We start from the raw sequence: 136,834 nt of genomic DNA on the forward strand, positions 1-136,834 counted from the left end.
TCTACTTAGTAAAACACATTGAATAAACAATATAATTTCTAATATGTTTATACATAAAACACTAAATTCTGCAAAATATTAAATTACAAAGCACAAATTTGTCATTTATTATATTCAATCAAAATATATTTTATTTGATGGGAACCTGGGAGTTAATTGGTTGATTTTAAGCCACATATAGTATTATACTTATCCTTGCAAGTAAAATGTATAAAAAAACAATCCCACTCTCATTATAGCAAGACACTTTGAACAAGCTGACAATTCTCAAAATTGTCTCTAAGTTCAAAAATACAAGACTCAGCTTTTTTTTTACTGTAATTATAAAATGTGTAAACCTATCGAAAATGAAATATCAGATTCCTCGATTGAGCACGAGTCTATGAAACACATAAAATGGGTTCTACATGTACTGTAACACAACCTGAAATTACCATTGCCAGAAGTTATCATTATCTCTTGTAACGGAGGGGGCAGGGAAACGTTCTCAGGCACTCATTTTGAAAAGTGCTCATTGTGCAACATACAGCAAAAATTGCCTGAAATTAGGTTAATTAGATCCATGTTGTTTAACCAAAAGCCTTGTAGGATCATTTTATTTCACCATGCTTTATACATTTCTAGAAAGTAGGGCTGCAACTAACAATTATTTTCATTATGAATGAATCTGCATTATTTTTTAAATTATTTTTGACGTATAAAATGATATCTGCAAATTGCTTCACTCCAAAACCTTATTCTTCACATAAGGCAAATAAAAGCAGCAAATCCTCACACCTGAACAGCTGCAACAAGGGAATGTGTGCAATGTTTGCTCAAAAAATTACTATTATTAACTATTTATTACGATTCGATAGGGTTATTAGAATAGTTATGCAACAATTAGTAATAGTTATTAATTAGTAATTCTTCGGATTAATTGACTAATCGTTTTAGCTCTAGACAGTTGCATCCACTTTAACATGTCCACTACAAACAGAAGTTATATGTGATTCCTTGAAGGAGATTGTAAAACCCTGCAGCTATTGTTATTAGTCATTTTAAACCAGCTTTCTTCCTCCAGCCTATACTTTCCATCAATCCTTGCAGAACTCTGAGAATCTGTTATATTCCCACAGATGCTGTAATAGATTTGTAAATTATAGATCCTCTTTTCACCTCTTAATATTTCATAGACTGAGCTGACTCACTAAAAGCTTGGAGGAAGTTTTCTGTTTCCGGGGACAAAAAGTTACAAGTAACTCAGAAGAAAAATACAATTAAAAAACAGATTGGTACAATGCAGACTCTGATTGAGTTATATTCATCTAATTTCTGCGACAAAGGCTGTGAAAAACATTCACTCCCAAAATCCACATCTGAGACTTTGTATTTTTCTGCTAAGGCACCACAATGCCTGTCAGGATGTCGTTGATCCTTTTGCAATCATTCTTGTTGGTGAAGGACTGTGAAAAGGACCTTTGGAAAGGCCAGGTTCCTGCAGAGATATGCAAGGGCAGGTTTTTGAAAACAAGTACAATTTGATTGAAGTTGAATATCCTTTGGACTGTTTCAAATACTGAAAAGGAAGTATTATTCACTCATTTTTGCCAGGGGTTTGGTTAACCCCTGACACAAAATTTTGATTATTGCGGTCCACTTACTAGTTCACTTACTTTTTCTGGAGCTTCCAACCTTGAGTTAAGTTTCACACATATCATTTAGACAATCATAGAACACTATATTTTGCCCACTATCAGGACTATTTTTGCTTATCTGGCTTGATCTTCTTATCTACCTCTTTTTCTGCCTCCATTCAAGTAATACCTATTTTTAAGGCTCAATCTTTCTGTGTTTGTCTGCAGTATCTCTCACAAATACTCCAGATAAAGCCAAGACTTGGAAGGAAAGAGCAAGCAGTGGTTACCATTAGACAAACTATCATTTACTTTGTGGTGAAATGCATTTGTGTTCAGAAACATTGGTCTTGTGGAAGGAGTGTTCTGGGCTGAAAAAAATGAGGGGTTTCCAGTTGGGCTGTCACTCAAACATGCCAAATGAGTCATGCAGCAGCATTTTCTTGGTCATTTCACATTTCTCTCAATAAGCTTCCCTAACAGAAGTTGAGATATCGATGTTAAATGCCTTTTTGTTCCTCTGGTAGGACTATGGCTGCCAACATGGGGTCCATGCGTATCCTTATCAAGGGAGGGAAGGTGGTGAACGATGATTTCACCCAGGAAGCAGATGTCTACATTGAGAATGGCATCATTCAGCAGGTAACCCACATTAACACTCTTTTTCCAGCATGCAAATGGACTTTTAGTCAGTGTCATTGAATACACATTGAAATACATACTGCATCATTTATTTCTCCTCCGGCACACGCACAAATACATCACCTCACATTCACTGTCAAATATATACCCAGCTGTTAGTGTGACTCATTTCACCATAATACAGTATGAAGAGAATGAACGACTCAGTGAACTCTGTGGCTCTGCGCAGTGATAGTGAACGCTATATTTAGTTCACAGAATGCTGTCATGGAAATAAGCATCGGTTTGTGTGAAGAGGATGCATTTGACTCAGAAACCTGGAAAGCTCATCTGTACTTCTGCTGAAACACTCTGCTGCCATGGCAGCACATGAGCGCTGTTGTTCCCTTTGTCAATTATTATTTCCATTGCAACAACAGTGTTGATGCCAGAAGGTGCTCATGTCCAACCTGTGAATAGGGTTTACTTTTCACCATTCTGTGGTTTTGAATGATTCTCAAACTGACAAAATAGGTAAGGATATATACCACCTTGCTCTGTCGCCATTGAGCCATTTAAGGGCACATAAAATGCTTACATGAAGTTACAAGTTGTTCACTCTGATTACTCCAAGGTATTATGTGGGTGAATACAAAAAAATAATGGATGAGGTAAAGGCTAAGAATGTTACAGTGGCTTTTCTCTTGCAGCTCCATGACACTCCCATTCAAATGCATAATATTGTACGTGTTGGCACTGTCAACTGTCAACTTTGGAGTGATCATTTACTACTCATTTACTAGGCTATAGTAGAAGCTATAGCTTAGTAACATATGAAATGAGCACCCTTACAAATATGAGATTAAATTTACAAAGGTGATCAATTAGAGTGTTGTGGTTATTTGAAACAAGACCAAGATTCTGCAGCCATGCTGTACATGAGCGCAGCGGTGCTTTCAGCTAAAAGCTAGGGTGAGCATGCCAACATGCTGATTTTTAGCAGATAATGTTTACCATTTTCACCATATTGTGATATTTCAATTGATAAATGGCAGTTTTGACCTGCTGCCAAAATCAGTAGGATTTATCCTCCATGGGCCGTGAAATTTCAAGCTAATCCATCCAAGAGGTTTTGAAATATTTCTGTCTGGAACAAAGTGGTGGACTGGCCGACTGAGTGACAGACCAACATTGCTATCCCTCAAGCCGTACCACTATCAAGGCTAAAAATCAGGATCAAGCACTCACTGTGGCCATTGTATGAAACCTCTCTGTTGGTGTTCTCTCTGGAAGGTTGGAAAAGAACTGATGATACCAGGCGGGGCCAAGGTGATCGATGCCTCTGGAAAGCTGGTGCTGCCGGGCGGAATAGACACCAGCGTGCATCTGCAGGAAAGTTTCATGAACGCCAGCATCCAGGATGACTTCTACAGTGGGACCAAGGTACACACACACACACACACACACACACACACACACACACACACCCACAGCTATGACTAGGCTCGTCAGCATGCCTGTGATTAAACACATTTAGAATCGAGAGACAGCTGTCACACACAGACATACTTTCTCTCTCACTCATTCTCTGTCTTGTCTATATTCAAATATTCATCCCTTCGTTCAGCTTCTTACGTTCATCATTAAGACTAATGACAACACATGTTCTCACACTGGTCCTATATGAAGCAAGCCGAAACAGCTGTCACAAGTTTCTGGTTGAAAGCAAAGACTTCTCTTTTTACACACTCAAACTCACAGCTGTTCAGTCTTCATTCATACTGGGTTTATTAGTTCATTTCCGATGGATGATCTGCATATTTTCCATATTTCCCAGAGACTCAGAGCAGAGAGGATGATTAAATGAATAGGAGACTTAAAAATCCAAGTGTGTTGCCTATTGCATGTTTTGGAGGATGTTGTGGGACATTTTTTTTGTTGTTGCCTAGCATAGTTTTTGACTGGACCACAACAGCAGGGCCAATCCTATAAACAAAAATGTCTGTTGCTGACTGACTGACTGACTGACTGATGAAGTTATACCATTGGTCAGCCAACTGAGTATTTGAGTTCGAGTTGGTCGTTGCTTCTTTGAAATGATTTGGCGCTAACAAACAGTGCTGACACCTTAAAGTGATCAATTTAGAAGTAAATATAGCTGAAATCACAGCGCAGTCATGGTCTTCAACTGTTGTTGATTTTCTCAGACAACCTCACTGTTATGAAATCACGATTTTAGCAGTGCAGAGCAGCAGCTTGGAAATGGCTTGAAAGTGTCTGCTGATTAACATATTTGGCTGTGTTTCAGTCACTGTGTCATACTGACAACAGAGAAAGAAAAACATACATATGAGACACAGTTCAAATAGTTGCTGATTCATTTTCTGTGAATACACTACCCAACTTAATCAACCAATTACTGACTTTGTACAGTAAGGTACGAATAGAAGCTCGTTCAAACCATGATTTTGAAATACTTAATAGGCCTTTTTCTACTATGACAAATAGAAATGTCTGCTGTGAAAAGGCCCTGTTTCATCCCTATGTGTTTAACATTCGTTGTTTCCATTTATCCACCGAACGTGGCAGGTTTGCGTTCTTTCTGTTCAGTACAATTACTTGACTGGCCTCTAAGAACAGCAAGAGATTAACTGGATATCTGAGGCACTTCCAGTAGCTTTCATCTTCATAACATTGCCAGTGCATTTTGAAGATTTTATGGAAAATTATATGAACTGCAGGGACTTTGCAGTGCTGCAGTGAAATGAGGCCTGGGTCTAATGGAATGCCAACTGAAGTGTGGTGAGAGGAATTTGGGGGGATTGAATCCTCCATATGCCAGCTTTACCACAGCAACCCCCACGTTACTAACCCCTACCCACTGACCTCGCTGCCATGGCAACTAACCCCCACTCTTAGTGTGGTAATCAGAGGGAGCAGTGTGTGTGTGTGTGTGTGTGTGTGTGAGAGAACATATGACCATGGTAGTATTGTGTAGTCCCTATGGTGACTGTGTTACCGTGGCAATGGCTCATGTGCAATTTGGATGAACCCCAAAACTATTTTCCCCCGCATCCTCTTCTCTCCCTCCCATCGTTTTGTAACAGTCTGCTCCCTCTCCTTCCTTCCTCCTCTCTTTCTCCTTCCCTGCTGTTTCCTCTGCTTCACCCCCTGCTGTCTCACCCCCTGTTCCCCCCCAGGAAAGCCTCATACTGATCTGCAGTAAGGGACAATTTATATAACAGGATCGAATGGTGGAAAGTAGAAAGGTCCAGCGTAGATGCAGACCTGTTTATACGTGTCGCTCATCTTGTAATGAGGTTTTGTGTCCAGTTATTGAGCTGTATTGTATGTTCACTTAACCTTAACAGAAGTCAGATATGCAAATCAATAAAGAATTTCCTCAGGACAAAAGTAAATGTTTTATTCAGTATAAGGGTATACTAAGGTGCCCGCTGCGGATTACATTTTCTATTAACGTTAGAGGATATTTAAATTTTATGAGGATATGTTGTTAATTTACATATTTATCGAGTGGAAAACATGTTGATACTGAACGGATCAGTAAAATGTTCACAAAGTATTTTTTTTCCACCGAAATATTTGCTCTTGCAGTACAATACACTTGCAGTGACCACAGTATTATAACCTTTTTTATAGTTATATTTAGGCACTTGCAGCACTTGACGTTGTGTTGTGTTTTACCTACTGCGTTTTACCTTAAAATGTATGAACTGAACAAAGCTGAATGAAAAACTTGTTTTTGCATTTGTTGTCTAGCAACACTACTAATCCCATACCTTAACTCCAGTAACAGGAAATGCAAATATATTGTCACTGCTAATACCAGCTTCTCCTAGATATGTCAGGGTCCATGACATCACCAGAAAACCCTCTCCTGCATTTACATTTTGTTATAGAAGTCTTACAAGTTATCAGAAATCAGTTTTTAAAAGCCTTTTAAACACAATTTAGACCACTTAAACTACAGACTACAAACCACGATAACACTCAATATCTATTATTACAACATTTGTACTATTAACTACTTACAGAATATGGTATAATGTACTTATACTGCACTTAATTTTGAGCTACTCTCACTGTTATACACAATCAGTCTTTACAGTGCAGTGCTGATCAATCATATCTGTCATATTAGAATTTCAGATTGACTGCTGATTGATAGCTAATATTGACCTGACATGTAGCCTGAGCAGTATCTATCCCAGCAGACACTGCAGAGATCGCTTTAATGTCTCTGCGAGCGTAAGAGGAGGAGGGAGATGAGGTCGAGGGGGGAGGGAGGGGTGTGTGTGTGTGAAAGAAGGTGAGGTGTTCAGCTGTAATGTGAGGTATGAGTGGTGCTGATAGAGGCTGATCAGAGAGCTGCAGTGGTAATCTGCCCGACACTGATAGCCTCTCCCAGAGTCCAACATACAGAGATCCTCTCATCACACACACTCAGAGTCTCCCCCTCTCTCCCGCTTTTTCATACATACAGTATCCAGCAGAGCAAGATTTTTTAGAGGACATTTTTGGTCCATTGATCTGATTTCTATGTACAACTTCTGTGGTGCAACTAGCTTGATTAATGGAGTATAAATTTTCATTGGCGTACTGGAAACCAGAGCTGCAAGTAATGATTAATTCCATTTCCGGGTAATTTTTTTATTTTGATTTAACAATCAGTCTATAAGATTTAAGGAAACAGTTAAGTCACATCTTTATATCGCTCACTTTGTCTGACACAGAGCTCAAAACCCACCAAAGTTTAATTTACTATGATATGAAAAACAGAGAAAGGCAGTGAACACTCTCATTTGAGAAGCTGGAACCAGTGAAAGATTGATATTTCAGCTTGGTAAATTACTTACATCAGTTGTCTAAATTTTCTGACCATACTGTACCATAAAGCTCTGGCATTGAATCACTACAGTGATGTGTGCGTTGGCGTGCTATTTTCTGATGCTTCACTTTCTACTGCCCACACCAACACACACCAGCAGATACACATTTTCACTCTCTCTCCTCCATCTCTGTGGCTCTCATCAGGCTGTTTTACTTTCCAGTCAGGGGATTATCTTCACAGTAGGGGTTGTTGGTCTTTAATACAGTGGGGGATTCATGTTAAAACACTGTTTGGGGTTTATGAGTGCCTATCCACTTTATTTCATCTGTCAATGATCAGTAATATGTTGAAGGAACCAAAGGGGTTTGGGGGGGGGGGGCAGGAGATGCTATGATGTAGTGTATTACTACAGGATAAACATGCTGTCTGTGGTCAGACTTGTCTACACAATATGCATAGATATATTTCATATATACATATATATACATCATGTTCCATCTAAATTACACAATAAATCAGTATAAAAAAACTAAAGTTTTTATGCTATTAAAGTTTTTATAAGTGAAATGTCTGAAACCTGCATAATAGAGACTATTTTTCAAATGCTTCATACCAGAAAGGGTGAATTTGGTTTCTACACTCTGTTGAATGGTGGATTCACTCTGCCCAGCAACACCAGTTAAAAACAGCCTCATGAGAACAGAATTGACTGATTATGTTTTACGAACTGCCTGTTAGTGATAATTTGGTATTTCTTCAACCTCCTGAGCAGTTTTATCTTTCAAACAGTCTAAAATTGGATGTTTATTTTGTGCCTGTAGTTACAGATGCAAAAACACAAAAGAGAGCAGGATGAAAGAGATTTCAACCAGCAGACAGCTCCTTTGTTCCATCGTGGCAGAGAAAAGTCTGATACTGCCCCCTGAAACCATCACACTGATGAAAATGCACACTCATAACACTCAATACACACATACACATGGGCTGAAGATGTGGGAGAGGGCACAATAAACACATCTTTCACAATCCTTCTTTTTTAAAGAGGAGCACTGGCAGTAAATTTCAATTTAGGTCTTGCAGACAAGCAGTGTAAATCCTACAATCCCCAGCTGTGTGTCTGGGTCCCCTGATCTCTGACACACACACACACACACACACACACTCAAAGATACACTCTCACACACACTGACAGTGATCAATGACAGTACACTCGTTGTGCACACATGTGCAGAGACCTTCGATGCTGAGACTGCAGATGATTTGGATTGGTTACTGTGGTAATGTGAAACCTAAGAGCTTGTTGGGTAATTGAGCTGTCACTGAAAAACCGATGAGCCCGCCCACGTCTCCAACACATCTGGAGTCTGGAGTATCAAGTCCACGCTGACAGAAATCAGGGCCATGTTCAAATTCAGTCAGAGATGATGGAGAATGAATGATACTTTAGTAGTGACCTTTTTATTTTGACTCAAGTGAGTTGAAAGTGAATTAAAGAGAGAATGAGGCTCTCTTGCAAGTCTCTAGTGTGAAGTGCAGGGACAGAGCATATAAGAAAAGCAATGTTTCCAAACTCTGTGTTCATTTCCTGTTTGATAAATGATTGCTGCCTGTTTTCCCTTCACTCTTCAGTGCAATATGCTGGAGGATATTGAATGGGTGACTGTCAGTGCAGTTTGGGATGGTGAGAGAAGGAAGAGGAAGAGGAGGAGGAGGAGGAGGAGGGTGTGGACATGTGGTAGGCATGGCTGAGCAGTATCTGTTGTCATGGCTACACAAGAGTGCATTTATCATTCAGCCGACTGCGACGAGTCACTGCAGACCACTCCCTTCACTGCATCCATTTTCCAGCCTGTAATCTCCTCTCATTTTTCTCTCTGTGTCCTCCTCTAACTTTTCTCCACATTCAGCCTGTCTTCATCAGTCATAAAAGAAGTTTACTATAGGGGTATAAATGTATCAAACCAAGGAAAATTTGTTTGCTAATGACTAAATTAGCATTTTTTCTGAAGTTGTGTCTTAGAAAAAGTTAAAATTTTACACTCAAGAGAACATTGCATTATCAGAGTGTATCAGTTAGTTTTTATTTGTGTCATGTGACATTTGGCCAATTTCACCAACTTAGTGCACGTGCGTCGTCCATCAGTTTATCCAAGTAGTAACTGGTAGACCGTATGATGATGAGAAAACAGTTCATCGTCCACACAAACAGAGTCTGTGTTCTTTACAGTGGAATCATTGTTTTCTTTTCTAATCAATCTGTTCTTTTTCTCCCTCTGTCTTCCCTTTTCTCTCTCCCTCTTTCCATCCTTCGTCCCTAATTCACCCCTTCTCATCCTCTCACCTCACCCAGGCGGCTCTGATGGGTGGTACCACCATGGTGATGGCTCTGGCCCTGCCTGAACAACACTGCTCCCTGCTGGACGCCTATGAGAACTGCCGAGCCCTGGCCGATGCCAAGGCGTGCTGTGACTACGCTCTGCATGTCGGCGTGACCTGGTGGGGACCAAAGGTATAGACCCACAGAGGGGTCAAGGTTTCAAGATTTAGCAAGACCAATGACCAGCCTGGAAGCTCTTCCACTTCTATCGTTTATAAACAGATATCATTCTTTACCGTCACACTCCTCAGTCTTTTATCTGTACGGAGTGAACAATAAAGCATCCAAACACTTTCACTTATGGGTGAAATGTGTAATGACCTAGATTAAACCTTACACAAACTAGGTTAACACATATGCTCAGTGAGCACATTAGGCAGATTCTATGAGTCAACGAGCCTCATTCAGCCTTTGGCTTTAATGTTTGTACTATATCATCTGATGACCCTGAGCATGTGCCACGTCTTATTATATATAGTAAAATGTCTAATGCTGCTTTTCCACCTTGAAATCAAGGGACAACAAATGAATTATTGAATGGCTGCTACATTTCAGCTAAAAGCAAGGTTTTTTATTTTTATTTTACTCAGGACTCAATTTGCCTTTGATTTTTTATTCTTGTTTGTAATTGATTAATTGTTTGGTTTTAAATGGCAAAACATATTTTAAAATGCCCATCACATTTCAGACAACAATCCAAAACCCAAAGATGTCCACAGTGATCTATAATAGAGAAAAGCAGCAAATTCCGCAGCAAAATCTGCTTGAAAAATAACTTGATTAATCATATGATTAATCAACTAACAAAATTGTTGCTGTCAGGTTTTCAGCTTTAATGGCAACATGTTGCTGTTTCCCAAGCTTTCTTTTATCATTGAACATCATGTATGAAAAGACACTTGTATTCATCTTGTATTCTGGCACTTATAATACAATTAATTCACACTAATAAATAGATTGTCTACATACTAGTCAACACTTTGCTGTTCATTTTAATATTATATTATTCCAGCTATTGAAGTGTGTGGATCATGGTTTGTGATTTTCAGAACAATGGTTTCATATCCAACTGACATTGACAAACATTTCTGAGAAACACAGAGGAAACTACTCTAGATCTCATTCTGGCTGCTCTCCAAGCTCAGTTTATGCCCCATATAACACACACACACACACACACACACACACACACACACACACACACACACACACACACACACACACACACACACATATTTTCATTGCTCGATGCAAGTCACTGTCTAATGAAGACAAAAATTCAAACCAAAACTTGCAAGACCGCAGCTGTGATTGGCTGCTATCAATGGTACAGATCTGTGACCTCTGACCTTTACCTTTGTGATCAGGTGCGTAATGAGATGGAGACCCTGGTGAGGGAGCATGGGGTAAACTCCTTCCAGATGTTCATGGCCTACAAAGACATGATGATGCTGAGGGACTCGGAGCTCTACCAGACGCTGCAGACCTGTAAGGACATCGGGGCCATCGCACGTGTCCACGCTGAGAACGGCGAGCTGGTGGCAGAGGTGCGCAAGCACTCACATACCCACACAAACAAATCTACTTCCTCCATCCCTTCCATTCAAGTAGAATCCTTGATGAATATATTATGTGTGATAGGGTTACTGTCACTAGCTGTTTTGGACACTAAGGTTGAAACCTTTTAGATGCTGTGTGTGTGTTTTTTGAATATATAGGAAAGAATAATGAAATTGAACATATGTGTGTTTTGTTAGGGTGCCAAAGAGGCTCTGGATTTGGGCATCAGTGGACCAGAAGGTATTGAGATCAGTCGACCAGAGGAGGTAAGATTTACATCAGAGGTAATATCTAATCCCTCCTATGTTTCAATTTAGATATTGCCCTGATAAGGTTAAGTGGGCAGAAAGTATTTTGTAATATCTGCTCTCTTTCTGCTTTTCGTTTATCCTAAAGGGAGGCCCCTTATTTATACTTAAAATGTTGCTTTAAGGATATTCAAGGGTATTATATGGTGTTTCTTTCTTATCTTTATTTCAGATTTTGTAACGCTTTCCCTCAAAACCCTGCACTCTCTCAATTAGCCCCTGATGGAGCACAAATTTGCTCTGCACTCAGATGTACTGTTGCTGTACAAATGTCCTGCTTCAGTTTGAGTTCTTCTTGCACTCAAGCTGCGTCTGTGCTCTGGTGAAACTTCTCCTCTCAGATTCCTGCTCTCACTCTCAGATTTTTATGAAATGACCCAAAATAACCCTTTCAAAATTACCCAGCCAATAGAATGGCAGGTATGATGTTGACCAGGGAAATGGTCACTCGGTATTAAAGTTATTGTTTTCATCACAATGAAAATTGCGAAGGGAAAGCTTATTTTGAATGGACCTATACAGATGATGATTTCTGCTGCTCGGTTTGGCATTTAGAAACAAAGCTTCCTCACTAGTTGGTCAACAGTGAAATGTATGTTTCCCATAAGGATAAATAAGCTGACCATTTGTTTGGATAAAAGTTTGTAATAAAGACCCAATATCTACATTTACATTGAGTCCTTTTTAAACTTCTCATTGTGTGATTGTGTTTGTTTGTTCTCCTACCTGCAGCTGGAGTCTGAGGCTACTCACAGAGCTGTAACCATTGCCAACAGGGTAAACAGGCACAACACTAGGTTTTAATATTCTGTTTATATGCAGATGTCTGTAGGTTACTGATAAATTAATGGATTCACTTGTGACTGCAGGCCCGCTGCCCGATCTACCTGGTGAATGTATCCAGTATGTCTGCTGGAGACATGATTGCTGCTGCCAAGATGCAAGGTGAGTCACCTGTTGAGTCAAAAACATGGTGACAGTGATGAAGAGGATGATAATCTTCCCTCTCTCGCCATTTTGTCTTTCCAGGTAAGGTGGTCCATGCAGAGACCACAGTAGCTCACGCGGTGCTGAATGGGATGCAGTATTACCACCAGGACTGGACTCACGCTGCCGCCCACGTCATCATCCCTCCTCTCCGCCTGGACCCCAACACACCCAGCTACCTCATGGGCCTGCTGGGCAGGTATGTTCACAGTACTTTGTACTAACAGTAACAGTGGCCCTGAAAAAACATTTTCATTATGCAAGAGGTAATTGATCACTGATAGTTTAAGCAGGTGATGCGAATAAATACATTCCCCTAAACTGTTTCCAGTGACACTCTGAGCGTTGTGGCGTCAGAGCACCGTCCATTTAGCACCAAGCAGAGAGCTTTGGGCAAAGAGGACTTCACCAAGATCCCTCATGGAGTGGCTGGAGTCCAGGACAGGATGAGTGTCATTTGGGAGAGGGGAGTGGTACGTATGCACAAACGCACACTAACAAACTGTGTGCAGCATTAAACACATTAGTAGTAAACAAAGAATCGCCGTATATAAGTGAAAATCATAGATTATTGATATGTACATGCCATGGTTGTATTTTTAATGCATTAATAACTGCAGGTTACAGGAAAGATGGATGAGAATCGTTTTGTGGCAGTGACAAGCTCTAATGCTGCAAAGATCTACAACCTGTACCCACGCAAGGGCCGTATCATCCCCGGGGCCGATGCTGATGTGGTGGTCTGGGATCCAGATGCAACAAGGTATGCAGATATATTTCAAATACAAACACAGACCATGTTGTCATAATTGTTTGATTTAGAGGAAATCAAACACTTGTATTGATGACTCTTCTCTTTGTGCAGGACGATCTCCGTGAGCACGCAGGTGCAGGGTGGAGACTTCAACCTGTACGAGGGGATGCGCTGCCACGGCGTTCCTTTGGTCACCATCAGCCGAGGACGTCTGGTGTGTGAGAACGGTGTGTTCATGTGCGCTGAGGGATCCGGAAAGTTCTACCCACAGCGCACTTTCCCTGACTTCCTCTATAAGAAGATGGTGCAGAGAGAAAAGGTGTGTTCCCTTTCATTCATTCACATCTGTGCTTCCATCCTCACTTTCCTCACTGTAAAGGTTGAATCAAAATACTTTGTTTTACTGTATTTGTTATAAAGTTCCAGCAGGGTACCGAGGCTCACACTGTGCTGTGCTGTGCTGTGTCAGCTGACAGCGAACCTGCAGCAAACACACCCATCACACTGTGTCTAACTCCACTGGTTTGACAGTCTTTATAAAGGATTTAATGCTCTCCCTCTTCGCTGACACTGTTTTTCTGCTGCTGCTGTCTGCAAAAACCTCCATCAAAGCCTCTGCATGCTCTGGTTCTGCTCTGTTTTAGGTGCACTGGATAGTTTACTACTAAGTGGTGGGGAATTACTCAATGAGCTCTCTGCATGTCATTTATTATGTGCTTTTTCTGGGCTGTGCTTGCTGCCTTGCTTTAATATTAATCACAGTGATCATTATCTTGCAGCAGAAAAGGCAACAACTTTTAGGTGCATGTAGGAATCAGCCAAAATCAGTCTGGTCCTGTGATCTTAAGTTAGTCTACTGTTGAAGACACTGCCCAAGATTAGATTCATAACTGTCAAGTCAAATAAATGTATTGTCATCTCCATTTTCAACTTGATGAGTGTGTTATTGACAGGACTATTATTTCTGTATGTATTACTTAATATCCCCTCTAGCCAAGAACACCAGACAACAAAGGTTGTGGGTCACATTTCTTCAGTGGACAGCTCTCGGAAGTTAATTAACAAATTTAAAAAAAAAAAGATTAATTTACCTAATACTTTTCAGTGTGTGTTTTAATGTCCATGTATTAGATATCATCTGTTATACATAGTACATCCCAAACAGGTAATACCAGACTCTCATACCATCAGGCACCAGTGGGCTCTTTGTCCATCATACAAGTAAAAAAGTAAACCATTTTTAGTTTTGAGGACAACTGGATAACATTCGGGATAAATTGACCCCTACCCTATGTTTATGTATTAATGATGTTAATTCTCTGTTTTAGACTCAGGCTTATAAAGGAGTTGTCAGGGATCCATACTCTGGTGATGTGGCCAAGGTGGCAAACACTTTGAAGAAGGAGCTCGGTTTGGGCCCAATAGATGGAGAGACACCCAACAAAGGCTGTGCTAGTCGGGTGCACCAGGGGGTCAGAGACCTCCATGAGTCGTCCTTTAGCCTCTCAGGTAGGCTGGAATAAAACTAATGACACTGCAGCTGTTTAGTGTAAACATTGTTTTAATGTCTTAACCGAATCAAATGTAATTGTATTCTGGGTGTTTTTCTCTCAGGGTCTCAGGTCGATGACCACATCCCGAAGAGGTCCTCGGCTCGGATCCTGGCCCCTCCCGGCGGCCGCTCCAGTGGTATCTGGTAATCACTGGTGATGAGCTTCAACCATCCGAGCCTCCGTGTTTTGTATATTTCTGAATAACCAGGAAAACTGCACTGATTTAAAATCACAGGATTAAAGTTAAGAGGGGGAAATAAATTGAAGCATGTGTCTGTGTCCAGTGACGACCTGATGATCAGTGATTTGCCAAAGTGACTTTTACAAATCTAATTTGTGTCTTAATTGGAGTGACTGACCTGATTAATTACATGAGAGTGAAGGGCTATCTATGAATTTAAATATTTTTCCAAATTCAAGCTGATCATACTAACATTGATAAAGTCTGCTCATGAGCACCTTGCTCATATCCCGTGAAGAAACAAATTAAACAAACTGTGAAAGATCAAAACCAGTACAGTTTTTGATGGTTTCAACTGAAGTGATGTCGACCGAATTATTTAAAAATAGTAGAACTGGATTCAGTGAAATATCTATTATACCCCTGTCACACACACCAACATACAGTACACTGTAGACACCATAGTTTTAAACTCGTATGAAGATGTGTGGATTCTGTTTGTGATTAAACCACCCACTGTGCTCGGCTTCCTGCTGCACCGTGAGTTCCTCTAACAGTGTTTTTGTTTCCAATGGATGAACTGTGCTGTGTGGTGATGAAATCCAACTGCTTCAAACACCGTGTGATCTTACAGCTACACTCTCTTTAACAGAGTCATACTTGACCCCATCCATTCTTGTACTTTCACTGCCTCTGACTAACACATGTCCCACAAACATCCCAACCTCACCTGCAACGTAGTAGGGTCTATAGACTGAGTGATGTAAGTAACCTGTGGGTTTACCTTGGATTTTAACTCCAGTCCCAGTACTGATCCCACAACAGCTAAATGTAGGCGTTTCTGGAAACTTCATCATTTTTGTCATACCTATAGACTTTGCAAAGTGCTAGATCACAGAGGAGAAGTCAGTTCAGTTTCTTGAAGGAAGGATGAAGAATATGTGATTTAAAGATCACAGTGGAGATAACAGAGGAAAAGTTGTCTGTTACTTTGCTACTGATAATACATAACAGAAGAATCATGGTTGCTGTAATTTACATCAGTAAAAGTTAGCGCAGTGCCTTCTCATTTATCTGAGAGATCACTTAGAGCCTTCTGAGTGAAAACAGGAGCTGTTTGACTGCTGTAAACACTTGAGGCCTCATTTATCAATATGTGAGTAAACAGGCCCAAGAACGTTGGTATAAATTACATAAGCATCCACACTGGTATGTAGTGAAGAATTATAAATCCTAACTATTCCACGTTAAAAACTGATTCATTTACACAAAGAAATGTCCCTAAAAAAGCAATAAAAGGTCACCACCATCCTGTTAACAGGCTGAGCAGTGTTAAAACATGTATCAGGTCATATACTATGTTTTTGTTATTGTCAACAAATCCTATGTAAAGACCAAAACAAACAATGCATTAGCTTGTCTTTCAGTACTTTCTCACTTCCGCAGCCTGTCTGAGACACTCACCTCTTCTGGTTCCTATTGAAGGTGTAAATCCGTAAACATGGGTCACGAAAAAGGTTTAAAACTGGCTAGGTAAATTGTTAAAATGTCTGACCTCTGTAGTTTTGGAGAAATGCTACTCAAACTGGATTAAATGGTGCATTTATTGAGGACTATTTTTAGCGGTGGATGAATACACATTTTGTGTGCTAGTGAGTATTTGCAGCAGCAGGACGGTGTGTGTGGGATTGACCCATAATCAGCTACAATGTGTGTGTTCATTGTAATGAAGGAACATGTCACCCAATGTTGTGTGATGTGGTTCATTGTTTTTTTAATGTTTTTTGGAAAAATAATGGAGCTATATGTCACAGAGGAATAGGCAATATCATGCTTTGACTACACAGATAGTTTGTTAATTGGACTAATTGTTGGTTTTGGTCTATTTATGAGATTTATTGACGATAATAAAAACTTTATATAGAGTACTGGTGGAAGAATGTGGTAACTGAGACAAAGAAGACAAACATTGCGGACAATGAAGTTGAGGTGCTGTTTAATAAGGTTCACAAATCAATAACATTTTATTATGCACTTTCACAAGTGGCTTGTCCATTAAAGACTTTCAGAGCAAAAAAGTTGCTAGATTCAAATGAAACTCACCTGAAAATATTGGGTTGCTCTAGGAAATATATTTTTATTTTCACTTACTACCACTAAGGATTTGTTATGTTCACATGAATATTTGTTGTTCTAAACATTTGCACATTGTCAAGCACAAGAACAATTTGATCAGTCTGATTCCACGCATGGAACTTTACAAACAAAATTGTACACACTGTTGATAAATGAGGCCCTAGTTCATGCATAGCAGGTTTGAAAGTAAGCAGCAGAAATGAATTTATGTTGTTGAGTTTCAGTAGCATCTCATGGACTGCATTTTGAAAGTAAACTTCCTATTAGTAGGAAAATAAAATGGCATTGTTAGGGGAGTAGTGTGTCTCCACAGAGCAGGAAGATTGAGCTGCACAGGCTGAAGAAAACCACTGATCCTCTCACCTCCTGATGATGTCTCATTCCTGCCTAGCAGTATTATATTTATACATGATCACGTCTTCTTGCCTGTGTACTATATATTTAGGATGTTTGTTTGTTTTTTTAGTTGAAAGAATAAATGTGCCAATGTGAATCACCCGTGCCACACCAACACCCATGCATGAAGAGCACCACATGGAGACGGAGGAGTGAAATCTCTCCCACAGGTTCACAACAACTGGTGCTGTTTTATACGATTAACTACAACAACGTTATTTTATTGTTGGATGGTTTTGTTGTTTTGAAGGCACTGTGACTGGTCAGTGGCTGTGTGTGTTTGTAGACTCTTGTTGTGATGGACAGTGAACCTGTTTAATCTGTAAGTGGCTGCTTGTTTCTTACCACAAGAATAACAGCAAAGAATAAAGTGGAAAAAAACCTACTGATGACTCCTTCATGATACTTGTTTTTAAAATGCTGAGATTTGTGAACTACTCTATTTAAAATTTAGTAGAATTTAGCAAAAAGTAAATAACTATTTTATTAACAGAAGCAATAGAAAAATGACAAGATGATAACATAAAATAGAAATGTATATCCTACAAAACAAATTGCTGTGTTCAAGATGCTTGGTATACATAGTAAATTGAACATACTGTATATACTGTATAAATTTAAATATATTATGTTTACATACATATTTTCATTTAATGTATACCTAAAAATAAAACAGTAGATTAAAAAAACAAAAATATGCAACTATGTTACTAAATGAAAACTACTGTCTGTAGAGGTGCATGACACCGCAGTTTGAAGATGAAATGAAAACAAGACATACAAAAACTGTAAAATTTGTGCTGTCCAAAGGTTTATCTTACAGAAAGGGATGCAAATAAAATCAGGATTTTTTTTATCAAATACATGCTTATGATTTTTCTTTTCTTTCCTTCTCCACTTAAGGGTCTCAGTTTGCTGATGTTAAACCAGCCTTTTGGAATTTATGTTATCTAAATTTCTCCTCAGGTTTTGGTCTGGAAATACAATTAATTGTAAAAAACAATCTAATACTACTATACAGTGATAGTAACATTGTAACCATATTAAAAATTGATTGTTATATTTCTGTGCTTCCAATTTATAAAAATTTAATTTTCAAAGTTTTTTTTAATGCCACCAATCACTCATTACTTGTCAAAGTTGACTATGAAAAAAATAAAATAAGTAATGATGAAAAGATTAGGCTGCATTCCTCTGTGGTACTGTCCTGAATCATATGACCTAATAAGGTTAAACATGGACTCACTGACTCTTGAATCTAGATAATTTGGCATAATTACATTTGAACTTAAATTTTTAAATTTTTAAGTGAAAAACTGAAACAGAGGAAAGAGAGAGGCACCACCGGTCAGGTTAATCCCCAAACATGGGCCGCAGTCACGCTGTAAGACTCTGTCTCCATTATGGCTGCTCGTCAAAACACCGGTTTCACTAAATACAACGGGGGAATCCTGCAACTGCGTCACGCATGCGCACTGCAAGGAGCTTAGGTGCGTTAGCAGTCTCGCGGCAACTCGCAGAGGCAACAGTCGGGGGGATAGCAACAGAAAGCAGCTCATCATCAGAGACAACGGGACGGCTGAGAGAGCCACTCCGGTGAGTAATGTCAACTCAACTTAACTTAAAACGAGCCTCTTTATGTTTCAAATCAGCTTATTAACGGCTCATTTGATTTTGCTTGCTATATAAATAGTTGAGCCATTCCATAGTTTCACTGGTAATGTGCGTGTGTATTACCGAACAGGCCTCCAGAGGGGGGTAACGTTAGCCTAAAAAGTCTCGTTTTCACCCACACTTCTTTTTATTTTCAGTTCGCTATTGACCCTGTGGTCAAATGAAATTCACTGGTATGCCTCTACGTCCCACATTCAACGAACCAAACGGCAGCTTAGCTCGACAGTCAACGTGCGTGGTTAGCTGGGAGCTAGCAGGGTTACAGTACAGTGCGATACAGTCGCACGGTAGCAGCGGAGTCTGTCGCACCGTTAAACGGCTCCACCGTCAACTGTCACAACACTAGGCTGACTGGAGGAACCCCGGGCTGTAAAGTTTGGTCATACACTGTCACCCACAGGAGAGTGTACAACCGCCAGACTTTATAGCAGTAATACGTTATATCTGCTGACCCTGATAGTTTGATATACAATATGAGGTACTTGATCGACCGCATTTCGGAGATAAATATTTCCCTTTTTACTCTGACAGTTGATACTTTACAAATGGGTGTTTTACATGGAAAAACATTCGAATAACTTTTAAAACATGATGCGTTGTGAATAATAAATTACCCAACAGTATAAGAAAACTGAGCTCAGACAATTAATTGATTAATCTAAAAAGCGACTGTTCAAGTAACTGATTAATTTTTTTAATTTTTTTTTTCCATGCCAAAAAAGTGCAAGGTAACAATAAAATGTTACAATTTACAAAGAATTGATAAACTACTAAACGGTGCAACTATGTTACTAAATCTATGTAGAAATATAGGTTAAGAATGTAAAATTAAAAATTAAAACACCGTATCAGCTGTCTGTAAAGGGGCATGACACCACAAAATGACACGACAAAAACAGAAGGAGTAGCAAGGAAAAACAACAAAGCATACTCATGGAAACTCATTCAAAAAGTAATTTCCTGCAAAAATTCATGGTTTGAGCTTTTCAGATTTGAGGATTTGCAGCTTTTTCTTGTCTTGAATTACAGCAAACTGAATTATTTTGAAGTCTAGGCTGTAGCATACAAACTACACAAACTAACTGTCACAATCTGTAAAGGAGATGTCAAGTTAAGACGCAAAAGCATCTTTTGAGTTCCCAAAACTATTACAAATAAAGTAAAAAAAATATAAATGTATAAAATAAATAAATAAATGTAGATGCCATCCTATTGATAATGCATGCAATTGTATGGATCCCTTAAGATCAACTTGAATAGACCAAAGTAATAAGCTCTGACGGTTTAAAGAAAGAGAATGTTTGTGGAATTACATTTTATTATCAGAGGCCTGTACTATAATAAAAGAGGTAATGAATGGGTAAGATACAAAAACAACTGGTTTGATGTGTTGCAGATCTCTTTGGAACATTCTGGAAATAAGAATAAAAATAGATAGAGAGTCTGTCAGCTGGGAAAGTCCAGGTTTTCGGTTACACTCTTACATTCAGGTCTAATCATGCATCTTATTATAAACGCTGACACTATCGTAAAGGTCTGTAGATATAGGTAATGTGTCTCAACAATTATCATAGTCAAATATGAAGTCATTATTTGCATGATTTCAACAAAGCCAAGCAGGTGTTGTTTGTCTGTACAGAATTGTTCTCAAATTTAGGGCTGCAACTGACAATTATTTCCATTATTGATTAATCTGTTAAATACTAATAGGAAATCTTCTGGAACCAGCACATTTTTGTAATTTTTGCATGAAAAATAACTTTAGAATTGTTGTTTAATCACTTCCTGTCAAAAACCTAATTGTTTAATCTGCAAATGTTAATTGTTGTCTGATAAATAATAAATAAAAGTGTAATTTAATAGCCAGTAGTTATAGGTATAGTTATAGGTTAATTTACAGCAAATGGACTGTTTCTCACATATCTAACCAGGTTGTAGTGACCTGAGCGTTGTTTGTACTAATGTGTGTGCAGTTTGCTTCATATGTGGACAAGACAGTCATTAAATCAACAGGCTCTTTTGCCATTTACAATTCACAACTTTGTCAAAGTAGATTTCTGTAATATTTTATCGACTCATTAGACATGATATATACACACGGAAAGACTGCCACAACTGGCAGATTCACCAGTGATAACCAAATTAGCAGCATTTGCCTGGTGGACAGTGCTGCCTCTGTGAAGCCCTGCAGTCAGGAAGTGATTGTTCAGCAGAACATCCTGTATGGTGTTTTCTTTGGAGGCAGTCAGTTGACAGGAAGTGCCTTGATATTGTTGGATTTTTCCTTATCTTGAGCTGTCAGTGTGATGTATCACTGATGTATTGGTTTTCATGTCTTTTGGCTATGTCGTCTTCTGGTGATCGGAGCTGCCTGCGTGAACTATGATGAGTTACAGCATGTTGGACCTGGGCTAAAAGGATTAACTGAGACAGATTAGTGGCCTAGTGAGTGCACTAGTGACTGGTTGCTAGTTTATCTATGGAGTATCTAATATTGTAACCCTGTGGAGGTGCTATGGAGCAAGATGTTAAACCGTTCTGACCATATAATAGAAACGTACATATAGAGCAATTTATGTTTAAAGGGGATATACAGCTGTTATCTGTGAGGAAAAGTCAGATTTTCCAGTAAAGTAAATTTGATTTATAATTATCTTTACTATCAGGACTGATATCCTACATGATATTGGTTTCTGTCTCCAGGTCTTTCTGTAAGGTGGTCCAGAACAACCTGATTCAAACAGTTCACACCGAACACACACCCATCGCAGGTGAGTAAAGTGTGTGTGTTTTTTGGTTTTATTTGTTTATTTTTTTGGCTTAGTAAAACAGTAAATTGGGCAAATCTTACATATTAGCCACATTAGACAGGATATATTATTTAATTGTATAAGTGAATGTATTTGAGTCTTATACTACATACGATTCTGCCCTTACTGTAGCATTACTGTTAGAAAGTGGTTAACATGATTTTATAATTTAGATAATAAATATTTTTTAATAAAGTATGTAGAGTATTTCCATCTTCAAAAGAAGGTTTACTGGAGTCTGAGGTTTATTTTCTAAAAATAACTTAACAAATTGAACAAATTTGCTGAATTGGAAGCTTTTATCAGTGAATCATCATTTTAAAGATTTTAGACCTCAGGTGATTTCCAGCTGAGAGGCTGCATGGACAGGTGATCAAGGAGAAGAATTAGACAGAATGATTAAATAACAAATTTTAAAGAAAACATTGTTTTTCAACCAGGTATGTTTTGACTATTATGGCTGTATGTTGTATAAAAGAGCATGTACTTTATTCACATATTCTCATTTATGTTAGTTGTTTCTATGCTTATGTGCCTCTAAAGTTTATATATAGTGGCATACCTTAATCAAAGATACACCATATATCAGCACAAAGAATTGGCTTTTCATAACTGAAGTATTTATCAGCCTTCAGAAATCAATCATTCAACTCTTATACATAATATCTGTGTGTGTGTGTGTGTGTGTGCCTGTGTGTGTGTGTTTTTTGTGAAGCAGGAGGATGGCGGTGAATGTCTACTCCACCTCTATGACCATAGAGAACTTGAGTCGTCATGACATGTTGGCATGGGTCAACGACTCTCTACAGCTCACCTACACAAAGATTGAGCAGCTCTGCTCAGGTAAACACTTTTTGTTTTTGTTTTTTTATGCAGAGCTTGTAATTAAATTCAAAATGTGCATTAAGCTCTAAAAGTAAATGTTTGTGTGATTTTTCCATAGGTGCTGCATACTGCCAGTTCATGGACATGCTATTTCCAGGGTGCATATTATTGAAGAAAGTTAAATTTAATGCTAAATTGGAACATGAATACATCCACAATTTCAAGGTCTTACAGGCTGGGTTCAAGAGAATGAATGTGGACAAGGTGAGAAATCTGACACCCACACACCCACACACCCCCACACACACACACACACACGCACGCACGCACACACACACACACACACACACACACACGCACACAGTTAAGTTAAATAAATTGTGCTCTTCTTAGTTCTAGCACTTGTATGACCCGTGGCTCGGCTCCTTCTCATCCCAATCATAGTCTCATTTGTTTGCAATAATTATCTCAAAGCATCTCTATGAAGTGTAAAAATGCTACATGTCTCACTTTTTATAGCACACTGAAGCACCCTTGTCAAAGTTTTCTCATAGATTCATATCCAGGAGTTGTTGCTTGTTGTCTCTGCTATTTAAGTAACACGACAGTTATGTAAAATCTTTCCTCAACACATTGCCCCTGTCTTTCTTTCTCTCTCTCTCGCTAACTCTCTCTTATTTTCTCAGATCATCCCGGTCGAGAGATTGGTGAAGGGGAAGTTCCAGGACAATTTTGAGTTCCTTCAGTGGTTTAAGAAGTTTTTTGATGCCAACTATGACGGGAAAGAATATGACCCCCTACTGTCACGGCAGGGCCAGGAGGGAACGCCACCTCCACCCAACCCAGGTACGATACACGTACAGTACACATGTGGGTAAGACGCGGTCAGCTGTATGTGGACTCAAAGGCTTCATTTCATTGCTCTCACCTCTTCATGCAACCACATCCCCACCTCTAACCCAGGTGAACCCATTCATCACAAACCTAAAAGAACCTCTCGCCCAGGTAACATCCCCTCCATCGAGCATGTGTGTGTGTCTGTCTGTCCATCCCTTCAGAGTGTTTTAGTAACATTCATACCGTGAGTTAGATGTGGATTGGTCTACTCTGACATTATGTGAGCTTTGATTGCATATCTGTAGTTGTGTGCACCTACAAAGTTTTGAACAGGCATATCATACATATATTAAAAATTTAAGTTAATGACTGTCTATGTCAAAAGGCATCTGTGGCTTCTATCACTGGACATTCTGCTTGAAACTGATTGATGCTGTTTGTTTTATTGATTTGACTCAACCAAACAACATTTGGAGTTGCAAGTAGTAGGGCAAAAGAAGACAAAAACAAGACGAACATACATTACATACAATATAAATTATCAATTGTCTAGGAAAGAATATGGTCAGGATTTTGGTTGCAAACTGAGATGTTCAACTTTGGGGACAGGCAAGATAAAAATCGAAAACAGCAAACTACACACACGTTAATGTGAAGTATTTGTGTTTTATATTAAATGGGCTAACCAAAACAATGGTATCCCTCTTTAAGGTAATAGAATTAAAACATGCTGTAAAGACATCCTAAAAGGATGAATCTGTGTGTGTGCACGGGTGTGTGTTTGTTTTGATACTTCTATCTTGGTGAGATAGAAGTAATTTTTTTTGGCCTAAGATTGAGGAAACTCTTGAAGGGGCATGTTGATTGATAAGGCTAAGGTTAGAAGGTGGTTTAATTTTTGTCTATATTGGCCAAGTAGCGAAAGCAGCTGATCAGTGTAGAGAATAACTTCGCCTAAACACATCCAGTGTAGACACAGGGAAGGCGTGTGTGAGGAGGTAAACAAGGGTAGATAAGTAAATGGGTGTGTATTTCTGTCTTCCAGGCCCCATGAGAACATCTCCCACAGCACCAAAGAGTGTCCCTACCCCGCAGAGGCAGATCAACATAGCAGCAGCCCGCAGGAACACTCCTGTGACCCGTAATGGAGGAGATGCTGAGCTCATAGAGCTCAACCAGCAGGTATCATCACACTAATCTGTCTACACATTTGGATGTTTCTCAAAAGTGCACTGTGACACTAGTTTCATAGTGGGAGTCCTTTTTGCAAAAGCAGTGTCATGTTGAGAATACCAAATGGGTCCAGGCAAGACATCACTCAAGGTCAGTGCACCTGCTCTGTGCCATGATGAAAACAAGGTGCAGAGATGTGTGGACTGACTCAACATATTCTCACATTGTTATACTCTGTTTAACAGTTTAAAGTCTGTTAATAAAATAGTAATTAAATAGCTTATTGACAAATAAGAAAGTTTGAATATGTATTTTTATATTTTTTTTTATGCAAGGCCACTGTCTGTTCTGGGTTTTAACTTGCCTTTTGTTTTGTTTTACCTGCTGTTGTTTTGGTTATTGCTCATAACTAGTCATACTATCTTGTCCTTAGGATCTTGTCCCTTCTGCTGTTATTTGTGTGTTGTTATATTCTTATCTGAAACCTACCGTCTTTTGATCTCGTTTCTCCCTGGCTGTCTCTGCACACAGCTGCTGGACCTGAAGCTGACTGTAGACGGACTGGAGAAGGAGAGGGACTTCTACTTTGGAAAGCTGAGAGACATCGAGCTCATCTGCCAGGAACATGAAAATGATAGCAGCCCAGTCCTCAGCAAAATCATAGACGTACTGTACGCGACAGAGGTAAACAAAGTCAGATTACACATAAATCAAGCACTTTTATCAAAACAATTTATCATTTATCAAAATAAGTTTACAGTTTTGTAGCCTAATACTTAAATGCAATAAGAAAAGCCTGGATCAGATTTGTATATGAGTGTGTGTACAGAAACTTTATGACCCAGTCATTGCTTTGATAAGTAATAGTTCTCCTCCTGGTATTTAGATGAATGACTCACAGTCCTCTACCGTTACTACAATATAACAGCCCTGCACTCAGTACCAGTTTGGTGAAGCTCATGAATAGTAAACACACAGGAAACCAGGTTACTCACAGAAATCAGGTGTCACAGGAAATCAGGGCACAAGTTAGCATGCACTCTAACTCTGAGTGTGTGCTTTGTGATTAATTTTTTTCTTTATGTTTGTGTCAGAGGGTAGACAGCTCAGTCAGAGGACAGGCTCTGTAGTAAGTACACAGCTTTTCCTCTCAGCTTGAATGTGTCTGAATTTTGCATATAGTCAAATCAAATGTTCAGCAATGGAAACTGACATTTAGACTTCCACAGGGAATTTTGCTTCAGGACAAGTTTAAGTCTGACTTTGAATTAAGATATTTGTTATACAAAGTTATAACACTACGTGTAATTATCAGTCTTTACATCCCATGTAACTGCTTTTACAGAATTTTTTTCTGTGACTGAAGTCATTCTCATGCACATAATTAAATTATAATCACAGATAGCAATGTTTAAGAAATCAGGTTGTGAAAGCCAGTTGTAAGTCAATTAATTAAATACACAGATGGACTTACTGTTGAGTTTTAGTTCAGACTGAGAGGTTTCATTCAACTCTATGATCATACCTGAGGCCATAGCTGGTAATGTTGTTGAGCAAATACAATTATCAGTAATTCCTTGTCCGTTCAAAATTAGCTTGTTATGTCATTAATAGCTACAAATTTTATTTCAGGATGCTTTCACTTTAAATGATTAGCGTTAAGCAATTTCCAACTTGCAGAGTCTAAAGGTGCGTTTCCAGCGCAGGAACTTTCCCCAGGAACCAGGAACCTTTTGAAGAACTAAACACATTTCTACTGCAGGAACCAGGATCCAAATTTAGTTCCAGGGTAATTGATCGACCACCCAAAAAGTCCCTGGTTGGGGGGTAGTACTTTCCAAAGGTTCAGGAACTTTGGGGGGTGTGGTCTGCAGTGCTGAACATTTCTGATTGGTCGAGTACTCACTGCATTCTATTTCACTCGCCATGTTTCCCGCACCTGCAAGCCGACTGTTTAGTTTTGATTGGAGACTGTTATTTTGCATTGTGGTTCGAGATGGAGAAGAAAGCATTTACCATTTACGCGAAAGAAGATATCCAGCGGGAATTGATTGATGATGCCGGCTTGTCCGACGATTTTATGGAACATCATCGTTGTTGTATAGCCTTCTTCTTCTTCTTTTTGATTAAAAAAGAGACCAGGTAGACGCTACTTGAAATGCTGCTTATCAGTCCCAGACACTGCAGAATGATGTAATGTAGCAAGGGGAAAACATCAAGGACATTTGCACACTCAAGAAAGCTGCACTGGCAAAGAGTTGTTGTTAATAAACTCTCACTAATACAAACTTTCTTTTACAGGAGGGATTCGCGCCACCAGAGGATGAGGAAATTGAAGAAGGAGCACGGGGAGACCAGGAGGAGTTCTGAACTCCTCCTCTTCTCTTCACCATCATTTTGTTCCCCTCCCATCTCTCACCCTTTAATCTACCTGATTATTATTCTTATCTATCCCCCTCTTTTTTCTCTTTTACTTTACTTTTTACAGCCTGCCCTTACTTTTCCCATTTTGTCTGGTTGTCCATATCCATGACAACTTTGTTGCACAGCCTAGCTTCCCAAACTCCTACTAGCAAAGGCCCTTAACTAAGACATGTCTGGATTAGGACCCATCAGCCTGGCTTGGCTTACTCGACTTATTCTAACCTGTTACCAGAGGGGAGACAGCTGCACTACAGGGCTAGTTTAGCCTTTCTTGTCTGTCAATGGTTTATGGTTAATAGCAGTGAGATTACAGGGATCCAGCACTGACAGCCTGGAGCCAACAGTGCTATCAGTCGGTCTATCTGAAGAGGCAGGTCACTTTCTCTCACCATGCACTGTGATTGGTGACCACACATTGACACACACACACACACACACACACACACATGCATCAGGGTTCTCTGTAGAGTTTATATATGAAACCACACAATGTGATAAGTTTAGAATATTTTGGGTGGAAATGGTAATAAATATAAAGGGTGTAAAGCCTCTTAGGAGAGAGGCCTGCACATGCATATATTTGATAAATGTATATGATGACACATGTGAACGTACATTTAACCTGCAGACATATCACAGACTTTGAACTGCATCACATGTACATTTATAGAAAAAATTATCATTCCGAAGCATAAAAAAAAGATCACAGAGTATGTTCTTATTCATGAAGTTGTCCCACCAGAGAGGGTTTGCTCATGAAACTGTTCTGACAGGTTGTTTATAAGATAGCATGATGTATTTATGTTTTTATTTATTTATCTTTTTTTAATCTGCTCTATATAGTTTCTGAAAAAATGTGTGGTTTTGGATTTGGGGAAACTGAAGGTCTTGCACTAAATGTAGCAAAACAAACTGACTGAAATGATCCAAAATGCCAACATGCAGTGACTGGCTGCTGCCAGGAAGATATGGAAAGATGCAATTTTATATTTTGTAGATTTGTTTTAAAGAGGTTTGTTTTTTATTTGCATTGAATTCTTCAATGGCCAAGTCAGACACGTCAATGTAAAAGTAATTTATCAGACAGATGTCAGGCTTTGAATTCTATGAATGAACAAATATATTAGAAAAAAGAGTAAAACTACAGACAGACACTACTAAATACTAATGTTTGACTGTGTAAAATGAGTTAAACATTTTAGCTGCTATTATTACTCATCTGTTGCCGTATTTAATTTAGTTTTGTTGCTTAGCGGTAAAACACCACAGTGGCTGCCAAGGAGCTATAGGTGTGGTTTATTGGGACTGACAGCCAGGCTGAGTGTGATTGACATAAGTTGGACCATTCTGAGAAAACAAAATATCAAACCCTGTCTCACCGTTTGTTGCCATGGCAGCCGTGTGATAAACTTGCATCATTTGGAGTTACTGCTGGAATGAAATAAAGTTCTGAGGTTCAAGAAAAGAAGCAAACCCTATCGTTGTGTTTTTATCTGCGGTGTTGCTGCTGTATTTCACATTCATCAGAAGCTGTGTTATCTAATTATTATTCCCTATGCAAATCAGTATTAGGCTCTGGCAAACTTCATATCACACACCCATACACACACTTACAGTATAGCCACATGGATATTAAGTCTTGGTGTTATATTGGCAAGAAATCATTTGTATTTGTATTTTGTTGTCAAAATATTTTGCAAGTACAAATGCAAAAAAAAATACATGTTGCTAAGGAGACAAAAGCACAGCTGACTTGCAGAAAGATTAACATATTGACTCAGTAGGGTGGTCAGTGGTTAATCTTCCACTCATTGAATGAAGGGGGTCTTGAGAAAGATCCAGGAGGTTTGTGCCAAACACTAAGTGACTCGTTTAAGCAATATTAAATGCCTCTTTTGAGAGAGACGGCAGCCAACACTCAGTGTCTGTTCACAGACAACAGCCAGACAGAAAACTGCAGCAGGTCCAGGGTTTAATTGGATCTGGCATTTGTCAGTGATAGAGTCATAGAGCCAACAACAGAGACCTTATAGTAATTAGATAATACATTTCCTCTGCAGGATTTTAAATGTTTTGGACAAAAACTCCAAATGCAAGTAATATATGGTGATCAGTATAAGTTAAGCAAAGATTTTGTGTTTTCCCTTATTGACAAAATATAAAGACAGTTGTAAAAAAAAGTCAGGTTTCTGGGACTGGACTGATTGTTTTATTCATTTATGACCAAATGTTAGCCATTTTTGAATTTCTGGGCATAATTTTAAAAAATCCACACCAAACTTCTTACTGTTTGTTGTCTCAGTTTGAGATGATCAAACTTGACTTAACAGGACACACACTCAAACTGTCAGATGCAACTTTATGATATAGCAAGTATTATGTGGCACATTTATGACTTCAACTAAATATTCATTAATCAGCAGATTATTTTTTATCATTGTAAAATATTGTAAAAAATGCACAACATCACAATTATCCGGAGCTCAGATTGACATATTCAGATGTCTTGTTTTGTCCAACCAGTTCTTCAAACGAAAACAAGAAATTCATGACACACACACACACACACACACACATAATCGAAGTAATAATTGGCAGATTAAATTTTTTTTTTCAACAATTACTGTGCTAATTAAATTAAGTACAATTTTGACAAAAGCATAGAGAAATTAGATTTTAAAATACCTTCGTTAACGACCATACCTGTTTATCCAGAGATATGAAAGTTAACGGTCCATACGCGTCACTCTGACGTCATACCGACAAAGAGACGTGGCACGCGGACGTTTAAATGATCGGAGCCGTTGTCAGAGCGTCCCGTCCCGTCGTCCTGTTTCACCCAGCAGCCAGAGCTAATAACACCCCACCTGGACCGGAGACATGGCTTCAAATAATGGCTCAGTCGGCAAATGGGAGGTCGTGAAGAAGGGAAAGAAAAATAACAGCTCAGGAGGAGCGAAGAACGCGACTGACAAGAAAACCGGCAGTGGGGGGAGGAAAGCCCTCGGCGAATCTAACCAGCCATCCAGACGTAAGTGAACACGGCCCGCTGTACGCCGCTGCTAGCTGCTCCGTGACGCGTTCCCCTCACTGCCAAAGTTCAAGTGAACGTAGAGGGAAGAAGCTGCATGTGTAGCTGTGCTCACGCTCTAAGTTGCCCCTTTTTAACCTAAACTTAACTATTACTTCATTGTGATAGTGTTGCGGAAGAAGATGGCTCATAACTGCCATATAATTTGACAAGCTAGCTAGCCTAGCTTCACGCAGTATTTCCCAGGATAATTAATGACTTTGATTTGATTAGCTATACTTTACTTTCTCTGCTGACACATTAAATTAAAAAAAATAATCGCTCACTGGCCTCTGTGGGCTATGTGCTCCTACCACATACAACCGGAAAGCATTGCGAGTCAGATAGCATATGCAGTTAGCTCGCTAGCAGCCTTTCCAGCAGTGTGTCAACAGAGGCATCGTCATCACTGAGGAAATGCATCTCTGAAGCATGTGTTTCTGTCTTTCTGCTGCTGCTACACTTTTACAATTCATCTCCACTATGTTGTCTAATTGTAGCTGAGCTCTATAAGGTTATGTCATTATATTAAGCATCAGCTTATTACCGCTTAGCCTGTAGTGACAGCTGTCACTTCTGAGTGATCAGCTATTGATGTGTAATTTTCCTCAAAGCACGATATAGTAAGGTTGAGTGGAAAATATAATTACCCATATTCTCAATTTATTTCTGCAATGTTTCAGTATTTACATAGGTGGAAGCACCTGAAATAGCTTAGTTCAGTGTTTTTCACAGTAGTTGTGTAAAGTATCTGAACTAGAGAAATTAATCCATCACAGCTATGGTAATTCATTTGTTGTTTAAGTCATTTTATCAGTAGAAATGCCAAATATTCACTGATTTCAGGTTTTACAGGATGCAAGTTTTCCTTCTCTTATTTTGTAGTAGATCTGTGGGCTATGAAGTAGTCACTGGACAAAATAAAGTATTGGAAGACAGGAAAATTTTTCTAGTGATGAGGAAGTGAAACTTACGAAGCAGAGAAGCTTTTAACATAATTTTTTGGAAAAAAGGTTAATTCCTCAAAGCTTTCCAAATCAGAGTTTGATAGGGACCTCTGCTGGTCCAAGTTAGGGAAAGCGCTGGGAGAAATTCAGTGTTTAGAACCATGGGTGTACTTGTTTCATTGACAGTGGCAGTACTTTAACAAATACAGAGACAGTAGGAAGGAAATATTTTATAATGGAAAATGGTACTGCTTGTAGACATGTCAGGTGAAAATGTATCCTCTCCTAACTCTAACTCTCGTAACACAACACCTCAACTACCCACCGTGTTTAGCGCACTCTTAAACCTTTAAATCAGATTCCAAAGCAATCACATGGGTGTGTGAAACAAAACTTAATAAAGTGGGCAATTGCCCTGGGGTCCCAGAACTCCAGGAGTCCTGAAAGCTCTAGTTTTACAGTGTGTCAACCAGATAATTTCATTTAGAACTTGTTTGGGAATCTGCACCAAAGCTCAATATTAGCTAACATGATAAGAAACTTGAAATGACTCTTGCTTTACCACCTGATTTTGAGGCCCTACTGTGACGGCACTCTTTTGAAATCTAGTTTCACTACTTTTATTATTTGTGTTAAATGAAATTACCATACAGCAAACTTGTAGCCATATGATATTCTAGTATAGAAAAGCTGTATACATTGCTCAGAGAGTGTGAGGGACTGGTGGTTAATAGGGGCAATTTTTAACCTGATTCCCCTATTGACCTAACCCAGATGAATTGTTTGGTTTCACATTCAGTAAACCTGGCAGCAGCTATCCTCAACTATCACATCCTCTCCACAGTCGTGGCTGCTTTAAATAATGGGTGACTGGAAAGATTAGATCTCACCCCGCCACTGTTTTTTTTTTATGCAGCAGTTTTATCAGTGATCAGCCCGTCCAAAGTCTGTCTGATCACAGTTACTGTGGCTGTGTCAGTGGGGAGGTGGCATAAATGTTTTATCTAAAAGAAATATACTTCTCTTTTTGTTATATAAGCTCTCTAACCACCCTAGTATTATGTGAAATATTTAAGTAACAGAGAGTAACCTGGCTTATACTTGCTGCGGAAAGTGTGCGAAAGCTTTTCCCAGATCTACAAATGATTAGATTTATATTGAATTCCGAGAGACGATCTATATCAGTACACAATCAATGAGCCTTATTGCACAATCTTCATTTGTCCCTTCCAGCATTTGAATCATGAGACTTCTGTGGTTTTGGCACATTTATTCCTCCAGCCTGAAATTCAGCTAGAGTCTTTTGTACCTTTCAGAGTAGGCTCACAAGTGGTGTCTTCACAAGGAAACATAACACACACAGATTTTCCTGATATAAAGTTTGTTTTTGCTTGAACTACTTTTTAACATGCAGATCTTTTAATCAGGCATATAAGAGATATAGAAATAAGATTTCCAGGAAAGGTTTTATTCTTGTTCACTCTATACTTTGCTGTAGAGTATTTTACATATTAGACCTTGAGAAGGTCATATTTAAGTGAGCTGATATGATGCCCATGTTTCACTTAACAACATGTCTGAACAAGTTATAGCGTCTTACAAGAGCTTACTTCTTAACAGTGATAAGTGATTATGTCAGACCAAAAAGTTTGGCTCTACCTTCAATGTCATGGAAAGATGTAAGACATGGACTGTGTTCAAAATCATTTGCTGTCTGACATTTTGTCTTAATTCTAGTGCCCTCTAAAAAAATCCTAGAGTGGGAACCATAAGTGGTATACCTGTCAGTGTCTGAAATCTGAGTTTACCGCTCACTGCAGAGGCAAGTCCTGCTCATCTGATCACATTTTCTTCCTAGTCACTACCAAAATCATATTTCTAATTTTTGTCTCACATTATTTAAACCATAAATGACTTGTGCCTTACAATATTATGCTGGTATTTAACTGAAAAACAGATTAATGGGGAATGAGATATTAAAAATAGATCACAGATCATTAGTATTCAGAAGGTGAGAATTCAGCTGGAATTCACTCCTTGTAGCTTTTTAATTTGTGGAATATCTATATGCATCCTTTTCACGCATACTTTCTACTACATCTTCACCTTTGGGATGATGTTTTCATGTTGGTATTTTTATACCATACATAGTGCTGCGTGTTCTTCCCAAACAGTTCAACCTTAGTTTCATCAGTTCATAATAAATTTCCCCGGTAGTGTTGTCAAGTGTCAGTCTGTTCTATTGTAAAGCAGGACACCATGTTCCATGCAACCATGCACCATGATTTGCATATGGTAGACTAATGAACAGAGATGCTAACCAGCTGTTACTCTGAGGTTCTTTATTATGTGACTGATGGTTCTGTGTTGTGGTTTTAGAGTCATGTTAGTCATGTTAGGGTTTTTTTTTTGGAGCTTATACTGTATTTTCTAATGAATATTAAAATATTGCAAACAGAATTAATTCATACTATTTATATACAATGAATTTCAGATAGGAAATACTGAATATAACAGAGTCAAACCATGGAGGTCTTTGAAAGTAATAAAAATAATACCAAACTGAATAAATGATAACCCTGTGCAGTGTCTCATTTTAAAGTAAAAAATAAGCAATACAAACTTTTGTTTGTGCCCATCTCTGGGACTCATGAACTGATAGATAATTGCTTTATGATTGGTTTTAGTTGTTCCCTCGCATCTTTGTATACAGTTGAACATTTTTCACCATTTCCTACTCACTAGTCTAGCATCTTCACTTGTTGCCCTGTAACTGTATGTCACTATGGCAGATGTCTTCCCATGTCAGACACTGTCACCGGACAGGAGGTGATGTCCTGACACTTATGGATGTTTGTTTTGTATTAATAGACATGAACACCTGGTCAGATTACCTAGTCTAGTTCTCAGCTTTCAATACTTGCCTCACTGTTCAGCTATGACAGTGCTTACTAAGCTGAATCATTCACAGAGATGACAACTGGGCTTAAGTGAGAAAAATCGCTACTCCTGACTTCAGCCTGCTTGTTGCGGTGGACATATTTCTGTTCGGGGAAGTGAAGAATAATCCTGACTGAGCAACTTTTGAATGCTGAAGTTATGGGGATTAACCAGTAGTGAATCCAGTTGGAGAAGTGAAGAAGAGATGTGATGAAAAAAGTATTTTCTTTGCTTCACGATTCTGTGTTGTGCCGACAGACACACAGACCAGATATAGATCTAGGTTTCTCAGCAGCTTGTACAGCTGAATGACCAGTGAACAAATGGTGACCTCTGTCAACAACTACTCAAGTTTATGGGTGAGTCTCTCAGGAATTCTTGTGAGCAGTAGCGTGGACCCAAAGTTAAATACTGTAAATGTCTTTGCTGCTGAGTCCTCTGGAGTAGTTTACAATAATTTAGATTGTATACGTTTCAGTGGAGCTTTTAACCGTCTCGTGGTAGTTCTATTTAAAGTGTAAGATAGCCCAATATTTTGAAAAGACTGTTGGTTTACAACAGTGAATTTATTCTACTGGCAAGTACTGTCTGTGTAGTGTAATATAGTTCATTCTTCTATGCCGTAGAGCTCCTTCTTTAAAACTTTTAAAAACCCACCAATGACCCATACAATTCACTCAAAATGAACTTCTTCATTACGATAAACATGAACACTGTTGTTCATTTTGAGTCAATTTGTGTTAATCCGCTGCTGAAAATAGTTCCCAACAAATGCACAATTTCCTCTTGCTTGAGTAACATTTATTGAAACTACAGTGCTCAGTTGTGTTTTGTTATATGTTTGTGACCTGTTCATAAAGATTTATGTCTTCTCTAGGAGAAGGGGGAGCTAAGTGTTGAAGTATTGAAGAAACACATTGTTGGTTTTGATCTTTTCATGAGAATTTTGTTGACAATGAATGAAATACAGAATGACACTAGCCTCATCTTTCAGAGGTTTTCACATCCTAGGAATAAAGAAAAACTCTGGGGAATACCACATTCTCAGAAACTTTGAAACTGAAAGGTTAAAAAAAGGTTTAAAAATTTATTGTACAATACAATCCTAGTAGTGAGAACCTCAGAACAAAAATATTTGTATTGGCTGTCAAAACTTAAATTTGTTCGAGCTCACATATAAAGAGCAGTTTAACTCAGTTTAACTGGATGTAGTTTTTTTTTTACAAGAGGGTTTTAGCAAGTAGCACACAGGGGAAGACTTGAAGTGCTGCTGGTTCTTAACGCTATTCCTCTGTGAATTGTAATGAGTGCTGCCTGAATATTGTCTTGGATAATAACAGCCTATTACACAAGCCATGGAGGGAGGGCGGAAGGGATAAGTAAGGGACTGAATGTGAGGGGAGGGAGCAGCCGGGGAGGGGAATGCCACAGTTTCATGGATTAACTTGATTCTCAGGACACAGAGACGATTGAAGAAAGTGTTATAGAACTCCAAAGTAAGTTTGAAAAGAGGCTGCTCTCATATCTGTATAGTGTCTGTGTCTTAACACAGCTGCCTTCTTCCTTCAGCACCCCTGAAGATGTCAGAGACTGTGTATGACGGCTTCGAGAAGATGGGGAAGAAACAGAACAAGGAGCAGGTTCCACCACCAGTTGAGCCTCAAAGCAAGAAGCCCTCATCAAGTAAACCATCCAAGAAATCACACTCCAGCAGCACAGTCACCCCCGCAACTCACAAGACCCTTGAGGAAGCCTTCAAAAATGTGAGTAATGCATTCTCAGGCTCTGTCTCCTGTTTTCCTGTATAATATCAGCATATTAGGATTTCTTTCTTTCTTATTAGGATCTAAAGGCATGTATGAGTGACTTAGACAGGACTGATTATTCTGGTATTTCAGTACATCAGTTTGGACGATATGAAGATTCTGTTTGTTCTCTTTGCCCAAAATCAACTTGTTTTTGCTAAATTTTTAGATTAAAACTGATCATTTATCATCCTCAGTATTGGAGTAACAATTTGGCTGATATTTCTCAGTGAAATGAAAGACAAAAATAAATGTATGTCTATGTAAAGCCTCATACAAACACTGCAGCATTGTGCCATGTTCAAAGCAGACTATCACATGCTGAAGCACAGTCCCATCTTTTGCATAATGAATGTGTTGTTTCTGAGTTTACAGACTTGATGTTTTCTCTGTCTTGTTTTCTATTTTAAGTTGGATGTTGGGGACCTGAAGCAGCAGTTGGCTCGCAGCCAAACTCTGTTCCCAGAAAACCCATCAGTCTGGGTCAAAGACCTGGCAGGATACCTCAACCTCAACCTGACTGCACCAGAGACTGAGCCCACACTCAGCAGCTATGCTCACGGTCAGTCAAAATAAGTCTCATAGTATAGTCTATTAGTTGCATTGCCCATTTGTCATCAAACTCTTTGATATTCAAAGGTTTCTGCAGTGACAGAGCACTTAACTCATATCCACATTATATGTCTTTTTTTTCCCCCTTAGATTACCCATACTGCCTTACAGGAAAGGAGCTGAAGGGCGTGATCAAAGGCCTCATCGGACGCTGCAGCGACATTCTGCCAGATTTCTTCGACCACTGTGTTTACACTATGCTCAGGGAGCTGGACAGACAGTCAGGTAAATGCGAGAGCTTGTAGGAAGAGGAGGAAGTGGTTTGGAAGTTATCCATCTCGTCTTTTGCTCTCACCAGTGTCACTTTATGTGTCCTCAATATTTCCAGTGAAGAATTAGGTGCTTTTGATGAAAAGATGAGCAGATTTTGAGCTCTGGCTCCCTCCTGCAATCCTTCAAATTTGTAATTATTAAGGGCAGTTGAGAACAAGACAGCAGGGAAACAAAAATTTTGTTTCTGCATTTTTGTGTAGAGCAATTGTCTGTTAACGTCAAATCTGTAGTTATGGTTGCCAGCTTATCAGCTACAGGTAGGCAAGACTAATGCAGTTCAATTCACCAGTCCTGCAATAAATCCTACCATTACGTTTTTATTGAACCAGTTTCAGAGAGGGGTTGAATCCACTGTGTGATCATTTTGGAGGATGTAGATTGTGATGCTGATGAATTGAGCTGCATTACCCAAAGAGGTGTTTCCAACATTTAGCCTACCCTCACAGAATTAATGGCAGAGCTGTTGTAGTAGAATTCATTACCTGTAGCTAGATGTACCTAATAAACTGGCAACAGAGTGTATTTGTTTTTAGGTTTTAGGGGGGATTTTGCCTTTTATTAAACAACAGACGGGTGTGAGGTGATAGGAAATGAGAAGAAAGAGGGGAAAAAAATGGGCACTGGGATGCAAGAAAGGTCCAGTTATACTTGAACCAGGGATTTCATGACACGGTCATTGTTTTAGACCCATATACAACCAGGACACTCCATCAAATCAGAAGAACAGAGAAACACAGATCTTGAAAAACACCCAACAGATTGTTCCTATCAATTCCAGGAGAACCACTGCATGGCTACAGAGTTTGCATCCAGGCGGTCCTACAGGACAAACCCAGAATAGCCACGCAGAACCTGCCAGAGGTGAGTGTGTGTGCCTGACCTTGAGTCCTGCAGATAACTGGCAGATTGCTGCTCTTGTGTACTCTCAATGTACTTGTTACAAAATTAAGTAACAAAATTGTACAATTGCCAGTCGCTTTTTCAAGCTCTAAACCGAGCAGCCAGCCAACTGGTGTGTGGACTGGCAGTCTCAGTTCTGTTGTCCAATGTAATGGGGGATTTGTATTTTGCAATAACTTTGCAATATGTTGTAATACGCCCCCCCACCCCTCCCCCTTTCCTTCCTCTCTAGTATCTGGAGTTATTGCGGTCAGTTCAAAATCGTCCAGTGAAGTGTTTGACTATCATGTGGACTCTGGGCCAAGCAGGATTTTATGACCTCAGCCAGGGACTAAGAGGTAAGAGACAGTCCAACACTTACCTAAAGAATCTACACACATTCTCCCACAACTACACGGCCATCCTTTAGATATGTAGAGACAGTATTTCATTGTCCTAGTTTGTCCTTTTTCCCACTTTCCCAACCATCTGTGTTGACAGAAATTCTGGGCTGAGGGTTAATGAAGCAACAGTGCACATTAGAGCAGTATCACATCCACTGACAGCCATCTGCGAGCTTAGACACATGATAACTGGTATCTGTTGAGGCTGTATGGTGGGAGAGTCAGCAGTGAGGTGAGTGTCAGTATGTGGGCATGGGAGGATGAATATTCTTAGAAGATTACATAATGACCTTCATCGGTAAAAATAAGGTTTATTGTGTAGCATTCGTCTTCCTTAAGGCAAGGAAAGACAACAGTTGACTCATTCTGAGGCTGTTTGCAGAGCTACAAGTTCTTCATCTTCTCTTATTTTATCAGAATAAAACACCACAACTGTCTCTCTCTCTCTCTCTCTCTCTCAGTGGTTGTCAACAACAAAATTACACAAAGTATGTAACAGTGTAGGAGTATTTTAGTACACAGAAAAAATATCCGTTGGGCTGCTGTTGTGCTCCTCCAGTTCTCATCACTGAAGATAACTTTTTAGAAAACTTTGTTTTGTTTCACTGTGTCACTTATAATAATCAAACCATGTTTCACTGGCTGCAGTTGCTGTGGGCCTTTATGTTTCTAAATGGAGAACTGAAAAGGCCCACTGTCGATTCACTTCAGACTGGAGGAACTTTAAGTTCTGGCAATAAATGAGTCAAGTGCTTTATTTGTGTTTCAGTGTGGCTGGGCATCATGCTTCCTGTGCTCGGAGTGAAGTCCTTGTCTGCATATGCCATTGCCTATCTGGAGCGACTTCTCCTGTGAGTCTGACTGAGAAATGTTTTATGTTTTACTTAGGTAATGTAAAAGACAACAAAAATCTTATTTTCTTTTGGCTACATCTATCTACTCTCTCAACCTGTGTGACGACCACATATTGATTCATCTGAAAAGATGAAGAGACAGAAACTTTTATTCCTGTGTACATGTACATTCCTGCTTTTGTTTTAATTAACTTCCCCTTTTGTAAGGCTTTTTCTTTGTTTTACTTTTTTATGTTTGACTAAGTTGAACCTTCCTACCTCTTCCTTGAATCTCAATTTTTGGTTGTTGGTCTTCCTCCAGACTTCATGCAAACCTGACAAAGGGATTTGGCATCATGGGTCCCAAAGAGTTCTTCCCCTTGCTGGATTTTGCCTTCATGCCCAAGAACGCCCTGTCATCAAGGTGAATGTGAACTCATGCAAACTCAGCTACACAGTCATGTCAGTTTTCCTTTAGTCTCTGTCGAATACTCCCGTGTGCACAGCATGATTACATAGTGTAGGAATAAGTGGATGTAGTAAATGGATGGTTAAGAATTTTGCCTGGATGCCCAAATTATACCTTAGCAAACAACTACAAGACGTGAGTTTTGGAGGAGAAAAGTTACTGTAGTTGGTTTTTATACACTGGAGGTCACTGAGGAAGATTAATAGAAATGTCATCTGTCTTTGTAGACCTGGAACATTCAACAAATATACCAGTATAGCTCCTAATCTTCTTTAAAACCATGGGAAACCGTTGACAGTCCATCATCATGTCTGAGAATGATGATAGACTGTCACACTGATCATTTCTTACAGCTGCATTTGAACACACTGACCACAACTTTGTGAGGGTCTCAGGGATTTTTACCTCAGTTAAAAAACTAATAAACCCATTTCTGTTTGTGTTCAGTCTGCAGGAGCAGCTGAGACGTCTGTATCCTCGACTTAAAGTCCTCGCATTTGGAGCCAAGCCTGAGAGCACATTACACACATACCTGCCATCCTTTCTCTCCAGAGCCACACCACACTGTCCAGATGACATGAAGAGAGAGGTAAGACCTACACATGTACACGCAATTTAAACTGATCTCTTCTACATAAGTCTGCTGCTACAAATATTGTAGTTTAGCTCAGTGCAACGATATAAATCATGTTGATAAGAGACCTATTATACAGTATGTTGTTAATAGGTCCATTATGGTGACCAGCATAATTAACAGTCCAAAATATGATGTTTTCATGTGGGTAAGTTTGAGGGGAAAGTGCACTCTGTAACACTGTTTACAAACAGCCACTAGCTGTGTCTTTTTTTCCTTCTACTTTCTTCTTTGCATTTATTGAACAACACTTTCAGTATTATGTTGGTCTCACAATAAAACTGCTCTTTCTACTGAAAGTGTTCCTGCAGTTTAGACTTCTTCAGACTTTTCCCCTTCTCCGTTCAATTGAAAGTAGGTGAGGAGGTGCCAGAAATCTCTGGTTTGCTTCTTTGTATTTGTTCCAGTGGATAACTACACAAAATATTGTAACTGGTAAATGTCGTTATTTCCAATTCAGCTGTAATCATCTAAAACATCAACAGCAAACCTGAGGTTTTAGTGTCAGTCCCTCAGAAACAAAAGGACAGCGTCTTTACATTTGACCGTCAGAGACTATTTTCTTCACCTACAGTAGTATCATACTAGTACTACTACTACTACTACTACTATCACTATCATATCATGTAATATAGCTGAAGAATGTGGTCTTGATTTGCTGCTGCTGTCACTTTCAAGCTTTCATCTACTTAAAAACCCACCACTTAACTGTTTTCTTGGAGTTTGGAGAAGGCATCGTGTGGAATGTGGCGTTTCAAAAACAGTGTTATCAGTTAAAATCATCAGTTTCTCTCTCTTCCTCTTTTATGTTTCTTTCAGCTGCTCAACTGTATGACAGAGTGTTTGTGTGTGGATGTACAAAGTCTTGGAGTGTGGAGGCAGCTCTACACTAAACACTTACCCCAGTCCAGGTGAGTCAGACACACGTAACACACACATCTTGGTCATTATACATGTGATATGAAAACTCAAATTAAGCTTTTTAGCAAGTGTAAGTTACATTTATGGACACACGAGTATGTAGTTTAGATTTTGAAGCTGACTGTTCATTTCTCTTTTCTTTTTCCAGTCTGCTGTTGAATCATTTATTGAAGTCCTGGAATATCCTGCCACCAAAGGTATGACCCCTGCCATGACCCCTGATGGTTTTTAAATCAAACCCAGCTCCCTTGAAACATTGACTAAAGAGATTATTTTATTGGTAGTTACACTCAAATAAAAACACAGACATAAAGAGGATGTCAGTAAATTCCAAAGTGTGGAAGATCTGGATAAAATCAGAAAAACAGAACAGCATTACACTGAGAAGAAATAAATAAAAACAAACATAAAACGCTGCAACCAGTCATGTTGTCTTCATGATGACTATTAAAAACCTAAAAAAATATATGGGTCTTTAATGGGTTTAAAAGATACCGATGGAGGGACAAGAATAAAATGTTTGTGGTGGAGAAGTGCAAACGTCCCTTTATTGTCTAAAAAGAGTTTATCTGGCATTTTAAAATCCTCTTGTACTTGACTGCTGTGTTGTATTTTCCATCTTTAGCTGCGGAAGAACCTTGAAGAAACAATCCAGTCTTTCAGAGTGACCAATGAGGAGATGAGAGACACCATTGAATCTCATGACCTTCAGGAGTGCAATAACCTGTGTCAGGTGAGAAAGACACAGTGGCTGCAAACCTTTGCATACAACTGTAAAAAAAAAAAAAACACTTTTTCTTAGACACAAAAAAATACTAAAGTACTGTGCTCAGTGTTTTCATGTTTTTGTCTCCAGAATCTGCAGGTAAAGATGCGTGGTCATGGGATCCCCTGGTCGAAACTGCTCATGGTTCTGCTTGTGTTTGCTGCCGGCTTCATAGCACACGACATCAGATCTCAAGGCTCCTTCAAAGGTCTGTCTCAGTGCCGTTTACTCATCACAGTCACAAGTCTTTATATTTATGGCACAACTGTTTCCATTGACTTTTGTTTTTTTAAGGTGCTTCAATGGTTGTTGTGTGTTTCAGATTCCACCACAGCCATGTATCTGCGCAATTCAGGGGTCACGGCTGTATCTCAGCAGGCCTGGGGCAAAATAACAGTCTACTCAAAACAGGGCTTCAGGTACGACCTCACCCTCAAACATTCATCCTCAACAAATGAAACAAACCAATTTACTTTATGTTTGTAGCTCTCATTCTCAGACAAGCTTTTTTCATGTCTGAATTTTCATACACTTTGTGATATAAGTAAAATGAGTCAATACATGAGTCAGTCAAGCCCATAGATAAAAACAGCTCTGTAACAAGCAGCCTTCTGATTCACTTCCTGATAACACTGCTGTACACAAAGTAGTTTGCTCACTGGCTCAGTGTTAGCTGAAGCACTTCCCAACATAATGTTTTGAATCCTTGTAGTTGTTGTTTCTAATATTCTGCTCCCCTCATGTTGGTGAACTGGACATTATATTGAGACGTGTTTTCACCATCACCTTGAACTATGACCTCAGTAATAAACATATAATTGAATTTACACATTTCTGACAATGTCAGCAAAAACTGATTGTTAAGAGCTTTGTAAAGACAGATGTTTTGTGTCGATTGCATTAGATTGTACAGGTGTGCCTAAGAAAATGGCCACTGTGTCTATACACTGTAGTTAAAAATTTAAATACAATATAATTGTACATAGCTGATCAACAGTAATAGCAAAATATTCCACAACATTTTCTTCAGACAGGGTTTGCAAATCAAAAAATATAGTTAAAATTTACTGGATATAAATGAGTGTCAAGTTTAAAAACACTACAGGAAATGACTTTGCAATGGAAACAATGATTGAGAACCCTGACAGCTTTTTAACTTCACAGACCTAATGATCAAAGGGTCAATGACAAATCTTTAAACTCTTTTCTATGTATAAAAACTGTTAATGCAAATAAATCATTTAACTTGTGTTTTGTGCATTTTTTTGCAGCTGGTTGGAGACAAACACTCCTTATTATTACTCTGAGTGTGCGCGGGTCTTGGGGCCACTAATGGAACAAGGTTTGGAGAACGCCAAAACAGCAGCTATCTTCATCTCTGAAAACACCACACAGTTTATCCTCTGGGTCAAAGAAAAGACGCCGCTGGTCATAGAATGGGTAAGACTGTGAATGTATGAACAGAAAACTGTCACTCGCCGATGTTTAATATTCAACAAATAATATTTTCCTCTGTTTTTTTTTTCTTTGCTCAGGTAAACACCAACACCCCAGACAGTGTGTTCCAGGTGTTGGCATATCTGAAGGAGCTCCTCCTCCTCCTACATCAGAACTACATCCTGCCAGCGCTGGCCTACATGTCTGACCTGCTACAACGAGCATGGACCAACCTACAGGACTCCTGCAAGTCAGTGCTCTGAGTGTTTAACATTTATTTAGTGTCCGTGTTTTTATTATTATAATTATTATTATTATTAGAATTAAATAAAATTAATTAATTAAAGCTGCAAGCAGTGTTGATCGGGCCCTCGCACTCCTGCGCACCTCAGGGGGGTGGGGGCTCATAGTGCGCCATATGAAGCAGTCGCACATCATAACGAGCGCCGGACACTGTGCTCACGGGGTGAGATTTCTTGACTGTGTGGCTGCAGAAAAGATGTAGAGCATTTGTATGTGCATTCTCAACTGTGACCTCTAGGGGGAGCCAGAAACCAGGCTCTGTAAGGGACCTTACCGGTCTGAAGATGAGAATAAACCAACAATTATCTTGGAAAAAGACAATATGTCATGGACATAAAGCCACTTCCTATTTTGTATTTAACTCGCTGCCACCACACCCTTAAGTGAAAACTTAAAATTGACATCCATGAAGCATCAGCATCTTCAACAAAATTTTTTCTGACCCTTTTTATGAGGGCCAGGTCAACTCTCTAGGAATAATAAATGAAAAAGTAAATCATAGTATCACATGTTGCCTAGAGGTGGCGCTGGCACCGGTCGGTAGCAGTTATGTAGCAGCATGTAAGAGCAAGATAACCCTTAACCCATTAAGATTAAAGCGGTAATGTGGGATATGGTCAGCGCCTGACCTGAGTTGTGGTGAGGGAAACGTACTAAACATATTACATTTCACAAAATGATAAACCTGAAATTACAAAACATTACAAACCTAAATGACAAAATACTGGTGGTTATTTTTGCATAATCAGATATTTGCCGATTTAATAAATCACTTAGGGATAAATTTACAAATACCTGCTGCAAACCATTCCAAAATGATGTTTGAATTTCCATTACATGATGTGAGGTGAAGGGCAGACTGTCTGAAACGTATTTTTCTTTGTTTTTCTTGCAGCGGCGAGGTGTCGGTGTCGTGTCTGCAGGGCCACGCGTTGTCCTTCACCAACTCAACGTGGCAGCTGCTCCAACACACAACTTCTGCCATCAAGACGTGGGCTCAGGAGCTTCTGACACGAGCATGATAACACAACAACAGATGCTGACTAATTTACACACAGAATATAAACACGAGAAGTTCAGATATATATATACACACACACTGACCCGGTCTGAGGCTGCCTTTCAGTGCATCAGCTCCTTTCTAAAGCCACGATTGGACACTGTAGGGTCTCACTCAAAGGACCCTTCAATCTCTTCTTTTGGCTAAATTATATCAGTTTGCTGTTGTATAGATGTTTTTTTTCTACCAATCCTTTTTGTCACTGCTGGATGCAGAGGTCGTCTCTTTCTCTCTCCCTGAGTTTTCTACTGCAAATTTCAACTGTTGCTTTAACAAAATCTGTAATTTATAGAAAATGAAGGTTTGTAGATGATTTCTAAACCATTTTTATTTAAAGATATTAAAAAAAAAAAAAGTGTTTATGTGAAAAGGACAGAAAGGGCAGGGAAAAGACCAAAAAATATTTTCCAGACTCAAAGACCTCATCAATTCAACTTAGAGGAACAGTTATCCTCCTCCACATTGTCCAGCTCACTATGATGTCAGATCAGATGCAATATGGATGCATGTGTCAGGATGAATGATGCCTTCATCAAGCCTTTAACGGGAAAGATATCGTGAGGAAGGGGTCAGTGGATTGACTCCCTCAGAATATTAAGAGTGGACAGTGTGAATATGAATGGGACAGAGGGAGTCTCATATCAGTCCAAAAAGGTCCAGATGGATAAGAAAGCTACCTGCTGTCTCTCTGTCTTGCACATCACCTTGTCTTGTCCGTGCAGCTTCATTTTCTGTCCTGTTTCTCACTTTTTTTCATCTGCCATTGATGGCTCAACACCTGAGCTAAAATCAGCACGGCACCTGTGTACTCATACTTGAAGGTTGATGATATTCTGTGTGTGTGTGTGTGTGTGTCTGAGTGCATGGTTCAACAGTAGTATGATTAACCCTGTGCCAACATCCTCCTGTATGGCGAAATATGACTTCAGAAGAAGAACCCCTCCTCTGGCGAGCTGATTCACTAACCTCTCCTTGTAAACAAGATGTTTGGATGGATATGGCAATGACTAATGTCTTACTTTGTAATGTAAATGATTTATAATAAAGACTTCAACCCCATTCTGTTTTTTTTTTTACCTCCACCAAAGAGGTTATGTTTTTCACCTGTGTCTCTTTGTTGGTTTGTTTGTTTGTCAGCAGGATTACAGAAAAAACTCAACCAATGTGTACCTGACTTGGTGGAGGGATGGGGCATGGGCCAGGGAAGCACCCATTAAATTGGTGCTGAATTAGTTATAGAATTGGATCCACTTGCCATCACTTGCCTTAACATTGCAAGATTAGGGCATTTTTAGACATCTTTGTCAATTTCTCATGAAATGATGTATGGATCATGATGTAAAAATCTCTAAGAATCGAAAAAGATATTTTTTGACAAAATTATACAGCCACATTCTGACGGGACTAGTGATCAGCAGTAGAGGACTCCGTGATTCCACTGTCCCAATTTATTTCAGCATTTCAAAGTTGAAAGCTGAATACCATAAAAGACACCACTTCTCATAATGCTAAATGAGTTTTAGAAACAATGGTGGCAGAAGTTAATAACGCTCTTGTGCAGATTTGATTCCCCTGTAAACATTCTCACTGTAGGTCATGAGCAATTAAAGGCAGGCCAATGTCAAGTAAACACGTTAGCTGGATTGCTTCGGCTCCCCAAGTAGTCGTTGGCCACCTGCTGCTTGTCTGCATGGCTACTGTTACTGACGCTATTTATGCAAAACATTTAATTCACACAGGCCTGCTTATAGAAATGTGTGTTCCACATCACATCACATAATTTGTTAAACTTGTTTTGGGTTTTTTTGTTGCCTTATTCATCTTTGGTAATAAAGTATGGTACATAAAGATGTTTGGGCACTATGGCACACATCTCTCCCACGCTTATATAGATCTATGCACACTCACAGTCACAGTCGCTCCAACCTTGGCAGACACATCCAGTAGACGGCCCGGCCTGTTTGTAGGTGTACATTGTTGACGCTGAAGGGCGACTCAGTGGTGGGCTCCTCTCCAGTAATGCACGTTCTAACAGAGACATCTCTTCTGCAAACCTTCAGAAGAACACAATCATCACTCTCTTATCATGATGAAAAAAATAACATAAAGACAGCGACAGCATGGGAGTGGTCTCTTATTCAGTAATGAAACAAGGTAAAATAATGTTACCTGCATATAACCCCAGTCCTATAAAGACATCACAGCTCTATATTACAAAGTGCATGAAACAATATAAAGACAGTTACAGTGGGGGATATAATTAAAGCATGGTATGGTCTGATTATGTACAATACAGTTAGTGATGGTGTTATAAAGGAGTGAAATCTGATACTCAACTATAAGTCAAAACCCACACCATATGTATCTACAGCAGCACTCACAGTAACCATGGCTACAAGTATAAATCCAACTTTAGTTTAGCACCTTTTTGCTGATGGAAATATCATTAGTTTTGCAGGTATTTAGTCATAAACCAAAGTATTAAACCCATTTACATTTTGACCTTTCGGTGGCTTTAGATCTAAGTCAGGGAATCACCCATGTCAGTACAATACATCATCTGGAGACCTTTAGTATCTGTATCAGATTTCATGGCAATCCATCCCGTTTTTGTTGAGATATTTCACACAAAACAAAAAATGTCAAACCTAATGGTGGAGTTTGATGAACAGTCAAGGGATTACTGATGTCTTTAGGATCCATCCTCTGGGGACCATGTGGCCTTTAAAAACAAAAGCAGCGAGTTATGATAAGGCTCTGCGAAGCTCCAGGAAGAAGTAGTGGTGTGTTTTTGAAGGTGATTGAAACTATACCTGGACACAACAGCATTTGCCAATTTCTTCCAGCGTTTTTCCTTGTGCTCTGTGGAGAACCTGATGGGAAGATTTAGCAGAACAATTCAGATTATATCAGGTACATTATCAATCATATTATTTTAAAACGCTCTCTGGAACTTGTTGTATGCTCATATCTGGCAAGCGCCATTATTCTGGATTATAATTAGGCTAAAGTATATCTGCAAACACTATCCACGCTCCATCTGTTTAACAGCTTTCACATCTGACACAATTACTTGAACTTTCCAGACCTTAAAATGCCATAAAACTTTACTGAAACGTAGAAATGTAGTTGAGGCATTATTTGAAAGGAAGACTAACAGGCTTCCTCACATTTCCCCTTTTCCCCCTACACGTGTCCGACTCCAAGGGGGTGGACATTAGTTCAGGGTATCCATCCATCCTACCCTCATCCATTTATTCATCTGTATCTGTCCTGCCTCAGCTCCTGCACTGAGCAGCACCGTCACAGTCTTTCATGCATGTCAGAGCTGCGTATTTGATGTTCTCCTCTGCCCCCTGCAGGTCCTGCCGCTGTGATTTAGAGCAAGAGTGGAAAGAGGACAGGAACAGAAAGAACAGGAGGCCCTGGGAGGAAGAATGCCTCCATCCTTCCTGCTTCTAAACGACACCGCTGAGGAAACGCCAGCCGGGACCTGTAAAAGTAAGATCTGAGATGTTAAGAGACACATACCAGGGATTTTTTACTGAGAAAGCCAAAGTGGGGTCATAATTTTTAAACATACTCTTACTGCTCATGTCGAATGGTGTGCACTTTATTGAGGTTTGTAAACTTTGTTTAAGTCATGAAAGTAAAATGATTTGATACTTTCTTTTTCTTTAGATAATTCTGAGGAGCACAAAAACTGTAAATGCACCAGTAATCAAGTTTCCATCCAATTTTAATGCAAATTTGAACCAAAATATAAATTAGAGCATGTCCACTACAGTTATGTGAATGTTAGCAACTAAAGTGTCTTTATTGGTCTTTATTGATCTGAAGTTTTAATACGATGCCATTTTTCATCCCTTTAGTCATTACATTATTTTCCTACCTCAGCTTTTGTGCTTTTTTTCCTCAAACTTTTTATGTGTAAATTGAAAATGTGCATAAAACATTCAGGTGTGGAAACATATTGTCACCATATAAAGATGATATGGTTAATGTGTTAGCAATTTGCTTCCTAATTACACATCCAGCCCATATAGAGTAACTTAAGGATTCATTGCCAGTTAAGTTTCTATCTACCTGGCTCTCCCTTTAGTTTTGTTTTGGTCCTTTCCAACTGCTCAGGGGAATATCTGCTAAACACTCCGCTGTGTTCAACAGCTAGCCGCTAACTTTGTTTGTGAGATGCTGGTATTGCGGCATACAGTGGGCTTATCAGAGATAAACAGCTGTTGGCAACTGAAAACGAGGCTGAGCAGAGAAGTGGGAATAAACCAAAATAGAAAACTTGTAAAACTTATATGAAAAATAATCATCTAAAAGAGTAAAATGCTCCAGAGCTTCAGGGAACTACAGAAGTAATAATCCTCTGTGGGTCTGTAAGTTTTGATATTTTTACTGAAGCTGCAACACTCACAAATAATGAAAAAGAAATGTGTTATTCTTTGATATTGTATATTTCTTATGTAAACAGTGCTCAAATAACTAATTGTTTTACACATAGCATTTTATCTGAAGACCCTCTTTTCCAATTTTCCAAAGCTGATACTTGCTTGTAATACAATGTGTTACACTAATAAATACGAACTCCTTCTAAGAAAAAACTATGATGGAACAAACAAGGAATGCAGCGGATCATCAGATCTCTGAACGCCCCTTTAAAGTGGTGATAAATGTGAGGCAGTTCTTCATTAAGCCACCAGCTATAGAAGCATAATTAATTCAAATCATATGGGTAAAGTGAAATGAAATAGTTCAGCCCATGCCTGAAAAGCAGCGTGGGTTGATTTTGGCCGATAAAATGAGGTATAGGATGTTGCAGAACTGGTTAATTGGAAACATGATTATATGTAAAAACAAAACAGAGCGGTGACTGATACAGTGGAGGAGTTACTGAGGTTGGAGTGTACAGAAATTTCAAATGGAGCTGCCTTTACTGTATTGTAGATCAAAATTCCCAGCATTCCCTGCCAGACCACTTGAGAACACAACAACAATTTTAGCACAGACTGAAGAATAAAGAGGAGAAAAACCGACACATGGGGGAATTGTCTTGTTTCTTTTGTTCTCGTCTCTTTTCATGCTGTTTTTTTCCCACTCTTACTACCCTCTACTCCCCTCTGTCTGTCTTTGCCATAATTTTAACCTAACCCCAAATCAACTCACCTTTTGTGCTTGATATTAGCATTTTTCATTGTCATGTCTGTCCATAGCTATCTACTTATTGACAAGAGCTTTCCCATCCCACTGCAACCAACATCTGATATATTTTCTACAACTTTTCCGATTTAACTTAAAGCTAAATTAACTGATGTTTGGCCACTTGAGGGCAATGGAAAAAGCTGCAAACACAATGCTGACATATAATCACTTTTCTTAAAGTTGATATGGTAAAAGTGTTAGCATAGCAGTTGTGTATCTTCTCTTGCATAGTGTAACAAACAAACACAATCCAACACTTTTGGCTCTAACTAGCTATTTATTCAGATAACAACAAACTGAGGTTAGACTATAGCCGACATTGTGATCCCAAGCTCCAATACACACACAAAAAAAGATGATTTAGCTAAATGCTGTTTAGGAAACTGCATCATGGTAGTTTCTTATGAAGCTTCATGAGTCATGAAAACCAGTTAACAACTCACAGACACACACACTCAAGCCGACAACAAAATGAAAGAAAATTTCAGAAAATAAACCCCTGGCCAAATGAGTAGAAGTTGCTTCACTCTAACAGAGCAAATAAAACTCTTCAGTACTCACAATAGCTACAGGTAAGTCACGCAATCCCACTGTTAGGATCTCCAGGCGGGCTGATGGCTGACCGTGGCCGGTTGATGGCTGATCGTGGCGGACTGACAGGGGAATCCATTCTCCGGTCCCACTTCATCCTTAAAGAAGCTACCAGGCTTCACTTGGCTACCTGGAGCACTGGCTGGTGACACCGACTGTCTCTAGTGATCCAAAGAAACTTCCAGACCTTAGCCGAGTCACTTGCAGTCTGTCTGTGCAGTTCAGAATGTCTCCCCTGGCAACCAACTTAGCTAGTTAGCTAGAAAGGCTAATAATAACACGACATCAGCCACTGCGTCTATTACTGAACTTCTCACAATACACATACATGTTTTCACTGGTTAGCAGTCTTGTGCTCTAATGTATACAGCGCATTAACTGACAAACCGTACTTTAACCCTGTTTCACTACAATTCTCAGTCTTTTCCTCCTTCACTTATCCCCGAGCACCGAACTTCCCGAAGACGCCGCTCACTCTACCGCACCTCGTCAGGTCCCGCCCCCCAGCCAATCACAATGCAGGAAAAATGACATGCATACTAATCAACCAACCATATATGGTAAAATCCAACATGTTGGTTGCACTGTTAAGTCCACCTTCTCACTATGTACAATGCAAACAACCTAAACCTATTTAAAGTGGCAGAACTGTTTATGTAGAACTGAACATGTTAATACTGGCCACAACATATTTATTCTGAGTAGGAAAATAAAATTAGCTACTAACAACTAGAGTTGGACAAAAATTATGAATGTAAATTCAATCTTCATTCTCCTTTTAGCCGCTAAATGCGGCACTGTGTTCTCAAGCTAGCTACTAACTTTGCTAACTTAGGCGAGTTGAGGAAAATGTTCATGAATAATTCTTTGTCAGTTCATCACTTCGATAGGCTCCCTTCACATTACACATTTGATTTATTCTAAACTAAAAATATTGATCAGAGCAGTTGTAACATATACAAAGAGTACTGAAAAAAAAAAAAAAAAAAAAAAAAAAGGTATAATCAACAATGTTGGAACAGTTCCCTCCGAATCTCCATTTTACCCCAATCCCCAATTTTCTCTTCCTTCACTGTTGATTTTTAGCAACTTGTCACCGTTCACAGCTGAGGTTTAACACCACTAGCCAAGAGGTTAACAGTAGCCGTAAATGAAGGGTAAATTTTGTTAAATGAGCCATGACAGTAGCTCTGAAAACACATGCTCATACTCAAGAAGAAAAGACCTTCTGCATCCTCGAGTGAAAAGGTTAAACCTATTTGCCAGTGCGGGTCAAAGGTCACCTCAGTGTAACCCCAACTCTTTGTTTGTTCAGTAAGTCACCACCTGGATCTGTTTCTAATTGTGGCTGCTGGCTTAAAATATGACTTTGTTACAGTGGCGGCAGGCCGAAGTCATTTATTAAACAGGTGGGAGGAAACAAGTTGACAGGCCAGTCTGGTGTGTTTGATAGTTGGAGCCAAGACAGCGGAGAGAGAGTGTGTGTGTGTGTGTGTGTGTGTGTGTGTGTGTGTAAAAGTGTATGCATAAGAGAGTGGAGGTTTTAATATCACTTAAATCCCTTCTGCTTCTCCCTGTCTCCCATTGTTTCATTTATCTGCCTCTCTTTCTCTGTCTTTTAACTCCTCTGTCTTTCTCCCTCCGTCTTTTTGTCCTCCTCTCGCTCCCCTGCTGCTCAGAGGTCACTCTGGTCACTCGTCTGTTGGTAGAAGAGCAGAGAACAAAGATAAGCGTCTCAGCGGGGAGGTGTCTGTCTTTTAGCCTTTCACCAATCTGCTCGCTGTGCAGCTTTTAAAACACATCACACACTTCTCACTCACTCACTCACTCACTCACTCACTCACAGACAGACACACTGAAGGGCTGATCTCTCACTAACTGATTAGCCTCATTGATTAACCTACAATACACATGTAGTTAGCCTGAGAAATCACAAACCTGTCAACCCCTCCCAGGGTTGAAGGTACTTGAAATGACAGATCAATTAACAAGGATCAGAGGAGCAGGTTTTTAAAGGGTGTTTTGATTGTTATTTTATTAGGTTAAAGCTTTGATAAACCCACTGCACACTATTGATATGCCCAGCTTAATTTCTTTAACTATATCATGTGTGGAATTTGGTTTGGAACATGAGTCAAATGTGGAGGAAGCACTTGGAGGAAGATCTAACCAATGAATCACAAAGGAAGTGCTTGTGATGTACATTCAAAATGCTCAAGGTGCCCAGTAGATACAGTGTGTACTGTACCTATTAAAGACACATGACTGTGATTGGCCACAAGATGGTGCCACCACCAGACTATGTGTGACTATGTAAGAGGAAGTTATGGCTCTGTCCTATCATAAATGAGTCGTGACAGCTTTCCCAAAGCCAATACATTAATTATATAATATTCAGAGACAATATTTTCAGTATGATAGGTACTGACTTTGTCCCAAAGTCTTTACAGTGTCTTCACATTTTTAACATGTAACTGTAACTGCTTCTTTGTAATTAAACAACAATCGCAGCAGCTTGTGCCCAACCATAACACGGCTCAAAATTGAAGGTGGTTTAAGTGTCCTGCTGTTCTGGGGAAGTGTACCAGCAGGCTTTGTTTCCTGGAACAATAACTCTTTAAGGCTGAATATAAGACTGACTTGCTTTTTACAGCAGACCAATAAAAATGTTCATGGGGTGTGTGTTCTGTGCTACTGGATTTGGTGTTTGTACCTTTTATAGAAACCTTCATTACACCCTTTAAGGAATGTGTTTTTGTATAACGGGCCTTCAGGAACATTAATTTAAAAACATTACAACTTTAGATATGTAAAAAATTATATTAGTTAATTATACATGCTCTATCTGGGCATGTAAATAAAGTATATTTTACATCAAGCCTTTATTTAATACCAAAAATATTGACTTTTTAACTCAAGGTGGGTGCAAACCATCAGCAGACTGCAGCATGTAAGATAAATCTAACAAACTATGTAAAATCTTACAAACAATACATAATAACCTCAAAAGTAGGAAGCCCTACAGAGGTGTAGGCTTGAATGAAACAAGTGATTGAAGTTGCTGCTCCAGAACACAGCTGCAGTATTAGTCTCTGTTGGGGATTAATTTTTTTTTTTTTTTTTTTATTCCTGCAAATGTACAAAAATGCTTTCAGAAAATAACACTCCAATGCGGACACAGTCATTCACTTCTTTCTCACTGTACTTGTCAGCTCCTTGTTCCCATGGTAACAGACTGTTCCAGACAGGCTTTGAGTCCTTTGAGGAGCGTAACATGCAGAAACTGAGGTCTACAGTAAAGGAGGTCAGGACAACTTTACATTGCTGTTGCAATGGCAATGGAATAAAATATAAATGTTTTAGTGCATTATGATCAAATTCTGTGAAATCCACATGAACTAAACATGGTGATTATGCTCTGAATTTAAAGCGTGCTTTTTTTTTTAATCTGTTGATGCAGCTTTACAGTAATACAGACTAAACTTTGATGCTGTTCATAAGAGACCTAAACCCTTTATCCCAGTTTCAGCTGAGCTATACACTATTTAAGCCAAACTCTTCTATAGTGCAGGAGAAAATGGATTAAACTTCACTTTGTGTAGAAGTGGGTGGACTCGCTTTGTTTCCCCTTGATACCAAGGCGCTGTCTGTCAAAATCAATGCTAGTAAAAGCCCTTCAGCTTCAATTAGATCACTCTGTCCAGTATTTTACCAGTAATTTAATTCTCCTACAATGGACACCTGCACGCGCACATATGTGCACACAGTCGGTTTGTATATTCACAACACTTATTCACACATGTGTTCACACACACACACACTCACACACACAGACACACAGTGCAATGAGTAAGACCAGTAGTTAGATGGGATGATCTCATCCTGAGACACTGAGAGATGATGTCAGACTTCAGATCAGGACTCCGCTAAGCTACTGTAAGTGTTTATGTTTTTACAGGCCACGAGGGTTTGCAGTTCAGGAGTGGGCGTGTGTGTGTGTGTGTGTGTGTGTGTGTGTGTGCTACAGTCTAATCAGTTCATCAACTAATCTAAAAAAGCTTTATCTGGTGTTCTAAAATTGATTCAAATCTAAATCTATTTTGTCTGCAGAGATTTCAGGAGCAGATTTTGTTCACTTCTCTTCCTCGTCCCAATATTCAGCCACTTTCATGTTCTGTAAAGTGTGTGATTCCTCATCCTGCATCCCCAGAGCTTTTTTTTTTTTTTTTTACCCACCCTCTCCCTTCCCAATTTCTCCCATGGGTGTTCTCGATATGCTCAACTGTTTCATTTGGTCTTCCCTCCTTATTTTCCACTGCTCTGGTCCCCCCATCTTATCTTTGTTCTCCCAGAATCACTGAAATAATCTGTTTGATCTTATTTCCTCCTCCCTTCTCTTCCTCACCCATTCCTCCTCCTCCTCCTCTCACTCTTTCTCCCTACTCCTTTTTTTTTTCTTGTCTCTCTCTAGTGATCTCATTTCCAGGATGTGTACGATGTCTAATGTCACACATGCATTTACCGTCAGGAGTGGCTGAGGAGAGGAGAGGAGAGGAGAGGAGAGGAGAGGAGCGACAACAGGACACACCCTAATGTGACCTCATGCATATCCCTCTCTCTCCTCTGGTGTTGTAAGCTCTTTCATCTCGTGCCTGTGGACAGCGCGGTGACATCATGTTTGCTGTGTGAGCTGAATACAGGATCAAAGGGCGGCAACAACAAATACGTCACTTCACCTCTGCTTTCCTTCAGTGTTTGTCCTCCATCCTCCAGCTGTGTTTTTGTTTATTTTTTTACATTCTTAATTAGATGTCTGCACAACACAGTTCGGAAAAGGATTGTAATTGGATTGTAACTGTAGCAGCAGCGTTTGTGTTGCTACAGTTACAATTACGCTGCTTCTGTTGTGCATAGATCCTCGAAGAGGAAAACATAAGAAAGGCCCCTCTACCATGTGCAGGATTAGGACTACAGTTTCATCACATCAGGGGCAGCTGCTCCAGAGTCCCTCTGCTATGACCTTAGGGTAATAACTGAGTCATGGAAGTCACCCACCAGGGAAAAGAAATATTCTGGATGAATTGATTTTCAAATGGGGACTTAAACAGTCAAATGGTCTCCTGACACAAGACGCAGGTGACCAGTGTTGAGCAGCAACACATTAACAGGCGTTCACACCAAAATCAGTTATAACAACACAGGGGGTTGTATTGGTGGAGGGTGTGCCCAGTATGAAATCTGATCCGTTAGTCAACAGATCTACGAAGTCGAAGTTTCACGAAGGCCAAAGTTGTCTTATTTACATGTTGTGTGGCTTTAGGTTGCTCACTAACGCTGCTGGTGAACCTGCATTCAGGACTGTGCTGGGTTTGTTGGTGTTGGAGAATGTCTGAAACACACAGCTTCACTGTGAGGACTGCAGTCACCAGGGTTAACATGAAGCTAGCTCTTGCTGGTCAGTATACCTCTCAAACTGGATGCTTGTTTCTCCATAATGTCTTTTGTCTATATTGTCTATTAAATACATACATGTATAAGAATATGTGACATGATGTAATGATAATTACTTTTGTCATTGAGTAATTAGTAAAGCAGGCTAACACAGTTTTCAGTGAGTAATATGTGATGAGGAATTGATTGCATTTTTCAAAAGACTTGTGCAACACTGCTGTAGATATAGTGACAGACCTGGTATTAGACTTGTGCAGCTGTAAATAAGCTAAATTTGGTTTAATGTAAATGTTAGCAACGTTAAATGAAATCCTAAATAAAGAATACATGAACCTTAACAAACCAACTCCAGTGTGACTGTACCTCTTACAACAAAGAGGTATTCAGCATAAAACTGAAATATGAGAAGCATTTTGTTAACACAGTCACCATGATTATAGCTAAAAAAAAAAAAAACTAACTGAAAATGATAAATTAAAAAAATGATTATCATAATTGATTAATGTTTCCATTATTTTTTCAATTAACTCATCACTTTTTTAGTCTACATGTGTTTGTGTTTGTTTTGTCCAATCAACTGTCCAAAACCCAAAGATGTTCAAAGCACAAAATAAGCAACTGAGAAAATCATATTTGAGAAACTGGAGGCAGCGGATGCTTTGCCTTTTTTTCTCTATAAACATGAATTAATGACTTCAATTAATTATAAATTATTAATGAACTTGACCAGTCAGCTTTGTTTTTAGCATCGTTCATAGATTAAAAACAGGAACATCTGAACTGGAATTAGATTAGACTGAGGTTAAATATGTTGTAGTATTGAATGTGAACAAAGGGTTTTTAATAGTTGGAGTAAGATGAAGAAGCTCAGTAGCAGAGGTACCAGTGTTTGTAGCTCTTAAAAGTGGTAGCAATAACAAATATTTGGTAAAATAAAGTGCATGTGCTTCACACTGGAAAAGGTTCCTACTTCTTATATTTACAGTTTGGATCTAAATAATTTAGTGTTTTGCGTGGTTCCTAGCAGGGCTCCCTGCTGAGATACACACACACACACACATACACACAACCAATCTTTACCAATTTCTCACACTATTTCACTCAACTCACTCCCACATATAATATACATACACACACTCTCACACACATAATCACACACTGCTGCGCCATATAATAAAACAGTGATTCTACCACCCACCCTGCAGTACAACACAAAGAGCTGACGACCCTCCCCCCATCTTCCCTCTGCTCTCCCATTGGCTGGGAGGCTTGGATGCTGGCAGTATCTCAGACCAATAAGACATCTTCAAGGTGATGTCATGGAGGCAGCATTGATGCTGTTGCTGATGCTGTTGCCCGGCGCCTGTATCTGTGCAGCCAGACAGGGGTAACCGTAGCCACCGGTCCACCATCAGCAGCAGAGAAGGGACAGAGGGGGGTAAGTCTGCAGCGCTCGCATCACTAAACACACATCTGCACACATCTGCCTTTCCCTTGTGTCACTAAGGGATCTGAAGGTTAAGATTTATTTCATAACAAAACGATGCCTGCATGTGTGTGTGTGTGTGTGGTTGTGAGTGTGTGAGTAGGGTGTAATGGGGCGAGGGTGAGGATAGTGATGATGCGGTGGTTCCTGCTGACAGGAGAATGAGGAAAAGAGAGAGAGGGGGAGAGAACTCGGTGTACCCACAAACAGTGTATGATGTGTAATGTGTGTAATTTATTATTGGTCCTCCAAATGTGCAGATGCAGCTTTGTGTCTGCACAACTTGACCAGCTACGCTTGATCTTTTGGGAGGGAGGGAGGGTGGGAGGGAGGGAGAGAGAGAGAGAGAGAGTGGGAGAGGTAGATGAGGGAGTGTGTATGTGTTTATGTGGAAAAAAGGTGTGTGTGTGTGTGTGTGGGTGTGTATAACAAAAGAGAGTAAGAGAGAGACATAGTATAAGGACCAATGCGAACCAGCAAAGTATCTTTGCTATAATATCAGTTTAATCTATAGCTCTACAATATTACAGATTCATTACAGTGTGTGTATACTGTAATTTTAAGTTCAGGTATTAGGTCAGAGAAGAAAGAGAAAACCGTAGGCCGTATGTGAACTTTTGTTGGAGTACGTTACAAACACTTCTCCTACGAGAAATCTAAATATTAAACACAGAAATCAGAAGTTTTTAAGTATCATTAGATGGTGTTTGTGGATTAATGTAAATATGATATTACATTCATAATGTTCAGTTTATTTTTCATGCAAGAATAAAAGAAAAATACATAGATGTGGAAGGCTACTTTAAATACTGCATTAAGTTAATAAGAAAAAACTTACGGTTCATCCAGGACATTGAAGGTATCATTGCTCTGTATTCAAAGTGCAAAATGAAAGACTTTTTGAAAAAATTTGATATCTGCTCAAGCAAAATGGCTGCTGCCACTGCTGAAAGAAAAACTACTGGAAGTATGGAACAATATTAAAGTTTTATTTATGGTTCTATGAGACTTTTGCTGACTACGCAGACAGATTGATTTTCAGATAGATGTCAAGAAATTATACCTTCAAAAAAATTCTAAATAGATAGTCATCAGTTTGCTACAGCCACTACCCAGTTGGTTTGGCTTAGCACAAGGACTGGAAACATGTTCAACATTAACAAAATCTACCCACCAATACCTTTAAATTCACTAATTAACAAAGTATATCTTTGATTTAGAGTAATTCATATAAAACTGGATGTATAAAAACAATTTGTCTTTTTACAGGGTATGTGCCAGATTATGTGTCTGAAATCAATCCCTTCTTCACTGATTCCCCTCTCCGCATATAACAGACACCGTAGTGAGATGTGAATTGAGATTTCAGACGCTTAATTGCTACTCATCATCATTTTGTGTCATTTTTGAGGCCCTATATAGCGGATACATGTGCACAAGGAATTCAGACACTAAAAATAAAAAGATTGACAGGAGTGATCCAGGCTATTTCTTGGCCACGAACAGTAACTTCCTGAAGTCTCAGCTGGTCGCCTGGCAACTAGCCTCAGCCAAGAATTAGTCCAGTACATAAACAACCATAAAACAGCTTTTTTTAGACTTTGATTTTTGTACAGATTAAACAAACAAGACATCATGTGTTAATCAGTGAGCTTTAGAGGTGTTGGTAGGTGGATTTTGGTACCTTTGGACTGAGCCAGGCTAACTGTTTCCTGATGTTTCCAATCTTTATGCTAAGCTAAGCTAACCAGCTACTAGATGTAGCCACAGATTTAACATACAGACCAGAGTGTGGTGTCAGTATTCTCATCTCACTCTCAACAAAAAAGTGAATTAATGTATTTCCCAAAAAATGTGGCACAATAAGATGAGAAATTGTTCCACTATGCTTTTTATTTTCTCAGGCAATTCTTCTCTTATCTGAAAACCATCATGTCATTATGAATTAACTACATTTCTAGAGAGCTCACAGGAGAAATATTACCTTCAGCAGACATGAGAGACTGAACTGAATTGACCCTCAGCAAGATTTCCCGTCAACATGACCCAAATGTTCCCTGTGAGCGCTGAGACCTTCACAAGCTACTCTCTCTCTCTCTCTTGTTTTATTGACAAACAAGAAATGGAGCACTCCTACTCCTGCAGGAAGCAGTGCATTGATCTGCAACCTGGGCGGTTTCATAAGATGAGAAGCAGCTCTCTCTCTTTGTGTGTGTGTGTGTGTTACTGCCTGATGAATGTGTGTATGTTGATACACAAGTGGGTAATTTGTGGTATCTCTACACGTACGTTGCATGTGTCTATGTATGTGCACGTACGGCTCCCTGTGTGACAGTCCCTCTGGGAACCATGTCAGGGTGCTCAGGTGAGCATGTGCTCTACACTTTAATGAGACAGACTCCTTCTCTGTGACATAGGTTGGCTCATTAGTACATTTCTCACACTCTGTGGAGCTCACTACTCTTCAGGCATTTTGCATGATGACAGGCATGAAAATGATAGGTAGATATATAGATAGATAGATGCTTGCTAGCTTTACTGATGCTGTTAGCAACAACAAGCATAATTACTTTTCTTTCAGATAGTGTAGCTAGTTTAGCATAAAAACAGGAAGCAAGGGGAAACAGCTAAAAAGCTAAATAATTAGCATGTTGTATCTCATCTGTACACAAACAAAACTGTAAAAACAACTATTTGCTTTTTGGTTGATGCATTCGTCAGCAAGAAGTTACACCACTGAACTTCCCAGGAAGCAAATAAGCATATTTCCCAAAATGTTAAACTATTCCAGCAATAACCATAGCTATTCTATTTAGCACGTTGAATCTGGAAAGATATCATGGTTGCTCTGGTTGGAGGAGCTATTTAATATTTTGTGGTAATTCAATTCAATGACTGCCCTCCAGACCTTCACTCCAGCCTCCTTCAGCGTTCAACCTTTAGTCTCACGGCTGGACTGTAACTGTTTGGATGGTCACCTGTGTGGAATCTGTGCTCACAGATGTCTGATGATTAAATTAGGCACACATTAGAAAATATTGGTACGTCCCAGCCTGTGGTGAAAATTGGTTTTAATGAGGTTCGAGTGTTCCTTTGCTGTTTTCTTCAACACTTTGTGCCGGATTCTAGTGGGTGTCCACATGATAAGAGTGCATATAGAGAATTAAAGCAAACTTAATTAGTGTGTGCACTGGGCTGTGAAGAGGTCAACAAGTGCGCAGGGCACTGCTGGTTTCTCACATGATAAAATTATCCATTTAGCTGACAGCAAGTGATCAAGTATTAAAGACCTCTGAGTATTTGTTGATGTGATTAACCACGGGTAGCAATGATGCGGGAAGCTCTGTACATTTCTATTAACTTGATAAAAAAAATTTTTTGTTATAGTACAAGACTTATTCGTTGAACTGTAATAGGAGATAAAGAGTTAGGGAAATCACTGTGGTTCAGTTTATCTATAGCAAAGCTTGAGACCATCTGACAGACAGAGGGACAGAGTGATAGCAGGTGGTGGAAAGGTCTGGAGAGATAATGTGCTTCTCTGCTGCTTCTGTATCTCAGTGCAGATCGCTGCACTTCAATTCAGTCTTTGAATTAATTCAAAATCTAATAATGTTGAATTCCATTTACTCTCTGTGAAGCAGGCAGTCATCTTTGTTGTGATTAACAGGCCACTAATGGAGTATCAGAGACATCTCTGCTCTAATCCCAACATACTGCTGCGCTGTTTAAAGGTTTGAGGTACATTTTCAGCAGGTGGTGAAACAGGCTGTTGTTGATGCCTCACTTTGTTATTTATACCTTCCCTTCCTCTTCTGTATCTTCTCAGAGATTTACAACTACTTCTCCCACGTCACAGCTGTGATTCGCTGCAACAAACAGGGCTGGGTAAAAAAAAACAAAAAGTTTAAAGACCCCCCCCCCCATCCAAAAACATGTTTTGCTTATTGTTACACCTGGATATTTGAGTTTCACAGTGCAGAATAACATAGGTGCTCAGTTTGACACTAGAAGGTTGTTTTCACATGCATTTGCTGAAGAGGGGACGTTTCTCACCTTAAATCTGAGTTTAAATCTGAATTTAAGGTCCATACAAGCAGGATTTTTGTGACATTACAGCTAGACTGGTTCCCTATCATGGTCCACTATGGATCTTGCACAAGTGTGATGTGGAAACATAAAACAGCTCTCAAACATTGAGAATCGAATTTCCAGTGTTTCCATCCATAAAATACATGGAAACAGCAGTAAATGGTGCATCAGCAAAAGAAAAAAAGCAGTGATAGATGCATAGATAATAGTTTCCACATTGTTCGGTTTGAGTTTTGACTGGTACTCTTTTAATAACATAATCTTCCTGCACACTCTTCTTCTACAATGCTTTAATGACAGCTGACTGGAGAATCAGTGCAACCAACCGTTTATCCTGAAGAACCAATTTGTAATATTCACATGACAGTAGCAGGTGGAAACATTCATTAATTCACTTTTCTTTTGCAGATGTCTTTTAAATTCTGTAAAACTTCCTGCTAATTTCGGAAACATGTCCACTGAAGTAGGAGATATCTTGTGTGTAGTAGCTTTGAGATAAAAAATATTTACATATTCGCAAGGGACAAGGAATAGATGTAATTTTAAGATGTATTTTATAATTTAATTTAATGTTTTTTTTTTTGGAAAAAAACTCATCAGACACAAATTATTTAACTCTGTTCTCTGGCATTTGGGGAAACATTAATAATCACAGATGTAAGAGTGGACATAGATCAGTGATATACATCAATGTTTAGGGTAAACAAGAATGCAATTTTCCTCTGAAGCAGTTGTAAAGAGCTTGTGTTTACTTAGTATCTCATATTAAAGGAGAGACAGTCGATTTTTGTTCACATGGGAACAGGATGATGAGGATCTTGGGTCAAAATGCTGATTATCTCTTTTTCATTATTCATCCTTGTTTACTTGCCTGGTTTGATTTCCCCAGTTCTTCAGGGTATTCAAAGTGACACATTATCCTTGAGAAGAATTACCCTCTATTTTAGCCCAAATGCATTATGTGATGCAGCTCTGCTCTCTCATTGGTTGAATTAAACTTTAATGGGAGGAGCTTACACAAGTGCGCAGCAGTTTTCTGGTCTTGTTAATTCTCCCCGCTTCTCAGATTCATTATGTGACCTTTGAATCTGCTTCACTCACTCCTTCCCCTGTGTCTCTCTCTGTCTCTGCATGTCTGTCTGTGACAGTGAGAAGGATCTTCAGCATCCCTGGAGAGCTACATACGCAGTGAGAAGATGACTCTGGCAGGTAAATGCAGCCACGGCAGAAACTCCTCACAGCCCTGCTCTATGTTCTGCTAATGATTGGGATGATAACTATAGTCATGTATCTTGCCATTATTGTGACTGATACAATGAGAATGACTAGTCACTGTCAGTGAAGAGGAGAATTGCATCATCAGTCCTTGGATGCTTGTTCATCATTCAGTTTCAGTCAACAATGTGTGTGTGTGTGTGTGTGTGTGTGTGTGTGTGTGTGTGTGTGTGTGTGTGTGTGTGTGTGTCCTCAGCCTACAAAGAGAAGGTCAAAGAGCTCCCCCTGGTGTCTCTGTTCTGCGCCTGCTTGAATCCACAGACGGTAGAAAAACCCACGTACAAGGCAGAAGGTAAAAAGATATATATGTTTTGCACAAGTCATTCTGGGAAATGTAGGAATTTGTTACACTAAAACACACAAGACTGTAAACAACAAACCACATGATGCAGCAAATATAACATGCTGATGATGTGTGCTTCCCTTTATGAAAAATTCCAAGTAAATAAATCTAAACATGGCCATAATCCAACACCACAGATGCGGTGGACCTGGGATGGTGCGTCATCAAAGACGTGGAGGTGATTGAGCTGAATAAGCGGGCATCGGGCCAAGCCTTCGAGGTCATCCTCAAGCCGCCGTCCTTTGATGGCGTGCCAGAGCTCAACACCTCCATGCCGCAGCGCCGCGACCCGTCCCTGGAGGAAATCCAGAAGAAACTGGAGGCGGCCGAGGAGAGGCGAAAGGTGAGGGGAGTGGAAGTGGAAGATTTGTGCATCATAACCCAAACTAGACGTGCCCTCACCCTTATCAGTAACCCTAGCTATTTGTTGCTCATTCAGGCATCGTCAAACATCTGTCAACACTTTTTGTGAGAAGCATGATTTATCGGCGAGAAATAGGGTGGAAATGGATAAAAGGAAAGAGGGAGTGATGGAGTGGATGGAGAGGTAGGGAGAAAACATGAGCAGAGGGAAGATGAAATGATGAAAACAGGGATATGAAAGTACAAGGGCAATCACCCAAGGACACACGCACAATGGCTCGTATTCATCAGGGAAAGAGGATGGGGAAGGAGGAGAGAGGGGAAAGGTGAAGGGAGAGAAAATATAGCTGAGTTTAGAGAGCGCGCTTTACAGAAGAATAGTCACAGGACACCTGCAACATCAAATGCAGTCATGGGAAGGTAATTAGTATGCACTTCTTCTTGCATTGCGCAGAGACACAATCAAAAAATAGTCAGCAGTAATTGAAATTAGTCTATTTCCTGAAGCGGTGATCACAGCTACTGTGAATCTTGGCACATGCCCATGGCAAAGTAAACAACAACATAACTGTACAGACGCACACTGCATCTCCTTTGTCTTTCAGAGAAGGAGAACTGGATTTCCTTTACATGCCAACATACATTTGACATTGTTTTTTAATCTCGGCAGTCAATGACTTCTCCAGGTCGCAGACTCAGCTGTAGACGAACCCACTCACAGACACAGAAACTCTAACCCTAAACATAACCCTCTGTTATTTTGGTGTGTCATCGAGTGGGTGTGTTTTGTTGGATCTCTGCAAGCTGCAGATACAAAGGCGTCATCATTTAGGTCCAAGGCTCAGGTGTCCTTTTAGCAATTTGTAGTTTGAGTATTTTGTAAAGGTGAAATTCAACTGTTGAGTCTTTCTGTCTCCCTCTAGTGCCAGGAAGCCGAGCTGCTGAAGCACCTGGCCGAGAAGAGGGAGCATGAGCGCGAGGTGATCCAGAAGGCCTTTGAGGAGAACAACAACTTCATCAAGAACGCCAAGGAGAAGCTGGAGCAGAAGATGGAGGCCAACAAGGAGAACAGGGAGGCCCTGCTGGCAGCCATGCTGGAGAGGCTGCAGGAGAAGGTACTGTCTTCATATCATTATCTCCAAATATTTAAAGAGCCTATTGACAGCTACAGTATTCGCAAACTCAGGGTGTCACATTTGAAGAAACAAACTCTAATGCACCAAAGCAATTACTGGAAATGTACCATTCATTTCTGAGTCCATTGTTACCTTTGGTATTTCTTACTCTCATGAATAACTGAACAAATGACAATGGATTTTAAAATAGAAAAAGATCAGATGTCTAAAAGGTCAGCTTTTGAAAATAGTCTCTCAGGAGAGCAGTGGATCTGTCTAGGCTTACCACAGTGGAGCTAGGCTTACCACATGTGGAAGAAATTCATCATGGCAGAATCAGACATATCAAGTTTTCCACCAGCAGCAGAGTACAGAACTTCAGTATCATTACTTCTTATGTTCTTTCCAAATGCATCCAGTGTCTACAAGTTCTCTGGGGGCTGAACTTGTTTATGTGTTCATGTGTTCAACAGTCTCATGCAGCCATTTTACTGCAGAAAATAATATTTTTCCTGCTGGGCCAAAACCTGCTCTGTAATGCAGCAGCAGTGTAGTTGGGGCACTATTAAAAGGGCTGGTTTGACATTTTGGGAATACACTAGTTAAATAGATAACAATTATATAAGAAACTCAATACCACTCTTGTGTCTGTGTGTATGAAGGTAGAGTAGGTGGGTGATTTGCTCAGTTTAGCATAGCTTATCAGAGAGGCAGCGGGAAACAGCTAGCTTGGCTCTCTCCTACGCACTGCTAGGACCTGCAAGGTGAGGGTCACATGACCAGTAGAGACAGACAAATGCATTAGTGGGCTAGCTTTTAGTACAATGGCTGGCTTTTCTACTTGTACTGTATTAAGATAATTAGTTAGATTAGCAGTGCCTTATCACTTAATTAAATACAGTGTTAAAAATGTAAAAATGTAAAAAAAAATAGAGTGTGCTTTAATATTAATTATCAATAGCTATTTTCTTCTTTATTGCTATGGCTTGGTTAACACAAAATGAAATAACTGCTGTTTATAACTGTAACCCAGCAAATGCAGTCTACTGACCTATTTAAAATTAATTTTGTATTTACACAAATAAATTGTACTTTATCCCTTTAACTTTGTTTGGCTTCTGTATTTCAACCTATAATAAACTTTTTATGTCCCTTTAAACCTTGTTTAGTTTCTATATCTCAACCTCTAATAAACAAAACGTACCACTTAAATTGTGGTATTTCACCTTAAATGTACTTTTTAAGTTCCCACACGCAAGCCGGCAAAAAAGAAAATTTTAAATAAAATTAAACAAATAATCCCCGTTGCAGACCTGATCGATGCTCGGGTACGTGGTGGACAAATGATGTAGAAGTTGCTTCACTCTAACCAAGCAAATATAACTGTTCAGTACTCACAATAGCCGAGCAGGCGGGCTGATGGCTGACCGTGGCCGGCTGATGGCTGACCGTGGCGGGCTGACAGGGGAATCCTCTCTCCGGTCCCAATTAGTCCTTAAAGAAGCTACCAGGCTTCATTTGGCTACCTGGAGCACTGGCTGGTGACACCGACTGTCTCTAGTGATCCAAAGAAACTTCCAGACCTTAGCCGAGTCACTTGCAGTCTGTCTCAGTTCAGAATATCTCCCGTGGCAACCAACTTAGCTAGTTAGCTAGAAAGGCTAATAATAACACTACATCAGCTTCTGCGTCTATTACTGAACTTCTCACAGTACAATTTTCACAGGTAAGCAGGCTTGTGCTCTAATGCATACAGCGCGTTAACTACCAAACCATACAATACTCCTGTTTTACAACAGTTTTCTTTTCCTCCTTCACTCATTCTCCGAGCACTTAGCTTCGCCGAAGACGCCGCTCGCTCATCTTCTTTTTCGCTCTACCCCTGCACCTCGTCAGGTCCCGCCCCCCAGCCAATCACAATGCAGGAAAAATGACATGCGTCTTAATCAACCAACCACATATGGTAAAATCCAAAAATATTAGTTGTACTGTTAACACCACCTTCTCACTATGTACAATGCAAACAACCTAAAACTTTTTAAAGTGGCAGAACTGTTTATATAGAACTGAACATGTTAATACTGGCCACAACATATTTATTCTGAGTAGGAAAAGAAAATTAGCTACTAGCAACTAGAGTTGGACAAAAAAATTAAGGTGTACTGTTATTTATGGAGAGTTTAAATTGCCCTGGGGCTACGCCTATATTTAAACCTAATAAATATTCATATCAACATTAACATCTAGCTCATTTTGACAACCAGATTACAGGATGGGGTACCATGGTAGCAAATTGGTTCAGGCACATACCACATAATCACAATGTCGATGGTTCAACTCCTCCTTCTGTCTCCCTGCAGTTCATGTCTGTATCTCTGCTGCTGCTGTCAAATAAAAGCAGAAATGCCAAAAAAAAATTTAAAAGCCCTTATATGTCAAGAAATAGTTAACATATAACTCCCTTAAAACTAACAAATTAGCTGGCTAAGCTAGGCTAATCATCTCCTGGCTCTAGTTTTATACTGGCATAAAGGTGGTATTGATCTTGTCTCGACTCTCAGAAAGAAGATTATTCATTTTTTAACCAGCACTTCTTTATTAAGACCTTAAATGAATGTTTGAATGTTTCTTTGAATGTAGTCAGGCCTTTAATGTTATAAACCAGGATTGTTGTTCTATTTTAACATTATTCGCAAGCTTGATCAGTAATCATGAATATTACATGAGGTGGAAATGAGTTTTTAGTTCTCCCCACTCTGTATCATTCCCCTGTTCAAATCTTTATGAAGAGTCGTCGAGCCGTTCCCTTGTTCTGCTGGCATCTCCCTAATTAATGCAAACATATTCACGAATACTAATGACTCTGATGTTGCTGTGTCTGTGTTTGTCTGGCAGGACAAACACGCAGAAGAAGTGAGGAAGAACAAGGAGCTGAAGGAGGAAGCCTGCCGGTAGATGAGTGGAGCAAGGGAGCCGAGAAAGAGCAAGAGAGAGAGAGAGAGAGAGAGAGAGAGCGGGACTGGGAGTTTTTGAATTGGTAAAAAAAAAAAAAAAAAAAAAAAAGGAATTCAAAACAGGGCAAGAAAGAAAAAAAAAAAGAACTCAAAAACAACTCGAACAAAGGGAAAAGGCAAGTTTTCATATTTGACATAGTTAGTATGCTGTAACGATTCTGAATGAGCTGTACACTACTCTTGATGTTGAAATTCAAAAAGAAATCTTTTGCTTTTTTTTTTTCTAAAAAAGGAAAGTGGGTGGGTGGTGGGGTGGCATCAAAAAAACATTTAACATATTCAAAAGAGGAGCTGCTGTTGTTTGGTGAGGAATGAAAGCTGTATCACAGCAGGGGGAGGTAAAAATTTAAATTACAGCTCTCTCATTTCTTGAGTTCCCTCAGTCAGAGAGTAGGAAATTATTATAATTGCCTGCATGATATTTTAGCTGTGTTTTTCTTACTGTTGGTGCTGCTGTATATCAGCATATTGCCGCTGAATGCTACCAGCAACACAGATGATTACACAATTTACAATTAGTCTGTAACTATGAAGAAGGGAGCTGCAATCTAAATTGTTACCTGGTAAAAGATGAAAAACAGTATGATGTGTTTGAGTAACACTGGACACACAGATGTAGTTTAAGCCCTAGTCAGTCAGAACCAAAACGAGTCCAAACCAAGAGGCTTCTTCAGTTTTTGATTTACAGAGTACTCACCAGTCAATACACTTAACACGCAAGCATCTGAATTAAAAATAAAATCAGATTTCCCAGGGTCCATCGCTCTCACGCTAATTCTCTGCTGCACGATTTCTGGGATTGTTCTGTCTGTCTGGGGACATCTGTGTGTGCTAAACTTACACTAAATGGCTTATGAATATAAAATGAAGAATCTGGCTTCTGTTTCTTTCTACGGTGCTCTAAGGGAGTGAAATTTAAAAATAAAAAATCTTTTAAAAAAGCTTGAAAAGTGAGGAAGCTCTGCTGTATTCTGCCATTTTCCGGCTCTTTGTGAAACTTTTAACTGTAGTGTAGTTGTAGATCAGTGACATGCATTTGAGTCTCTTAGATTTAGAGCACTGATTGCACTCTTATTTCATTAAGCACAACTCAAAAGCACATGCATACAAGAAGGGCAGTGGATATTTACAGTAAAAACGACAATAACATCACAGGGAGGCAAAGTAGTGAGTGACAGTTGTTCAGGACTTGGACTAATTTGGTTTCGCAGTATGAGTTTGGGGCTTCTCTGGCTAACCAGTAGTCTCTGTTTGCTTTGGCATGTGTCACTGTGTGCTCTGATTGTCAGTTTATGGTTTTCAAGGGTATTAAAATCTAAAAGAGTAAACAGGAAGATGAAATTTGCTCGAGTTGTTGAGTCATACTGACTTGATTGAAATGTCTAAAATATTTGCACTGTAACTGGGGGAGTCGTAACACGGGGTTTGTACTTGCTGTAACTGTGTGTCGCTGTATGTCTTTGAGGCTGGGTTGATTGTATCTATTTGGCATGGTCAGTAAAAACAGCTTGACTGAACTTGCACTCTGCTCTTGTTCTCATCATTTCTGTCTTTGTATATTGACTGTATGATTTTCTGCACGCTGGAAAATGAAGCCAACACAGAAGTGCTTAAAACTTCAGTTCTGCTAATGACCTCTGGCTCCAAAGTCAGTGAGTTTTACAGCAGAAATAAACATATTCACAGCCTGGTACAAAAAACAGTTTTGGTCTCTATAGCTAATTTCTTCCTTCATGACAACTGTACTGGGGGTAAATTTTCATATAACTCATCTGTTAAATTTTATTAAGACTAAGTTATGCATAATTGAGGGTGTGCCGCTTTGAGTGAGAGGTAGGCAAGCATATGCTTGCTATAAAACTGGTATTCACTGAAGTCTCAGCTCCACACATCCTCTTTGTCCATTGTCAGGAGTTAGTCGGAGTCAGGCGCTGCCAAGATGGCGACGATGGAGCATCTCACTATGCCTCAAAACAACTCTTCAGATATCTATCGGTGACATCACGGAGGCTGCATCCATATTTATATACAGTCTGTGGTAAACACACACACACACACACACACACACACACACGCAAGTGTAATTTTCATTGGTGATGTGGGTTGGGGGACATTAATAGTTAAATGTTAATTTTGCTAAATAATTTTTCAAAGCAGACATCAAAGTTGGTGTAAATAAAGTTTAATAAAGCATTTCGATATTCTTTACAATAAAATAAGAATATGGTTATTATAAAATGTGAGTTAAAATAGCCACGAAACCTTATAGAAATAAAATAAGACAATTTTTTTTTTTAAAACACACACACACACACACACACAAATATGTTCAACTACACCCCTTTCAAGATTCAGTTGTCTGCTGGATTAAAGCTGCAATATGTAATTTTTCACCACTGGGGGGCAGAAAGAAAGGATACTATCAGTGTATCAAGCTCTTATGGCTAACATGTTAACTGCCCGGTCACATTGTGGCAGGTGGCACAGTAATATTCATGAAATTAGAGGCTTTGTGACACAGGGACAACTTGCACTAGCTACCACAGTTTGCAAGCTAACAGCTAACACATAGCAAGCCAGGAAGATGCTAGCGCTAATAAATAAAAAAAAAAAAAGGCTCTTTCACATTACACAGTCTGAATCAGTTATAACTTACAACACTGTGTGATTACATATTGATTGTTTTAAGTTAGAACCTGGTGAAAGCAACAGTTACAGCACGCTGAAAGAATCGCTAACGTCAGAGGCCTCCTGTGTCTTATTACTGTGGTACGACACTGGGCCGCACGCAGGTACAGCCCACTGTGATCACCTCCATCCCCAGTCTGTATTCGTACTTCTTCCTTCCTTTCCTCCCTCCTTTGTTATTTTGCCTTTGCCTTGGGACTCTGTAGTGGGATGGAAAAATAATTCACAGCTGCATATACACGGATGACGTTCAGAGTTAGACAGATTTAGTCAGATTATTAGACTACAGTATCATATTTTATTGAATTTGATTGCACCGGGTGCGAACATGGAAAGGGATGAAACACAAAGAAATTAAATTAAGTCATTGTGTCTCTAAATTTTCAAACTCAAAAAATGAAATGAGATAATTTGTCAGTTTTACACGCCGTAATGTTCATTTACTCATACCAGATAAATCACATTTACTCAGTTCATGTATTGTATGTGTATCAAAACTGATATACCATTGGTTTACACTTCCTGCTTTGATTATGTCCCACCCGAGCAGCTTTTTTCCACAGGAAATGCATCAACCAACACTATGAACTTAATTAATTTTTTTAAACGTGCACACAAGAATGATTGTAGCAGTAGAAACAAAACCAGCAACCAAAAACAACAACAAAAAAGAAAGCATCGGCAGCAGCTTCAGACTGCAATGGCTCACCTGTGGAGGACCAGGACCTGGTAGTAGATGGGTTGAGCTTCCAGTGAAGAATCCTCACCTTCTCCCTGCAGGCTCAGACAGCCAGAGGTCTGGCACTGAGCATGGGAGATCCTCTGGGGCCACCGAGACGCATTATAGGAGTCTCTGGAGAGGCAAGGAGAGAGGACAAACACATGTTTTAGCACCAATCATACAAAGCAATGAATGAAAAATGACATGAAGGGCCCTCAGACTTCACCTGTATGTCCACGGCGACAGAGACATGTTGGCGATGGATGAGGCAGACATGCTGACGATCTGAGGCTGCACCGAGGGATCCAGCACCAGTCTCAATACCTTTTCCTTCATTCCAGTTCCTTTCCACAACTTCACCGAGATGGCCTGGCGTTTTCTGGTGGCGTGCAACGATGCAGCCAGGCCTAGCACCAAGACAGCTCTCAACAACTAAATACAAGACAACAAGCAGGCCAGGTTCATTATAAGTGTTTTATCAGTAATGACATGAAACAGCAGCTAAAGACAAATCCAAAAAAATTATGACGAAAGGAGCAAACTGCATGAAATACTTGCAGCTTGTTTTGTATCTGTTGTCAGTTCTTGCTTTGCTTGATTTCGAAGTAATCAATTAATCAATATGTGAATGCTTGGATTAATTGGATTAATTTTTGAACACTCTGAATGACAGAAAAGTAAAGTCTCAGATATCTCTCATTTGCTTCACAATATTAAAACCTGCAGTATGAAATCTGTAACTGAGAGTCAAAACTTTTCATACAGTGTGAGCCCATCCTATTTAACAGTTTACATTATGTCGTATAAACATTAAATCACCCTTCGTATGACTGTCGATAAGAGATAAAGAGAAGCCGAGCAGTCCAACTCACCAGCAGCATGATTGTGTCGTCTCGCTTTCAGAGCTCAACTTCAAGTGTGAAGCGTTGATCTGCTGTCGTGTTGTGTCTGCATGCTCTCTGTGTTTATATGCAGGCAGACTGTGTTGGTGTTTGCAGTGCATTTCCGCTATGACTGTCGCTGATTTTAAAGATACACATGTTGATTTTCAACAAGATAAATGGTTGGCATTTTATTTCTTTGTCCATCGAAGACCTCCATCACTTTTCATGCTTTACCTTTGTATGCATATGTCCTATTGTCATTACAGTACATGGCAACATGCATCTCAAACATACAGAGGACATGATAAGACCGTGTTACACTCTTGTACAAATGACAACAGCTTTTACTTTCTCTTTAATGTTCAAAGTCTCAGGCTTTTTCCACTTAAACAAGTTTTGACCTTTCACTATCAAGTCATTATTTCCACTCGAATTTTAAATGTGTGATGAGCCAGGCGACACCTTCGTTTGTCTGACCTGTTGCATCCTGTGAAAACGTGTGAAAACATTCCTTCACCTATAGACCTTTTTGATGTGGCTATGAAAACGCCTGCACTGCTTCTCACTTTAATAGCAAAAAAATAAGTTTTTGATCTTAAAGGAAAAAGCAGTGTTGTGAAAAACTGCAAATTAAGCTGGAAAGTTTTCTTTCAGTATCCAAATCAAACCAGAGGAGACTTTGTCAACCCAAACCCAAGTAAGACAAGTTGTTAATTTTGTGATGTCCTGTCAAAATCTGGCTAAGATTTCATTTTAAAATAAGTCTGCAAATGTGATCTATAGCTGAAAGCAGAAAAACTGACTTCAGAGAGCAACACTAAAGTATGAGAAAATATTAGCATAATTTTGTTACGTTATCCCATTAAGAAACCAACATAGACTCAACATAGACTTTGTGTTTTCTTTATCCCAGTCACACAAAAAACATTATAGTAACTGCGCCTTTTCGCTGCCAACCCACTCTAAACAATTTAGGTCAAGGAAATGCTGACGGGGGTTCTGGTAATAAATCAGCATAACCACGTGATAACATCTTTCTCTCCTTATGTATCATATGAGTAAGGAGACTACTAACTGGAGCACAGCTGTACTGGATGTGATGTAACGAGAGATGGTTTGAGAACTGGATGCAGTTTGACACCATCAACCCTGCAAAATGAACAATATGTTCCTCGCAGACAAAATTTAAGCAAACTAATGCACAAAAAATGATGATGAATGACCGTAATAGCTGATCATAATGTAGAAATTTGAAAAACGTAGTGCGGCCTATAAAATACCTTTAGTTAAAGCTTGTAATAATAACAGTAAAGCAATGAACATGAGCAGCATCTCTGGAAAACAAACACTATGATATTGCAGTTTTGCAGTCAGCACTATGGAAGCTTGAGTGTGCCATAATGATTATCTGCTTTTACATTGTTTTATTATAATAAAAATTTAATTTATTTATTAAATCATGCATTAAAAACCCAAAGTTTAAAAACATGCTAAATGTTTATTCAGTATTATTTAATTCTGTTTCCTCTTTTGTCTTTAAATTATGAATTAATAATTAAAATTGGAATTGCAAAATGAATCTTAAAAATGCTTTTCCATGTTACTTTTTGTTACTGTGCTTATTCATTTTAATTATACAGCTGCAAACTTTAAAGGAATAGTTCAACATTGTAGGAATACAGCTGTCTGCTTTCTTACTGAGAGATAGAGGAGAAAATTGATACCACTTCCACATCTATAGGATAAATATAAAGCTACCGTCAAAACCTGGTTAGATTAGCTTAGCATCCAAATGTTACTCAAGGAAATTACTGCACTCAGCCAAGACATAGTTTGGCAAATAACCCCTTCTAAAACCATGACATGTCCTTTTTGCACTTCAGTTTCTTATGGTTTAAACAAACGAGGTATAATATGTTAACACACCAGCTTTAGGAGCGCTGGTGGACAGATTTTACAACCTTTGCACAGAGCCAGGCTAGCTGTCTGCACCTGTTCCCAGTCTCTGAGCTAAGCTAAGCTAACTGGCTGCTGGAGGTTGTTTCGTATTTACAGAACAGACATGAATGAGAAAGCAAATAATTGTAGGCTATTTGCCAAAATGTCAAACTATTCCTTTCTATAATTAAAGATGTGTGAATAATGTATCACCTAAAAGTTTAATTTTTTTAATTTTTTTTTATTGCAGTAACAGATGTCTGTGCATCTTGCAGATTTTACATAGACACTGTACCATCATTACGACCATATGAGCAATCACTCTCAGTTTCAGGTTTTTAGTGAATGCAACATGAATTGAGTAAAAAAAAAAAAAAAAAGGTGCATTAGTTCTTTCTTTATACTGTTTCCATATTCTTTTGCCAAATGGCTCTTCCTCTGTTCCCCACTAATTCCCAGTGAAGCACCCCAACAGTAACAAAGCAGCCGGCTTTAGTTTCCAGGCAGCTTTACAGCCTGTTACAAAAAAGTCTGCTGCCTTATTTCCCTGAGGTGATGTTTGACTCGATACCAAGTGACTGAGTCAGGTTCAAGGTCATTTATTTATATAGTCTCTCATCACAAGCATTGCTCAGAGGACTTTACAACTAACTCATTAAAGATCAATCACAGGACAAAATTATAATGTTGCATAATTTAACAAATAAAAGGGGCAGAAGAAAACAAAGCTCAAGACAGAGAATACCAAATGTCCTGCGATGAACTTGAAGACAAAATAAGATGAAAGAAATGAATTGCTGCTGATTTATTTATTTCTGAGTAATTTGGTACAGAGGGATGAGAGAGACGGTTCAAGTGTACTCTCCCATTATTAAGCCACCAAGCTGATCGTAGATGAAAAGAGGAACATAAGGATGTAAGAAAGAAACGGCTACATGGTCATAGTATCAGGCAAAGAAGACACCTTGCCTCAGCTGGTGCCTTGCGTGCAAAAAATAAATGACAAATCTGCCAAACAATACTCACTGTAAAGCTCCACTTGTGGGAAATGCATGGGAGGATCAAACGTTAGTTATCAGCGTTGCGTTGGTTTAGCTGTAAACCTCAATCGATCACTATGATAACGTTGTGACATGCTTCTGATTCATTGACAGTTCTTTTGACAAATGTACTGTTTTAGTTGATTCTTGATGCCACAACAAATATTACTGATGTTATGAAAAGATAAGAAAATGATGACTTAACGCAGGAGAGATGTAGGACAGTTAAATGCAAACAGTTGCATCTAAAAACATTTAACTCTGCCATATTGTTGTGTGTTTGTTTGTTGCGTATGTCAAAAAATAAAAAGTTGAAAACATAAAACAAAGGATGGATGGATGGATGCCAAAGTAGACATGTAGTTTCCAACTGCAGATTCTGGGAGAAGTGAAGTCTGTTTCCCTGTTGATGCTTCCCTTTACCCTTCCCCCCCTGAACCTGAATCTAACTTTCACCCTAACTCTCACCTGATCAAGAAGCGCACCCTAACATTTACCAGTTATCTCTACTAACTCCCAGCTCGGGAGCTTTTTTAGCAATAGTTTTGACATTTTGGGAAATATGCAAACTGGTATTCACTTTCCTGCCAAGTTATTTACAGTTTCCATCCAATGAAAGGAAGACACAGTCGGTAGCTGGTTAGCCTAGCTTAGCATAAAGCATTGTAAAAAACGCTACATTTTTACCTGTAAAGCTACATCATCTTACATGTAGGTTTTTGTTCAGATTAAGATGCAAGTTTCTCAAACTTCTCCTGAGGATTTGATACCAACGCTCACGAGCAACTGCAGCTGGTGCTTTGTGTGTACTTAACATTTTTGAGACTGGAGAGGCTCATAGTAACAGGAACAGGATTTCAGTATTTTGTTTATTCAACAATGATCGTGATGAAACCCACAGATAAAAAAAAAAAAAAAGAAAACTAAACTTGCCTTGAGCTGAGAAATGTGATGCAGAGACAAGCTGTAGCCTTTGATACAACTGATATGAGTCAGCCGTGGGTTGTGAGAGTTTGCGGCCTCTTGTGTAATGGATAGTAGCGGCAGTTTCTAGCTTGTCAGGGGGTTAGAGCAAGACTCGAGCGATTCGTGGTCTTATCTTCAGACTGATCAGAGCCAGTTAAGTAACATAATGGAGCCAAGATCATGCTGTACGTCTACAATTTGCTAGTGTGGGTGCAAAGACGCCGTGTTCCCCCACCGCCCCATTTATCTGACTGATGGGAAACCTGTTCACCTTACAGACGAGTGTCGACTAATTGGGGTAAAGCGGCGTGAGAAGTGAGGTGGAACAGTGAAGCCCTCACCAGTCGAGAGGTGTCTAGCTGTGTGGGACCCACATCCCACACAAGATGAGGTCTGGATTTATTTGTGGTTCCAAATAAAAAAAAAATGTTTCTTGTAAACACACGTATACATGCAGGAGGTGTCTTATGGGAAATTACAAAGTTCCCAGTATTATTTACCATTTTTCCAGCTAGATTTACTCTAACAGAAAAAAAAAGAAGAAATACAGGAAGGGTCGGTTGTTTGCAAAATCTGGGACATCACACAAGACATTTACTGGCATTAGGTACTCAGTGATTTCCCTGCATGTATTGAATACAGAACAGAAAGTCGTCACAGACTGTTGGACCCACTGAGGGTACGGTGGCCCTGAGAGCTCAAAGCACTGCAACTCAACAAAACACATGCAAATTAACAAGAATTCAGAAAACATCACGTGCTGCAATTACTCCCGACACAACAGACGTGTTACTAGGTGTGTTTCAATTAACCTGCTTGATGCGCAATTTGAAATGGAAAACTAAAAAATGAGTAAAGGAAACACACGAGTTCAGACAAAAAAAACGTACTTGCATGAAATGGTTTCTCAGATTCAAGTCGTGGCTCCCGTCGTATCAGGCCCCAGGGAGCCAGTTCCAACTGAGAGGCAGACTGCTGGAAATCCATCATGTTTAACTGGGGAAAAAAAAAAAAAAAGGTCACAAAGCATTGAACAAGTGCGTCCCAGCCAGGTTCATCACTTTTTAGTGTCCCCTGGAAACACTTCTGCTGTGTTGCGAGTATTTGTAGCATGTGTTGTTAAACTGATGATGTTTTCTGAATTTGCAAGTTGCAGTGCGTTGAGCTCTCTGGGCCACCGTACTACACACATTAAGAAACATGCTGTATCATTGCACTGTCAATTCATTTAAAAAAAATTTAAAATAAATAAATCAAAGCCATTTCCAAAGCACGACATTTTATTTTATTCTTTTTTTTTAATTTTTTATACACAACTACAGTTAATTAACAATTTCAAAACTTGTCTTCAACTATATACAAACCCAGACAACAGAAGTGTTGGTAACACTAACTTCACAATGTCCTTATTCTGATGCAGTAATGCACAGTATGTTTCATTGCTAAATGAAGACTGTACCTGCACTGGGCTGCAACACCTGCCTTCTTTATATGAACTGAAATGCTCATTAATTACACACAACATTAATCTGTTGAGACAAGGTAATAAAACCATTTTTTGAAGTAATATTACCTGAAAGGAAACAAGTGCATACATATATGAATTAAACTTGATGCTTTTGCACTGGTCTTGCTAATAGATCAACCTGCACCTTATGTGGATCAAAACCCACCATCAGAATAAACCGGTTCAAGTCTTTCTTGGTGCCTCATGTGCATCAGAGGTCAGGTGTCTTTCCAGAAAATGAGAGACGAAAAACAGCGTGAAAAATAAAAGAAGTGTCCAATATCAGATGAAACAAATGTACAGTTTTGATATAAATCACCGTTTCTTTCAAAGTCCATGTTATTAATTTTCAGAAACGGTCATCCTCCTCCTCCTTCCTCAGATGAGGAAGATGATGTCGTCAGCGACCATGACCTGGTTGTCGTCCTGCATGCGGGCCAGAGCGGCGCGAACCTCGGGCTCCGTGAACTGATTCTGGCGCTCCTTGTTGACGTCGTCCATCAGCGTCTTCATCTTCACGGACTGAGCGTGAGCGGACTGGAACACGGCGAACAGGGACGACTTGAATTCTTTCAGTCTAGAGAAGAAGCACATTTGGATTAATGAGATTTCACAGCACAAAACAAAACAGGGCAAACAAAGTAATTTCACCAACATCATTTACCTATAAATATCTTTGACTACATTATTGAAACTGTCACGCACCTGTCTGCAGAGAGCTCAGTGTCTTCAGCCTGTGATGAGGCGTCCATGGGCTCCTCCTCCTCTCGCTGTGGCTTGGCTGGTTTCGGCGTGCCGGCCTGAACTGAAGAGCAAACAGACCAATGTGAGAACTCGATTACATACAGTGATAAGACAGCCGTGTGTGACAGTGAGGTACAGGATGTGAAACCTCAAACCTTCAGCGTTTTCTCAGTAATATTAAAGATTCTTGATGAAAAAACAAAAAATTCAAACATTATTTAATTTAAAGAATTTAACCGTTTGAACCCAAGACTTTTTTTTTGCTCAGTCACTTCACGTCTTAACTAACTAATATCGATTCTCTCAACACCAGCGATTAATCACATTTATTTCTCTGCATTTTATGTCGTGTACTTTTACATTTGTTTGTTGTGTACATTTATCTTTTACTGTGTTGTAAGGTGTCCTCGAGCGCCTTGAAACGTGTCTATATTCAACAAGAACTCGGATCCTTCACTTAGTAAAAGTAGCAATATTATAATTATACAATGTAAAAATACATTTAAAATAGTAATGATGAGTACAGAAGTGATATCAGCAAATCGTGGTTAAAGAATCGAAAGCAAAAGTAATTGCAGCACAGTAAATAATGTGGGTTAATCTGTCACTTTGCATTTTTTATACATTTTATTTGCTGACCGTGTTTGTGAGTAAAATTTCTGCACAAGTAACTCAAGCTGTGAAATAAATAGTAGTAATAATAATAATAGTGGAGCAAAAGTCAGTTGGATCAGTTAAAAGAGCCAGTGACTTTTTATCATTTTAAATCTCACAAATCTTGTGTCACAAGATACAGTATGTAAATGTTTTATTTTCAAGGTTCCTTCAAAAAGGGAACAGAATACCTCCTTTAAAATAAAAATAGAATTAAAATAATAATAATAACAGAAAAAAAATTGTCCTAACGTGAAGGAGTTTGTTGTGTTTGGAGTGAGTCGTTCAGAGTGGGAAAGCAGACTACAGCAGTACGGGTCAAATTAAAAAACAAAGTGATGCTCACTCTCGGGGACGTTCTGCTCCTCACTGAAGTCATATGGGCTGTAGGGCTCGCTGCCCTGAGAGCCACGGCGCCCCCTGCAGGAAAACACAGGATATAATTACTGAGGACTGACGACAGCAGCAGCAGTAAGAGGAGAAAATGAGCTTCCATGCATGGAGAGGATAAGAAAGCGTGCAGCTGTGTTTCACCTCTTCCTCTGAGTTTTCTGTGAACGCTGAGTGGATGAATCCTCCTCCTCCTCCTCCTCCGAGCCAGAGTCCCGCTCCTGTCTCGAACGTTTCTTCTCCTTCTCCAGAACCTGGACAGAAAAAATACACAAACCCAGACCAGAGCTTACTAACATGCCACTGCAGAAATCTTCAGTCTGCTCTTATTCTGATGTGTTGACAAACCCTGGTCATCCCCTCCGTTAAGAACTGAAGAGCAGCACGCACCTTTTTGAAGTAGGCGAACTGGACGAGCTCCACGGCCACCTCCGAGTCCTCCAGCTCCACGGTTTTGCTCATGCGGGCCTTGGCGTGTGCCGTGGACAGACGGATCATGGTCTCCAGAGTTCGGGCCGTCACTGGAGAGGTCTGAGGAGGAGAGGGAATGAGGTCAGAGCAGGTTCATACACACAGTTCTGAGGGGAGAGGTCTAATCAATACGGTACATCCGTCGCGTGTCAATAAACTCTGGTGTACATATGACGAGTCTGCCGCTCTCACCCTGGCGATATCTGCAGCCAGCTGCTCCTGGCTCCTCAGCCTCGAGTACTCCTCTGCGATGTGATTGGCTGCCTCCTCCGTCAGCACAGGTGTCACAATCTTGGCGATGTGGATGTACTTCCTCATGAACTCCTTACTCACAATCTTATCCCTGAAACGAAAGGAAACATTTTCATTTTAACCTCCTGCACTCATTTACGTTTCACACAAGCTCGTGGCTGTGATGCTTTGTCCCGTGCCACGTTTGCTTACTTCTTCCTCTTGCTTCCGTGCAGCAGGTTGTTGTGTTTCTCGTAGATCTGCAGCTCCTCGTGCTCCTCTGCTACCGCGTCTGGGTCCTCAGTGGCCAGGACGTCGACTGTCCCGCCCAGAGCCATGGCTGAACAGCAAAGCGAGGAAACGCATCATGTTAGACATTAAACTTTTTAAAAATCGTTTTTAAAACTTGGAATAGCGTTTTAAAAACCCCTGATTCCCAGTACCTGCTCCCTCCTGCTCGCGGGGGTCACGGTAGCGGTGCATCCTCAGCACGTGGTCGGAGATCTCCCGGTCCTGCTCGGGGTCCATCTGATCCAGCACGATGAAGAGGAGGTCGAAACGCGACAGCAGGGAGTCCTGGAGGCCGATGTTCTCCATGGGGGTTTTATACTGATCGTACTGCGAAGGAGATGGAGGCGTTTTAGATCTAGATCAGCTGACGGGTTACGCGGCGGCTGAACACACGTGCATGGTTACTCACTCTGCCGTAGACAGGGTTGGCAGCTGCCAGCACGGAGCAGCGAGCGTTGAGGCGGGCGTGGATCCCAGCCTTGGCGATGGTGACGCGGCCCTGCTCCATCACCTCGTGGATGGCCGTGCGGTCCATGTCGGACATCTTGTCGAACTCGTCGATGCACACCACGCCGCGGTCAGCCAGCACCATGGCGCCCGCCTCCAGCCGGCGCTCACCTAATGAAGAAGAAATAAAGCGTTGAGATGTAGAAGTGGGTTTAAGCTACAGTAAATGTCAGATGTGCGTGCCAGTGTTTTCATGCATTTATGAGTGTGTGTCATACCGGTCTCCTGGTCAGTGGTGACGGCGGCGGTGAGACCCACACCAGAGGAGCCTCGTCCCGTGGTGGGGATGGCTCTGGGCGCCGTGTGGAGCACATAACGCAGCAGCTGGGACTTGGCTACTGAGGGATCACCTGGAGATCAGGAAAAAAAAATGATGATGAGGTAATTAGTTTAATATTAAATTCAAACTTCCTGGAGGAATGAGAACATCAGCAGGAAACACTCTGGTACCGATGAGCAGGATGTTGATGTCTCCTCTGATGCGCGAGCCGTTCTCCAGCACCTTCTCCACGCCGCCCAGCAGCATGCAGAGGATGGCCTTCTTGATGTACTCGTGTCCGTGGATGCTGGGCGCCAGGGAGCGAGCCAGCTGCTCGAACACATCCTGAGCAACAACAGAAGAAGAGATTTCATTCCCTCGTTCAGTTCAATGGTTTGCTTTTGTAAACAACGCAAACGCAGGCGGTCAGAGCGCGAGGCCTTACTTTGGAGCGGGTGCGGCTGAAGTTTCTGATTTTGGCCACATCATCCGCAGAGAAGGAGGGGGACACCTCCTTGCTCATTTGTTTGACGTGGCAGGCGATCATGATGGTCCTGCGGAGGACAGGGTGTTAAGACTTACACTAAAGCAGGAGGATGAACTCAGCAGCTACGGCAGTTCTAACACGCGAGCTCTCATCTCACCTGAACGTGCCGGAGGTGAACCCTCCCTTCTTTCCGGGCAGACAGCGGTACGTCCCAACGACCTGCACCCTGTCTCCCGGTTTGACCATGTCCACCAGGTCGTTATCCAGGATGATGTCCACAGACCGGGGGAGCTGCCCGGCAGGCGCCTTCTCCGGCATCTCCTGCACCGTGATGGTCTGGTGGTCCTTGTAGATGGACAGACCGAACTCTGTCTCCAGAGGGTTGTTCTCCTCATCCTGTTAGAAGAGACGGTCACAAAGTCAGGAAGAGTCTCGTGACTTCTACGTACGTTTTTCCGAGAGCCTTTTCTTCTGAGTAATGCCTTATGAATGCAGTTACCTTGGTGGGGTAGATGGCACTAGAAGGGAAAGCGTCCAGGGAGGTCATGTCTGTGTACTTCCTCTCCATCGTCTTCTTGGTGGCCGGGCAGTAGTGGACGCTGCGCACCACTTTGGGACGCACCAGAGAACCTGAAGAAGAAAACGAGAAAGCAGGAAGTGAACCCAAGAAAGTCACAATATAAGTATCATCATCAACATTATAAAAAAGTTACGATAAAGAAGTTAAAAACATGAGTAGGAAACTCACACTTGGTGATGATGCCCTCCACACAGACCATACTGCCCAGCAGTCGGGAGGTCAGGGTACGAGGGGTGACGTGCTTGGAGCCGAAGCTGCCCTCCAGGGCGATGAAGAACTCCTCGTACTGCTTGGCGTAGGTGGCGTCCACAGAGGCCACCATGTCCTTCAACGCCCGCTGGAACGCAAGCAGCTCCTCAAAGGCATTGCTCATCAGTCTGACAGGGACAATGGACATTTGGATCACTGGCTTAATTATGGTTTTTATTACCGTGGGTCAGGAGTGATTTTTTGTTTCCATAAAGACGAATAATAACATCGAAACACTGAAAGTCTCCAGCAGGTGGTTCCACCAATAGTAAACAATTTACTTTATCTATTCAGATAAACTAAACCACTGATGGGCTGATGAAACATGACAGTTCATTTGTGACAGATGCACAAATAGAGAAGCCATAAAGTCACAACCTGACCTCAGCAATCACAGTTACAAACCAAAACCTAGCTAGAGTTAGCAACGTTGGCATCTCATAAACACTGGTGGCTGCAAACTGAACTTTTAAGTTTGCTTAAGGGCAAATATGTCATTTCATCTTTCAACTGTACAGTCTGACTTTAAAACTTGTTCAATGGACAGTTATTCTATGCAATATGTTACTAAGTGTGGGGAAGACTGGAAAACTACTTAAGATATGAGATCAGCTCTTTGTGCAAGTTTCATGAATTATAAAAGACCTGGAAATCTCATATCAGCTCTCTCTCTCTCTCTCACACACACACCCTTACTTACTTTGCAGCCCGGGCCTCGTTGCGTCTCCTCAGGTCGTTGATGTTGACGGTGAGCCGGGCTTTATTCTCGCTGATCATGTCGCGGACTTTGCTCTGGTAAACCCCCTGGTCTTGCTGCAAGTTAAGCAGGAAAAAGACGGTATACGTTCATTTTAACTCAAACTCTTTTGATGATGATGATGATGATGATGATTATTATTTCACTGAGCTCGAGCAGACAGACGCCTCAGCTCGATGTAAACCAAACAAACAATCAAACTTTCGCACCAAGCTTCATATGAACGTGCAGCACGTGCAAACGGATGTAATTTAACTGCCAACAGAGGTGTTTGTTCCTAACTAATCAAACGAAGGGAGCTTCTTTTGTTGTGGCCGCATGGCTTTGTCATTCAATCCCCCACAACAAAGTGTTTAACCGGACAAAAGTCGGACTTACATCGTCGTCCAGGAAGTCCAGGTAATCCCTCTGAGCCTCCCTCATCTCCTGGTCGTCTACGACGTCGGTTGCCATGTTGTGTGATTTTTTATTCTTCTTGAAAACCGCTTCAGATGTTGCTCAGAGTTTGTCGCGTCGTGTTCCCCGCTGCCGTCTCACCGCACAACTGAAGGGTTTTCGCGCCACTGCGTGCCGGGTGCGAGTGCAGCGTAAGAGGCGATTGGTCAACTCGGCACGCACTCCTTAGCATAGTCGGCGGGTAAACGTGCGATCGTCCAATAGGATCTTCGGTGTTACTAACGACCCCGCCCCTTTCAAGAACTCCCGCGAAAATAGAGCAGGAAGAGGCGGACTGTTGAAAAAGAAAAAGCAGGAAAAAGCCTATTGAATAAACGTTTGTCCATCTGTCCAGGAGATGGCGACATAAACAGGGACTTTTCAACATACTGCATGTTAACAATGCTATCTCTAAAACCTGCCTAAACTTTATTTATATAGCACTTTTCAAAACAGACACAAAGTGCTTCACAATGAAAGCAATAAAACAGGACACGATAAAAAAATAAATAAAACAACTGAATAAAAAAGATCCCACTTGGTAAAACACCAACAATGAACAAGGCAGATATAAAAAAAGATGAGTTCTACAGAGGTGTTCCTGTTGTTTAGACAAAATAATAGAAACACACGTCAGTATAATGCAATATCATTCAACAGCAACACAAACTGCATCCACCAAAATGACCATATCTTTGAATCAACACCTCTATGAAACAGTTTCAACTAAAACTGATCTAATCTCTGAATCTAATTAAGTTAAATTAAATATTAAGAGCCAACAGCAGTGTACTGATACACCTGTACCTGACACCTGTGGATTTGATTTAACCTGGTTTATTCTCATCTGATATCATGTCTGACATGTCTGTCCATTATGTCCAATGTGTCCTTCATGTCACACCTATTTTTTTATTTTTTTTTATTTTACATTATCTCACCAATAAAGGAAGAAAGAATAAATTAAAAATAAAAATAAATATTACATCATTTAATCATAATTTTCATACAGAAATAATTCCCTCTAACATTTCCATAAATTAATTTAGGGGCATATATTGATTCAGATTCATAATGAGTCACAAAGAATAACAAAGTGTCAGTGTATTGTATTGATTTGGGGTTGGATTTTTCTTTTTTTCCTTCAGTCATTTTCACTGTCTGAATATCTTATGAAAGAGCCAATACATTTTGCATTTGTTGTACGTGCACTGCTGAACACAAAAACCTTTAGTTTTAATCATGAATGCAGTGTATGATACCAGACAGAAGATGGAGACACACATGCAAAATTAAACATGTATGTTTCATTGTCTTCATGGTTTTACCATAATGTCCTTTAGGCTACATAAAGAAAACAATGACAAATGTGATTTCTCCAAGAGTCTAATAAATGGTAAATGATATAAATATAGATGTAAACGCAAACACAAACAAAATATTGAACGTCTCTGTCACAGAATAAGCACCAATAAATGTCTCTTATAAGAATAAGAAAAAGCTGCTAGAAGCACCTCAGGGCTTTTCTGGTCCTTTAACCCCGCCCACGCGTTCAGCCTCCGGGCTGTCGTGTCAGCTGTGTTTTTACCCTGTTGTTGTCTGCAGCCTCTGAAATACCTCTTTACCTCAACATGTTGCAGTTATCCAAGCATGTGCTCTTTCTGATGGAGGAAAGCCTGTAAGGCAAGACAAGACTTCCTTCCCTTCCTGCAGAGACGTGCGACTCCAGAGGGGCAACAGGTGTTCACGATACCAGCAGGTGAGCTGATGTTCCTTCATATTACACTACCACAAATCACAAATCAGCTGTACCTTGAAGTGTGTTCGTTTGGATTATTGTAAGTATCTCGGTCATATCTATGATGTTAAAATGCTTATTTTAGACATTTTGTTGACATGGATTAAAAAAAACAAAAAAACAACAACGTGAAATGTACATAAAGGCTTCTTCGTTGCTAAATCAAAATAAATTCAGAGGAAAATAACATTTTATTTGTTTTATTGGCTGAAATGCACATGGAGGTGTTTTTTTTGTTTGTTTGTTTGTTTTTTAGGAGAAACTTGCACAAAGGTCGAAGATTTCACCCTGTTTGTGTAAGATCGGCTCAGTTCAAAACTCCCATTGTGACTGGGAGGATTTAAATAGATGCATGTGTACAGGGTTAGAGGAATGGTGTCAGGGAGACTGTGTGTTTGTTGAGGGGAGAAATGGTCAGGGCACACAGTAGCTGTTGTGAGAAGCATGAGTGTGTGTTTTTCTCTTGTTGCCTCCATAGATGCTCATTTACCTTGGAGACAAACAGTGCTTTACATTCTTCTGTGTGTGTGTGTGTGTGTGTGTGTTTGTGTGTCTAGGAGCAGGGTGATGGTTACATACCTGTTTTTCCGGTGCGCATGACTCATGTGGAGAAGAATGTCTGTGTCTATTGTAATGCATACTGTCCGGTTGTGTGTATTTGTTTGATCACTGTGAGCAATGTGGACCATCTTTTTTAGTTGTTATGAGCCAAGAGGCCGTAGATGAAACTTCTCTCAAGAATGATTCAGCCTGGACCAACATCCTGTAGATGTGTTAACCTTTCAGACAAGCTTAAGAGCACCGCAGACGCAGTACGTCAGGCCTGACAGAAACAGTCCTCCTGTGTTAATCTGTCTATAGAAGCTTCACAGCATGTTTCTAGCCGCTTTGTGTGGAGTTTTATTAACTTTATTACCCAATTTTAATCTCCCTCATCTTGTATTAAGCTCAGATTTCACTTTCTCTTCTTTCTCCTCTCTTCTACCCCGATCCTCATACCTCTGATTTACTGTGCAGATTGATGCACTCTACTTGAAAAACATCTTAGATAATGCTTGTTGGCATCACATCAAAGCACAGCACAGGTTATGAGCCATTACAAGGTCTTGATGAATAAATACCTGTGCAGTTATTAGACTGAAATCCATGCAACAGTCTCTCCTGTATTAATTCACTGTCTCTTTTTCTCAGTTTTGTCTCCAGCAGTCCTCTCCCACATCCACCACTCAGCTATGTCTGGTGATGTTCTGCAACGCTTCAGCACCTTGACCTTGAACATCAAGCACCTCCGCCGGCTCCCCCCTCTGTCAGACCTCGTCCCTGCCTCGGTGCCGTCGCCCAGCCCCACCGTCACCGCCTCCCAGGTGCCCAGCCTGTTCCGAGAACCCTACATCCTTTCAGGCTACCGTCCCGTCCGGCAGGATTGGCGCTGCTACCTCCTCAGCCTCTTCCAGAGACACAATGAGTCCCTGAACGTGTGGACTCATTTGCTTGCAGGTCCTGTGCTGCTGGTCCGCTGGTGGGCCAACGTAGTCACCCTGGGGTACACCTTGGACGCAGCAGCTCTACCTCTGAGCCTCTTCTTGGTGTCTTCTTTCACCTACCTGTTCTTCAGTGTTGCAGCTCACCTCTTACAGTCTCACTCCGAACGCGCACACTACTTCTTCTTCTTCATGGACTATGTGGGTGTAGCTGTGTATCAGTATGGTTGTTCACTTGGACATTATTTCTACACGTCAGAGGCAGCGTGGAGAGAAAGCTACATAGGGCTGTTGTTTCTACCCGGAGCTGCCTTCTTTGGGTGGTTCTCCTGTGCTGGCTGCTGTTTCGCCAAATCCAGGTACAGGCGGCCGTACCCACTGCGGCGTAAAATCTGCCAGCTTATCCCTACCACCCTAGCATACCTGCTGGACATCAGCCCCGTAGCCCACCGCCTGTTCACCGTCTCCTGGACACAAGAGCCCTCCCTGCCCTTCCACGCCCTCCAGATTGCCTCCTTCCTGCTGTCCGCCCTCTTCTTCTCCTGTCCCATCCCCGAGCGCTTCTTCCCGGGCCGCTGCGACTTTGTGGGCCAGGGTCACCAGATCTTCCACCTGTTTCTGTCCCTGTGCACCGTGTTCCAGCTGGAGGCTTTGTTCCAGGACTACGCCAGGCGGAGGGATACGGTGGTGGAGGTATTTGGAGAGAGACAGCTGTGGTGGGGTTGTGTGTCCTTCCCCGTTCTGTTTCTGTGCTGCATCCTGACAGCACTCATCACAATGAGGCGCACGAATAAACAACTGCAGGGTGAAGAAGAGAGAGACAAGTGACATGTTTGTGTTAGCATGTGTTTATGTGGGTGTGTGTGAGAGAGTGAGAGAGTGAGAGAGAGAGAGAGAGAGCAAAAGAATGAGTAGGGTTTAAATATACCAAATAATAATAAAATGAAGCCATCTTTGTATGTTTTTGATAAACAATCAGTTTGTGAAAAATGTGACATTTAAAGTATTTGCAAAATAAAACAGTCTAAAAGTTTATTTTCTTATCCAATTAACAAGTCTGACATTTTCCGAACAGTTCAACTTCTGTTGTCGAAGAAATAGTTGGCTCAGCGGACTCCATAGTTTGCTCAGTTAAGTCTTCCACCGTGAATCATCCTCCCATTTAATTGCTGCTAATCACAGAGTTCGTTCATAACAGGATGCTGATAAGGATGTTAGTCTGAGACATACCAGGAGTAAACCTAATAACGTCTAAATGTCTATCTGTTCCTAATTTTTCTGAAATACATAAGGATAATAAATATTTTGTCAGTGTTGTTTTATGCTATTTTTGTGATTCAAAAACAAGCAATTGCTTATTCAAAATTTTTTTTTGCTGTGCATTTTTGGACATGCTGCTACTGAACAACCTGTTTTTCGAGCCAAACAATATTTGACATTCTTGTTTGCTACGAACGCTCCCTGCTGTCCGAGGTGAGCAGCAGTGTCAGCACTGAAAGACGGAGCGAGAGTGCAACTCTGGATTACGGTGTTCACTGAAGTGGACGAGCCAAATAGTGGGATTTAGGTGAACAAAGAGGCCAGTTTAATGCTGAGGCAGGGGGATAGACTGCATGGAAACAAGCTGGCAGAACGATCCTCCGAGTGGGTGAAGTCCCTCAGCAAATCCAGTGTGTGTGTGTGTGTGTGTGTGTGTGTGTGAGAGAGAGATATGACAGGAGGCAACACTGCCCTGCAGGGGCTAAAGACAACAACTGCATGGTTTTTGTTTTATTTCACTGACTGAAGAAATTATGTACAAGATTCTCAGGATGTGGTGATTGGATGACTGTTTCCTCATCTGTTTGTTTTTAATATTGATTTACAAAAAGTTAAAAAAAAAAATACAAAACCTTATTGTCTCCAAATTGAAGGATTTTGATTGGCAGAACTGGGAGCAGACGAAAAAGACATGTTTATCTCAGCAACGCAGCACGGCCAAGCACCATTAACAAGCGGCCATAGACAGCAGGAGATAACATCAACAGAATCCAGAGGGAACTGGACAAACTTACAAATACAGAATATTTAGAACAGGCTATATAAAATAAATCAAGGGTGTTAAGACACTGGTGTTAAACACAGATCTATCCCGCTGACCCTGTTTGTCCATATGGAAGAAAGTAGTCTTCTGTCAGGGTGTTTCAGTTTGCCTTTTCTTTGCCAGGATACACACATGGTTCTGCAGCCATATTTAGCTGCTCGCCACACCTTTTATATTCTTTTAATGTGTAAAATGAATTCCCTCAGGGTGAGTTTCAAGATGGCCCAGTATCACTGAGTGAGTCAGAGCTCAGGCCTCATTATAAAGGAATACTTCGACATTTTTTGGAGACTGCCCTTATTTGAGATCTCAGATCTGTTCGTAAGTTTACAGACTTAACTGTTTGTGCTCTCTTGCCCACTGAAGTCTTTCTATTGACTTTATATGCAATCATCTAAAATCAGCTTCTTGTTAAGACAGAGCCTGTCTTTGTGCCATGCTATGCTCTGCTACGCTACGCTACGCTATGGTATGCTATTCTATGCTATGCTTGCTGGCTGTGGCTTCATATTTACCACACAAATATGAGAGTTGTTCCAAACTTCTCATTTAAGTCTCCACAAGCAACCAAACATCTGTATTTCCCAAAATGTTGAACTTATTCTCAAATTTGATGAGGATTTTATTGAATAATGAAATATTAGTGAAAAACATTTGAGAAAGAACTATCAGGAAATATGTTATAGTCAGTTTTTTTTTTTAAATAGTCAGGGCCCAGCAGAGTGTAAGTGAACCATGTGTTAGATTAATGTAGAATAGCCCACTTTCCTCTGCAGGGCAACTGGCATCCGGAGGGTTACTATCTATTTCAATTTGCCAACAAAAACACGTTATTGTTAGCAAAGTTCAATCCCATATGAGCAAACTGTGCTTTCAAGATTATGTTACAAATATTTGAAATTGGACGCTGCTGTGGAAGAGTGACTAGTGATTTTGCTTTGTGCCGCTGAGCGAATCCCATAGCTCCGTTGTGGGAGAGAGAACAAATGAAAATTGCTGAGAGTTATAGATTTCCCGTTCTGCAAGGTTTCAGAAGATGATTATGACAGAATGGGTCTGTTAAACAAGTAATGGATGTGGGTGTGTCGGTGTCATTGCTAACAAAGGTGTGTGTGTGTGTGTGTGTGTGTGTGTGTGTGTGTGTGTGTAATCTTGGAGAGTCAGAGGTGGTGGCGTGTGTGAGTGGACGTGTGCATTGGGGTAAATCAATGCAATTCTTCCTCAGCATTTTCTTTCTGTGTCACTGCAGCTACAACTTTATTTCATAGCAATCATGTTATTAGAGGAATAGTTTCAGTTTTTTTGTACAGATTACACAAACGATAAAACATGTTTGTTTTTTCTTTTACAAAGATCTAGACGTGCTGATGCGTCATAAGCATGGAGTTTCATAAACTTAGCTTTAGTGAAAACCCCACACAAATCAATTAAAATCAATATAAATGTAATTGTACACACTTAATTGAAAATGTAAGAGCCATGTTTCTTTGGGGAGGGGGGGGGGCAGCCGCAGGAAAGTATACGAGACGTGTGTTTAATTATTTTAGTACAGCATGAATGCAGAATTATTTTTCTGGTCTGCTGCCTCGGTGCTCCAAGGGGTAATTCCACCGACCGAGCAGCCAAAAAAACAAAAGACTCCAAAGGCTGATAGCGTTATCGTGCAGGAGTGGCTGGAAACATGCACGCTGCAGTTTTTCACCATGCTCTGCTATGCCACCTTCCTACACTCACATATGTAAAGTGTGCGCCATAGACTTATTAAACTTGAGAGCTGAACCTCTACAGGAGCAAACTTTATCATTTACATTATCCCCGAGTTTCATGACACGACCTGTGACCTTTTCAAAGTGCTCAGCCGAAATGTCCTCGTGCAGAACTCAAACTCTGCACCTCTGAAGCACGGTAATCCAATTACGCTAGTCCTAGTCTGCATGCAAACCCTGCTCTGCATTAGAACAATGATCCTTTTTTTCTGTAATACCTCCCTTGTGAGTTGAATTTTCAGTAGCTCCAACCAATCAGCTCTCGGCACAGAGTCCAAGACAGAGGAAAGACTACCATATGTGTTTCAATAGGAGTGTGTCTTCTTCCAGGTATTTACAGTATATCTACCTACGCACCAAGGCATTTCATTTAAATATAAATGACAATATAAGAACACAAAAACAAAAAGTGTGTTGGAGAGAGTGTGGGTGAGAAAATAGAACACAACAAAGACGACTGCATATTTAAAAAATGTAAAGACTGGATTATGACATTTCCTTTATATGCCCTGTGATGAGCTGCCAGTTTTCTGCAGTCATGTAAACTCCTGCTAGGGGGAGGTGTTGTTTGAATGATTGTGTGGCTGCCTAACTAGCTTTCCCCTGGCAGACAGCAACAGTGCACACTAACGTCACTGGTGAATTCAACACTCCTCCACCGGACGATTTACAGTCAGTTTGATCAATCCCTTTCAGTTTTCCGTTGATCAACCAAGCACCTTTTGAGGTTACTGTGCCAGTGTCTCTGGCCAACATTCCTGGACGCCACTGGCATGTCAGGTGACGAGGCGCTCAGGTGTGGATGTAATTTAGTGACGTTAAAAAAACACAATGGGCTGTTTATGGGCTTGTGTCAGCGCCTCCCTCACAAGCGACTGGACAGGGAGTCCCTCCCTAAGTCGGCTGCCTGCTGTGAGCCGCATAAAGCAAAGGCAGTTACATGACTGACAGCAGTTGGTGACAGAGCCACAGCAGAGTCAAGCAGCATCCACAGTAAGTTATAAACCCCTTTATCTATATTGTGCATCATTATGGTTCCTCATGAATAATCTGAAAAGTGCTGGATTTCATTATGTGAGATGTGAATTTTTTTTTACAAGACATCATCAGGATTATATTTAATGGAAACACTGATTTAATAAATGTGACACAGCCTCATGAATTCTGCTTTGACAGTGTGTATACTCTGTGGTTTGGTTTGTCAGTCATTACAGAGCACCAGGACCATGGCTCCAGTAGGGTCGGTTGACATGTTGGGTTGGTTTTCATCCCCAGAGGTGGGCATCATCTCCCTTGTCGTCTTCCTCATCCTCAGCTCTACTCTCCTTGCCCTTTGCGCCAGGTGTCAGAGGTGAGTGAAAGGTGGCGATACAGAGTGGTATTAAGTTGAGTATATTAGTGTATGTGTTTTCTCCAGTATACTGGTTAATATAAGCTTCCTTTGACCACTTGCACTACCTTAGGCCATCACTAAAAGGAAGTTAAATTAGTTAAGAATAGTGTCAGCTAAGGTATGAGTAAACGTAACCAGTGCTTCCCACCCAGTATAAAACAAGAATATTCCTGTTGGGAATGGCTCTTCACAATACGTTGGCTGATTCATTTTTCTTTCCCATGGACGTGTGACTCTTTAATTCCTGTTCATCACTTTCCACCAGCACAAAACAGAGACTTGTTCGACTTGACAGGTGGTTTTTGTTGAAGGGTGTTGCCTGTTTGAGGTTGTTGTTTTGAGCCAAATGGGCTGGGCTTGGATCATTAAGCTTCAACAACCTGATGGTCCCAATGAGATCTGTATGTGTGTGTGGGTGTGTGTGTGTGTCCATGCACGTCCATGCACATCCATGCACCGCATGTGGCTGGTTTCACACACACCGCTGCGTGCATGCGTGTATTTGAACGCCTATCACTGTGATTGTCGTGCCAAGCATACCAGTGACAGTGACACAGAGGAAGTGTAGGGTGAAGCAACTCTTATCTTCCGCAGTGTGTTTCTGTACATTCCAGGGCTGGTTTGTCACTCAGAGGAATGAAACCAGAATAGGTCTGCAGTGATAGATAGGCATCACAACTCGTAACTCTGAAGATTGATTCAACCGTTGGAGCCAGTATGTGTTGACTGATTTCAGACAAAGAATAGATGTAGGTGCATCAAAGAATACAAAGGAAGACTTTGAGACGACAGTCTGATATGGTTTGACTCATAAGATTAGATTAGAACTTTGTGTATTATATCTTAAATTGCTGAAGGAAATCCAGTGTTATAAATATATAAGCCTGATTAATTCATTAATCATTAATTCAGTGTGTTGGAAATGCACCAGAGACAAATCCAAGTCTCAAGCCTTCTCTAAGCTAGTCCAAGTCACACCTCAAGTCTGACCAAAGCAAGTCACAAATCTCCACAAATAAATTTCAAATCAGTTGTAAATCTCTCAAACTGAACAGACGTCAAACCTCAACTGCATGCTTGATAACTGAATGGTGCAGTGAGGCAGCACAGGACAGCGCTGAGGGGCAGGATGATGACCGCTATAGACACAAAGACGTTGTGGAAGGACGGCAGGTGATTATGACCAGAGGGGACCAGGATGATAAAATCAACAACGAACTTGGAGAAGAGCCAAAGACAAAACAGCTCTTTAGCCATAAATCAAACCTACATTTGTAAATAGAACTTGTAGAGACACCTTTTGTCCCTGTCCACCCTGAGCAAACACAGATGTGACATACCACCATCATAACACATAATAACCTCTCATTTTTTGTTTTTGTCATCCACAGGAAAACCACCAATGCATATGATGTGAGCGGAACAACGGTATGAACTGCCTCTCCGTCTCATCTTGCCCTCTCTCTCTGTTTCTAGTTCTTCCCCTCCCTCTTTCTATCAGCAGAACATCCAGTATCTAAATGTAGCATGTGGTATCTATTGCGGTTCATTAGCTGCCAATTAGGAGCAATAAGTGGCTGATTATCAGCAATCAGCAGGAGGACGGTAGAGGCTGTGATACTGTAGCTGCCATTGGCCTCATTAGATTCAAACCATGCAAACCCATGAGACAAATGAAAATAGATCAGGCCATCAATAAAAATGTCTAATTATGTGAGAGTATTAGGGATCATTTGTCAGGATATTATAAGTGCATCATGACCATTATTTTTTTTGACTATGATAAATAGCAGCTTCAATGACAAAAGCTTTGGGTACGAAGAACTGAATCGGTAATAACAATTTAATATTATAATTATAATGCTTTACACTGGAATCCATAACGATAAAAATGATAGGCTTTATTTTTAACTCACTCAAACTAGAACTCTTTAACACATACTACCAGGAAGAAATTATATAAAATAGCCAAAGGTAAGACAAAAAATTGGTAATAGCATGAAACTATGAGACCAACTTAAAGGGCCATTAAATGCATTTTTTAAAAAGTTACTTAAATAATATAACAGACTTGGAAAGTTGGATGTTCTTTCTCAGGGTTTTATAAGTCCAGGGGCTCCAAACACAAATACTTGACCATCTTCAGTGTTAATTGTAGACTGATTCTAGGAGAGGTCAGGCCTACCAGGGCTTTTTACTGTGTAATTTAAGCCTTAAAATCATAACAGATTCTGAAAAGAAGTCAAAGACAGATATTTGGTGGAAGATACACTGGGCCGGACAAACAAAAGATAAATTACCTTTGAAAAATGAGCAACAGATTTGACTCCAGATAGTCTAGAAAGATAACTGCACTGCCCTCATTAGCATAGTCTCCAAACGGGATAGTCAGAAATAACTCAACTTGTTATCAATTTAGGGGGAAGGGGCTTAAAAAGATGTCAGATTATACAGTTGTCTAACTGGACAAAGTTTTCAGACATCTGAGAGAGGGAAATCTGCATGAATCTCAATAAGAAATGACAGCATGTACAGTAAGAGGAGGACAGGACCTGGTATTGACTGCAGGTTTTTTGTCACTATATTGTGGCCTGTTGTGCTCAATACTGCACTAAAGTCAAGATGGATTACGACTGACCACTATACCACGTCATTAGGAAGAGATTATTGGCTATATTGCGAAGGGGTGTTTACCTGCAAAGGTCTGATGGGTTTAAGATATTAACAATACAACATGACATGCTGTAAAAGAATGAAGTGACTCAGTCGATCGTACGAGTGTAGTAATGAGTAATGAGAAAGAAAGCTAACGAGTTAACAAACATCCACGACGCAACCACAGGCGTGGAAGGAGGAAACTGTGCGCTGAAAAACAATGTTGAACAATGTTGGGGGAAAGTTATTTTGTTCCCCTCTAGCCGCTTTTACTTTCCTGTGTTGTCGCTAAGAACCTCGCTTTGAGAGTCTGCTAGGCGTTACCGCATACCACGCATAAAGCAAGTTCCAAGCCGCCAAAGGCATTCTTCATAAGCTTCTTTTAGAGTTGCATATCTGTAAAATAATATATCTTTAGCTGCAAGCTGCAGTGAAGATAAAAGTCTCAATATGCTTTAAAGAAAATAAATCATATCATAACAGTGTCATAAGACCATTTGAAGGCTAAAGTATTCATATTACCACGTTTCCAGGCAGAGGGAGAAGCCTGCCGTCATAAAGAGCCGCATATAGTACATGCAGATCGTCTCTGCTTGGGGACATTCATGGTGTTGCACTGATGTATGCACAAAAGATGACTTAAGTAGTTATGTGATGAATACTAAGGAGTTTGAGAGAGAAGAACAAACCTTATCTGCTTTCACAGCTCTGGGCACCTGGCCAATCTGTCAGATTGTCTGTTTTTCGGAAAGTTACTTGTTGGACACGGACTCCACTATTTCCACAGTCAAGATGGATCCAGAGACTGTTAGACAATTCGATAAGCATTTTGTTTGAAGCTTAATAAGGTCCTAACTCAATCTGTTGGTCAGTCAGTCCCAAACAATATGGAAAACCTTTCTGTTCTATCTTCATCTAATCGCTATTATTTTCTATAAATTAAACGACAAGTATGTATTTGTATACTATACTATACTATAAACAATCACAAACTTGTTTCTACATTACAAGAATTAGATAACAATGTAGTCAATTAGTGATGAGGACCTGTTTTATTATTAGCCAGTCAACTTCTAAGTAAATTTGCCTAGTTTTCGATAAAAGAATCGACCAATTACTGCAGCTTCTGTTTATTAAGATATTACATTAGTGGCGTACTTGACTTCAAAACATACAAAACGTACTTCAAAACATAATGATGGCATTCAGAGGTGGCCCTTAAAGCTAACATGTTACACTAGTTTTGTATGGATTAAACAAACAAGATGTAACATGATAGCAAAATAAATCCAGCCCGAACTTGGGCCACATGCTTGTTTTCTTCTGGCCCAGTATACGCCTGGTTGCACGGCCCAAATCTGGCCCACATGCAGCCTGATTGTCAGGATGCTACTTTCACATTTGGACTAAATAAGGCACACACACAGAAAATCTTCTGGCCTTCAATCAACAGGTGGAATGTGCCCAGATGTGAAAGCGTATGGGCCGAGGACCCAAGCATACGTTGGGCCAGATGTTTCATTTTGTTATCACATTAGTGCTGGCAGGTGCTCGCTGTTTCCTCCTCTGTCTAGTCCTCATGCTAAGCTAAGCTAACCAGCTGCTGGCTGCAGCTTCATATTTTTACCATATGAACATATTACATCTTTATAATCCTTCCTGATTTTCTCCATGACAGACTGACGGAGCAGGGGGAGCCAATGGGACAGCTGGCACAAAGACAGGAGGAGCCACTGGTAAGATCTCTATAAATTAAAAATAAGTAAACAAATACATTCAATGTAACATTTACGTTTCACTTACATATTCTGATCTATATTTCCAGACCCAGGGACCACAGCCTACTCATCATGGAGAGACCACAGAAACATGCCTCCTAGCACACTCGAGAAATCTACGCATCATTAACTAAGTAACCTGAACAATAACCTCGAAGCCACATGACAGACACAGTACAGAAAACAGAAGCTCCCAATATCTAAAGCAGGACAGAGGACAAATCACGCTCAACAACACGCCATTTCACAGAACCACAGTTTTCCACATTTGACATTGTCCCAAACAGACAGATGGACGGAAAAAGAGAGGACGGAGGAAAAGTTGGCCCTGTCCTCTGCCAGCTCGAGCCACCATCCACACCTTGACTTTGCCACGTCAGGCCTTCAATTTGTCTGGATGGAAACCCTTTTTTTAAAAAAAAAAAAATCATAATTTTACAGACTCTGAATTCATTCGACAAGAACGTTTCATCCATAGACTTTCTGTTGACTAGTCATCGACTCTTCTGAGTATTTTTGAAGAGTTTGGATTCTGCAGGTTTTTACTACTCTGTACTGTCATTACCAAAACAGGAACTATAACTTAAATTATTTACCTCTGAGTGTAAAAACCAGCAGTTATAAACAAATAGTTGAAAGTCATTTCTTTCAACTGTGTTAGTTTCAACCTGACAGATTCAGCTGAGAGGTGTTAATTTGAGGCTTGTTTGGCTTTATCACTTAGTCATATTGATTTCTACCACTCTTGTTTTCTCACTGTTAAGTGAACAGGGAGCTGATCAAATTATGTAATTGTCATGAAGCTCTTTCCTGACTGTAATGCAGTGGGAGACAACAGTTTAAGAACCTAAGCTTTTATCTAGTTTACTATACATAGTGTTTACTTATCAAGTTTGACATTTTGTGAAATACGGTTATTGGCTCTCTTGCCAGGAGTCAGACAAAAAGATCAATACAACTTTCATGTGGTTTAAAATATGAAGCCACAGCGCAGACACAGTTAGCTTAGCTTAGCACAAAGACTTGAAGCAGGGGGAAACCTGCCAGCGCCCTTAGAGCTCACTAATTAACTAATTATATCTCATTTGTTTAATCTATACTATGCTTAAAGGATGAATTTGACATGTGGTGTTACAGGAGAGCTATGTACTCTAACTGCCAAGACATAATCACCCTTTGGTTTTGGTACAAATTAAACAAATGGCATATCATGTGTTAATTTGTTAGCTTTAGAGGTGCTGGAAGGTGCTGCTAGCCTTCCTCCCCTATTTCTAGTCTTTATGCTAAGCTAAGCTAACTGGCTGCTGCACTGTAGCTTAATATTTAACCAACAGATAGGAAAGTGGTATCGACCTTCTCATCTAACTTTTGGGCAAGAAAGCGAATAAACGTATTTGCAAAATGTTAAACTATTTTTTTTTTTTAAATACTGGCAGCCATTTTCAAATGTATACTGTAGAATTTAAGTTCTCTAGATGTATTATTCCGACCGCTCCTGGCAGCCAGTGGTTTCCATTCATTTCTGCACTGCATGATAGTCATTTAGCAGACTCTTGCCAATAATATATATGGGATTTGTAGTAAATGGGGATAAAATGTGCAATACGGTCCTTTAATCGTACCGTTTCTGGTTATGTTTTGCATGTATTGACAGTGATTAATTGTGGTAACAGGGGATTTTTCTAACCTTTGTATTTTCATTATCAATGAAGGGATCAACTTTCTGTTTGTTCTTTTGTGTTCCTCTATGCCTGGTCTAGAGTTTCTCAGTCTGGTGCTGAACTGTTCCTGATCTGGTCATCAGGTACAGATAAAGTCTGGGCTGTAGAGTTACCTTAATTGTAAACATGCATGACATTCATGATACTTGTGGGTCTGTTTGTCCTGGAAACAAAGACATTAAAAGAAAAAAAGCCATTGTTGGCCCTCCTGGCAGATTGTGATGAGATGGGAGTGGCACCTGAGTTTGCAGAGAATTCAAAGAGAACCAAAGGTCACAAAACCTCAAAGTAGGGTGGAGTTGTCGTTCTTGTAATGCCAGTTCTCCTGCCATGCGTCGCCATATTAATCTGCTGACTGTCCAAATAAACACACCCAAGTGAGACAACACTGATGTCAGTGATACGGCTTCTCTGCCCACCGTAAACTGAAGGCCCTAAAAACCTTCGTACTATGAGTAATGTTGTCCTACAGGAAGATAAAGTGTTCTGCTTAAATCTACACCATCTTGGTTATTTTCAGATTTCTGTGTTTGTGTCTATGTGTCATGGTTTCAAGTGGGTGGGGCTCAACAGGAGAAAGTTATGTTATGTACTAAGCAGGGTTGTTTGGTTACTGTCAGTCTCATCTGATCAACCCACACCCACACAGTCCTGATGAAGCATATTAACTGTTTTTGAATGTTAAACTATAAAATAAATAATAACTAAGGATTTCGTCTTCAAACTTTAATGTTGATCGTTGCTTATTTAGTCATGAATCTTTGATTTTATAGAGATACTTTATTGGCATTAAGTCCCTCATACTGAGGGCAATAGGAAATAGGAAGGTGAGGAATTCTGTCTGGTTTAGGAATCAGATTGGGACTAGGATCGGACACTCTCTCTCTCTGTCTCTCGCTCTTTCTCTGTCTCTCTCTGTCTCTTGCTCTCTCTCTGTCTCTCTCTCTCTCTGTCTCTCTCTTGCTCTCTCTCTGTCTCTCTTTCTCTGTCTCTCGCTCTCGCTCTCTCTCTCTCTGACTGTGCCGGTGCTCAGACCCCAAAATCCCTGCTGACTGAATGTCTGGTGGAAAGGGTGCAGACAGCCAACACTAATCCGGTCTCTCAAACACACAAACACACACACACACACACACACACACACACACACACACACACACACACACACACACACACACACACACACACAGGCATTGAAACTCCATAAAAGTCGTGTTTGATGTCTATGAGGACAATTTATCATGTGACATTGGGGGATGATATGCTGTATAGGCCTACCATGCAGTCATCGGTTTTATTAGGTTTGAGCTATTTGCATTTAATTGAAACAATTAATGGTGCTTGAAGGTGTCCAGTCACTGATTTGTGTGTGTTTTTAAATTAAATTAAAAGACATTCACTTTCTGTATCACATTAAAGCATTTTACAGACTGCTTAATAGCCTATTTTATCCATTTAGTATTATATCTATATTGCATATTACATATATATCTAATTTGTACTGATATTTGAAGAAGGCAATGGAATAATAATAATTTCATTGCAATGCATTTTAATGCTGAACAATGAAATTCTAATCTGTGCATGTTATTTCTTTATTTACTAAGAACAGAAACCAAAACATTGACATCATTTCTGATGCTCATGTGACTGTGAGAGACATCAGAATAATGGTGCAGATTTGTGTGTGTGGCTGAGACAGACAGACAAACAGGCAGACAGAGTAGGATGCTGCTGCTGCTGCTGCTCTGGTAACCCCTCACCTAGATCATCCTCTTGTGCACGGCGCGCTGCAGGCTGATATCTCTGCGCTCTGCCCAGCTGTCACCCCCGGCATTGGTCCACCAAGCAGACACACGTAGGCGCGTAAGCGACCGACCAACCCCCTTTTTCCCCCGGCAGACTGAAGAGCCGGCGAGCGGCGGGACAACCAGGCAGCTACACGACCCCGCTGCTGCAGCTCCGACGGGACGGACAGGACAGAGGTCTTCACCGACCGAGTGAGTACATTAAAACATACTGTTTTTGTTACGTTTGTGTTTTTGTTTTGCAGCGATGTGAGCTGAGGGGGGAGGGGGAGGGGGGGAGGAGAAGGAGGGGGGTGTTTCTCCTGATCTCAATCTCCGTTGCCGGGTGGAGATCAGTGATGTAGTTGAGGCAAGATAAACTGTGACTTCCTATCGGTTATCATCCTATAACACATCATAACCATCACTATAAACAGTGCTCGATATATTCATTTGAAGTATAACCCGCTTCCGGTTATCGTGTGTAACTTGGATCAAATGTGCAGTAGCCCACTTACAAAAACCAACACACACACATTTTACTGCCCTCTATTGAAATTTGTGCATTTAAGTACACGACAGACGCCATTAATGCATCTATAAATTTGGTTTCGATTGTATATACTTCCACTACATCAGTGGGTGGATGACGTTATTATTATTTTCATTATTTTTTTTATTATTTTAGCAGCAGTGTTTACTCATACTGCAGTTATATTCTTCTATGAATCCCTGCACGACTTGTCATTTGACTTTTTTAGCGCTTTTTTATTTTACTTTCTGTCAAAAATCAGGTTATTTTCAATAATATTCCCCCGTCTAGCTCAGTCCCTCCCGGCGAAACTCGTGTCTGAACACGTTGTCAGAAAGGAGGTGTGTATCTGAAACTGACAGTCCAGCCAATGAGCTGCGGCGCCCCGCCCACACTATGCCGCTTGTTTACTACTGAAACTCGGCGCTGATTGGTGGAAAGGTGGGGAAAATCGGGCTTTATGCTGCGTTCGGTTCCACAGGAAATAGTTGGATATTACAGTTTCTTTGTAGAAAATACTGTTAGACGAAGGTTTTCAAGGAGTAAACAACTTGAGAGCTTGGCACTGGACCTCCAACTCACGTCAGTAATAATAGTGAATTCCTGTCATAAGAGGTTATAAAAATTAACATTTTTTTTTTTTTTTAAATTTACATTACTTTCTTTTTGAAACGGCCCCATTCTATACAATTTAAAGCAGTACAATAAGTACTGGTTTTATTTGTGTGACAGTATATTGTTTTATTTTGTTGTGTTGTTGTATTGTTTTTGGCTTTTATTTATTTTTATTAACAATAATGAGAAGCATAAGATGATAAAACATTTGTGTTATTGTTATTTGAGGCTGCACCAAAGTTATTTTCATTTTCGATTAATCTGTCAATGTTTTGATCAATCAAAGTCATTTATTCTTAAGAAAATAATGAAACTGCGCTTCACAAAAATAGGTTTTTCCCAAATATCAAGCTAAAATGTAAATATATTCAGTTTGTAACAAAGTAAAACTGAGAAAAGCAGCAAATCCCCAAATTTTAAAATGTAAAAACAACACATATTTGCTATTTACAAGATTAATAGGTTATCAATTTTTTTGTTAAGTTGTTTTTAGTTTGCTGTAACATGAACTCAACTGTACTCATTTAGTTACTGTGACTCATTTGATCATGTGGTTCTAGTTTGAAACAGCTGATCAGAACCGTCAAATTTCTTCAGGAAACTCCAGTAATCAAGTTTGACAGCCGAAAATTATAATACATCTTGATGTTTCAAGAAGTCAATTATGGATGGTGAACACTAAAAAGTCACTGCTTTGAGCCATTGAACCATTGCAAGGATCAGGATTATTCCTACGTTTCCTGAATGCAACATTGGCCCCATTTTACCTCTATGGGCGACAGGCCACAGTGAATGCACCCAAACGTCAGATTACGTCTGTGGAACGTGTTATCAGCGTTAACAGAGTAGACAACAAAACCACAGCTAAGATTTGGCTTCAGCCAGAATCTAAATCCTCACAAGTCTGTGTTAACTTCAAATTCCTGCAATAATTTTCAAATCTCCCGTGGTGTTTTTGCTCTGCACTGTCAGGCCCAGAGATGCGAGATGGAGTGAGTGCATGACTGTTTGCCAACATACTCGTTGGCAAAGTTGCATTCTCTTTAAATACTCATATTTAGTCATCATAGGTGGTATAATATTTATCATTCGATGCATTCAATAGCTGAAAATAACGGTCAGCCTTCATCAATTCATGCTTTTAAGAAGGAAGCTGCACAAATATTACAATGGAAGTTACTTAAGGACAGTGGGGTAAGGAAGTGGGGAATATTATATAATATAAAAGTGATATAAACTTGCAGTTTAAAGGAGCACTCCATCAGTTTTACACATGAAGGTCAGTTTACTCATCATGAGGAGTACTAGTCTGCTTGTGAAAACTGTTGTGTATTGTCCTCTGTGTTATGGAGGAGCGTTATCAAGTCTGGAAAAACCCCTGATGATGTCATCAGTGTGTTTTTTTTATTTTTTATCCTGATGACATTAACAGAGTTGTTGTTTTAATCCTGATGATGTCTTTGGGGTTATCTTAGCTTTAGCTTTGGAACAGAAGGCGTGCATTACCAACGAGAGATGTGAACTTGTCTTTAAGTGGGTATTTCGGGGGCAGGAAGGGATCAGATGGAAGACACCAGTGATTTGCATTACGGGAAATTATGGGAAAACAGACTAAAAGTTTAAAATTTTACCAAAGTTTAGTACTAAATCTCTGGAATAGTCACATTTAGGAGTATTTCACTGCTGTAGAAACATTTACAGAAGAAGTCAGATAATCGGATTGATCAAATCTCAGGCCATCCCCGTCGTCTTGTCTGCAGGAAGGAGTGACACTGTGCCGGGTCCCCTCATTGTGTGCAGCAGCACCATGGCAGCTATGGGGCCTGAGTACAGAGCTGGAGCAGGGTCAGGCGTGACGACAGCGTGTCCGTCCGGACTACAGACCTGCATCTCTGCAACGACGCACAACAACGACATTCAGCACACTGTTGTAAGTTGACTGTGAGGGATGTATTGTTTTCCTAGTATTTATTTGTTAATTGTGGTGTTATTGCAATACTTTTGTCAGTCATCAAACCCTCCACCTATTCATTCACTTACTAATTCATTCAGTTAAAACTTCCAAATAACACCTGTCTGCAGTAATTAGCATGCAAACTGCTGCTATTAGGCCTGCGCCACGTTACAGGTGCATTTTCATGAGAATAAAAACATGCATTCTCCACAGTTTAAATCCTTTCTTGAGAAAAAGGAAGTGCTCACACAAATGAGATCATCATTTCCTTCCACTGTGTTAGATGTAATGTACTACCTGGTCAGAGGTTGGCAGCCGCTTCCCTTTCATACTGTTTCACTGGCAGACCGTGGTGTCGGCCACCAGGACGCCACAGATGGACAGGAAATATTCTGTTAAGTTTTTTATTCATGGCAACAGCAAGACTCAGTTGGAGGTATCAAAGACTCATGTAAACACATTAACCCAACAGAGTATGTCTGTCCGGGTCTGGGAGGCAGATGTTGACAGGAACAAGGCACAACTTTTGCTGACTTGAACTTGGACCTCATAATTTTACTACTTCCGTTTAAAGGTGTATACACAGAGCTGTGTGCAGACTGAGAACGCTTTCATAGAGAGTGGGCATCACAAGAACAAAACATCCGTTCACCTGCAGAGGGAGGCTGAGCGAGGCTGGAGCAACCTGGCCGCTCCCTTGCAAAATGTGGGACCCACAGTGCACCTTGGCAGAGCGTCGACTACTCGAGAAGCACCATACAGGTGAGGGGTAGTTAGCAATGTAAAGAGTGTGAGTGTGGACTTTATCTCACCAGGCTAAAGTTATTTCTTGCACGTCGTCTCCAGCTTCCGCAGCCCAGAGTCAGTGGAGATGGACGAGATCATGGCCGCCATGGTTCTGACCAGCCTGTCCTGTAGCCCCGTGATCCAGAGTCCTGCACAGACAGATCCAGGACCAGGTCTGTCTCACCTTGCCAACACACACTGCAGACATAAATGGCTTTATTAATGGTTAAACGAACATTTATTAATGCTTCATAGATCCTTTAAAAGATCTGATTAAGAATACATTTTGGGTTGTTATGTCCAATCAGCAGGAGGTTATCTTTCCTGTTTGATAACAGAGCAGTTTTAAACGTTGGTTTCTCACTTACTAATAAACCACAAAGCCATTTGTCATAAATGTTTTGTCTAAGTTTCCAGAAGCTGGCAACCCAAAACCTTTTCATATTAATTGCTATCTATAAAGATCTAGTACATGGTTCATTAACCATTACTAAAGCTTTATACTATATATAAGCGTATACTGTCACTGTGGCATTTGTAGAATAATAAATGCTAACATGTAACAGCTGTAGCAGGTAGAAAAGAGTCTTAAAACCAGGAAACTGACTCAGTAATGTCAGTTACACAGCAGTATCTACCTAAAGTTTGCTAACACAAGCTAAACTCAGCAACTTGGAGCAAGGTTGAGTTTTATTGTTCAACTTTTCATTTGTGAGAACATGTCTTATTTCTTGTTGCAAAACCTATGTGGTCTCACTGTCAGAGGAGTTGTGAAAATCCTGCAGTTCGATACACAAGATAAATAAAGACACTGGCATGACTATAACTGTTCAACTGTATCAATTAAATCGTGATCATTTTTATTTCAAATTTTGTGGTCACAAGCTCTTATTGCAAGCTCAGCGGATAAATCATTCATAAATCATAAATCAATCATCACTGTTCTATTCCTGTGTATTAATAAAAAACTGGGCACGTCTTTAATCTTTGATGAGGTCTATTTTCCTTGTTTAACCTTGATTAATATAAGCTTATTCAGCCAAGTAAAAAATAGATGATTTGCTATTTTTAAAGCTGCTATTTTAAATTTTTTGGCAGGACGATAAACAAAATATCACTAAATAGGTAATGGAGCAAAGAGCGAGTAAACAGAAGGAGTAAAATGATGGTAAAAGTGTCTCAGTAAATAGACGCACGTCACAACCTTGGCACCGGCATGGGACACCTGCTGTTCTCTGTAGGATGGGCAGAGAGGAAGCAGCAGAGAGCCGTCCCAAATGCACAGTGTCTATTCTCATCACAAAGACGCTGGGGATGTTTGAAATCTAAACCATAAGGTATATTTCCACAGTCAGCTATTGACAGTGAGTTTGTGCAGGGTTAAACCAGCATCACCACTTTTCGGGTGAAAACAGACGATGGCGTGTGGAGAAAATAGGTCACAGAGTGGGGGAGAGAGGACAAGAGGTAGTTCATTAAAAAAAAAAAAAACTTACCGTGAATCCTCCTGTTTTCCAGCTGGCTCATCATCGTCAGCTGACATGGAGTGTGGTGGCGGCGAGCTGTCCGACAGCGGCAGCAGCGGCTACTGGAGCTGGGACCACGGTAACGTGAGCCCCACCCCCTCGCCGTCCGTCACCGAGATGGACAGCAGCCCCGATGACGGCCTACACATGGAGCTGGAGCAGGGAGAGGAGCTTAATGCCAAAAAGCCAAAGGTACACGCTCCCTGAAAAAAATATTTACAATATGTTGGAGATCATGTCGTAATGTTTTGAAAGACCGAGACTGTTCCCTTTCCTTTTCCATCCTGCCTCTCACCTGTACTTTACCTCAGCTGCGTGTTTTTCTCTCACTCACAGAGCTCTTTCAGAGGCGTGTACAAGTGTCTGTGGCCCAGTTGTGGCAAGGTGCTCACATCTTCAGTCGGAATAAAACGACACATCCGCGTGCTACATCTGGGGTGAGCTGGCATCTCAGCTACATGCTTATTATAGGGAGAGATATTCCCTAAATATTTTATACTAGTGTTGAAACAGTACCTCAGTTTAGGTACAGATACCACAATGTTTCCGTTTGTGATCCTTAGAGACTGTAACCCCCCCCCCACACACACACACACACACACACACACACTTCACTTAGCTCGTTTTACTTTTTACAAAAGAGACGCTCTGCCAACCATCCCTTGAAACTGCACCAGTCCCTCCAATAACATAGGATAATAAAAAAGTTTAACTTTTATTAACTAAATGAGGCAAAATATAAGAAATTAATTGTATCAGCCTATTTAAACATTAATATTTGCTTATTTTAATCAGAATTTTTTACTTATTAGAACAAGTGAATTAGCAAGTACCAATTAATTTTTTATTTTTTACGCAGTAAATCTTGCAAGCCATGGCAGAAATTTAATATATTATATATTGTGTGTCTGCAAAATTAAGATCTAAATCAGGAACTTTCTGTTTAAAGAATTAATCAACGGTATTAGTACAGGTTTTAGGCAAACTTAGTTGAGGTTCCAAGCTCAGTGCTATTCCCTTTAATACTACATGATGTTAACTGCAGTTTCTGTAATACAACACCAGTTCAGAGGTGTATTAAAAAATATATTTTTGGGGGAATTGTATCAATCGGTTGCTTAAAGGGTATGGTGCAAGTTTTCAGCTTCATGTCTACATTGTTTTGCTGTTTCTCCACTGTAGTCTGGGCTGTAGTGGAAACCAGACAGTTCTGCACTGTGGAACATTTCTGAGCTGGAAAACAACATTAAAAAAACAAGAAGGGATGAAATTTTTACCGACTGACTTCTCTGACTTGGTTAGGGGAAGTGATGAAACATTTTTGAGATTTTACATCTGGGACACAGACAGTCCTGCTTTCAGTATCACTCCAAACAAACAAATCACTCTTTCTCTGTGTGTCCACTGTCTCTGCCACCACACACACACAGCAGTGGATCAGATCAGTCCCAGAGGGAGGAGGACTTCTACTACACCAAGATCTCCTGTGAGACCGTGGATGCCAACTCCGCTCCAGCTCCTTCCCAGCAGGCTCTGGGCCAGGCCTCGTCCTCTCATCTCAGCTGGGCCTCCTGTGGTTCTCCCCCAGCCTCAGGGCTCCAGATCCCCCCGGCACACAGGCCCAGATCCAACTCCAGCTCCGGGCCGGGCCCGAGCAGGCCCAGTCCACTCAGCCAGTCAGCCCCCAGCAGCTTCTGGCAGATCCACTCAGAGCATCTCTATCAGGTGGGTGCAGCAGTATTGCTTTCGGTTTCTGAGGGGATTTGGCCTGTTGACTGAGAAGACTATCAAGCACTGACAGAAAGAGTGTGTGCTCAGCTAACTTTAAGATAGGAAAAATACATCAGTTCAAAGCCAAATTAAATATTAATGTCTTATAATGTTGGGCTGCCAATATATCCTTTAAATCCAATAAATTTAAATTGAATGATCTGGATCATTTGGAAATTATGTTATTTCTACTAAAGGTCAGCAAATAAACCAAAACATATCAAAAATACAGTGTTCGGAAACATAATGCTACATTTACTTTTTATATCTGCACCCCATTTTTAGGAGCTGTAGGCGTCGTTACCTTTGCACAGAGCCAGGCTAGCTGTAACACTCTGCCTCCAGTCTTTATGCTAATCTAATCGGCTACGTGAGAATAGCAATCTTCCCACCTTTCTCTTAAATTGTCAAACTTTTATTTTAACTCAAGCTTTGCTTGTTGACTTTTTTTCCCCAGAGCTTTCATCCTCATTTCCGTCTTCATTGGTAGATTAAGTTTTTTTTCTTTGATATTGCTCATTTCTATGCAGATCACTTTATATTGAATTGAAAACTTTTATAATATAACATCGGAACATTTGTCACATCCAGCTAATAACATAGAGCACAACTAGTAACACTGTTTTATTATTACTTTTCTGGATCGTACGGCTGACCAGATAATTAATTAGTGTTGTGTGGGTGGATGTAGATGTGCTCCACCAGCTGTAAAACCTGGAATGACACTCGCCCACCGGAAATAATTAAATTTGTCCCAATTTAAATGAATATTCTTTTAATGCTTTTTCTCTGTCTAAATACTGTTTTCAGGCTGTTTTCAAACCTGACAGGAAGTTATTCTGAGAAAACACCCAGTCCGTCTCATTTCTGGGAATTTTTCAGCTTATATTGAGTTTTGGCACAAAGTACCTGTCTAAGTATTGGCACTGAAGAGCCCTAATTTCAATAAACAATTGTTTACTTCCCAGAATTTGAGTTATCTGGAACAAGGGGGTGTTTTGGGGGGAAGAAATGTTTTGAGAGCGATGAAAGGAGACAGCACGGCCCTTGTTAGCATGAATTATTAAATGTCAGGCGTAGATTTTAGTGTGACTACAGGAATTTACTTTCCGAACAGCACAGTTTCCCATTTCCCAAATTCAATCATCTTTTCCATGAAGTCAGGCTGTAAATGAAAACAAAAACACATGTATCTAGATTTTTCTTTTTCTGCTGAATAGAAGAAAAAAAGAAAGAAAAGGACTTCATCGTCATGTTACTGGAGTTTCTGTGCAGACGTCTCATGTTACATCGTGTTGTTCCAGAGGTCCTCCTCAGCCGGCGCCCCCGTGCAGATACCCCTCTAACGAGCCAATGAGCTACAACTTTGTTTATGCATCACAAAGCAGCACATTTTACTGGTGACCTGCATTTACCCTGTACCACTGAGCATGTAAATGGATGCTTTGTGACAGTGAGAGACCAAGCTGTCGGCTTGCTCGCTCCCCCAAGGAGACTAGACTCAAAGCAGCCTGTAAAAGGCAGAAAAACACTGCATGAATTCTTCCAGAGTAGTCGTGCAGCAGTTAGGTCTCGATGGCCATTTGTCTATGGCCACTTTCAACTGATTCGACCTATAAACTTTCTAAAAGAAAAAAAATATCCCAGCAAACTTAAAATACAACCATGACAGTTAATATATATATATATATAATATATATATAGTAAACATAATTCTTATGATACAGATTTTAGAAACTTTTGTACCACATTTGTATTTAATTTCCTCATGGATGCAGAAATCTAGCGCGGTGCTGCCAAAGTGAGACAGGTGTGGGTTGAATCGTGGGTCAGTGTTTGTGTGTGTGTGTGTGTGCCACGGCTGCTGGGGGCTTTGTGGTTTGAAATGCCTGACCACAGCGTTAAATGTGTTTTTGTTTCTGATCCAGGCACACTGACTGTCACTTACAGGGTTAACACAGTGTAGATTTGTAACCATCATGTTCAGGCTGCAAATTCTCCACCCCATCTACTTGTGTCTACAGTGTGGGGAGGGGCGTCAGGAATGTTGGCATGTTTGTTCAGAGGGTTCAGGGTTGCACAGGAAGGAGAAGTAGAACAGAGGGAGTAGGAACAACTTCACAGGAAAAGATTTAATGTGAGGCATTTTTCATTTTGCCTGTTTGTCACTGCAAATGGACAGAAAGAGGAAAACAAAATATGTACGTCAGGTTTGGGAATTACTGTGTTGGAGTTGATGGTCAGTGTGAGTTGGATAGTATGTTCAGCTGTAAACTTTACATCTAACTAAAGGTGGGTTCACTGTCCTGTATTTTATTAGTTTTTTCAACAAAAAATAAATAAAAATAAAAAGGTGTTACACCCACTACAGGTATCCAGCTAAGAAAGGACAACCCAGGAGGTAAAAATAGAGATATTTATAAAAGAAGTACGATTAACAATTCATCTTCACCCAGCTCGACCTCCTCAGTGAGTTCCCAGCTAAAACTGACAGGACAGGAACTAAGCTCCACTACAAACTCTTATCCACTGCAGTACTAAATTGTGCACACGTTATTGAGTTAACAGGTGATTATTTAAGGAACAACCCACTTCACACCTTAAGCCTGCCCAGACCGCCGACTGGGATTTGACCTGAGCGAAGTTAGCCATAGTTGGGGAAGTAAACAGCTTTCTAAAAATACAAACAAACATTTAAAGAAAAAAAAAAAGAAGAATTGAGAACTTGTCATTTCCAAAGGCAATACACTGGTCTTTTTGCCCGCTATACTGGCTCGGTTGCCAGGTTGGACCACACAAAAAAAAACCCCGCAAACAACCCCAAAACCAAAAAAAAAAACAGTTCCACAGCAACAGCAGCTAATGGATCTCTTATGTTTTCGCAGGGAAACAAGATAAAACACTATATTTAGAAAAATAAAAGGATTAAAATTCGTACTGATTAATATTAAAACTCCATAGCTACACCTTAAAATACCTGCTACGTCGAGCTATTTCCTATCGACGACCGACGTGCTTCAACCCCGCGCGGGAACAGGTCTGAAATGCGTAAAAACAACAGGATACTATGCACAAACAACAGCTTTAGGCCTACCACGTGTCCCTGCCCTCGTGTTTCCCCCGCGCGCCGGGTGTGGAATACGGTGTGCACCTGCCTCACTCCACCGGTCTGACACAACGTCCATCTTGCGTTCCGCCGGAAGCCTCGATATGTCGCTACTTGACTCTAAATAACATCGTAGTATCTTGAGTTGCCGGTGACTTAAACAGCTAAAATTGAAAGTGGATATAGGCCGTACAGTAGTCTGGTGGTCACAGACATAAATCCAAATGAATGCTAATGTTGCTCTGTGACAGCTGGATGTGTTTCTGTTAGCTTACACGTTAGCCGTATTAACCGTTAGCTTGTTTCTTCTGCCCCCACTGGCAAAGAAATCATTTAAATCAACTTTAAATGTTTTTAGTCCAGTAGGGGAAAAAAAGAAGTTTACTTAATTACGTAGTTAGCCAGTTTAAGATCCTGCAGATATGCTGAATCATGTGTTGTCTCCTCTGCTTTGCTTTTTGCAGGCCTGTAGCCCCATCCAGGTATCTGTGGCCCCCAGAAGCCCTGGCTGCCAAGGCTGGACGCCCGCCACCTCTGTCTCCAGCCACAGTAACACTCCGGTGGGTTTACTGTCACTAGCTGTCTGTATGTGTGTGTTTATCTGCTTGTCTGTTAGCTGTCTCTTTCAGGTTTTATTTTTTCATTTGCTTTTACAACTGTCATAAATCTGCTTTCTTTTTACTTTTACAATATTTGTTTTGATTTCAAAAAACGCTGATAGTATCTAACTATTAGTGTGCAACAGCTCAGTCAATTTGGAAAAAAAAAAAGCCAGAAGTTTCATGGTACAAGCAACTCTCACTGCATCCAAGTACATACTGTTTTTATTCTGTGGTTTCCCTCTCCTCAGATGGTGAAGCCTCGCTGCCGGTCTGTCAGCGTTGGGGAACAGTGGCTCCAACAGAACAGGCTGCAGACTATGAGCGCGTCGCCCTCTCGCACTCACTGCTCCTTCAGGTGAGACCTACCTACCTACCGTCTTCTGCTATGCTAAGCCTCTGTGAGGCTGTACTTTGGCACAGTGGTGCTTTGAGCTAAATGCTAACATGCTGATGAAGTAAACACCAAGTTAATGGGAGCGTCATTATTTTTTCAAATTGAAATTTTGAGCTGATAATGCTACTACATGAAAATGTAAGGGCTAAACAAAAGTATTACAATTATGTGTTGAGAAAATTATGATAAGCCATCCAGTAGTTAGCTAATCATGCAAACATGTTTCTGAAAGTTGATTTTCTTACTGTTATTTTTATTCCTATAATGTTACAGGCCATTACAAACATTATTTGAGATTTTGTTTATTTATTCTCTCTCTAATAATGTTTACAATTTCCACACGTGACTCCCATAAATGAACACATTTTTACTTCAGTTTTCTCAAGAGACCTCTCATTCAGCTGTTGATGGAAATCCATCATTGTGACTTGGAGCTAATGATCGTATTTAGCTGATGTGCATCATTAGACTTTAATCTCTATCTTAAAAAGGCATAAAATGGACAAAAATAGAAAAGAAAAATATGCATGTTTTACTCCAACATTATTGTTTTAAACAAACTTTTAATACCTCCCAAAAACAGCAACAACTTAGACTTAGTTGTATGTGTTTCAAAAGACCTGTCAATCAGTTTGGAAGTGATAACAGGGTTTTAAGATGCTGCTGTTTAGATGAAGATTAAGCATCAGGCCACAGCAGCAACTATCAGGAAGGTGCCTTATACTTTTTAGTGATTTGGTTCCTGTCCACTATCTGTCTCCTCCAGGGTGTCATTTTATCCCTCACTGTGAGACTGTCTGTAAAATCACATTTCCATGGCTCGACCTGGGAAGATAAAATTGATTCGATCATCTCTTCATTTGTTATCAGTCTATTTTCCCCTCGCTCTCATTTTTATATAAATTGATCACTTCAAGTATGTGTGGTAGCGCCTTCACCTCTCGTCCTCACGATTTGTGTCTTTCCGTGTGCAGGAAGGGTCGCGGGGAGGCCAAGAAATGCCGCAAGGTGTACGGGGTGGAGCGCAAGGATCAGTGGTGCACCGCCTGCCGCTGGAAAAAAGCCTGCCAGCGCTTCCCTGACTAAAAACAGTTGTGTGATGATGAGAGAGGGAGCGTGAGAGACAAAGAGGTGGCCGGTTGGATAAGTGATAAAAGAGACTTTTATCAAAAAGAGGAGATAAATCAGGGCCTGAGAGCCATCAAGAAAAACAACAGTTCTTTTATTACATGTGTCTTTTTTTACTTTCAGCCTGTTTTGTTTTTTTCCTAAAGGAATGCAAAATGAGTTTTCTGTATCTTTGTAACTTGATCCTGAGGACTGAAGTCTGCGATGGTGCCAACCGTTGACTGACTTTGACCATGTGATGTGCTAAGCCTACAATACTCTCCTACTTTATCCAAAGGTCATATTACTGCCCCTGTAGCTCCACTTTATTAGACTGCTACTTGGCTGTTTTCTTTATTCCAACCCTCTCTTCCAGTGGTTACACAGTGGTTATGATGTACATTATATTGTGTGCTTTGAGTTACATACAAGTATTTTATACCTTTTTTTTATCGTCTTGTTCAGCCCATGTATTGGGCAGATTATTTTTTGGAATATTCATGTTTTTTGGCACTTTGTTGGAATATAAACTCACAAGAATAAGCTATATTTGGTTTGACTCAACCAAGTTCCTTCCATGAAATGAAATGGATTTCCTTCCTGCCCGTGTTGTTGGCATACGACCAGTGTTGTAAGGTTTTACCCATGAAGCTATGGAGTCATAGTGATGGGACTAGCATTAGGAGAAAAAGTTTGTAATAGCAATAAAAAAGAGGAAATATATTGTCAGACACATTAAAAAGCACTGAGAATTTGAGATGCTTTTTTTTTTGTTATTTTTCTTCTGCATGACAGTCCACAAAAGAAATAGCAAACTATTTTATTGTAGTTTTCTCTATACACATTTTGTATGAAGACTCAGAACAATGGTTTAATGTTAGAAATGTGGTCTGAAATGTACACTGTATTCACAAATTCATTTTTTTTTTGTGTCGAGGTCGACAGAACCACACAAGCACACACACATGCACGTGCACACACACACACACACCCACACACACACTCTGAAATCACCCACACACTCATATGCATACATTATTACATCTCTTAATCAAACACTAGTTAACACTATTAAGATGCAAATGAATGGTTGTGACCTACTTAAATATCCTGACGACAGAACAAATGACCATATTTTTTTCACCCAAGCAGAAACAACCTTTTCTGGATAATACTGACCATAGTTGACATGCACAGTTCATCCTATTCCTCCGTTCTTCAATGGTACATTAAGATGGTTTTCGGGGCTTGTGTCATTAACAGACCTCCTTTCCCATCCTACGGTGCAGTACACACCCAATGACCCTGGAAGTTTCCAGATTCATGCACTTAAGTGCAAAGTGACGTGAACAGCTCTGCAGATGTTTAATGTTTGAGGACTGACTGGGGATTAGTTTCCTTTTACTTCTGAGTTCCACCTTGGCAACTCTGTAAATTATTGCTCCCTCCTTTCTGTAATTACAGGGAAAGTCAGGGACTGTATGAAAGTTATTGGAGGGGAAGGACGGTCAGAATTGAACCTATTTTATTCATTCAGTGACAGTAATAACATTTTTAAGCAGCTCTTCAAAAATCAAGTAGCATTAATATTTAACATTGTGTTGTTTGTCACAATATTAGGCAATTTACAATTCCACTTCTAATATAATATAAATTCATCCAAATAAATATTTTGGTTGGCTAGCTAGTCCCAACAATCGGATAATACTGCGTTAGCTAGTGAGTCGCAGGTGTGTGGTTGGATTTCATCAGGTAAAACTGTGAAAGCAGCTGTGTCCCGTCACCACATCCACTAAGCCACACCCACCTCTGAGCGATCCAATCATATCTAAGAATTTGATTTAAAATAGGTCAAAAGATAAAAACCTTTTCACTTTAAATTTCAGTGTGCTTAATTCACTAACAGTTCTGAATGCTTTTGTTCTTTTAGTTATCAGTAGTGAAATTAATTGTGCCAATTTATATTTATTAATATATATTTAGATTTTTTTAGGAATTTTTAAGGGGGAGGGTCCAAAGAAAATATTAGTAACGCTGCTTTTTTAAAACAAAGTTCAGCCCCCCTCCCCACCCCACCACAATAATTTCATACAGTTTCTTAGATGGTTGGAAAATATGATGAACTATGAGGTGTCATACAGACACTACCAATACTTTTTCTTCTGATGTCTTTGTTTGACTGTGATGGACAGGTAAGTTAAGTATGAGCCATATCAGCCATGCTAATTTCTAATTTCTGATCCCAAGTCAGTATCCAAGGGCAACATGTTTGTTCCTCAGACACTAGAGGACAGTATTGTTCCACTGAGAGGAGCATAAGGAAACCTGTCAACCTGCTGCTCATTTCCTCAAGAGAAACTCATCACTTGCAAGGTTTGCATTGACAAATTCCACTTAATGGCCAAAATCAGAAAGCAATAGACAGGAAAAAGACATTTTTTTGTGTGTCAATACTCAGAATGAAGCAATGGCAACACGGCTCTTTGTTTTTTTGAGGAGATGCAGAATTTTGGTGAGTTTGAGTCCAGAAAAACCAATTTTACATCTTTTGTGTTAAATTAATTAAGTGCCTTTAGCAGAAAATTGGATTCTCATACCAGTAATAAACAGTTTGTGCTCCAGCAATCCCACTGTCACCATATTTACATCTGAATGAACCATCTTAAAAGCACAGTGCTGGTCCACTTCCAATTTGCTTCTGCTATTTGTGTCTGCTCTGACATGTGGGAAGCTTAGCAGTTACAGACCTGTCCAACATGATTTGTTTAAAAGACATACGTCCATTTCATGAGAGCTGGACATCAGTTATCGCCCTCATAAGACAAACTACAGAGTGCAAAAAAAAACAACAACTGCTGAAGCCATAATTAAAAGTCCCATCCACACATGTATGAAAGTGCAGTCAATATGATTTTTTTTAAATGTCACACCCTCAGGTCTGAAAAACCTTGCAGTGAACCAGTTTTCCAATCTCATTTGGCCCCTTTTATTATACCAACACACAAAAATATATTCAATTGCACTTCTCTAATTCTTTTATTTCACAGAATGGCATGTAAATATGCTTAATAAGAAGGACATCACGGTCAAAACATTCCTTGTTACTTAGAGACACGAAGAGAGGTGCAGCGAGATGGCGGAGTCTGTTCTTCCGATGACGATGACGACGTCACAGTTCAAACTGGCGTGAGCTGCTGAAAACATGATTGATTGGTTGAGGTAACTGGGGCAGGATACTGTGAGAGCAACAGAAACACGTTACAGTTTGTTTTGCCTCCAAACCCGAGTTACGGGGATGCTGTTGAGCCTGCCGCTGCGGCTGCTCCTCATGCCCAGGTACTGCCTGAGCAGCTGGTTCACCCGTTTCTGACTGTTCCATTTGCGGGCAGATTTCCGGACGCCTATGAAGCCGCCGTAGCGCTTTTGTAAGGGCCTCATGGGTGAGCCAATGAGCTTCCTGTACCCATGGCGCCCTCTCTGAAAGCCACCAAAGCGTTTGGATAAGGTGACAGACTCTGAGGTGTCACCCTCTTCCCCTCCTAGCTGGCTGTCACTCTCCGCATTCCTCTCCTCCCTCGGCTTCATCTCTTCATCCAGCAGACTGAGATCCAGGCCCTGCAGGCCCTCCCCCTCCTCAGAGGTTTCCAGCAGTGATGAGTCATACTGGACACTGCGCTGCTCGAGTGGTGTCTCATCCCGATCCCCCTCCTGGAGACGCTCTGCGGCTGCAGACTGCAGCAGTTCACTGTCAGAGTTCAGGTCAAGAGAGGTCAGCTCCAGCTCCTCTCCTGTTCTCTTGAGCAGAGCGCCTCCCTCAGGAAACATCGGATGGCGCGACATTTTCACAGCACGTTTACACACCTCCCATGTGAGCGAGGAGGAGACGTGACCCTCACACTCCAACAAACACACCTGCAATCAGAGGAGAAAGAGTGATCTGTTAATGTAGCCTATACAAAGATTCATTTGAGGAATGATTAGAAATTCTAAATTCTGGTCAAAGTCCCATTATTTGCGTTTACTTGTGGTGGTGTTGACACAGTTTTTAGCCACGGCATCGGGAGATAGTTTTAAGTGGCAACCAGGTCTAAGAAGTGAGAGGTAATTGAAGAACTTATCCATAGATTTACCTGCTCTTGAGTTAAGCTGCTGAGCCTGGTGGTGTTTAATTTGACAGTATTGGGTCCAATATCTCATTACGGCCACACAAAGGAAGACACTGACCCATAATTTGCAGGTCACAAAATGAAGGACTAATGAAACACATGGTGGCCATGGATGCTAACTGTTACAAGCTAGCAGCTGCTTGTTAGCAGACACATTAGCATTAATGACATCATTGTTCACTTAGTTAAATATACTGTAGATGCTTAAAGCTGCATATTTGATCAGTTTTTAAAGCCACGTAGGGTTACAACTGACAAATAACACAGATTATGACCCTGTAACGTTGACGCGGCTAACCTGTTAGCAAGTTAGCTGGCCGTTTTACACATCCAGCAGACATGTAACATTAGCATTAGCATTCGTTTAGAGTCCTGCTTCTGTCAACCTGATGAATATAAGTGCAATATTCATTCTTCTTTTAGTTTTCCTTTGGTGTTCACCAATTGAGAGATAACTAGCTTCCTAAACTCTTCCTGTGTTCAGCAGCTAATTCCTAACTTTATTTGCTGCAGGGAAAGTAGCACACAGTGAATTTACTGGAGCTTTTTTTTTTTTTTTTACTGAAAATAGCTGCCTGCTACAGCTGTAAGTGAATCTAAAGTTGGCAGGGTACATAAAGACGTTTGACCCATTACTCATATATATATAATGATGCAGCTGTAAAATGTACCATTGCCCACTTCCTGAGCATAGGTGAGGGTAAAAAACTTACAACACAATGGGAAACAACTGAGTCACCGACTATAAGGATATACTTATTTATATCTAACAAGAGATGTTTGCATCTAGAACTTGAGTGCCCGTTTAATATTAATCATTGATATATTGCCCATGGTCTGCATTTCATTTAGGGAATGCAATTAATGGGACTGCTGTGTTCAGCATATATGGAAAGTTATGTGCCAACGTGTCCATCATTTGATAAATGTGACGTCTACATCTGCAAAAATGATTGACAGCACAAAACTGGGAGAAAATTACAAATCAGTTTGAAGGACAGCAGCAAAATTATGTCCTTTGCTGACAAAATGATGACATTTTTCTTCCTGATTGGCCCTTCAACTTCAGGTGATGATGTTTTTGCTCTTAAAATGACATATAATGTTTTAGAATTGAACTTTTTTATATAGAATGAACTTTGTTAATGCTGAATCACTGACTCACTGTGCAGTTTTAATGACCTTCCTGTCTTATTATCATCACACCTGACAGTTTGGCTTCAGGCCAGAACACTCACTGCTTGCTCACCAGTATGGAGGTAAGGACATATTCGAAGTTTTGAAGTGCATTTTTGTTAATAAAAAAGCTTATTTTTTTACCGACATTTTTCAGTCTTTGGTTTTCGACTAACTGGGAATAATTTCGCTGATATTTTTAACCTGCTGACTAACTCAAAATAAGGTCATTTTATACCCGTAAATGTAGAAACACAGAGCATTTGTTTTTTCCTCTGACAGGGTAAATATATGTGAAAATAGGCTACACCTGCAACTATACAGAGATCTTCTCTCTCCTTCTTAAACTCCAGAGCCCTCCAACTTAAATTTTAGTTGGAGTTAAGAAGCAAATCTCATTTACTCGTCAAATCTTGCTCAAATTAGATAAATTGCATTGTTATCAGAAAACCTGCTCACATGAAAGGAATGTGAGAAGAGGGAGTTCCGCTGTGAATCTATCAACGGAAATTAATTATCCATCGTAAATGAAATGAGCACACCAGGGGATTCTCCACGTCAGATCAATGGAGCAATCTAAAGGAGTTTATGAGTGATACTCGATGTGTGTGTGTGTGTGTGTGTGTGTGTGTGTGGTGCACGCAGCCATGTATTTATAGGCTTGTGAGGACCAGAGGATAAAAAAGGATAAAAAAAAAAAAAAGGGGTGAGGTTGCTTCAAAGGTTTTAATTTTATTAGGAGGTAGGTCAGAGTTTGTCTTTAAATACAACGTTATGGTCTGAATCAGGTTTAGCTTGTTGTTACATTAGCTCTCTCACTCTCTCTCACTCTCTCTCTCTCAACCCACCCTTGCTCATGGTGGGAATCGTTGGGTCTCTGTAATCAATGTTATAAAGGGTGCTCTATTTGAAAAATGCCTTGAGACAATTTCAGCTGTGATTTGGCGCTACATAAATAAAAATTGACCTGACTTGAAAAGTTCTCACTTACAGACATAAATCTAGGGGGTGAACAGATCAGGGGAGGTAAAGGCCACCATTAGAATCGAACTAGTGAATTTGCTGTGACCATAAACTTTCTCCGACCTTAACGTTAATGTAGTTGTACAGATACTTTGGAAAGCGAGTATTTCGAAAATGTGGAAATATGTCACAAGACAAGCTGGGAGTGTGTCTGACCGAAGGGACCGACTGCAGCCCACACATGAAGAATTAACCAAAAGGAAGCAGCGAAACGAAGATGCAGTGTAAAGAGCTGGCTGTCATAGAAAGGGGCGAGACACTGAAGGTATATGAGCGTTATACACACAAAAACAGAAGCTCAAACCCTGCTTACTCTCTCACCTCCACACACCTGGCCAAATGCTACAGAAACACAGAGCTACAAAAGACAACAGCCACAGCACAGATAATTAGCACAAACGCAAACAAAACCTGCCATATGTATTTAAGAATAGCGTTATGCAATGAATGTAGTCAGAGGACGGTCAGTGTTATATGTCTGTGTGTTAATGTGTGTGCATGGACGCATGCACAGGTGTGTGGTCCTGCATGAATAAATCAATGGGTCCTGACATTATAATAAACACCGGCTGCCTCACACACACACACACACACACTTTCAGTCTGGGCTGGAAACAATGGAATTGCTCAGTGGATTCCATCTGTGGCTCAATGGGAAGGCGGCTAACACAATGAGGAGCTGATAAAATGTGTCAGTCACCGATGTAAGCCTGGGCTGATGATACTGCACAGCAGTCAATTACATAGTTCTATTACAACTTCCAAAAAGGTCCCAGCTGTCTTTCTCTGCATCATTATCAGCTAAATTAGCCGTCCTATAGTTATTCATGGACGCCCACAGACTATTTTTACCAGCTGATGTGTCTCTGGCTGTTTGGAAATGAGATTGTGTGCTGCGCTGAAGTTTTAGTTTGAGTTCAGAGAGCAATCACATTCTCTCCGTGCAGAGGCTGCTATCGCATGTTGGTCACGAAGCACTGCACAAGTGCTAGTGGATACTTACACATGCAAATAATAAAATAAGGCATTTCCCTCCAGGTGAAACCATGTATCTCCAAACAGTCAACTGTTGAAGAACCCTTTATATTTTTGGTTGCTCGTTTGTTTTAGCTCAACTCCCTTCAGTCTTAAAGGGTTCCTCACTGATTAAACCTTCTTATAACCACTACACCAACAGGTGTAACTTACCAGAGGGTTCACTTTTTTATTTATTGTGGTCTATTCTATTGGGTACGGTTCTAGTAATTTTGGGTAAGAAATGATCATCATCTGTTAAATGTGAAGCTATATCCAGGTTAGCTGTCGGGCTGAAAATAACTCGACACAATTAGATGGACTGTCACGAAACTTTGCACAGACGTTCATGATCACCAGAGGACGAAGATTACTGACTTTGGTGACCTTCAGACTTTTCCTCGAGTTCCACCAGGAGATTAATATTTTTGTTTTTTAAGTAAAAGGTCTCGACATCTACAAGATGGAGTTGCACAAAATTGAATTGAGACCTTTGTCTTCCTTTTTTTAATTTTGTTTATTTGTAAAAACTTTGGTGGTCCCCTGAGTTTTTCTCTGGCGCCATCAACTGGCCAAATTTTAATTTCACACTAACACTAAGAAAGTCCCCTCGTCCCACTTATTTCACTCATTGCATCACAATGCAACTTAGTGAGCAATGACCTGCTGGGAACTTGAGGTGCAGCCTTATTTATAACAGGTGGCTGACTGTGTTACTTGGACGAGTCTCTGATGAGTAAATCAGATCCACCTGTGTCACTTGAACATGTTTCACTGGACAGGTTACAAGTCAAGGAAATCTGACCTTTTGTACAGAGACAAACAAATTGACTTAAATTTTATGTCTGACCTAGAGCAGTGCAGAATCTTAAATGTTTCTTCTTCTTCCTGTGTTTTTAAATGTTTCTTAAATGAATCTTGAAATAAAAATCATTGCATGGGAAATACACAATAATCACACTGCCCTTTACTCCTGTATTAACAATCACAAACACACCTCTGTAAAGGTGTTGGGGCTTGTTGCAGCTGTAACCACTCACACTACAGCTTTGACAAAGTATTTATCAGAAGCTTTTATCAACAGAGACTCACAATGACTAACAGTGACACACACACACACACACGTACTCACCATGGTGTTGAAGGCTTGCTGCAGCTGTTGCTGCTGCTGCTGCTGCTGCATGAGCAGACCGCAGGCCACACACTCCCCCTGGCAGTCACTGCGTCCAGGGGTGAAGAGACATGCCAGCAGCACCACCAGGCACCACAGAGGGATCTTCATCGCTCAGCACACCCAGACAGGCGGGGACAAACAGGAGCCCAGCAGGTAGAAAACAGGAGTCAGGGTTCAACAGCGGGAGGATCTGGGAAATAGAGGCTATGGGATCTGGGTCCAGTCTACAGGGAGAAAGCAGACAGAGTAACAGGAACATTGCGTCAATTCCGATTTATAGGGTTGATTAGCTGGATTTAGGCGGTCAGGCAAAGCGTCGGTGGTGGGAGAGTGTTCAGCCAACTTCAGGAGATGGACAACATAGGTGGGACGGAGAGAGAGAGCACAACCCGAGGCAATGAATGAGAAAATGGGTATTTTCCAGTGGGCAGGAAGCGGCCTCTCTAAGCTGCAGGGTCGGATCACCGATGAAATCATACAGTGCAGGTTAAAGATTTATAAGTATTGATCTGTGATTGCAGCGATTAGCTTTAAAACACAACACGGGCCGTGGCCTGTGGCTGCAAGAACCCTCAAGCAACAATTTGAAATAGAAATAGGAAAAAAAAAAAATAGAAAAGGTAAGGAGGGAGACGGTGAGGTATTAGTGTTAACTCCAACCAAGACACCTGAGGTGAAGAAATGTTTAGATTGTAACTCCTGACATTGTGGAGATATGATGAAGGAGATGTGTGTGTAAGCTGGAGGAAGATAACTGGAGGGATGAATAAACTCCAGAGGATCCCCGGTGCCTCCGGCTCTGGCGACAAATTTGTGAACCAGGTGCTCAGAGTTTGTTGCTTGACCTCCACTCCCTGACCCCCATCAATCCTAACACCCACCGCTGTATCATCCAATAACACTGAGATAACGAGGCCACTCAGATCATCATAGATTGCTTCTGCTGCCACAACAGAAACATTTGCGACGGCTCCTGCAGGTTTATGAACCAAGACAAGGCCAAGGTGTAGCCTCATACTTGTTTGCTTTATCTTGTGCTCACTAAATTATGGGAGTTTAGGAAGTTGATTCCTTTTATTAACAATTATGATTCACCCTTCACCACTTGAGTCACTTAAAATTGAATAAACTGATTTTTGGCCGTTTGGGAGCAGCTAATTTACACATGCATCAGTTACACAACAATGTTAGTGTTCCTTTGGAGGCGTGTTTCTGTCCGCCACACAAATCAAAGTATTCACTCTCCTTTTTAGTTTTAGCTATCAACTCCTGAGGGAAATATCTTGCTCTTTAGCAGCTAAATGCTCCACTACGTTCGACTGCTTGTTGCTGACACTGTGTGTCTTGCTGTTTGTTGCTGGGCAGGTAGCGTAAACACATGAACATATAAAATGCTGCGTCTGAAAATGATCCTGATGAGAGCGTTGAGGATGAACCAAAACATTAAAAGGTGCACGCTGAAAATCCAAAACAATGAGCAGAAAGATCCAAAAATCCTCCGTGCAGCTGAAGGAAACTACAGATTCAAGTTAATCCTCTTTATTATTAATATAATGTATTGATATAGTAAAATATTGATTACAGCAGCTTTAAAGAATGCCATAATTGAATTTTCCCTGACGTATCTACAGCGCGCTGCACCCTTCCCCAGTGACAGAGGTTGTAACAACATAGCTATTCCCATTCATGGTAACCTATTCATTTATTTCATGAGCAGTAATGATCTCAAAGCCTTGGTCTGATTTAGGAATTCTTTGTTGCTCTTCTTGCCATAAATGCTTTCAGGAACTGAGGCAGGAAACTATTTTACATCTTAGAAATCCAGGCTCCCCCCGTTTTTGCTAATACTTCCTGTAATTTCTTAAAAAAAGAACTGACATTTAACTATAAAATCAAAGGAGAGTCCCTGGAGAAAAACGGTGAAAGTTGTTGGTAATTAAAAAGGAAAAACAACACGTGTTACCTCAGTTCAACATATATACAATAAAGTTTCCAATAACAAATTAATGATGACTGAATATTTACATGGATTTCATTTACAGCAGCTGATTTCCAAATCGTCATCACGTCATCAGAACTTTGTCTCTACCGTCCCAGTATTTACATTGTTCTTGACAAGAAACTTACAAAGACAATAAAAGGAAATTATGGGACCCATAAAACAAAGATTTGCCTTTTTGTATATACACACATATACATGTATATGCAGCCAACATATTACTTTTCACTGTTGGGCAATGCCTCCTGAACATTATGTAAATCAAACTATCTTACTGTATATAACTGTTTATGGACACTTATCATGGAGGCATTTTTAATCTCAATGGCTTAATTTGCTAAATTTACTTAAATTAACTTTTTTTTATCCCTTTGTGTCTTATGTTAAAATAGTTGTGCGTGATGTCTTCTATAGATTTTGAGATGATAAGCATACTAGAAATAATTTAAATAGTAGTAGAACGACTGTACATTGTATGCTATCAATAGAAGTATTAGTTGGTGCTGTACATATGTTGAATATCAGTTCTGCATTAAAATGACAGCACATCACTGGAATCAAAACTAGAGGCCATAATGCTGAGGTCAGGTGTGGATTTCTAATAACAACAGCAAAAACTTAGGACAGAAGAAAGTTGGATAAAAAAATGGTTCATTTGTAAATGAATCTGCATTTAAAATATCAAATATTATTTAACATTTAAGATGAAAAATGCTGTGAGTGTCTCGTTGACTCACACAAGCTCCCATCTGGTCCAAGGGGAATTCACACTCGATGTTTTCACAGGTTCGATGGAGACGGAGACGAGTGGCAGAAGTCACGGGTAGTGACAACACAATAAACCCACAGTAAGGACGTGGTATTGATGAGAGTGAATAAAAATCTTTGAGCGTACATGGAGCGGGTGTTGTATTGATGGGTGCATTGAAGTAAAGCTAAATAAATCTGTAAAAACTAGCACAGCGTGACCATGCTGCTTTACAACTGCACCACATTACCGCTCATAGTCAATAGCATATGAACCAGGTCCTGTGTGACTCTGGCCCATTTACAAATATATAAATGGCTTTATGGGAAATCATTAGAGGGACCTGTTTGTTTGCTTTGCTGAGATTTTTTGTGCAGTGATCATTTGCTAGCCTGCTGACTAAGCCCATTTGATATTGTTATGTTCTCCCTTAAGTGGCCTTTACTGAGTAAGTTAAACAAATGAGTAAACCAGCAAAATGCAAGTGATGGCGAAGGCCCTGAATGCGCTCCAGCGACACAAAGATGTGGCTTTCATAAATTAAAAATGCTGTACCAGAGTGTATTAACATAAACAGACATTCAGAGCCACTCCGAGCTTTTTGTCAACACTGTTATTATCGAGCGAAGTTGTGCAATGTCATGCTTTCAGAGCTTTGTAATTAGACAATGAGCGTCCATTTGTTCACTTTGACACATTCAGATGTTCCAATTAGAACATTGTGATTACCGCCTTTGGCTAAACAATATGGGGACGGTATCAGACAGTATCTGAGGCGCCCACAACATATAAAGACAGACAGACATAAAGCCAGAAATATATAATATATATCCTCATGAGGCTGTGGAAAGCTCTGACTGTTATTTCCAATCTTACAAAACAGTTCATCAGTACTTCCAAGTGTTAGTTTCTCTGTATTTTTTTTTTAAGTTTGATTTACTTCACAGAAGAGACAAACCACACATGTATTAGATAAACCTTTCAAATTAGTTGCATCTGATCCTAATTTTCTAAAGCAATGGAGCTCTTCAATTCATAAAGGACATTTTGAACTGTTACCAAATTTCCGTTGTGAGTTAAATTGCATTTATTAATTCTTTTTAATTACCCTGCAGATTTGTTGATGCACTTAGCTGTATCCAAGAAGAGTTGAATCAAGGGCAACTGGACTTACGAAAGAAGTGATAGAAATAGAAGCAAAAACAACAGTTAACATTGCCACTGCTTTCCACCTCTGGAGGCAGCTCTTCGTGAGTAAAGGAATAAAGTTTCTTCTAGACTGGTAAGTAACCAGCTGTTAATGCTAACGCTAATGCTTTGGTCCAGACTGAAATATTTCCAAACCGATTGGATGGATTCCCGTGGAAATCTTGTGCAGTCATGGTTCCCAGATGATAAATCCTGATGTCTGTGGTGATCCCCTCACTACTGCCACCATGAGGTTCACATTGTAGCTCGTCTCAACAACAACTGAATGGCCTTGTCTTGAAATTTGTTACTGACATCCATGTCCCATGCTTAACGTGCTGCACTAAGATGGTGCTGACATACGTGGTAAACATCAGGAAATTAAATTGCCCTTGAGTTCATGTTAGCATGTTGAGATTACATTTAGCTCAAGGCTTAAAGGCAGCAACACAGAGTCAGAGGACTGGCTGCAGGCTGCAGGCTGCAATACTTTGATATATGTCATCAATTCTATAGAATCCATTGGGAGCTCTCTCTCTGTGCTCATGGTAGCAGAATAAAAAAAGTAATATTACTAAAAATCTACTTTCTTACTTCACTAAAACAATGTCAAAGGTCTCACAAAGATAAGAAACCATAGACTTAATGTTGAAATGTTAAAATATTGCTAATAAATTTGTGTAAAATGGTCATTTGTAATAGAAAGTCTTCCTTTAATGGAAATACTGTTGGGCACATTGGCTATACATGAGCAAACACTTACGGATGACTCAAAGTCGTTCTACAGTCAAGATTAGATGAGGCAGGAATAGTCTGTAATTGTTTTGCTATCATACTTTCCTCTGCTTGCTGTAGGATTACCAAATTGGCCTGTCATCATCCCAAGGACCTCCTCGCAACCAAGAGCCAGAAAAGAGTCACAGCTTTCCCACATCTCAATAACTTCAAATTGAATCTGTGTGACACTTTGAGCCATGAAGCTACACACTCCTGTCTCTGCTCTATCTCAGTAATGATTCACTTCTTGGTCTTGATATTGCCACAGGTCCATTTCAGCCATTTCCCTTTGCCTATGAATCTGCGTACTTTTTTTTTTTTTTTTTGGTAACGTTTCATATCATTTGCATAATCTGTGTGACAGAGCAGGCGGTTGACCGGCTGCAGGGGGCTGATGTATGATGTAGTGTACACGGACAAAGTCACGATCGCTGGGGAGGGACGCCCGCTTTACACCGGGCTTTCCCCCAGGGGAACCAAGACAGGATAATTCATCCAGGAGCCTGAGGACTCATTGCAGGAAGAGTTGCATTTGAAAATAGATCTTCGCCATTTATAAATATAAACAACCTTGCCCTTCTAAAGGAACGCTGCCATGAAAGCAAAAAAGAAATTGGACCACAGCAAAGAGCCCTCTACTTTTAGATGAGTCTTTCCATCTGCAATCCACAAATGAATGCTTTTATCCACTCTTTTCCAAAATAAATATACTGCTTTGTGCTTCCATTAGAGTTAACTAAGACCATAAAAGTGTTTTCAAGAGGGAATATTTTTCCCTTTGAATCAAACAGGAAGCAATCAGAGGATTCATGAAAGGACCACTTATCTCATGCATTTGGTTTTGTATTCTGACAACATTTTTTGTCATGGTCTGAAATACATAAGAGAAGGAAAATAGGAGTAAGGCTCCACCTGTTTGCTGTCTCCCAAGGGACTGTATGAAAATTATTAGGGGTGGTGGGGGTGTCAGAAAAGGGGGCGTTATCTTTTTCTTTTTGTTAAATAAGTAAGGAGGATCTTTCAGCTTTATTCTGTATTTTTAAATTATTTATTTATTTTTTGTGCAGCATTTTGTCATAAATATATTGCTTTTAAATATTCAGGGGAGGGAATTGCTTTTCCAAGTCAAGGAGAGAGCACAAAGAAAATATAAATAACACAAGTGAGTGTCTTGCTTTTTAATAAAATCTACAGTGCCGAATATGAAAAGAGCTTTTTGTTATTCTAGCGAAAGCGAACAAATGAACGCATGAGAGTGGAGTTCGAGGAGCCGGCACACGGTGCAAAAAGTTGCAAAGTGAAGTGTATTAATGAAGCTAATGGTGGGATAAATTAGCATTAGCGGCTTTAATGAAGGGTGGAGAGGGGGCCAAGGTGTCATGAATGTGAGTGGGGGGAGAAGAAAAGCTCTGTGCTCGTCTCTGACAAAGCTCTGACTCACTCTATCTCATCCATTAGTCGTCTGCATGAAGAAGAAAAGCACAAAGGAGTCTGCTAATGCAGAGATAACCTAAAGGTCTCTCTCTGTCTATTTCCCTCTGTTGCCTTTTTTGCTCCTTCTTCAGCATCCACTTTCCCGCTCTTGTTGCTCCTTTCTCGCCTCAATACTCCCTTTTTTCCTCCACTCATCCCCCAATATTTCTCCCTCCCCCTTTCCACAGCTGAGATCTTTTATGTTGAACAACATATTGCAGAGGTTTCCAGTGTCTTCCAGTATAGTGAGTAGATCTTAACTCCCTTTCATTGAGACCAACCTGGAGCCAGGAGTCAGTGACGATGGATGACATGAAAGTGTGGTCACTTTGTAGGAAGGAAAATGATTAAAATTCCTATTCTACCTATTACATCTCATGGACCATTAATGGTACTTGATTAATTCTGTATAACCTGAGGAGATTCATGAGTGTTTTATCGCCTTACACTCTGGAATTGCTTGTTCAAAATGCGTTGATCGGAGATAATGGGCCAATAAAGTGCGGTTTAGTGTGAGAACGCAGAGTAGAGAAAGACAAAGACAGGTCTCATAATATCCATTCAAAATTCATAGTTATTCCAATCTGGTTCTGATACATTTCTCTGGACGATTGGAAACAATATGAAATCAGTCAGTCTTTTAAAAAGGGCTGAATCACTGGAGATATTTTTTCTTCCGAAAAGGTCGTGATCTTGGTTTAATACAGAAGACGTCGACAATGACAAGCACAAGACAAGATGTCCTTTAAGTCACTGTTGACATTCAACCATGCGTTTACACCGCACAGAACACACTAGCATCACTTTTCGATGGGACTATTTCTTTGGAAGAAAGTAGTCCCAGTAAAAACTATTCTGATTTCTGAACTGGCCATTTGATGTGAATTAAAAAAAAAAAAAAAAAACACTTTCAAGACTCCATCCACTGCAGCGTGAGGCAACATGTGGTTGAAAGTTAAGGAAGAGGCTAATTAGCAAACCTTTTTGATGAGATCTTCCTTTAGCCTTCAATCACACTACTCAAACACTTTTGATTGTCATTGACTGGGGCGCCATGTTGGGCTCTTTTTCTACAGTGTATCCTCATCTGCCATAGCTAACATGTCAATCATTCACCGGCCACATTGTGTTTGAGTTTAGCGCCACGTCTTTCAACATTTTAGGATTCATGTGCAGAGTCAAATACTGAGTTACTTTTGGTTATTTAAAAAAGACCTGTGAGCTGCCTCTACTTCTCACCCAGTGTATTCTGGGATTGGCTCTAGCTCCTCACATCCCTCAACAGAATGGGTGGTTTCAATAAATCGAAGGATGTGCGGAGAGATGGATGGTTCCTGTTCTCAAAAGTAACAGCTGGCGATACATCAGCACACAGAAGTAAGACGTTAAACTACTTTCATCACTGCAATTATTACTATTATCACCAGAATCAACACTGCAGAGAGCTGTTAACCTTAAATGAGCTGTGCTGAAGTGACCATGCTTAAACCATTTAATCTTCTAAATCAGGCTCCATGCAATATATTATGTGGTGACTCATCAGACCGGCCACATGACGTGAGGTACTGCATCTCTCATAGGTCACCCAGTGATTGCCTGCAACTTTGATTTTCTTTTCTGCTTTCAAAGGCTGTAATGAATACAAGTCCTGGTCACAAACTATACTGCAAATAATGTTCCTGCCATTTGCAATCAGTGTTATCTCGAGATGTTATACGCATCTCGAGATAACACTGATTGCAAATACACTTTTGATTATTTTTTAATTTTCGCGATTAATCGTTTTAGTCTATAAAATCACAGGAAACACAGTTCAAAACCTAAAGATGCATAATTTACAGCGATACAAGAGAGAAAACAAAGGAAAAGGGCCAACCCCTACATTTGAGAAGCCATAATTGTTATTGCTAAATCACTTCAACAATTAATAATTTATCATAATTAATGTTCCCTTTCAGTTACTTGCCCTGGTCCAACTCCAAACTCACACTGAAGCTCAAAGAAAACCACAAGAATCCACTGACAAACACCAAATATGACCACAGTCCTCCTGTCAAAACACCGATAACAAGTAACTCTCCCCAAAAAACCCCTCAGTTTGTGGAGGATTTACACACACAGCTACAGGATCATCTCCCACACAGCGGTGTAAATCCAGCCTGTGCAGCCACAGATAAACAGCGTGCGACTCGATGGAAAGTTTACACGACCAGGAGAGACGGTTGCACTTGCAGTTGCGCCCCTTCCTTGCAGGAAGGCTCCTGAAATGACTAATCTGAGAGAGTGCGCTTAATCCGATTTAGACATGTCTGCCACGGCTGCGCCAGATTCCCTGATTGTACCTATTACCTGCCCCGCTGCTGCATTCAACTCTAGTTATTGTCACGCAGAAGCAGAATTGATAGATTATGAGGATCATAAAAAGGGAAAGAGGCCAAGAGTACAGGGTCGTGGTGATGCTGTATGCGCAGCTGAATTCAAGCATATGAAGAAGAGTGTGATAATATACATTTACATGCAATAGAGATTCGTCTTATCGTCTCAACTCTTTGTCTTAATCTCTATAATCTCCATATCGCCTCCCGCTGCTGGATAACTATACGCCTTTATCTTGCATTGCTTTTGTTCTTTAGGAAATCTTATCTAATGTAGACTGCAGCGCACACAAATCGAGTGGAAATAAGATAAACCGCAGAACTTTTCTTTTTCCTCCTCATATCCCGCATAGACTGCAACGCTCACACATACACATTTAGCACGAATATTAAGATGAGATTTGATACTTTCATAGCTGGTTTCTTTCGAGGCACCATCATATCAGATCAACTGAGCATATCATTACTACCGTTTGCTTCAACTGTACTTGCAGGGTTCCTCTTAATTGGGAACACATTTGCACCTGAGGGTAGAGACGCTCAACTGGGTGACATCTCCTCTGCAATCATTCCCCAGCATCATGACACGTCCCCTCATCGGAAGGTGCACCAACAATCATCTGATTTAGCCCGCGTGAAGCTGTGCTAATAAGCCCCAGATAATGTTCTCACAGTGCAGTTCTTATAAATTGATGGCACAATAAAAGAGACCAGAGGGGCACCGACACATCGGCTGATCCACCGCCACGCGGGGCTGAAAGCTGAAGCAGGATCAGATGTGTGGGAGTCAGTGGGAGATGGGAGCTTTAGAAGGAAATGAGTGGACGCTGAGATTGCAGAGAAGTGCGTTCATGTGAATCTTTGTTGAGGGAGTTGAAAATGCTTCATGAGGCCGAAATCAAACCGAACCACCTATAATACACAATATAAAGTTGATTGAAAACTTAAAAAATGACAATCATCAAAGCCAAAGCAGCTCAAAAAGGGTTCAACACAATACAGACATTATGGCCTTAATGATGCACTCAGTCCTGCAGTGTTACTTCCAACTAGCCTCAGACTGAACGGCTGAAATTCTGCAGTGTTGCTGACATGGTGTCATCATTGATGTGGTTGCTGTTAAGCTGCGTTGACACCTGCACGAATCCATTGGACATGGAGCCAGGGGAAAAGCAATCTAGCACAAGCTACACAAGCTTTTATAAATGTGAGGGCAGTGGAGGCTAAGGAAAAGTGGTGAACTGCAAAATATTTGTGCTCAGGGAGTGAGGTTTGGGGAGTGGGGGTGGGGGGATGGGGTGGGCGGGGGTGGGAGGGTTAACTTTGCTATTCTGATTCCTCACTAAAATCATGAATCACCCACTGATTATGAGGATGATACAAGCAGGCGAAATTAATATTGACAGAGAGGCCAAAAAAAAAAAAATCCTGTAAACAGTGTAATCACTTCAATCTTAGTGAAGGCAGAAGAAATCCTAAAAGCGTTTGGAGCTGATTAGAGAGAGAGAAAACGCATGTGATGTTCTGGCAAGGAAACCTGTTTTTCTTGGAAGACTGAATGAGAAAATTGCAAATGAAATTGTGACTTTCTCAGCCAATATCGTGAGGTACGATCAGATTAAGCCTGTTTTAGATTTGGAATTGGATTTACAAAAATTAGATGAATTTTTATGGATTCACGAGTTATTTTTAATTCTTTAAACAACCAGATATTGAGAGGACAAGTATATAAATATAGATTTTCAATAGAAAAAGTCTATGATTCCAGCACATTAACAGTAAACCTTTTCCTTTTATGAATTGCTATGGATTTATAATACAAAATTAATACAAATCAATTACTTACTTGACTCTAACTCAGAAGCCAGATGTGCCTTCAAAATACTGTATCTGACTCCATCCTGTAAACATATTTCATTCTTCATAAAACAGTTCCCCAGCATGGAGTCATTTATCTGTGAATGGCACATTAACCACACCATTTTCCCCCCTGTCTGCGCGGGTATCGTCTTTACTGATAATGGGAAAAGATTATGCACATTCATTACCATTATCATTAAAATCATCATCACACGCTTAGCATAATAACGGAGCTCAACTGATTCACTTCCCCAAAGTCTGTTTTCCTTCTTGTTTGGGTTGACGCTGGAGACTGCTTCATGAAGAAATAAACCAGACTTTGTCAGTGCTACTTTGAAGCTTCCTCGTGATTTATTTAATCTGACATTTGATGGTCCATGATCAATCAAAAGGGCAAACCATAAATAAGCTGCTTTTCAAGTGGCATTCACTGACTTCTGCTAAATTCAGCTTAAATATGGGAAGAATGTCTCTAAATATCTATATGTATGATACTATAAAAACATACACACATACTTTTATAGTATTATTAATCTAAATTCCATTTATCTATATATTATTTTATATATTCAACTTTTGTCAAGTCATAGCTCAGAACATCATCTGAATGACTAACTGCTTTCTCAGCACGATCAAGGACTTTCTCTCTAGTTAATTAAGTAGTTATCAAGTGCGATGAGGATGATGCTGACGATGACTGTGGCACCTTTAGAGCCGCAGGGAGACAAACAGAGTAATGGAAAAAAAAAACAACGCAAGATTATTCCAGGTGAGTGGACGGCTGTTTACAGATTCACCTCCAAGGTGAAAATCCAAAAGAATCACAGAGTCAGAGAAGCAGATGAAGCAGAAAGGATAGACTCAATTAAAAAAGGGAGGGAGAAAGTGGTTGTCTTTAAACAACAGTATTCCCCCGGGATCTATTAGCATTTGGTTTGTGCATACAAGAGGCAGCAAGTCCTTTCCTAATTAACTATTTTCACGTCTCTGAACAAGTGTCTTTTCTCATCTTTTATTCATTCAACATCACAGGTAGACTCACATGACAAAAAAAAAAGTCACACTTGAGCACTTCCTTACCTGTGTCTGTGACGTAAAGATATTCTCTCAGAGTCCTCCTTCTGTGGAGAGTTTTGGTGGTTCAGCTCGTATCCTTAGGCTAAGGGTTTCAACAACTGAACACATGCCTCCTCTGAGGCTTCTTATAATGGCACACCCCTTCCCTCCTGGCTCAACCCTGCATTTCTCTCCCCCCCTCCCTTCCCCTGTATATCACCATTCACATCACTATGGAGGAGAGTTAGGGAGAGGGAGAGAGAGAGAGGGGTGGATTCCCCCATTCTGTTACGCACAATTCCTGGACAGACACACAAACCTCTGCCGCACGCTGACGTAGGAGGCATTGCCTACGCCACCGCTTTTCGTCTTCATTGAGCCAACTAATGGGGCTCTAAAAATACGCATCATCCACCATGAGATTGATCCAGAATCTCCGTGTCTGAGGTGTTCCATAAAACCCACGACCTCAATGCCAACCTGCCGCCAAGGTCAGGGAAACAATGGCACTTCAAGGTGTTTGCTACAGAAATGCAAGTTGAGTACAAGAGAAGAGAAATGCCACGGAGATGAGCGCAGGTCGATGAGGTTGTTTGTGCCAGACAAGCTTATTTTGTTGCTGGTGATGGCACACCTGAATAGGAAACTACATTCCCCGTGTAAATAAAAGAATGAACAATACAGGAGAGGGCAGTCAATGGAGGGAGCGTCCAGCCAGCCTGGGTCTGCAGACAGGAGGTTAGTATGACTCATGCAGGAGATTTGGGGACAGAAAAAAAGACTTGCCACACGGTCCTTAGAGGTTTCTCTCTGGGCTACAGTCTGTCAAGTGTTAGTATTGAGTGTTGGATTAAAGTGATTGTGTCAACCAGAAGAACAATGGAGCAAAAATTAAGACCGAAACAAGTGGGGGAGATGAAAATGAGGCTGATGAGAAGCAGGAGAAGTGAGATGAAGATCAGAATAACGAGAGTAAGCGAGAATTCAGAACAAAAAGGGGCCTGTGTTGTTTTAATGCAGGTGCTGCATTAGTGGGAGCGTTTATTTAAGGTACTGCTTAGACGATGAAATATGACCCAGGAAGTCCAGTTGAAGTAAGAGATTAATGCAATCAAAGGCTTTTCACTGCATTAAAACACTCAACAATGGTTTCTGATACTCACGGACAGGATTTGACAACTCTGGAAAGTTGTCATGGCAGCAACTATTTCATATTTTATCTCAATGATCGCAAGGTAAACAGCAGAAATATGCTGTTCATGGTAAAAAATAAATAAATTAAAAAAAAATCCACCAGGAAGGTGCAGTTGCCTGTATGTGATTGGCCAACATAGCACCCTGCTGGATAATGTCATGTTGAGCCAGGTTTTGCTGGACGACTAACCCGCCTGGGGCTGTACAGTGCTTTTAGCTAAATGCTGACATCAGCATGCTAACAAGCTCAAATGCTAATGCTAATATGCCGGAGTTCAGCGGGTAATGTTCACCATCGTCACTATCTTAGTTTTGCCTGACAGCATGCTGACAATGGCTAATGAGCATTAAAGAAGTGGCATTAGTTTTGCAGACATAAACCAAACTAATTAAATTTGATCTGTAGTCACTGGATGAAAAGTTATAATAGGTTTTTTTTTCTGAGATACCAAATGATACCAAATTTCATTGGAGTCCATCCAACAGTTCTCATTTGACTCAGAACCGTGAATGTCAACCTCATGGTGGTGAGAAATAATCAGGGTATCACCAACTTCATTAACATTCATCATCTGGGAACCATGAACGTGGAGATGTTGAAAAGTTTCACATAGCTACTGGTGGCGCTCGAGGAAACGTCAGTGGATCACCAAAGTCATTAGCATTCATCCTCTGTATGCTAGTGTGGCTAACAGGCTCAGCAGCAATTAATTATTAGTACATGTGATGGAAACAGCAATAATCACGTCTCTGATAATAACAACAGCCACAGCAAAACCTACTTTTTTGATCTTGAATTTACACTTGAAGTTCAACTCCCTTCTCCTCACTTCTCATCATGATCAGGCGTTAGCTTTAGCTCCCTGTGAAAGTGTGAAAGCTGAACCTGTGTGAGGTCTGATAGTGATGGATGAATTGGGTACATAGACAGAGCCCTTGGTGCGGATGAGATAAGGAGCCCTGAAGAACAAGCAGCCATTGCGAGGCCTGTCTGTCATTGATACCACTGTTATCCACCGGCTGTCCAGTGTACATAAATGCTTCCTCCGCTGCCCAAGAGGCACTGATTACCTCGATGACAGAGGCGGCCACACTTAGCTCGGCACCGCATCACTTTAAAACCTTGTAAGTCCACTTTTGCTATTGATGTTTTGTTAATTTTCTTGTCCATAACATAAGCATGGAGCCATAAAATCCAGTGAAACCATATTTTATCAAAAATAATTTGGGCGGTCAATCTGAAAATCTGAAAAAAATATTTGGAGATGTGAGGATTTCATACGGTCGTGTTTTTGCTTTCTCACGTACACTCTGATGTTTTGTCGCAAGTTGCTGTTTTGTTCCTGTTGTTAAACACTTTGTATAATCTCTATAATGAACTCAAATATTGGTTTTCAGGGGGGGATACTATGATTTCCAAGAATAAACATCAAAAAATACAGTATTTCTGTGTTCAAGTAGAACCCCACCAGTTCCAGTTTTGACAAAAAATAAGTGTTCATGATTGAGGCTTTCATCATTCAGTAATTTTCCACATGGATTAGAAACACAAATAACCCACTATACAAATACGTAATTGGTTTCGAAACAGCCATATGACAACATTTAGGCTACACAGAATATCACAGCGATGGTTAATTCATTCTGATGTGATACAATGAAAATGTATTGATTTGTATCAATGGGAACACGGTAAATAATCATTCATATGAACACTTCAATCAACAATCTCTTCTAAGATAACGTTCTTTAGAAGGAAAGAAACATGTTTTAGTAGAAAGTACAAGATTTTTTATATGCGCCATTTGAGAATTGTGAGAGAATGATAGCTGACATAAAAGCAGGTCTTATTATCCAATTGGAATAAATGCATTATCTGTCCCAAGACAGTTTCCTATAATGAACTCAATTTTCCAGTAAAGAGACATAAGCAAATGCAATATGTCCCTAAATTTGCATATATTGTAGATTCTGCTTTTTGTGGTTTACCGTCTGTGACACCAAGTTATACTTTCATTTCCTGCACTAACAGCTAGATTTACATTTTTTCACAGCTCTAAGTGTTTTTAGTGAGGTGAAAGTGCTGACTGATGGCTCATGGGCCCCCTGCCAAAAGAATTCATACAACTCACAGACAGCTGCACCAAACCGGTGTTTGGCTCGTGTCCGCTGTTCATTTCAAGTCGAACTCCTTGTCTCCTCTCCATCTCATTCAGCTGATGTGTTTTACCGTCCTCCTCCACAATGAAACCCAATGATGTGAAACCAGGGAGGGCGGAGGTGGGTGGTTGGTGGTTGGGGTGGGGGGGGGGGGGTGGTTTATGGCGGCTCAGGACTTTCACCTGTCAAGACACAATTGATTGTTATTAACAGCAGGGCCGAGAATGAATTTTGTCAGAAAAAGAATTACATTTCCATTCCAAAAGCCGCCTTAATTTTGCATGAAAGAAGAATTACACCTCTGCTCGGAAAATCTGCAGCGTCAACTGCCGAAAAAGTTTTATTTCAGAGCGTAAGCATTTAGCTGGAAGTATTTCATATGTTTGTACATATCAATCTCATTGCGTAACCCCCTCAAGGTATTTTTAGTACCAGCTGCAGATACCAGAGGGGCATCTAAAACCAGATGCCCATTAAAAACTGTAGCGAATGGACAGCATGCAATCAGCCCAGTGTTTTAATCTAAAGACACTGGGTTTACATAGTTAAAACCTGAGAACTGGGGCAGACAATGTGGCAGACTTTCCAATGAAAAGCTGGCTTACTGAGGAGGAAAATTATCATTTGTAAAAGAGTGACTGCTGTGAAATTGACTGCGGGTTGCTGGGAAGATGTTTACTGATGTTTACTCTTTGTGTGTGGGGAGCGCAGGATTAAATGCAAGGGTTTTGAACTCAATCAAGGAAATAATTACTGTTGCCCCTCCTGTCGGTGGACTCCATAATTAGCAAGCAAAGACCCCACAGAAACACAATTAGTCTGAAAGAAGAGGTGATTAAAACTATAATTCATATTGCACTCATTAGGATCTTTTTGGGATGCCTGGGACATTTTACTCAATTTGTCGGGAAGTTCTTTGTGCGGTTCCCACCAAATATTTCCTAATAAATTCTCCAGCCAGAATATCTTCCTTATTATGCTGCGTCCAGACATCTGTCAAAGCAAGTGATTGGTGAGATAATAGAATAGAGGGCATTTGCTTCAAGATAAAAACAAGTCAAGTGTGACTGACTCCATCTTCCTCAAGTAATGAAGAGTAATGATTGGCATCACTGATAAAAGCAATGGATCACATAAGCGCGCACACATACATATCACACACACATACACTTCAAAGCTCTTTTTTCACAGTGTGCTTCAGTGCAATGAATCACCATGTTTCCTATTATATTCTCTCAGAAGAACAAACACACACGCACATATGCGCACACAAACACAAACACCCACACCCACACAAAGCTGTTATCTGTCATCACCACTGTTGCTGCTCCTCCACCAAAAAACAGTCGATACTGATGCAGCACCCACTCATTGTGTGTGCGTCTTGTTCAGGTCTTTTTTGATTAAATGGGACTGCAGCAATGAG

At 40.3% G+C, this 136,834-nt stretch overlaps 9 protein-coding genes across 16 annotated transcripts in view; 6 read left to right on the forward strand and 3 right to left on the reverse strand.

Annotated features, from left to right (window-relative positions):
- LOC111238949 (dihydropyrimidinase-related protein 5-like) overlaps positions 1-16,536 on the forward strand; it is a 23,923-nt gene extending 7,387 nt beyond the window's left edge. The window contains exons 2-14 of the mRNA XM_022768688.1: positions 2,144-2,258; positions 3,531-3,680; positions 9,440-9,598; positions 10,834-11,013; positions 11,224-11,292; positions 12,067-12,111; positions 12,204-12,279; positions 12,364-12,520; positions 12,653-12,794; positions 12,942-13,084; positions 13,187-13,394; positions 14,404-14,584; positions 14,690-16,536. Of these exons, the coding sequence (XP_022624409.1) occupies positions 2,148-2,258; positions 3,531-3,680; positions 9,440-9,598; positions 10,834-11,013; positions 11,224-11,292; positions 12,067-12,111; positions 12,204-12,279; positions 12,364-12,520; positions 12,653-12,794; positions 12,942-13,084; positions 13,187-13,394; positions 14,404-14,584; positions 14,690-14,775 (1,707 nt within the window). The 5' untranslated portion in view covers positions 2,144-2,147 and the 3' untranslated portion in view covers positions 14,776-16,536. The remainder of the gene's footprint in view (positions 1-2,143; positions 2,259-3,530; positions 3,681-9,439; positions 9,599-10,833; positions 11,014-11,223; positions 11,293-12,066; positions 12,112-12,203; positions 12,280-12,363; positions 12,521-12,652; positions 12,795-12,941; positions 13,085-13,186; positions 13,395-14,403; positions 14,585-14,689) is intronic.
- Positions 16,537-18,849: 2,313 nt separating this feature from the next.
- Positions 18,850-28,539, forward strand: LOC111238444 (microtubule-associated protein RP/EB family member 3-like). 5 transcript variants are annotated; one of them, XM_022767988.1, is made up of 9 exons: positions 18,850-18,937; positions 21,719-21,786; positions 22,541-22,668; positions 22,769-22,914; positions 23,337-23,496; positions 24,533-24,669; positions 25,192-25,344; positions 25,755-25,789; positions 26,962-27,033. In XM_022767988.1, coding segments are annotated over exons 3-9 (753 nt in total). In that variant the 5' UTR covers positions 18,850-18,937; positions 21,719-21,786; positions 22,541-22,547; the 3' UTR covers positions 26,963-27,033. The 5 variants fall into 5 exon arrangements, with proteins under 5 accessions (XP_022623709.1, XP_022623674.1, XP_022623681.1 ...); XM_022767953.1 differs by lacking the exon at positions 25,755-25,789 and having other exon boundaries at positions 26,962-28,539; XM_022767960.1 differs by lacking the exon at positions 25,755-25,789 and having other exon boundaries at positions 22,544-22,668; positions 26,962-28,539.
- A 1,327-nt stretch (positions 28,540-29,866) lies between these two features.
- Positions 29,867-45,496, forward strand: tmem214 (transmembrane protein 214). 2 transcript variants are annotated; one of them, XM_022737915.1, is made up of 17 exons: positions 29,867-30,115; positions 35,611-35,804; positions 36,258-36,408; positions 36,549-36,683; positions 37,510-37,592; positions 37,864-37,969; positions 38,784-38,865; positions 39,170-39,271; positions 39,764-39,905; positions 40,770-40,861; positions 41,020-41,068; positions 41,497-41,604; positions 41,728-41,845; positions 41,960-42,056; positions 42,909-43,077; positions 43,173-43,324; positions 44,273-45,496. In XM_022737915.1, exons 1-17 carry the CDS (start codon positions 29,965-29,967, stop codon positions 44,397-44,399), a joined length of 2,058 nt encoding a protein of 685 aa, XP_022593636.1. In that variant the 5' UTR covers positions 29,867-29,964; the 3' UTR covers positions 44,400-45,496. The 2 variants fall into 2 exon arrangements, with proteins under 2 accessions (XP_022593636.1, XP_022593637.1); XM_022737916.1 differs by lacking the exon at positions 29,867-30,115 and adding an exon at positions 34,332-34,400.
- Positions 45,497-57,043: 11,547 nt separating this feature from the next.
- Positions 57,044-67,361, forward strand: stmn4 (stathmin 4). The gene is made up of 6 exons (XM_022768113.1): positions 57,044-57,125; positions 62,414-62,474; positions 62,737-62,832; positions 63,021-63,226; positions 64,170-64,361; positions 67,257-67,361. The coding sequence occupies exons 2-6, from the start codon at positions 62,462-62,464 to the stop codon at positions 67,314-67,316; spliced, it is 567 nt and encodes a 188-aa protein (XP_022623834.1). The 5' UTR covers positions 57,044-57,125; positions 62,414-62,461; the 3' UTR covers positions 67,317-67,361.
- A 2,615-nt stretch (positions 67,362-69,976) lies between these two features.
- LOC111216392 (interleukin-17F-like) lies at positions 69,977-71,731 on the reverse strand. Its single transcript, XM_022737903.1, has 4 exons — positions 71,657-71,731; positions 71,011-71,216; positions 70,773-70,916; positions 69,977-70,263 (listed from the first exon to the last, which is right to left on the reverse strand). Exons 1-4 carry the CDS (start codon positions 71,663-71,665, stop codon positions 70,137-70,139), a joined length of 486 nt encoding a protein of 161 aa, XP_022593624.1. The 5' UTR covers positions 71,666-71,731; the 3' UTR covers positions 69,977-70,136.
- Positions 71,732-76,929: 5,198 nt separating this feature from the next.
- mcm3 (minichromosome maintenance complex component 3) lies at positions 76,930-83,266 on the reverse strand. The gene is made up of 17 exons (XM_022769166.1): positions 83,118-83,266; positions 82,683-82,795; positions 81,902-82,110; positions 81,653-81,783; positions 81,311-81,549; positions 81,112-81,220; positions 80,858-81,011; positions 80,626-80,757; positions 80,310-80,518; positions 80,053-80,227; positions 79,823-79,949; positions 79,571-79,721; positions 79,298-79,438; positions 79,052-79,161; positions 78,864-78,937; positions 77,825-77,924; positions 76,930-77,696 (listed from the first exon to the last, which is right to left on the reverse strand). Exons 1-17 carry the CDS (start codon positions 83,190-83,192, stop codon positions 77,498-77,500), a joined length of 2,448 nt encoding a protein of 815 aa, XP_022624887.1. The 5' UTR covers positions 83,193-83,266; the 3' UTR covers positions 76,930-77,497.
- A 1,550-nt stretch (positions 83,267-84,816) lies between these two features.
- LOC111238318 (membrane progestin receptor beta-like) lies at positions 84,817-87,391 on the forward strand. The gene is made up of 2 exons (XM_022767761.1): positions 84,817-84,933; positions 86,164-87,391. The coding sequence occupies exon 2, from the start codon at positions 86,205-86,207 to the stop codon at positions 87,279-87,281; it is 1,077 nt and encodes a 358-aa protein (XP_022623482.1). The 5' UTR covers positions 84,817-84,933; positions 86,164-86,204; the 3' UTR covers positions 87,282-87,391.
- A 12,351-nt stretch (positions 87,392-99,742) lies between these two features.
- LOC111238301 (zinc finger protein 395-like) lies at positions 99,743-112,769 on the forward strand. Of its 3 annotated transcripts, none has more exons than XM_022767738.1 (10): positions 99,743-99,846; positions 102,541-102,710; positions 103,309-103,496; positions 103,581-103,693; positions 105,039-105,238; positions 105,383-105,483; positions 106,477-106,771; positions 110,387-110,482; positions 110,773-110,879; positions 111,893-112,769. In XM_022767738.1, the coding sequence occupies exons 2-10, from the start codon at positions 102,588-102,590 to the stop codon at positions 112,002-112,004; spliced, it is 1,335 nt and encodes a 444-aa protein (XP_022623459.1). In that variant the 5' UTR covers positions 99,743-99,846; positions 102,541-102,587; the 3' UTR covers positions 112,005-112,769. The 3 variants fall into 3 exon arrangements, with proteins under 3 accessions (XP_022623459.1, XP_022623472.1, XP_022623466.1); XM_022767751.1 differs by having other exon boundaries at positions 106,480-106,771; XM_022767745.1 differs by having other exon boundaries at positions 99,796-99,846; positions 102,516-102,710.
- Positions 112,770-115,248: 2,479 nt separating this feature from the next.
- LOC111216387 (proenkephalin-A-like) lies at positions 115,249-120,686 on the reverse strand. The gene is made up of 2 exons (XM_022737899.1): positions 120,537-120,686; positions 115,249-115,937 (listed from the first exon to the last, which is right to left on the reverse strand). Exons 1-2 carry the CDS (start codon positions 120,684-120,686, stop codon positions 115,284-115,286), a joined length of 804 nt encoding a protein of 267 aa, XP_022593620.1. The 3' UTR covers positions 115,249-115,283.
- Between the last annotated feature and the right edge of the window lie 16,148 nt (positions 120,687-136,834).

The sequence above is a fragment of the Seriola dumerili genome, unplaced genomic scaffold (genome assembly GCF_002260705.1).
Source record: "Seriola dumerili isolate Sdu_G_001 unplaced genomic scaffold, Sdu_1.0 BDQW01000025.1, whole genome shotgun sequence".
Classification (NCBI taxonomy): domain Eukaryota; kingdom Metazoa; phylum Chordata; class Actinopteri; order Carangiformes; family Carangidae; genus Seriola; species Seriola dumerili.

Coding starts and splice junctions, on each gene's coding strand:
- LOC111238444 (XM_022767953.1), top strand. CDS start 22,548: ATGGCGGTGAATGTCTACTCCACCTCTATGACCATAGAGAACTTGAGT. Junction 22,915..23,336: donor AGAGAATGAATGTGGACAAG/GTGAGAAATCTG, acceptor TTATTTTCTCAG/ATCATCCCGGTCGAGAGATT. Junction 25,345..26,961: donor ACGTACTGTACGCGACAGAG/GTAAACAAAGTC, acceptor TTTCTTTTACAG/GAGGGATTCGCGCCACCAGA.
- tmem214 (XM_022737915.1), top strand. CDS start 29,965: ATGGCTTCAAATAATGGCTCAGTCGGCAAATGGGAGGTCGTGAAGAAG. Junction 30,116..35,610: donor ATCTAACCAGCCATCCAGAC/GTAAGTGAACAC, acceptor TTCTTCCTTCAG/CACCCCTGAAGATGTCAGAG. Junction 39,906..40,769: donor CAGATGACATGAAGAGAGAG/GTAAGACCTACA, acceptor TGTTTCTTTCAG/CTGCTCAACTGTATGACAGA.
- stmn4 (XM_022768113.1), top strand. Junction 63,227..64,169: donor CGGCCGAGGAGAGGCGAAAG/GTGAGGGGAGTG, acceptor GTCTCCCTCTAG/TGCCAGGAAGCCGAGCTGCT. Junction 64,362..67,256: donor TGGAGAGGCTGCAGGAGAAG/GTACTGTCTTCA, acceptor TTTGTCTGGCAG/GACAAACACGCAGAAGAAGT.
- LOC111216392 (XM_022737903.1), bottom strand. Junction 70,917..71,010: donor CTGTCGCCGTGGACATACAG/GTGAAGTCTGAG, acceptor TTGCCTCTCCAG/AGACTCCTATAATGCGTCTC. Junction 70,264..70,772: donor CAGGTCCTGGTCCTCCACAG/GTGAGCCATTGC, acceptor ATCCCACTACAG/AGTCCCAAGGCAAAGGCAAA.
- mcm3 (XM_022769166.1), bottom strand. CDS start 83,192: ATGGCAACCGACGTCGTAGACGACCAGGAGATGAGGGAGGCTCAGAGG. Junction 79,722..79,822: donor CACGGAAGCAAGAGGAAGAA/GTAAGCAAACGT, acceptor CTTTCGTTTCAG/GGATAAGATTGTGAGTAAGG. Junction 79,162..79,297: donor AGTTCGCCTACTTCAAAAAG/GTGCGTGCTGCT, acceptor TTTTCTGTCCAG/GTTCTGGAGAAGGAGAAGAA.
- LOC111238318 (XM_022767761.1), top strand. CDS start 86,205: ATGTCTGGTGATGTTCTGCAACGCTTCAGCACCTTGACCTTGAACATC.
- LOC111238301 (XM_022767738.1), top strand. CDS start 102,588: ATGGCAGCTATGGGGCCTGAGTACAGAGCTGGAGCAGGGTCAGGCGTG. Junction 102,711..103,308: donor ACGACATTCAGCACACTGTT/GTAAGTTGACTG, acceptor TTCCGTTTAAAG/GTGTATACACAGAGCTGTGT. Junction 110,483..110,772: donor CCAGCCACAGTAACACTCCG/GTGGGTTTACTG, acceptor CCCTCTCCTCAG/ATGGTGAAGCCTCGCTGCCG.
- LOC111216387 (XM_022737899.1), bottom strand. CDS start 120,686: ATGAAGATCCCTCTGTGGTGCCTGGTGGTGCTGCTGGCATGTCTCTTC. Junction 115,938..120,536: donor AGCAAGCCTTCAACACCATG/GTGAGTACGTGT, acceptor CTCTGATTGCAG/GTGTGTTTGTTGGAGTGTGA.